The sequence below is a fragment of the Euprymna scolopes genome, chromosome 43 (genome assembly GCF_053919585.1).
Source record: "Euprymna scolopes isolate OS-2025 chromosome 43, ASM5391958v1, whole genome shotgun sequence".
Lineage (NCBI taxonomy): Eukaryota > Metazoa > Mollusca > Cephalopoda > Sepiida > Sepiolidae > Euprymna > Euprymna scolopes.
In genome coordinates, this window is record NC_136524.1 from 11,374,216 (window position 1) to 11,507,807 (window position 133,592).

General features: G+C 33.2%; 2 protein-coding genes across 4 annotated transcripts; both read left to right on the forward strand.

Moving 5' to 3' along the window:
- Window positions 1-7,511: 7,511 nt before the first annotated feature.
- Window positions 7,512-7,856, forward strand: LOC145268389 (uncharacterized). The gene has a single exon (XM_080123945.1). The coding sequence runs from the start codon at window positions 7,512-7,514 to the stop codon at window positions 7,854-7,856; it is 345 nt and encodes a 114-aa protein (XP_079980071.1).
- A 27,162-nt stretch (window positions 7,857-35,018) lies between these two features.
- Window positions 35,019-121,579, forward strand: LOC145268186 (uncharacterized). 3 transcript variants are annotated; one of them, XM_080123417.1, is made up of 14 exons: window positions 35,019-35,672; window positions 49,771-49,869; window positions 60,568-60,678; window positions 68,066-68,209; window positions 75,780-75,836; window positions 76,929-77,032; window positions 82,561-83,191; window positions 91,096-91,163; window positions 91,839-92,008; window positions 96,035-96,113; window positions 96,583-96,714; window positions 99,843-99,986; window positions 111,471-111,515; window positions 118,800-121,579. In XM_080123417.1, the coding sequence occupies exons 1-14, from the start codon at window positions 35,496-35,498 to the stop codon at window positions 121,435-121,437; spliced, it is 4,599 nt and encodes a 1,532-aa protein (XP_079979543.1). In that variant the 5' UTR covers window positions 35,019-35,495; the 3' UTR covers window positions 121,438-121,579. The 3 variants fall into 3 exon arrangements, with proteins under 3 accessions (XP_079979543.1, XP_079979545.1, XP_079979544.1); XM_080123418.1 differs by lacking the exon at window positions 35,019-35,672 and adding an exon at window positions 41,274-41,415; XM_080123419.1 differs by lacking the exons at window positions 99,843-99,986; window positions 111,471-111,515.
- The last annotated feature ends 12,013 nt before the right edge of the window (window positions 121,580-133,592 follow it).

The window sequence follows — 133,592 nt, forward strand, 5'->3', positions numbered from 1 at the left end:
GAGAAGTTACATTTCTATCCTTTTGGTGGAGGCACTAATGTATATGTATTATTTTCTGTTAAAGTGGCCAATTCATTTTTCATGGCCACTTTCCACTGCTAACAATTGTCTGAATTAATTGCATCAGTGGAGTTATTTGGCATATTTTCCATGGAATAACAATAATCTACTTGATAATTTTTTAAGTTCTCAACCACTAAAAAATCTGTCTTTTTTCTATTTCTTGTTGGGTACCATTCTACATGGTTACAGCTTTAATATCAGTATCAGCAACATTGTTCTCATCATTATTAATATTTTTGTCGGCATCATTGTCATCGCTAGATGTATGATAGAAGGTTGGAGAAATATTAATTTGTCTTCTTCATCTAATGGATTTTAGTTTTTGAAATTAAATATGCTTGTGAGTTTCACATATCAAACTCGTTTTATTGTATTTTTTATATGGAAAAAATACTAGATATGCCAGACTACTTTTGTCGTAACCTAGAAATAGACCCTGTTCACTTTTAATATTTAATTTGCTTTTCATATCTATGAATACGAAGCAAGTTGAACCGAATACACGCATTCTACTTAAATTTGTACTTCACCACAGAATGCTTCATATGGAATTTTGCTTAATCTGTTTGTTTGTTTGTTTTTTTTACATAGGCGTCACCACTTATCAAGGCCGATAAGCCACTCAAGGATAAGGGTTAAAGAGTGTAGAGTAGTCAAAAGAACAATATAGTAATCGATAGTAATGGAAGTTCGGTAAATTTGTTAAATTAAGTGGTACAGCTCATCAGAAATCTGTTATTAAAAGATTGATTTCATATATATGTGGTATATATTAATGCATGCATTCATAAGTTTAGGTGGGGAGCTTAGATCCAACAAATAGAAATCTGGCTATTTCAAAAAGAGTCTGCTATAATCTTTCAGGGATCCTATTTTGGTCTGGTGAATGAGACACTGATTTCTCATATTTAATGCTATGGTTAATTACTAAAATTCCAGGCTTCTATTGATGAATTCTGTTCTGTTGTCAGAGCAGATACACTTTATAGCTCCTTCAATAACTTTTTGATATCTGGAATATTGCAGTGTGCAAGAATTTTATGCAGTGTTTTCAAATCATGCCAGGCAGTTTTTGGTGGGACTACATTTTTAAAATAATATAATCCTCTATTTTCTTTGATATCGAATACAGTTCCATTTCAATACACCAATTTTAACTTATTAGGGCTAAAGTTTATATTTGTGTCTTGTTTAATGACAGCTTGCACAAAAATATATTATGTTTAAACTCTAGAATTAAAAAAGCGTTTTCCAGAATAGAGAAACAATGTTTATCTTTATTATTTCTTAGGGAGAATTTAGCATCGACTCTTTTCAAAACTATATCATTTATTTGATTAACATTAACTAGCACTACAAGGTGACTCCAAGGGTTAAAACTGGGATTAAAATTAATAAAATCAGAGTCCTTCATGATTGCATGTATGGTGGCCTCACAACCTACAAAAAAGGTGTTATTATTTGTTGAAGTGAGTATTTGTGCGTGAAAATAAAAATGTATGTTCACTATTGGAATTCTCCACTTTTTTCATGAAATCCCCTTTGAAATTTTTGTATCTACATTGAAAACCTGTGGTTGAGTCCCCACAATTATAGCAAATGATGTTTGTATTTTTATAAAAAGAAAAATTGATTTTTTAAATTTTGTAATTTTTATTTAGTGTAAAATATGATTTGATTTTATTGGTCTTTGGTGGGATTTTTGAATTTCATATTTGTCAATTCTTTATTTTCTTTTATTATCTTTTGTTTCTTCATAGTTTCTCAATGCTACTTTGAATTGGGTAAAACTCATGGGTTTTGCCTTTTGGATTATCGCAGTTTTAAATGGCTTAGTCACCCGACAATCCTTTCAGAATCATGGAAATCAGTAGGCTGTCACTTATTATTTCACCAAACATTTTTAATGGATTTGCCGTTGTTTTGGCCTTTATAACATAGGGTGTAAATTGTCTCGGCTTCCATACATTTTAGAGACGTCAGTTCTCTATATGAAGAGGTCAGTTTGGATTTTCCCTTTGATAAATAATGCTCTTTTAACATATCTAATGCTTTGCAGCCATCATGCAAAGCTTCTTGCATTCTAATCACAGTATCAATTCCACAAAAGAGTTACATTTTTTTTTAAATTCTGAACCATTTGGATTTTCAGGTTGTGTCTGAATGACTTTGTGTAGTTTTTGAATTCATGAATAATCTAAAAATTTCATCTGCCCCAATTCAAATTTCGATTCCAATCATTGAAATAAAGTCATCCATTTTAAGTTGTAAGCCATTTCAATTTTAGAAGATCCTAACACGTGTTTATTGATATAAGAGTTTGAATCAAAGTGTATCTGGAATTACGGAGCCTCTGGACAGAGTTCAACAGCTATCTGATCACCCATATAGCTCACACATTGCAATAGTTTGGCAGTGATCGATCCGCGCAAGGACAGATTGCTTCTGGGTCCTTCACTCTCTCTACAAGGTGTTCATGAGACGACCCTCAGACTTGATGTTAGTGGTCTTGCAATTTAAAGCACATTAAATCTGAAAGCAACACGAAAAAATAACAATCATCTCCTCTCGTCTGGTTTTGTACAAGGATTATATTGTCAGAACTAGATAATTACAAAGTTAAAAACCAAAACTGTACAATATACAATGCTGTTGCAACAAAAGATGGTTAGATGTATATTTGAAGAGTATTTAAAAATATCTTTCTTTCTGAGATACACTTTTTTTCTCGTTTCTTTCAAATAAATCTGCAGTCAGCTAGTTACAAGGCACGGTGGTCGATGGGAATTAGTTAAATGGGAGTTCTTCTTGCATAGGAATGCAGTTGACATGCCCCAATCTGGGGAGTTCCTTTTGTCGGCCGGCAATGAGAGAGCTTGTGCAGAATTGCACTCGACTCTTTCTCGCTTGGTTGTCCTGAACTTCTTATTCTTACTCACTTTCTTTTTTTCTTCTTTTCTATTTTTCTTCTTTTCTTCTTTTCTCTAGTAAGGAGAAGCCAGTAATCAACTGGCAACTAGCAAGGAGAAGCCAGTAAGACAATCAAGAATTACTTTGTATTCTTTCACATAATAAAAACTTTAACTAAGCTCTATTATAGCAGTTATCACTGTTAAATTAATTCTCACAGATGTTGGGTCACAAAGAAGACAAATGTTGTTCCAAACAAAATGGTAGTATCAATCCAGAGGAAATTCGGATTGTAAAAGTTTGCAGACAAACAACAGAATTCCATTTTATGCAAAGACAAAAATTTATGTACAAGAATTTTAAGAGATTCAGTAAATTTTATGAAGTGATTCCAGTTTCTGATTGATTACTAGCAGTGAAAGTTTTGTTTTTACTCATGGCTTTTTGATGAGAACAGTAGCCATAAAAATGAGGTATGAGTGCTCACGTTTGTAGCAATACTACTGATGCCTCGATCTTATTTTATTATTTTGAAGAATATTTGATAAAATCGTTGTCTGCTAATGTGCAAAAAGATATTGTCAATAAAATTTTTGTTTTGACTCATGGCTTTTTGATGTTTTGACATTCTCCAATCATTGATAATATTTTGTGGGCTTCATTCCAATGAAATATAGGGGAACTACTTTATCAATCAGGATCTCTGAATATTGGAATAATGATAATAAATTGAAGAAGAATTGGACATTTTCTGTTGACTAATTCTGGGTGTTGTTGTCGAAATCTCTTTTGCATTTCATCCATTTGTTGACAGTACTTCGCCACCATAATGGCTTCACCTGCATTCAAAAAACTATAATGGATGAGACTGGTCGCAAACCACCAAACAGTCAACATGACCTTCTTTTGTTGCAACTCTGGCTTCGGGAAGTGTAATGGAGCTTTATTGGCATCTAACAACTGGTTATCATAAAGAACCCACTTTTCATCTCAAGTCACAGATCGGTCGAGAAACGAGTCGTTCTTGTTGCGTAAAAGAAGGGAATATGACACTTCATAATGGCGTTTCTTCTGATTGTTGTTCATTTATCAAGTTTTTTTGTGCATCACTCTCTGAGGAACTTTCTTCATGTGGTTGTTTGTATAGTAGTGGGGCTTCGTCATCTGAGTAGGCAATGTTGTCCCAGATGGAGCAATCATTTCGGCACACTGGACGCACATCTTTTATGTGGCATGGTATTTCGTTGATTGAAACTGAGTGTGAGCTCTTGATTTTCATCACTGTATCCATGATGAACTGCGTTGTACATCTTCCTTCAAATTTTTCACCTAAACAGCATCTCCCTCGGATTAGAAACTGCATTGTTGGGCACCACCACTTCATCAATACTCTTAACATGAATCCTATAGTTGTATGTTACATTCGCAGGTGCAGTCATAACCATCTTGTCATCCTTGGATGAAACATTGTGCCAGTACACTACCTCCAAGATCGTGTACCAGGTTCTTGTTGCAATGCATTTTATTGTGTGATAGGACCTCTCAATTATTTCATTTCCTGATTGTATGTGGGCACACTGAAATCATATGCGCATGCCCCATGTTATGGAGTATGTAGCTGCGGCTACAACCAAGTACGGAGCTACAACTACAACCTCCTGCGAAACTGTGCATGTGAAAACATGACTAGCTTCACAAGGCACGATGATTCAGGCAATAAAAATGCGGCATATTCTTAACTCAATATCAGCTTTATGTTCTCTCTGCTTCTTGCTACTTAACATGGTGTCAGTGGGATTTCTCTCTTCGGAATAACCCATATACACTCAGTGAACACTTCCAACACATGTTCGGCAAAACCCACGCAGTATAATACTTTAAACTCTAGTCTTACATACACTCTCGTTTCCGTACGGAAGAGACATTTATCGAACCACATGGATTTAAGCTCAGAATTTTGACAAAGCCTATTCATCAATAAACATGGCGTATGCAATTCCACCGCCAGCAAAAATGGAAATGGATGACGATGTGTGAGAAAATTGGGCGCTTTTCAAACTAACGCGGGAGGACTATGCGGCCGCGACGGAAATGGGGAAAAAAGCAGCAAACGTACAGGTAGGCACACTTCTTTCACTAATCGGCAAGGAATGTCTGCAAATATACAACCCTTGAGGATGAGCTACTGCGTGACCAAATAGTAACAGGCATCAGTAATAATAATGTTCGGGCTAGGTTCTGGACTCATCCTAGACAGGGCGATAGATATTTGCAAGAGCACCGAACAGGTTGAACAACAGCTCGCCAAACTGAATAACTCAACAGAAACTATTCACTACACCAAGGGAGATAAGAAAAAGCCACAAGAATTCATAAAGGACTGCAAATTCTGTGGACAGAGCCATGACAAAGGAAAGTGTCAGGCTTATGGACTTACATGTGCTATCTGCTTAAAGCATAACCATATTGCCAGAGTATGCCAATCACAGGCACAACCCACCCCATTACAACGGCAAAATAAATCCTCAACACAGCAAACTGCAAAGGTGCGCTACATGGAAACAGAAGCAGTCAGCAGTGACGAAAGCATTTATGCCCTGAGAAGTCTCACAGATCACAAACACTATCAGGCAGACGTTTGCATATCCACCCCAGGAGACAGCACAAAAACCTTATGCAAATTCCAAATTGACACTAGGGCCAGCTGCAGTACCTTGGCTTTTGTTGACTACAAACGCATTGCTAAAGCACCACTACAACCGTTTCTCAGAAAGTTGAAGCTGTATATTTCAACCTTTAGGCTCAATAACACTCCATTATGAAGTGAAGGGAATAAAAAAGAAGGTCACCTTCCAAGTCGTGGGTAGCAACTCACCATCATTACTTTCTGGATGGGCTAGCTCTGCACTGAAGCTCATAGCTTTTAACACAGAATGTGTGCAACAGCTGAGGGAAGTAAAGGAGGCAAAACCAATTACAAAAGAAGAAATACTCAGCAACTACAGCAATATTTTCTCTGGACTGAGAAGGCTACCAGGTGAATATAAAATTAAAATTGACCCAAACGTCAAATCTATGCAAAATAGTCCTCGCCAAGTCCCTCTGCCACTTAAATTGGAGTTAAAAAGAAAACTTGGCGAAATGGTCAATGAAGGAATAATAGCCTGGGTCACTGAGCCAACTTCATGGATCAACAACTTAGTTGTCATACGGAAACCTAATAAAATGCGAATATGCATCGACCCATATCACCTGAATAAGGCGATCAGGCGCAACCATTACTCAATGCCAACAGTCGAGGAAATTACAACGAAAATGAAGAATACCAAACTCTTCTCAGTTGTAGATGCCAAAGACAGCTTCCTTCAAACCGTCCTAAATGAGCCATCCTCATATTTAACGGCATGCTGAACTCCTTTTGGCAGGATACAGTGCCTTTGAATACCATTTGGAATTAGCTCAGCCTCGAAAAATGGCAGCGACGTCTTGATTGCTGTTTCAAAGGACTCCATAACATATAAGTGATGTCAGACAATACCATACTCTACAGGTCCAGTGATAGTTATGAAGAAGCTGAAAAAAGCCATGACACTGCCCTTGTGGCACTTCTATAAAGGTGCCGCAAAGAAGGAGTAAAGCTCAATTCTAATAAATTCATCTTCAGAAAAATCCTCTGTTAGCTACATGGGATATACTTTCAGTGCACAAGGGCTGGCACCAGATCCGGATAAAGTCAAAGCAATATCAGAGATGCAACGCCCTACAGACATCCAAGGCGTTCAGCAATTACTAGGAGTCGTAAACTACCTACCTCGCCAAGTTTGCACCCAAACTCAGTACAGTATGTGAACCACTGCGATGCTTACTGGACAAGGAATCTGTCTTTGACTGGCTGTCACAACACGAAACAGCATTTATTCAGATTAAAAAGCTTTGGAACACATCAATATGGGAGACAGCCTCTTTGTTACAGACCACCGGCTCTTAGAGATTCGAGAAGAGACCAGTCATGACACAACATGACAGACATTAATAAAGATTACAAAAAAAGTGCTGGCCTGAGGACAAACATTACAGCACACTAAACATTAGAGAATACTGGCCATACCGTGATGAACTGTGTTTTGAAAATGGTCTAGCATACCGAGGCACACAACTTATCATTTCAACCAAACTCAGACCTGAGATGATCATCAGAGCACACAAATCTCACCTGGGCATTCAGTACACACTGAACACAGCCCGCGACATAATGTTCTGGCCACGAATGCATGCAGAGATTACCAAGGCAGTCCGAAGGTGTGAAACTTGTCAACTGACCCAACCTCAACAACAACCTCTGATGACCCACCCAATACCAGTACACTCCTGGCAGTGTGTGGCCAGTGACTGCTTTGAGCTAAACGGTAAATACTTTGTGATATTGGTTGACATATACGCTGATTTTGTGGAGGTCAGCCTGCTCCCAGACCTAAGTGGGAACTCCCTCGTCAAAATGCTCAAAGCCCATCTTCACTGCACATGGCGCACCAGCAACAATGATAACTAACAATGCGACTAACTACACGAGCAGTGACTTCCATAGATTTCTGGAATCATGGGACATTGAACACATAACTTCTAGTCCTCACCACCATCAATCGAATGGATGGGCCGAAGCAGCAGTGAAATTAATGAAAAACATGATAAAGAAATCGACAAAAGAAGGCACGGACACGTGGAAAGTCATACTGGAATGGCGTAATGCTGCCACACCTGGGATGCACAGCTCACCAACACAAAGATTCTTTTTCAGGCGCACTCACTCCATGCTACCCTGCAAAACCACAGATTACACACAGCAAGTGCAAGCAGAGGTACAAGATAGCCTCATAAAAAAATGACAAACAGCAAAAACATATTATGACCATCATACTAAGCCACTACCCAATCTCACCATAGGACAGCCTGTAAGGGTGAAATGCCACCCACAAATCCCTAAAAGCAACTGGGAATTGGGCACAGTCATTAGTAAAGTAGCACCATGCAGTTATGGGGGTCGAAGTAAACGGAATATGTTATAGAAGAAACAGAATCCGCATCCATCAACCAACCACTCTCCCAACGGGTGTAGGCTCCATGCCACAGCCATCTAAAACAAAGAGCCCTTAGGCAACCCAGGACCACAACGATCCCCAACACATGAGAAACAACTTTGTAGGTCTAAGCGGGTGATTAAACTCCCTGCACGACTGAGAGACTACACACCCTAACACACACACACACACACACACACACACACACACACACACACACACACACACACACACACACACACACACCGACTATAACAGACCACACATCTCGTTCAGTCAAACCAAGAACCAATGAGGAATAAGGCGTATGTTATGAAGTATGTAGCTGCGGTTACAACAAAGTACATAGCTATGACTACAATCTCCTGCGAAACTGTGCATGTGAAAACACGACTAGCTTTGCAGAGCACCATAATTTAGGCAATAAAGCTGCGGCATATTCTTAACTCAATATCGGCTTTGTGTTCACTCTGCTTCTCGCTACTTAACACCCCACATCAGTGCAAATTCAGTAAATCTTTCTCCACAAAATGCTGTGTGATATCTGACCCTCTTTCACAGAACACAATTTCCAACTGCTTGATGATGCTAGCAGTTTCTTGTGAGTGCAACTGCTTCCAAATGGTAAAACGGCTAGGACTACCTACCAATGTCATTTACAGCTGAGTTCTGAAATGGGTTGTATCCATAGCAACCCTGCTCCAATTTTCTGTGATATTAAGCCTACCCGGGTTCCAATGCACTGGGGCTGGATTGGCATTCTTTACAATCCCAAACCACTGTCTGCACCTCATCTTCAATTATTCCTGGATTGATTAACTTTACAAAGTACAACGTCCTCTTCACACCAGAGAGTCTGCTGCACTGATGGATTGCCTGTACTTGAGAAACATTGTGATCTGTGGCTATGGATATACACAGATTCTTTGAGTTTCGTCATCTTACAGATTTAATTTAACTATTACTGTGGTATTCGTGTAAGTTGATCAGCTTGATCATCATGAGACTTAATAAGCCCCACATCAATCTTCAGTGCATATTCTGAGGCCAACTCTTGGAGTGGAGAGAGACAATGCCTAATTAACATTTCAGAGGCTGCTTTGGTCTGCACTCTTGTCTGTCCAGACAAAGTACCAGTTATCCACTGATATACACATACAGAGTTCATTCATCCAGTTACCTGTTCGAGAGCCCACTGATGTGTAACCACCTGTTCCAGTTACCTGTTTCACTCACTTAGACTAATCCTGAATATATGATTTCCATTACCTACAATTTATCATTTTGATTCTTAGTAAATAAAATATAATATCCATCATCTTTAAACAAATATCAATGGCTGTCATTCTTCTTTGCTATTGCCATTATCTCTTTGCCTTTTCCTGGTCAGTTTCCAGAGTGATGGCTTTGTTTTTTCTCTGGAGGAGATTGGTCAGAGATTGAGGAGGTTTGAGCATCCAGGAATAAATTGGCAGTAAAAGTCTACCATTCACAAGAAGCATCACAGTTGCTTTATAGAAGTGGGCATTAGGAAATCCTGTATGGCTTTCAGGTAGATGGTGTTTATGAATATTAGCATTTCTGCTGGCCACTAAGATGTTGTCAATATATGCATAGACATATAGTAGGCCATGCAGAACTTTGTCCTTTGGAACATCTAGGCTGTGTTGTGCAGTCCAAAGAGTATTTTTAGGAATTCAAAGTTCAAAAGAGGTTCTGACTGCTGTCTTTGGGATGCTCTCCAGAGTAACTGGAACTTGGTAATATGCTTTGGTCAAGTCAATTTTTGAGAAAATGCAGGGCCTCCTGCAAGCCTTAGGCAAAATCGTGGATATGTGGAACAGGATACCGGTCAAGCATTGTGGATGCATTGAGCTTCTGCTAGTCCACGCAGACTCTGAATCGCCCATCAGATGTGGGTATAAGATGTAGCAGTGAGGCATAAGATATGCCTAAAGGATGGCTGATGTTATCTGCCAATATCTCTTCAAATTCTTTCTTAGCATTTGCTAACTTGTGTGGTGGAAGTTGTCTTGGATATAAATATGCTGGTTGTCCAATGGTCTTAATGTGGTGTTAAGTTTGATGTTCGCTTGCATCAGTAGGCTTAATACATTGCGTAATGTCCTTATACTAGTGCAGTATTTAAGTGTAGTGTGGGGCGTACTATGTTGCCATGCTAATCCCAGTCGTATTTAGGCTTGATGAAGTCGATGTATGAGGCATATTTTGTATCCTCTCATGTGACTAAAAATATCACCTCATTTTGAATGAAATCCTAGTGTTGATTACATTGTATTGTGGTAGTTGTATCAGAGGGGAAGATGTTGATTTCTGGTTCATCGGACCTTTCTGTCATCTTCTCTGCCAGCTGTTTGCTCATGTCTAAAAATAACGTCAAAGTCCCCACTTGTTGCAGCGGACTGAAGGGTGTGAACTTTTTTTGCATTTATGACTAGTTTCATATAATGATGTTTCAATTTATGCCAATACCAGTAAATTCATAGCTCCACAGATTAAGGAAATTTGAATATATTTGAGTATTTATTCACTTAAAGTTTACAAAAGCTTTTGGCGGAGGTAGCCATGTTGGCTTGTTCGTATTCAAACTCCTAGCCCGAAGGCCAGGTGTTGGTTTGTTAAGTCCCAAGATAGAAGTTGGGGTGACAGTCAATTCCATGTGGAGGAGTTGTTGTTTGTCCAAAATCTAGGAAGAAAGAAAGTTTGTTGCTGGTTTAACTGTTTGTAAACTCGGTCACATGACTGAGAACTAGCTTCTGATTGGACAAACCAGGAAGGAAGTATATTCAAAATCTCCAACCACAAGAATTCGCTCCTGCTTATGTTTTTTGCAGTTTCGTCTGCTACAATATATATAGATATATTTATCATATGTGGCAGTATGACTGCAACAACCATCACGTCAATGGAACAACAAACATAAGCCGAAAGCTTTTGTCTATATGACTCAACACAAACAATATCATTAATGTGACCCAACACATAATCCCTACTGCTACATATCTTGAAAATGCAGCTGTTAAACCAGATATAGTGATTTGGGACAGAGCAAACAAAAAAGCGACCGTAATAGAGGTCAGTGTACCCAATGATACAGGGCTTAACAGAGTTGAGAGGGAAAAGATTACAAAGTATCAAGGACTTATGTATGATATGAAACGAAATTGGAAATTAAAAGACGTTTCAATTATACCAGTCATCATAGGAGCAACTGGGCTTATGAAAAAGAACTTTAAAAAGTACATAGCAAGCATACCCGGTGAACCAAGTGCAAGTGAAATACAAACGATTGCACTGAAAGGGACGGCTAGAATCCTGAAAAGATCTCTTGGTTGGACTCACTAAAATAGGGGTAAATGTCAGACATCTGGTTGGATGTCCCATCCCCTAGAAGAAAAAGTTTAAGAAAAATGAAAAAAAAAAAAGGGGGAATAAACATGATCCTGCATGGTCCCAAACAATTCCATGAACACAACCCGGTACGGTTCCAAATGATTCTGTTAACATGTTCCGACACAATCTCAAACAACTTCATTGATACAACCTGTTGCACTTTTCAAAATGACAAATACAATTTTTAAAGGCAAAACTGCTTTTAAAAAAAGACTGAATTCATGAAATTTGGCTTTAAAAAGACCAATCTGGCAATCCCTTAGATGTAGCCTCGTTTTTAAATAACATTATAATATATGATCATTGTTGTACTGGTGTGAGAAAGGAACTTATAGTAATTTTGACATGCAATCGTTCTTCACCAAAGAAAAAAGTCAGCGAAATGTTATGTAAAAAAGGGAACATTTGAAAGAAACTATACAAAGAAAATGAAGAACAAGCTGTTGACCAATCTCTCAAAAAAAAAAAAAACTGAGGGAAGACTAATAAGATGATATTTAATTGGGTCAGACCGATCACTAGCATTTTTAAAGATAGGAAAAACAAAGGATTCCTTCCAATAAGAAAAGAAACCGGACTGAGACAAACAGAAATTGAATAATCAATATAAAACTTAAAAAAAAAATCAATGTCAACATCAACAACAGCATGATCAGAAGAACCCAATGGAGGAGAAGAGAAAATAGAACATGATTCAGGAATAGAAGTGAGAAAAAAATCAAGTAAAGATGGTTGATGAAGGTGCAACATTGCAACAAATTTTTCTTTCATGATTTTTTTCATAAAGTTCTTTTTTCTTTCTTTGTAGTCATGTTTGATTTTAATGTTCGGCAACATTTAACTGATATTAATTAATCTCCATATTATTGTCAAAATTTTTGACCGAATCACTTTATCTTTATTCGATGTCAAGCCCTGTACACTAAAACATGTTTTCATTAAGGTCTCTAAGTTTGAACCATTCACACTGGACATTAACTTTCTTGGCGTATACTACAAAATCTTCATCTTTTTTAATGATATTCAAACATTTTTATTTGGTATAAAATAAACTATCCAGTTCTTCAAACATTTTCTACAATTTCTTCAAGTGACATCTCTTCCGGTTTATTTGACAAAATGTAATTTGTATATTTCATGTTTTCATAAGCACTTAACTTTTGTAGTACTAACATAATTTTTTCTTCATCGGACCATGATTGAAATCTTTTTGCAAAAGTTGTCTTATGCCTTTTGAAATATGCAGGATAAGTTATTCCTTCTGCAGATTTATATATAAATCTTGATAATGAGTTCACTATGCCCTCTGCAGAAAAAGTGATTGAACCTTGTTCTCATCCTTTAACAATATTTTAAAAAATGCCCTGCTGTTTTACAATTTGCCTGTTGTTTCTATAAATCTTTTTCTTGTTTCTGGTAATATTCTTGTCACTGTAGAAAGAGTTGTAATTGTTGTACCACGGTGCCTACCATGTTTGTTAATTCTGTTAATGATTCTGTATTCAGTATAAAACAACAACATGTATATATAATATATACATGTAACACAAAATCTAACCAAACAATTGACCAATGATTATATACTTTTGCTAAGAAAACATAGTTTTACTTTTTCTTTTCAATGGGAGGGGAGGGGGCAAAAAACTACTTCTTACCTTAACTTTAGATGTCACTGTTGGTTTTATTTTTTGTTTGCCTTCAGTTGAGAAACTTTTTTAAAAATTTATTTATTTGTGCTCGTTTTATATTCTTTTAATAATTCAAATCCTGGTTCAAGCTTGTAATATTTCCGGGTGCATTGAATTATTCTTTTTTTCCATTTCTCTGTGCTCAACCTAATACGATAACAGAAAAGCTCTACATCATTCATCCAAGTTTAGCAAATTGCTATGTGTTGAAAGCTCATTCTCTGTGGTCCAATCTGTTGTATAGATTTGTCACATGTTCATAATTGAATTCTCAGTTGCCAGTCTTCTATAGATTAGGTGCAAGTTAATAGTCAAGTTCTCTTTTGCCAATCTGTTGTAGATTGTACGTGATTTTGTACTCAAATCATTCATCAACAAATGTGATATACATTAGATGTGAGTTCATTCTCAAATCCTTCATTGTCATATTTGATATAGATTGGATGTGAGTTTGTTCTTGAATCCTTTGTCGCCAAATCTGATATATCCATTAGTATAACTTAATCAGTTAAAATGAGTGTCAACAAACAAAGTAAGTCATAACAAGTTTATTATACAAACGTGCAATGTAACAAATAAGAGATTGACACTCGAATGTATCTTGGATGCAAGAGTATCAACATTACTCTCTCCCATCGGTTACTGTTTGCTAGCGTTTTTTATAGACAGAGCAATCCATTCTCAGGGGGTGTCAGAATCTTCTACTAAATTTGTTTTTCTTAATTTAGGTTTATGAATTAATTTAAGGCCATAAATAAATTTAGGGCCATAAATTATCCACATGTTAGAAAATCATAATCAAAACGTGTTCACTAAGTTATACAAATGATATTTATAATAATAATAACAAAGATTTATAATAATAATATAATATAAATAATATATGAATAAATAATATATAATTATTTATAATAATAATAATAATAATAATAACCAATATTTATAATAATAATAATATAATATAAATAATATATGAATAAATAATATATAATTATTTATAATAATAATAATAACCAACATTTATAATAATAATATAATATAAATAATATATGAATAAATAATATATAATTATTTATAATAATAATAATAATAATAATAATAATAACAAACATTTATAATAATATAATATAAATAATATATAAATAAATAATATATAATTATTTATAATTATAATAATAATAACAACAAACATTTATTATAATAATATGAATAATATATAAATAAATAATACATAATTATTTATAATAACAATGACAAACATTTATAATAATAATATATTATGAATAATATTATATAAATAATATATAATTATTTATAATAATAATAATAATAATAATAATAATAATAATAATAAACATTTATAATGATAATAATAATAATAATAATAATAATAACAAACATTTATAATGATAATAATAATAATAATAATAATAATAATAATAATAATAATAATAATAATAATAAAAAACATTGTAATAATAATAATAATAATAATAATAATAATAATAATAAAAAACATTGTAATAATAATAATAATAATAATAATAAAAAACATTGTAATAATAATAATAATAATAATAATAATAACAAACATTTATAATGATAATAATAATAATAATAATAATAATAATAATAAACATTGTAATAATAATAATAATAATCATAATAATAATAATAATAATAATAAAAAAAAACATTGTAATAATAATAATAATAATAATAATAATAATAATAATAATAAAAAACATTGTAATAATAATAATAATAATAATAATAATAATAATAATAAAAAACATTGTAATAATAATAATAATAATAATAATAATAATAATAATAATAATAATAAAAAACATTGTAATAATACAAAACATTGTAATAATAATAATAATAATAATAATAATAATAATAATAATAATAATATAAACAATATATATGGATTAAAAAGTATGAATAAAAGCTAATGCTTATTCTCATTTTAGTGAGAAAAGTTAGGAATATCTCAGCATTCCATGTTTAAAAAGGATGTGTCCTCTATAGTATCAGACCTGACAGAATGGTTAATTGTAGGTATAGACCGTTTCATACCCTTGAAAAAGTTCCAGTAAAAACCTAACAGCCAGCCATGGTTCTCTCCAGAATGTGCTGCTGCCATTGCGCACAGAAATCATTTTTTCCCTTGCTTCCAATGTAGATGTATTGAGACTAAAGCCGCCTTCAGGACTGCCAGCAACCATTGTAAGAAAGTAATAAAGAATGCAAGAGAGTTGTATGCTCAGTCCGTCAAGTCCAAAGTAGCTGAGCAGCGGCTTGGTTCCCACCAGTTTTGGCAAATAGCAAACAGAATCCTGAACAGAAGCATGTGCTCTATCCCAACTATCATCAATGGACTTGAGGTAATCTTGTCAGCATCAGACAAAGCCAAACTCTTTTCCAAGAACTTTGCAGCTAATTCTACCCTTTGCGACGCAGGTCACCAACTCCCAATATTTCCTCCTCTATCAGAAAACACGTTATGTGATATACAAATATCTGTACATGATGTTTCCAAGCTAATCAAAAACCTAGCAACTGGTCCTGACAGTATTCCAATTATAGTATTCAAAAGACTTCAACCAGAACTAGCGCCCATACTTACAAAACTATTTAAATGTTGTCTTAAGGAGAATTGCTTCCCATCACCCTGGAAAATCTCATCAGTATGCCCCGCATTTAAAAATTCAGGTGATCGCTCATCCCCCTCTCAGTACAGGCCAATAAGTCTCCTGTGCATCATGAGTAAGTTGCTGGAATCTGTGTTAAATACAGAAGTAATCAACCATCTCAGCAAAAATAACCTTCTTTGTGACACGCAATATGGTTTCCGTTCTGCTAGATCTACAGCAGATGTGCTTACAGTTATATCGCATAGGATTAGTGAATCTCTTGATGGAGGCATCCTTTCTAGGGCAATTGCTCTTGGCATATCAAAGGCCTTTAATAGGGTATGGCATAAAGGTTTACTTCACCAGATCTCCAGCTGTACCGTGTCTTCTCAATTATCAAGTCATTTCTCTCTGATAGGTTCATAAGAGTAGTGGTTGATGGGCAGAAATCAGAAGCCCACAGTATTACTACTACTACTTAATATATATAGATTGTATATTCGACTACTGCTCTGAATCTGTTATTTGTCATCGATAAAAGTTAATTTTTTTTGTATGGATCGACTTATTCTTTTTAATCCTGCTATTCTTTCTACAGACTAAAGTAATTAAGGCAGTTTTCTGTGCTTAAAAATTATGGCAATTTAAGTGATTACAGATTTACAATAAGTTGTGGTCTGGGTAGGGGTACTAGGAAATATGTTCTTCTGTGACCACCAGCACATGAAGTAGAATTAAGAAAATCATTAACCATAAATTTGGTGAAACCCTGTTTCGGTGACAGATTTTGAGCAACACTAATGAAGGAAAGACCAGGTTTAACAATAAGATAATCAGATAAGTTTGTCCTAAAGATCTGACAACCTCAAAGGAAAATTAAATCTGAAAAGTATAGGTAGATGTGTGCAGAACACGACACTTTGTTGGTGTAGCCACCATGAAAGAATGGATGAGTTCTTGTAATTAGTAAATGTATAACAGTTGAAGTAACAGTCACAGAGGAAGACAAAAGAAGTGATTAGAATGGGCTTAAGAGAAATAATTTTGAACTGTTATCCTCAACTTCAGTGATTATGCTTAACTCCAGTGATTATGCCTAACTTAAATGTATCTTGTGTCACGACTCAGTTAATGGATGACCGAATTGATTGGCAATCAGATTGAGACACAGAAATTTATTTTTTTTTATATCCAATATCTCATAATTATCTTCGGTTAATCGTCGGATGTCGGATCAATCAACGAAACATATCATTAAGGGGAATGAAACAACAGAGCAATAAATGACGAAACAAGCACTCAATCAAAGTTTAAAATTCAAGGAAGACTTTTATATACAAAAAGGAAGAAGAAAAAGCTCCGATAAAAAGAATGAGTGAGATAGACGTATTTTTGGGGATGTTTGCCAGATGTATGCGACATGCAGTTACAATACAATATGTATAAAAGTTTGTGGATAAGAAAAGGTATTGGCATGAGATAGGCCAAACTTAGCTGTTTTGTCCGTTAAGGTAAACACGGATCATAAGTTCGCAAACATAATATCCAAGAAAAAAGTTGAGATGACGAAAGTCTATCTCTTCCTCGAATCTTAGTTCCAAAGAAGAATATATGAGTTCAATCGACAATACGATTGTATTTGAACGATAATCCGCAATTTAATTAATTCAAATCTCAACCAGATTAAATGTTGAGTTCAATCGACAATACGATTGTATTTGACTAATAATCCGCAATCCAATTGATTCAAATCTCAATCTTTGATGAGGTTCGATTCTCGGAGATAATGTTTGTACACCGGGCTGTCTCGCTTCTTTTCGCCAACTGTTTATTTCTTATTTTCAAAACCCTCGTTCGCTGTCTGGTTGCCATGACGACGTATTTCCGCTCGTTACGGCGATATTCACACCCAGCCTCTGCCCCATTTCCCTCAGCCAAGTGTGTGCCACGCCACATCATTCACAGAGAGAGGGGGTTATCTGGTTGATTAGGTCTTAGAAAAGAGAGAGATAGCGAGATATATATAGAGAGAGTAAGTAGAGAGATTGAATGTTCACTTTGCTCTGACGTCACATCCCCCCCCCCCCTTAAAAGGCCAAAAACTTATTTTTTTCTTAAATAACGTTTTTGGATACAGTATGACTTATGTATTATTTTCGATTTGCTAGGCACGTCTCCGAATAAGCATCTGAAACTTTCGATGAGCTTCGATAACTCCTCCCGTTCTGTTGTGCCCAAGTGATCCAATTTCTCCCCCAGCTTTTCCAAGATTGCAGAATTCTGAAGTTTTGGTGATTTTTCTTGGAACACGTCATAATAATCATGATTATCACATGTTTCGCTCTCACTCAACTCCGGTTCGCATGCGGCTATTTTTGCCATTTCTTCATTTCTGCTATAATATGACTTCAGCATATTTATGTGGCATTTTCAAGTTTTCCTTCTTCTATCCGGTGTTCCGATGATATAGTTTAGGTCACTGACCTTCCTTATAACCTTATAAGGTCCTTGGAACTTTGACTTGAGTGGATGGGTATTCATTGGTAATAGAAGAAGTACATCGTCCCCCACTTCAAATTCCCGTTGGATCATCTTTTTGTCATATCTTAATTTCATTTTGGTTTGGGTGTGCTCCAAATGTTCCCTAGCCAAGTCGTTTGCTTCGCTTATCCGTTTTCTCATCTTCAGTACGTATTCCAACAAATTCGGTTGTCTTGAAGTGTCCACCAGCCATTTTTCTTTTATTAGTTTTAATGGTCCCCTGACTGAGTGTCCATATATCAGCTCGAATGGGCTATATCCGAGTGACTCTTGGGTAGCTTCTCTCACTGCAAACATAACGAAAGGTAGTCCTTCATCCCATTCTTTTTGACTCTCCGTGCAGTATGCTCGAAGCATGCTTTTCGATGTGGAGTGGAATCGCTCGAGTGCTCCTTGGGATTCAGGGTGATATGCGCTCGCTCGAATCGCTTCGATGCCCAGTTGTTCAATGGCCTGTTGAAAGATCTTGGAAGTGAAGTTTGATCCTTGATCCAATTGTATTTCTTGTGGCAAACAGAATTTTGTAAAAAAGTTCACCAGAGCTCCAACTATTTTCTTAGATGATATGTTTCTTAATGGTATAGCTTCTGGGAATCTGGATGTTGCGCACATAATTGTAAAAATATATTTGTTTCCCTGCTTTTTTCGGGGTAGGGGTCCTACGCAGTCTATGATCACTTTGCTGAATGGTTCGCTGGTGATAGGTATAAGTTTTAATGGAGCTGTAGGTATGTTTGAATTTGCCTTTCCCACTATCTGACACATATGGCATGTGCTGCAAAACTTTACTACATCTCTTTTTATCCCTGGCCAGTAAAAGTGTCTAGTTATTTTGTCGTAAGATTTATTTATCCCCAAATGTCCCGCTAACGGCATCTCATGTGCTGTTTTTAAGATAAGCACCCGGTAGTCCTGAGGTATTACTACCTGATCTCTATTTTCCCAGTCTTCGATATCAGGGGTATTCTTCGGTCTCCATCTTCTCATCAGGATCCCATTGCAGATATGATATTCTGAGGTGCTATTATCTTTTTCAATATTCCCTTCGGCCAAATCGAAATATTTCTTAGGGCTTGGATCCATCTTCTGTTTTTCGATAAGATCTTCTATAGTGGTTTGATCACGTAAGATGTTGTGTTCGCCATCTTCCTTTCTTGTTGGTAGTTCGCGCCTTTTCTTGATCTTCCCGCAATTTTCTCCTGATTCTCGTGCCATCTCCTCCGGCTGTTTTTCCTCCTCCACCTCCTCCTCTCTGCTACGTGTTCGAATTTGTGCGTGCGTCACCACTCCCGCCTTTTTCTGATTTGGGTTCGTTTTTGGCGCCCATTTTCTGACCTCCCTCTGTTCTGATATACCCGTAGCCATTACTCTGGATCCAGCTAAGTCATTTCCTAAAAGCATATCCACGTCCTCGATCGGTAGAGTTTCGACTACCCCTATTTTTATCGTTTTTGAGATCCATTTTGACTCGAGGTTTATTTGATGGATTGGGACTTTCGTGACTTTTCCGCCTATGCCTTTAATTTCGACATGTTCACCCGTATCCGATCGTCTTCCTTTGGGGAGTCGCCTTCTTAGCAACAGGGAATGTGATGTTCCTGTGTCTCTCAGTATTTTAACTTTTGAGGTGTTCCCACTATTGTTCTTCTGTGACACTAGTCCCATAGCTATGAATGGTTTATAGCCGTCCTCTATTTCCTTTCGCAACACTATCCCCTGGGGTGTGGTTTGACATTTCTCTTCCCGACAATTGATTTCTACAATTCCTGGCTATATGGCCGATCTTTCCACAATGGAAGCAAGTTATCTCCTGCCTTTCTCTGCCTTTTATCGGAGGGTGGTTTCTTGCTGGCACACTCTCGATCGGTGTATAGTGGTCTTTTCCTCACATTGTTGGTATTCCCGCGTAGCTTTGCTTTGCTTTGAACGTCTTATGTGTCAGGGCATGTTCATTTGCTAAAGTAGCTAATTCGCGTGCAGTTCCAACTCTCCTCTCCTCTACATAAAGCCGCTGTTGGTCACTCAAGCCCTTTTTACATTCTTCGATGAGAATTAATTGTTTCAGCTTTTCGTAGTCTCCCTCCACTCCCTTGGATGCGCTCCATCGGTCCAAGTATGTTTCCTTCTGTCTAAGGAATTCCGTATGGGACTGAGTTTCGTTTTTTCGATAGTTTCAAAACTTTTGCCGGTATGCTTCTAGTAATAGCTCGTATGCCGCCATTATCGCCCTTTTTACTGTCTCGTAGTTTGCACATTCCTCGATCGTCAATGACGTGTATGCTTTTTGTGCCTTGCCGCTTATAACGGTTTGTAATAGCATCGTCCACGTGTGATTCGGCCATTCCAGATTAATCGCTGTTTTCTCAAAGTGCTGGAAATATTCGTCGACCTCATCTTCTTTGAATTTTTGTACTAGCCTGACTTGCTTCGCTAAGTCAAATTCTTTATTGCCTGATCCAAAATTTATTTCTCGGAGTTCCAGTTCTAATTTCCTGGTTTCCTGCTCTATTCGGGCTTTTTGTATCTCTGCTCTGGCCATTATTTTTGCCCTTTCGAGCTCGATTTGTGCTGATGTCACTTCTTGAGGTTCTACCTGTAATTTGTCCAGTATCTCGTCCTCGAATACATCGTTGTCGACCATGTGTTCTGCAATTATCTTATGAAGATGAGCTTTCCTCATAGATCGTCTGACATCTAATTGGAGCTGTTGTCCTATTACGAATGCGTCGTCCTTCTTCAATTTTAATAACTGCTTCGCCGATGGGTTTCTTAAGAATTCCTCTACTGTAGACATTTCTACTTCTGCTCGTCTCCCCAATTGACAGATTTCGGATAAAGATAAAAAGTAATGAGAATCCTGGACGAGCCCCCAAATAATGTCATGACCCGGTTAATGGATGACCGAATTGATTGGCAATCAGATCGAGACACAGAAATTTATTTTATTTTATATTCAATATCTCATAATTATCTTCGGTTAATCGTCGGATGTCGGATCAATCAGCAAAACATATCATTAAGGGGAATGGAACAACAGAGCAATGAATGACGAAACAAACACTCAAAGTTTAAAATTCAAGGAAGACTTTTATATACAAAAAAGAAGAAGAAGAAAAAGCTCCGATAAAAAGAATGAGTGAGATAGACGTATTTTTGGGGATGTTTGCCAGATGTATGCGACATGCAGTTACAATACAATATGTATAAAAGTTTGTGGATAAGAAAAGGTATTGGCATGAGATAGGCCAAACTTAGCTATTTTGTCCGTTAAGGTAAACACGGATCATAAGTTCGCAAACACAATATCCAAGAAAAAAGTTGAGATGGCAAAAGTCTATCTCTTCCTCGAATCTTAGTTCCAAAGAAGAATATATGAGTTCAATCGACAATACGATTGTATTTGAACGATAATCCACAATTTAATTAATTCAAATCTCAACCAGATTAAATGTTGAGTTCAATCGACAATACGATTGTATTTGACTAATAATCCGCAATCCAATTGATTCAAATCTCAATCTTCGATGAGGTTCGATTCTCAGAGATAATGTTTGTACACCGGGCTGTCTCGCTTCTTTTCGCCAACTGTTTATTTCTTATTTTCAAAACCCTCGTGGTCCGCTTTTCCCGCCACAAATGTTTGCTGTCTGGTTGCCATGACGACGTATTTCCGCTCGTTACGGCGATATTCACACCCAACCTCTGCCCCATTTCCCTCAGCCAAGTGTGTGCCATGCTACATCATTCACAGAGAGAGGGGGTTATCTGGTTGATTAGGTCTTAGAAAAGAGAGAGATAGCGAGATATATATAGAGAGTAAGTAGAGAGATTGAATGTTCGCTTTGCTCTGACGTCACACTTGAAACACAATTAACAGTATAACATCTGCTATGAAAACTGTCAAGAAGAAATAAACTGATTTTATATCACTAAAATAAAAATAACGTTTCAGTTTGGTGAATTTTCAGACTCAGAACCAATAAACATAAGAAAACTATGCAAACTCTGATTTCATCTTGCAATGATTTGACTGGCTTTATAAAATATTTTTAACATTTGAAAATATATTCCTGCACAACCAAGCTGAAACACTTCGACACTGTCAGTGAAATTTCTGAAAATACAAAAAGAAAAACATACATTCTTTTTTCTCCTTTCAACATATTCAAATGTTGCATTTAAATATTTGGAAGAATATGTTGGAATTCCTTTATGAAAAAAAGAAAGAATAAATAAGAAAAACGAACTTATGACAAAAAAAGACTATATAATGGAAATATCGAACAGACATTTTTATTTGGATTTTATGTTTTATTGTGTAAACTTTTGAGTTTTATCCAAAAAACTTCTTGTAAAGAATTTTTTTGGAAGGTGTGTAACATAGTGCACATGAGAGCATCAGAAAATATCAGCAGCAGCAAAAGACGCTGGTTTGCAAAGAGATTAGCAGTGGCAAGAGTAGTTGAAAAATTGCATAAGAAATTAGGAAGTCTGCTCGGAAGGAAAAAGTGGGTGTCAAAGAAAATGGATGTGTAAAGATGCAGGTGACAAATGGCTGGCTATGACCAGCGTGAGGTTGAAGAAAAAAAATGGACGCCGAAAAATATAGATGTGTAAAGCAAAGGCGATTAATGGTTGGCTACAGCCAGCATAGGGCTGGAGAGCAAAAGTTTACACTGGGCGAGATGAAGGATGGTGGTGCCGAAAACAATGGTAAATTAAAATTGTAGAAATTTAATTATTTTGAAAGCAATATTCTCAGTCTGTAAAATAATTGTCAGCTAAATATTCTGCAAGGACATAAAGACATTTCGGCAAATTTCTCAAGACATTTCATTGTTGCATTATTTCTACTGTTTTTTAGATGGTAATAGCTGATTTAGTGTCCCTGATGAAACATCTTCCAACAGATATTATGGATTATATGTATTATATATATGTAATATTATAATAATATTATTTATTATCAATAAATTATATGAAAATAAGTGGAACAATGCAAACAATTCTTACTTTTATTTAATAAATGTGTAATATTTCTTGTAATTGTTAACGTTCTTTTTTATGTGAAACATTTTTAAAAATAAACATTTTTTTTACAGAAAAGTATCATTCTTATGCCAAACTACTTATAATAATAATAATAATAATAATAATAATAATAATAATAATAATAATAATGATAATAATAATAATAATACAAACACATCTACTAATAATAATAATAATAAAAAAATAATAATAATAATTCTGATTTCGTTTATCAACGTCTCTCTGGAAAGGGATGGGATTCATTTCCAGAGGATTTCCCTTAATCCCGGCTTCAAACCAGGAGTTTCAAAGATCAAAGGTTTTCCTAAGGATGTTGGTGGTACCTACAGTTGCAGAGGTCTGAAGGCCACCTAAAACATCGGGGATTTGTAGTTTTTTCAATTGTCCTTCCAGACGACTTGATACTACTCCTAGTGTACCAACTACAACCGGGATTATTTGTGTTTTAACCCCGTGTATATGCCTTATCTTCAAGGTCAATGGAGCATAATTGCTCCACTTTTCATTCTCCTTCTCTCTTACATTCCTGTCCCAGGGTACTGAAAAGTCTACAATCTGTCAGTTTTTTGAGACCTTGTCAATAGCAACCAAATTCAGACGATTATGTTCCAATTGCTTGGTCGTTATGACACTTCTGTCTCACCATATCTCTACCTTGCTATCCTCATTGTTCTCATTTCATCAAGCACCTCCTCAAACCATTTTCCAGCACGCTTCACCCCAACCCTCTTACACGCTTCCCAATATATCCGGAGTCCCATGCAATTATGTCTTTTGCGGTATTCTCTCTGGGCCAGTTCACTACACCCTGCTGCAAGGTGTGCAATTGATTCTGAGGTCTTACCACAAATCTGGCATTCTGTAACAACTTAGAACTACTACTCCTAGAACTACTTTTTTGAACAATCGTGTTCCTAATGCCTGCTCTTGTGCTGCACAAACAAAAGCTTCAGTACTCTTAGCCAGATACCCAGCTCTAAGCCACTGCCATGGTCTTTCATCAACCACTTCTGCTATATCCTGGAAGAACCTTCCATGCATTTTCTTCCTAGTCAGTTCCTCTACCCTTTCTCTATCCATACGTTTCACATAATCAGCCTTGGTCTCACATACCTCCACTTCATTGGCCACAACCTTAAGCATCCACTCCTCACTTCTAACCACATGCTCCTTCAAAAACATCTCCTCGGTTCTAACACAATCTTTTACACTTTTCAATCCTCTCCCACCATCTTTCCTCTTTGATACAGCCTTGCTACACTACTTTGAATGTGAAATATACCAAACATTGTTAAAACTTTTCTTGTTTTGATATCCATGGCATGCAAATCCTTGTCAGACCATTCTAAAATTCCCGCACCGTATCTCAAAACACTGACTGTCTATGCATTCACTGCTTTCATTAGGTTTCCTTCATACAGTTTCAACTTTGCAATTAGTTTCACTCTTCTAAGATACTCCTCCTGACTTTCTCCTCCATATCTGTTCATGATGCCTACATCCTCCAACACTCCCAAATACTTATACCCTGTATCTCCTATTTCTTTCATGATTTCTCCATTTGGCATCACTATTTCATTCGAATGAATGTTTACTCCTCTTTTCATCACCAGCACCGCGCATTTACTAATCCCAAACTCGATCCCAATGTCTTCTGAGTATGTCCCCACAAGTTCTACCAGTCTCTCCATTTCCTTTTCATTTCTACCGAATATTTTCAAATCATCCATAAACAGTAGATGGTTGAGGCGTCTGTCACCAGATCTAAAGTTATACCCCAGTTGTTTTTCTCTCTTCAAGAGGATGCTCAGTGGCATCATTATCATTACAAAAAGATGTGGTGATAACAAATCACGTATTCATAAATGAGGAACAATGTCATAAGCCTTTCTTTAATCGATCCATGCTACACTCAGATTTCTCTTCTTCTTCTTCTTCTTCTTCTTCTTCTTCTTCTTCTTCGCATCCTGCATTATTGCTTTATCAATTAGTAGTTGTTCTTTAGTATCTCTCAAGCCTTTCCGACACCCCTTCTGTTCATCAGGAAAAACACCATTACTCTCAAGGTTCATAAATTTTCTCCGCAAAGATTCCAGTCAACAGTTTCTACATCAGTGGCAGACATGTAATTGATATATAATTATTGGCATCTGTTCCCTTTGCAGGATCTTTCCTAATCAGTGTTGTTCTTCCTTTCACAAGCCAATCAGGGACATCTCCCGACTCTACAACCCTTTGCAGGGCAGCAGCTATAGGTGGATAAAGGCATAGGAACTGTTTAAACTAGAAGCCCATCACTCCATCTGGACCAGGTGCCTTCCAGTTTGTCATCCTTCGTATGCCAGCCTTAACGTCATCGATGGTTATCTCAACGTTCTTCATCTACTGTATTTCTGATAGCCTTTCTCTGACCTCTGCCAACCAGCTAGCCTTCTTATTATATCGCCCTTCGACAGACCAAATCCCACTCCAGAACTTTCTTGCATCTTTTGCATTTGGAGTGTTGTTATTTTCCGCCTGTTTACTAACATTTGATTCTTTATACAGTAGAGACTGATTGTTCCGGAAAAGATTGTTCTCTCGAAATGCAACACTTTTTCCAACAAAGTTCCTAATTTTCATACCACCAGTGTGGACCTTCTCTTTCAACATTGTTAGAACGTTCATCGTTCCCTTTTCCAGCAATGTATACCTCAAGCTAGTCCTTAGCTTTCTGTCCTAGTTTAACTCCTTTTCTTATTTCATCGATTCTACCAATGTCTTCCAGCCACCATTTAATACTTTCTTCAAGCCGCCTCTGCCAGTGTTTTTTTTTTTTTTCACCCCAAACAAGGCAAATTGCCACTTTGGTGTAGGGGGCTACTATCAGAGGCAACAACTACTGGGGTACTATGTAGGGATTTGGGCAGCAAGATGTCGGTTCACGTTACACTTGAACTTCTGCACGTCAGTACTGTTGGGGAAGCAGGGACCTGGAATGGAATTCCAGAGTCTAGCAGTTCTGGGGAAGAAACTATTGGAGTAAAAAGATCTTTTACATCTAGGGATCTCTACAGTGTGGGGGTGGGATTTAGCAGCTTGTCGGGTTTGTTGAGGGCGCTCACGTCGTGGGGGCACAAGTGATTGCAGTTCGTCAGAGTATTCACCACCAAAATACTTGTAGAAAAGGCAGAGGGATGCAACATTTCATCGATGGGACAGAGGCTGAAGCTTAGATGCCAGTTCAGGGCCTATCAGGTTTGCGACTCTCTTTTGAACCTTGTCAAGGAGCGAGAGACTAGTAGCAGATGAACCAGCCCAGATGTGACAGCAATACTCCATACATGGGCGAATGGTGGCCTTATAGAGGTACAGGATACTTTCGGGTGTTAGTAGTTTTCTAGCACGGTAGAGAGAGCCCACCTTTCTTGCAGTGGCCCTGGCAATGCCTTCAATGTAAGTGTTCCAACTCATGTTTCATGTGAACGTTAGGCCAAGGAGTTTGAAAGATTTACTCTCAGATAAAGAGTTGTTGGCCATTGCTATAGGTGGTAGAGAGGGTTTCTTGTAATTATTGAATGAAACTAGTTTAGTCTTGGCAGCATTGAATGCGACCAACCACTTTTGTCCTCACCACCACAGATTGGAGGTCTTCTTCTAGTGTTTCTGCCATTTCTTTAGAAATGTGTTCATTCGTCTTCCTGTCGTGCCTGCCATAGAGTGTGGTGTCATCAGCATATATACCCATCTCAGAGGAAATTTTGTCGGGGAGGTCATTTATGAATATCAGGAACAATAGAGGTCCAAGGATAGAACCCTGGGGCACCCCCGCATTTATATCATATTGTTTAGATGTACGACTGTCGAGGACAACCTGGATTTTTCTCTTATCTAAGAAGGATTTAATTATGTTAAGTATTCTACCAGCGATACCATATGATCTAATTTTCCTGAGGAGACCCTCATGCCATACCCTGTCAAAAGCCTTAGATATATCTAGAGCTACCGCTCTGCCCTCCCCCGCTTTGTCTAGTGAATGGTATATACGTTCAGAGATCACAGTTAGGATGTCTGCTGTGGAACGGGCTTGTCTAAATCCATATTGTTTGTCAGTCAGAAGTTTAGCATCTGTAAGGTGATGGACTAGAGCATGGTTAATTAAGGTCTCAAATATTTTGGCAAAAAGTGGGAGGAGGCTAATGGGGCGATAATTTGATGGGTCAGTCCTTTCGCCAGAATTCTTGAATATTGGTACCACAGAAGCAGTTTTCGAACAGCCCGGAAAGCAAGCTTCATTAAGGCATTTGTTGTAGAGTTTGGAGAGAACTGGAGCTACTTCGGCTGAGCACTTTTTTAATAGCACAGCTGGGATAAGATCGGGTCCACATGCTTTTGAAGTGTCAAGGTTTTTTATGATAGCATGCACCTTAGCAGGGGTGGTTTTCAGATCGTCTAGCGTGGCGTCTGTCCGCATAGGAAAGTCAGGTAGGGGGTGGTTGGAAGGGTCCAGTGTGGAGTTTGAGGCAAACTGACTGGCAAGCATGTTAGCCTTGTCGGTTGCTGAGGAGACAACCTCGTGATTGTTGGTTAGTGGGGGAATTGTTGATTGCCCATTATTTACTACACTGTTGTAGATTTTCCAGAAGTCTCGAGTTCCTAGTTTTTGTGCTTCGATGCGCTTTTTAGTGGTTTCCGTAAATTCTCTCTTAGCTGTCGCTATTTCTTTCTTAACGTTATTTCTAGCTTCTATATACTTCAGTCTGTTTGAACTGAACTTATGCCAGTTAAACCTATGGTATGCATGCTGCTTTTGAGCAATGGCAGTTGCGCAAGTCAAAGTAAACCATTGGGAGAGTGGGGCTTACTATGAAATTTCCGCATGGGAACATGTGCTTCGATTGCAGTTTTGAACCAGTCAATGGTCTCGTTTGCACACTGTTCAGCAGGGAGAGAAAAAATATTTCTCCATGGGGCATCTCTGATTAGTTCCCTGATGGCTTCCCAGTCAGCCTTTTTATAATATCTCGTTGTTTTGAGCACTGGCTCTTCAGTTTTGGCTCTAGAGTTTAGGGCGATTTCAACCATTATCACTGCATGATCAGCGTTCCCCAGTGGGCTGTGGGCCTTCGTTATGCAGTCATCGGGAACTGTAGTCAAAAACAGATCTACAAGTGATGTGTGTTGTTCTTCCTGGTCAGGGAAACAGGTTGGAAACGTAACAATTTGTGATAGGGAGTGAGAAATAGTGAAGCTATGAGTTGTGCTGCCCGCTGCATCTGTGTAAGTAGAGAATCCAAGCCAGTTTTTGCGGTGGACATTAAAGTCACCAAATACATGTATTTGTGCGCTAGTGTCGAGGGACAGTGCCGTGTCTATGCTGTCAGAGATTTTGTTTATTATGGTGCAGTCCTGAGTCGAGGCAGAGCGGTAGAGAAAATAATAGTTGCTAATATTTTGTTGCATGTTTAGTCTAAAGCACATAAAGGCTTGATCATCTGTTTCTAGGTTTGTTTCTCTAGTCAGGGGGAGGGTATTATGAATATAAACTCCAAGTCCGTGCATGTGTCTGTCAGAGTCCTTACGGCAGAGTGGGAGATATCCAGGCATGTTAAAGTGGTTAGAGGGGATGGAGGATTGTAGGTTAGTCTCACTTAGTGTTAAGATATCCGGGGTATTTGTTAAGAGAAATGCTTCAACATCAGCTAAATTAGTTCTAAGCTGACAGATATTTGTGAATGCGAGCCTCAAGGGAGGAGGCAAGTTGAATTTGTTTGTCCCTAAGCCTGGTTTAAGCTTATTTTTAGATTGTACTGTCGTGATATTTTTTTTTAAAGAGTTTTGGTTTAGGTAAGGGGGAGCTAAACAAGAGGTTATGCAGAGCTTCAGACATGCATCACAAGTAGACCATCAGCTGACCTTTCTCCAATTAGGATTGTGGCCTCAGGAAAGTCCACCGGGGATGAGTGTGGCCTTCTATCCTTCATTTTTCCCTTTTTCTTCTGTAATAAGCCAAGACGATTCGCAATAACTTATGACGCTGCATACAGAAGCCTGTTAAGTTCCATAATCGATATGTTCTTTCTTATGATGTTGTGAATTACTCCTTGAACTATCTTTACCTCGTTTTTCACCTTCCGCCTGTCACGACTCTTCATACTTGAAATCTCTATGATATTGTCTCTAAGAAGAACGTCTCTTAACTTCTGAAGTACTTCTTTTTCTACAGAAGTCAAAGTTCGAACAATTCCACAATTTTCTTTAAAATGACGACTTTTTTAGTTTTCAACCATACTGAATAAGAAAATCTCATTCAAATTTTGCAGAGACAAGTAGTTTTTGAGATATAGACCTGTATCATGCACTTTAATTCACCGGCCGCCATGTTTGTATGTGCGTACGATAAACAAATCTACGTCTCTACAATCAATAGCGCCACCTAGTGGAAACAAATCCACTTTTCTGTGACTGACACTGCCCCCTCCGCCCACATTTTTTTTTATAGTATTTGCGGGTCAGTATGCTGACAACGAAAATCACAGTTAAATTTGGCCAAATATTTCTTCATCCTCTCCTCCCCAAAATGTGTGGTAGTTATTCTGCAAGCCTTCCTTAACATGGGGAGGGTTTGGGGGTGTCTATTCTGAAAGCCGTTCTTAACATGAAATCACTCAAGGAAATGAAAAAAAGTCATTATTGTTTTGTTTTACACACTTGCACATTACTTATTTTATCGGTTACGAAAACAAAAAGTGAATTTGTTTCCGATAGGTGGCAGTGTCGGTCGCAAAGAAGTAGATTTTTTTATTGTGTGCATACAAACATGGCCACCAGTGAATTACAGTGCATAATACTAGTCTCTATATCTCGAAAAGCACTTGTCTCTGCAGAATTTAAATGAGATTCTTTTTTTCAGCATAGTCGAAAACTATACACAGTATAGGATAAGGAACAACGCAATGTAGTTTCATTCTATATCAATAAACAACCTTATTTGCCATTTTCGTTAGTAGCGTGTACACGAGAGAGAAACAGTAGGTTGAAGTGTTCTTGTGTAAAGATAGAATTTATATATTGCTGGCTTGTTGAGGAGAGAACAGTTCAGTTCCATTTACACGTGTTTGTAGCTAGTAATCACTGGGACAAAGGAAGCCGATTAAAGGAGAAAGAAAGGGCAAAGTCTTAAATGTATTAATATGTTGTTGTGTGTGTGTGTGTGTGTGTGTGTGTGTGTGTGTGTGTGTGTGTGTGTGTGTGTGTGGTCTTTAGCATGATAAAGATGTCCGTTTGGGTACCACACTTGGAAACAAATGGGAGTTTGAAAAGAGCCATTGTTAGTACTCATGTTCAGCCTGGGGTTTTTGTCTAAGGCTAATGTGTGGCCAGCTGAAGCCAGGAGGAAAGAAAGGAAGAAAGGTTTGTGATTTCGCCTTTTATGTACTCGGTCACATGATTGAGAGCTGACTTGTGATTGGACAAGCCAGTGTTGGTACGGATTTAGGTTCTTCCAAGTCCCAAAACTACCGACCAGCTTTAATAATTACTAAACGTACAACAAGTATAAACGACAAGAATTTATTAACAAACAAGAAAACATGACAACATTGCAATTCAGAACATTAAGGTAAAAAGGTTACTCACTTCAATAGTGGGGTTTACGGGAGGAGTGAGGACTGTATTCTAGAGTTGTACTCTGCCTGTCCAACATTGTCTTTTAGGAGAAGAACTTTTTGCGTCCGTGCCTCATGTGTACGGACTCTCCTCTTCAATTTTCAAGGGACCTCACTCCTTACCCTACACCGGTAATCCGGTGCTCTTATTTATTCCCCTATACCAGGAAGAAACAGACTTCAAATCTCGAATCGTGAGAATTAGCTTCTGCCGGTGATGTAGCGAGTGTTGGCTGCTACAACAGCATCATTTTAAAGAAAATTGTGGAGGTGTACCTATTGTGAAAAAAATATCGAAATTGTACTTTTAGTTGGCGGGAGGATATAATTTTATTTAGGAACAATTTATTTTAATATGGGTAAAATCTTTCACGGCATCAGGTTAATCACCAACCACTATTTGATAGGACAATCTCATTTTTTAATGTAAAAAAGATAACATACGTATGAACATGAATGCCTTAGCATATTTATTTTTCTAAATGAATAAAAACATAAACCTTAAATGTAATGGATTAAGCAAAAATAGTTTGCAAATAGTACTAAGCGGTATTTTTTTTTTTTTTTTTTTTTTTTTTAAATTTTTTTTTCTCAAAGAATTGCCATTTTTAACTCCCTTTGCCAATTCAGGCGGACAAATCAGATATTTCATTTTAATTTCTTAGAAAAGTTAACTAAATTGTTGTAACACTAATGTTAAATCCGCGTGGTCAGGTCGTAAACCCACATGGGATCCTCTCAAAGAAAAGTAGACTCCCCTCTCGTAAATGTACTTTAAAAATTAAAAAAAAAATGTTAAAAAATTTGTTAAATTCCCTATATATATGCTATATATATATATATATATATATATATATATATATATATATATATGCTAGAATAGTTAAAAAGAAAAAAAGAGAAAATGAGAGGATGTAACGTTAAAATATGCGAAACTGAATTTTTTTTTTTTTTGCCTAGTTTTTCAGTGTTCAGCGTAATTGCCTAAAAAAGTAGAATCTCGTTTTGAAGGATGGGGCGAGTTATTTAACTTTTAGACCTCTACCTCAAATTCTGGGATATTCTAGACAGTTATTTGTTAGAATGATTTAACTCAATCAGTATTCTATATTCGTGGAACATTTCGTGAAGAACTAATCAACCATATGGAGCAATGGAGCATAAGTTAGAAAAGTAGTGGACATGCGGACTGTAAAAAAAAAAAAAAAAAAAAAAAAAAAACTTATTCAGACACCATTATCTAAAAAAAAAAAAAATCTACAGAAAGTTACTTTTCTTTTTAAATTTGCAAAACTGTTCTAAAAAGAAATTTAGCTGAAATATATAAAATATTTATTCATTAGATTTTAGCGGGAATCTGGATGGATTGTGAGTTTATTTTTAATTTTTTTTTATCACCTTTTGGAAAAGTAAATGTATGTGGGGGAAGGTGAGTGATAAGTTGTTTACGCAGCCATAAAAAATTAGTTTAAATAATCATAACAATAAATAAAAATGAAGTCACGTAAATTAAAATCAATAAGAAAAAAGGAATCAATAAGAATTAAAAATGTTACATTTTGATAAAGTTAGAAATTTAATTCAAGCGAGAAAAAAAATGTTGCGTTTACTTTTTCTACGAATAAATAGCGATGTATTATTAAGTTGTTAAAATTATAAGTAGTATTTTGTAGGAACGAAGTATTTTGTTGTTTTCTTTATAAATAAATATAAAAATCACCACTCACTCGTCACTTTACGCGCGTCCTACTCCTAGCTTTTTTCTGTTGGTCTTTAAGTCGTTCAACTTTAAGTTTGTTAATTTAAAAATAAAAGGAAGCCTAACGAATATAACATTCATTCGGGAATGTCTAGTAACTTGCAGGTGTGTGTGTGTGTGTGTATATATATATATATATATATATATATATATATATATATATATATATATATATATATATGTATATATATATATATATATATATATATATATATATATATATATATACATACATACATACATATATATGTATGTATGTATGTATATATATGTATATATATATATATATATATATATATATATATATATATATATATATATATATATATATATATATATATATATATATATATATATATATATATATATATATATATGATATATTAAAAAAGCTATAAGAATTTATTTTAATTGTTTTTCTTTCTTTCTTTCCCAAGTGCGCGCCCCCTTTCCCTTTTCCCAGTCCAGTCGCGCTACATCGACGCAGAAATGAGAGACCGCGCGTGGACGCGCGTATGTGTGTGTGTGTGTGTGTACGTACTTTTAGTGTATGTCACATACACTGTATGTGTATCTTTTCATGAGTGCATTTGTAATATTTACCTGCATCTCACTGAAGCAAACTTTGACAATGCATCAGTTTTTTTTTTGTTTTGTTTTTTTATTAAGGAATCCAGCTGCCCCTCCCACTCTACCAAAGCGATACTGATAAACCATTTTAAAGAAGTAATGCTTGGGCGCACGCGGACGACCGAATTAATTTAAAGAGCAACGGATCATATGCCGTATGAGTTAACATCTGAGACAGCCCCTTCTTGGGCTTTCGTAGTGGAGTATTCGTTCTGTATGGGTTTTTAAAGCTATTATCCCAGGCATGAGTTTTCTGTGGACAAGTCTTCCTAAATTCGTTGCGCGTCTACTGGGAAATGCCAACGGTGTCCGATCTAAGCAAATTTTGCTACCCTTTTTTTTGTTGTTGCTGCTAGTGTAAATGGACCTTGTTTCACATTCTCTGAGGAAAGAGTAAATAAATTTTTAACAAGTTTCTATGCGCATAATAGCTTTCTTGTTTAAAAGCGGACACTAGTGCATCTTAACATACTCGAGAAATTTTAAAATGGAAGCCAAGGCTTTATTAATTGAATCGGGCGGAACCCTCCTGAAATGAAACAATTAATTTGCCGGGATGTTAAAATGCAAATGTGCCATAAAGCGAAACCTTTCTCGAGCCTTCAAGTTCGTGATTTTTATATAGATAAAAAGAAAATAATAAAAGAACTACTACAAAAGGCCCGTTAGGTTTTATGATAAAACATGCTTTTTTTTTCTCTCCTAAAAATTAACTAATTAATTATATAATATATATATATATATATATATATATATATATATATATATATATATATATATATATATATATATATATATATTAATCATCTCTGGATCATTATTATTATTGCACGTGTAATCTGTTTACTTATAAAAATAGGTATAACTTTTTCGTAGCAAAGCTCCAACTACCGTTTTCTTTTCCAAAATTTTCTTTCGCTTAGTAAATAGTAAAGCAAACCATATTTTACTTCGTCTAAGTAAATCTTTCTTGCTAAATTATTTTTTTTTTATATAATGTTTTCTTTAAAATTTTCTTTATACGTAAAAAAAAAAGACCTACGGGGGGGGGGGGGGCATAAGAGTTTATCCGACAATTACCGAACACTACCGATTAGCACATCAAATTGTTAATTTTCCAAACATTGCCCATCCATTTACGTATTGTATCCCCCCACACACAAAATCACCCGCATGTTTTTGACCTTTATTTTACTGTTAAGATTTCTTTTACTCTTCTTTCTTGAATCCTTTTCATTTAAAAATCAAATCAACCCTTAATTTCACATTTTTTAGCTACCCCCCTTTCTCTCTTTGTATGAATCTTTTTTTTTTATCGTCTCTGTTGAGTGTTGATCAATATTAAGTTAAAATTCTCTTTTTTCTCTCTTCACTTTTGTGAATATAACTTCCTCTCCTTCGTGATTGACTTATGACATTTTCCTCCCTCCTTCTCTCTCTGTATGTATGTATCTTCCTCTTTTTTGTTACCCCCCTACATCCTCTTTTTAATACCACCTCGTCTATGAATAACCTCGTCCTCTCTCTCTATCTAAATATAACTTTCTCCTCCTCCTTCATTATATGTTAACCCTCTTTTATTGCTTTCTTTTTTCTGTTCTTTGAACTGTTCAAACCTTGAACAACACCCCTCTCTCTCTCTCTCTCTCTCTCTCAAAACGTCTTATTTCTCACGCCTTTTCTCTATTTATATCTATAATATCGCTTCCCCCCTCCCCGTCTCTTTGGTCTTTAACTTCTTACAGTTTTCATTTTTACCCTATCTCCTTTTACCATATCCCTCAATAACATACTCTTTCTTTGAATATCACTCCCCTTCTCAAATCCGTCTAACATTGTCCAGTTTTCATTCACTCACCCCGTCTTTCGCCTGTTGACACACTCTCTCTATAAAACATCAAACTCTCATCCACCGAATAAAACTCGAGGAGCAAACCACACATTCTATGACGTCATACGGTTCTCACAAAATGGCGGCAGATTCGCTGATCTCTGCGTATAGCAAAGATTCGTAGTCATAGGCAACAGAAATGTAGTGGATTTTTTTGTCCATCTCATGGCTATACAGTACCCTGATGGACGTTATGTCGGAGCCGAGGAGGTTACATTTTACAACAGTCGGTCCGATGGGGAAAGAAAAGAAAAAGAAATCGTCGTCGCCACCGACCTTACGTTTTACGCTAGCGCTGAGAGAATCCAACGATAAAACATGTCCCGAATTTTGGTATGCCGACTTGATGAAAAATGCTTTGGTAATGTCCACCTTCTTACACTCGCATATCACCAATATTCATTCGTATTTTTAAATAGATGGTGTCAATTAGTTTTTCACTTTAAGTTTCTTAATCTCTTTATGCACTTCGTTTTTAGCGCACTTTTAAAGCAAAACTTACGATTCTCTATTTGTCTCCATGGATTTTTTACAAATTTAAAAGAAATGCACTTTTCTCTCTATATAAAAAAATATTGTCAATTTTTTTTTTTTAACTATTTTTTTTTTTTTTTTTTTTTTTTTTTTAAAGATTTATATACGCTTTTTTACTTTTATACTTAAGAGTAAGGACAAATAAGTTAGCTAAAACTCCAACCCAATCAGGGTGAAAGAAAAAAAAATATATTACACATTATTCCCGTGTATTCAATGCGCCTTCTCTTATTAAAGATAGAACTAAATAAAAATGACGAATATATAGATACATGTTAACCTTTTCGACAGAATAACATTTTTGTTGCTTCAAGAATATTTGACGCATTAAATTTTGCGTTTTTATTCATACAATTAGTTTATTTTACGAATGAATAATAATGCTTTCTTTTAATGTTTAGCCATTTCAGCATTCGTGGTGTGGTGTACTGGGTAAATAAGCTTCTGTTAGTTTTAGTAGTCCGAAACTGAGAAACTTCACCCCCCCCTCTCTTATTTACTTTAACTATCGTTTTAAGTTGTTTTTATTTTTATTTTGGCCTTATCTGGTACGTTCATAAGCTTTTTTTGTTTTTTGTTTTTTTGTAAGGTGAATTGATTTTGTTAGTGTATTTTTTTTTTATTTTTTTTTTTTGTATTTTTCAATTTATCTTGTCAATTAATTTATAACTAATATATCCCATTTCCGTTGGTTGAACATATGTACTTCTATACTCTTTGAGAGATTTTCAGTTTTCCAGATTAGTTGCTTATCTTGAACTTTTCAGCTTTATGATGGCTGGCATTAGTTCAATAACTATTTGATTAAATTAAACATTTTAATTACATGGCTTGAATAAACCAACTGATTTGAAAATGTTTTGATATCTTTATGCACTCGTACGTTTTGTTAAATTTTCTGATAACTTAAATTGTATTTTCGGATTGTTTTGAATGCATTTTTTTTCTTGCTGTATTTAATTTTCAATATTTAGACCGTGATTTAATTATTTTCATTGATATTTTTTTGTGATATTTAGCATTCCAGTAATTTCCAAAATCCTTGTGAATTAATGAATTAAACAAAATAAAAATAGGCTTCAAGTTCATTTTATTTAGGTTGGCCATAACATTGACTATAAGTAATCGGTGTCGAATTTTAGTCTAATCAAGAGAAGGTGGGAATATCGATTAATAGATATCGGGAAGCTTAATAGATCACGTCCCCCACCCGATCCCTTGTTATATCCATTCTCTTGGTTTTAAGTATACACAAATTGGTAAGAAAAATCACGGACAAAGGACTATAACTATTCAGTAAGGCGCGAGTATGTATACCGTTTCCTTCGAGTCCGAATTAGTGTTAGTGTACTCTGCATAAGAAATAAGAAATTAAAAAATACAACTAACTCGTAAGAGATGCAATTTTCTTTTAGAAGACTTTTTTTTTTTTTTACTATGCTTTTAAACTGTAACACTGGTACAATACTAGCGTGTGTAAGATAAACTTTTACCTGGGGGAGGGGGGCTATACTTAAAACGATAGTTCATTAAAAAAGTTAAACCTTTCTCAAGTGCCCTTCTCTTTGGTTGTAATGGAGTAGATATAACATTTCCAGAGAAAAGGGCATTAAAGCCCATGTAAACATTACAGTATACATTTCTTTAGCATAAAAAATATGGGGTAACATCAATTTAAATTTCAGTGGTTCAATTTTTATCCTGTCTACGTTCCTTTTGTAGTGATATTTCTTATATCTTTATTTTTACTATTTAAATTTTGACAGCTTTTTCTTTTTTTTTTTTTTTTTATTTATTAAATTCAAATATTTTCGAAACAATTATTTCGACACGTATTTTAATATCTTCTGGTAATTTTAGAAATCCATTAACCTGATGGAAGATTGTTAACTTTTCTCTTGTGCTGACGGAACTCAATCTTCCAGGTAATGTTAAAATACAAGTTCCGTTATTTCAAGTTATTTATATCCGATTTTTATCAAACGTAAAAATGCTTTTTCTCTCGGAAAATTTGTTTCCCTATTTCGAGGGCAATTACTTTCGGCAGCCTCGTAACTCCCGTTCTCTTTGTCCTTCAGTTCTTGCATTTCATGAGCGAGGCTTCTGACAAAAGGGGAAGAATTGCTGTTTTCTGGGTCAGAATTTATTATACTTATAATCTTGTATTTTTTATTTTTTTTAATTTTTATAAGTGGTTTCATGCCTTGTTTGGAGTGATTTTCTATTTTATATAACAATACACAATGTCCTAAGTCTAAATAAGGTAAACACTTGCTTACAATTACGACTTGAAGCATTCGTGCCGTCGACTTCACTAAACGGAACCATCTCCATGAGGCTGCTCTATTTAAACAGTATTCATTCTATATTACACCATGGCAGCTGTTGTATGCCCCACGTGTGGAGTCCGAGAGACTTAAAAAAAACTATTAAAAAAAAAAAAAACTCCTACCACCGCCTTATTTCCGTCGATACTCGCACATTTAAACCCAAATTCTTGTGCTAAACTTACACCCTCCCCGTGTTGAAGACAAACAAGTACATAACAATTCTATTCTTTTGTATCAATTCTAGTTTCTATTTCTGGTTTCGATGCTAGTGCAGAGAGTGATTGATGCGCGCTATTTTTTAAATCATATTTCCAAGTTTAATTAAAGTTTTGATATATTTTTTATTCAATTGTAAGGTTTAAGTATAGAATAAGTATAAAACACCCTCTCTGTTCCATTCTTATACATGTTAAGAATGGCTTTTTTAATGTTATTTACGTCCGGATCACTCTCTGCACTAGTACTCTGGTTTCAATTCATTTAAAGCTGGTTATCAGTATTCGCCATTTTAGTGTGATTTTTTTATTGTCTTCACTGCAGATAATTTATCACGGGCAAATATTAAGTGGTCTAAGCTATTTTCCTTTTATTTTGACGTAGCTTTATGAAATGGAAATATTTCGTTGTTTACTTTCAATAAACACAGGAGGACATACCTAACTTCATTATAGACAATCGCCGAATGGGAGCTAAATATTTTGGCTTGGATTTCCCATTCTTACTGATCCGCGCTACATTTCAAATAGTTAGATGAAAGTACAGAATAGGTACACAACACAACCTCCTGCCCCCCCCCCATGTTAAGAATGGCTTTCTAAATGTTATTTCGGCACGGATCAGTTAGTGCAGGTGCAGGAGTATTTTTTTTAAGTCCTTGTGTATTCCTCACTAAAAAGTTTTCTATTTGGTTTATCTCAACCTAGCAATAGTCGAGTTTTTGCACCGATTTCATTCCTACAGGCAATTCTGGGAAGTAGGGTTAACTGGGGGGAAAATGCATTCTCTTATTTAAAAAGAAAAAAAAAAAAAATAGTCCACGTGCTTTTTTTATTCAGGCTGTTTACTCGATCTTTGTCAATTATATTAATTCTCGTAATGTCTTAAATTTGCATAAAAAGTAATTTGCCAACACTCTCCACTACTTCTCACTCAAATAGATTCTACTTTTTAAAGGCGATTACGTGTGAGCACTAAAAACAATTAGTTTGTCATAAATTTAGCGTAAAACGATCCACTTCAGGGTCGTTTTATGGCAATTATTTTTCCTTATGCCCACTGTTTATTCACATGTGGTTTTTGGGGTTAGAGGCAGAAATCGCATAATTTTACATTTATATTTACGAAACTGATCCTCACTATAAAGACTAATAATTTTTACTTTTTTTGTCCCTTAAGTTTTTCAGGATCTTCATACTTAATCACCCCAAGCATTCAGTATACAAATTTATCGGTATTTCTTCGTAATCTTCTAATGCTCGATAAGAGGGATAGATATTCTAGATTAAGACCATTTTTATTTTGTCGTAATCCAGAGCGAGAGCGCTCATTTTAAGGAAGCTAAATTTCCCTCAAATTAAAAAAAATAGCTTAGTTTCTTTCTGCCTCTCGGCAGTTTCCATCTAGAACAAGTCAATTTTTATTTTCATCCCATATTTTGTCGGGACGGGGGGGGGGGACTGTCTATCTGCCCTATGTAACTTTCAACATCTTATTTAAAAAAGCAAAATAAAATTAAAGACTCGTGCAACACCAGATAGTGCTTAGGAGACTGGTATTAGAGTAATTGTACATAAAGCCAGACCCTAACTTTCAAACACGCCAGCAGGTGGCGCCTGTATCAATTGAGGTATAGAAGCACAAAATGGGTATAATTTTCCAATCAACCCCTTATAATAAAAATATATAAAAAAATACGTCAACTTTTTTATCAATTAAAGAGAAAATAAGGAACACGATTTATACTAAAATTGAAATTTAAAAAATTAATTCAAAAGGAAAAGTTGTTTCTGCGTTAAATGTAAAACACTGTTTCATGGATGTAAAAAAAACTAAAATATGTCAATTATTTACTTAAACATTGTATTAAAAAGCAGAACACGATTCATACTGAAACTTGACAATAATTAAACAAATTAAAAACGAACAATTAATTTTCCAAAATTAAAATATTTTTTAATGAAAACGAACGATAAGTATTTTTAATGGGTCTATCCCTTTTAATACAATTAAGTAAATAATAAATTTTAGTTTTTTACATCCATGAAACAACAAAATGTTTATTTACATTTAACGCAGAAACATCACAACTTTTCCTTTTTAATTCTTGCTTTTATTTTAATTTCAATTTTAGTATAAATCGTGTTCCTTATTTTCTCTTTTCAAATGAAAAATTGATAAAAAATAGTTTACGTATATTTTTATTGTAATAAACATACAATATATTTGAACGTTGTACCCATTTCGTACCTCTATTGACATTTGCGAGCGCCACCTATCGGTGTGTTTGAAAGTTAGGGTCTGATTTTATGCACAATTACCATAATTAGTAATATTTGGGGCAATTCGGAAGATTAACTCGTTGTTCTAAGGGAGGTAATTCTATTTTACTTAAATAGTCGCATTTTACGGTGCAAGTGCACTGCACTTATTGATCCGTGCTGAAATAAACTTTATTATTTAGGAAGAATTTTTAACATGGGAAGAGCCGAAGAGGAGGGTGTTTGGTACCTCTGTAATTTAGCCTTACAATTTAATAAAAACAGAAATTTGATTAAACTTAAATACTATTTTAAAAAAATAGGGCGGATGTACTAGCATCCATTTTTTTTTTTTTTTTATAAATGTTATGAAACTGGGTATTTGTATCCTAGACCAAATGAAGACTTTACAATTAAAAAATAGGTTTTTAAGAATATTCGGGTCTGTTTTGAACGAATATCACTAGGTACCTCCACGGCGATGTGTAAAACGTCAGTAGTACAGTACACATTTTAATAGTGACGTCATCATTTCGTGTGTTTGTTAATTTTTATGGATAAGCGTTCTCGTTATAATTATTAATGGAGTAACGTTTTTGTTTTTTTTTTGTTGTTTTTTTGCTATGGATAAGAAATATAAAAATTTTGTAAAACATTTTTATTAACGAACTACACAGACTAGAGTTAATAAAATTTTAACGTCTTCTGTTGACACATGTATTTAAAAATGTTCTTTGTGTCCAATTTTATTTATAACTTTGAGGTAAGTGAAATAAATAACAGGATTATATATATATATATATATATATATATATATATATATATATATATATATATAAATTACTATTTTTTAATTATTTGATATTTTCAGCTTTAAAAAATGTTGAAACTTTTATCAACCCACATTTATTTTGCTTCGTTTTCGGACCATGAAATATGGGGGGGGGGGGGTAGAACACCTAAAAAATATTTCCGCTAATATATTTAACGAAACCTACTTTTAATATGTAAGTTTATTTCAGGAAAATATGATTATTGATTTTTACTATATTTTTAAAACATGGGTGTGTGGCTTAAAAAACAGGAACGTTGTTTTAAAGCGTCGATAATGTAAACACGATTTTTGTCTCGCATTTTCATTTTTTGTATGCTGTAAAAAATTATTTTTTAAATATTAGCAGTTTATTTGAAGCTTTTTCTATTAAATGATAAAAAAGTTAGGATGATAATATTAAATTACAATTACATCGTGTAACATATAGGGGGGTTAAAACTGTGGCGCGCGTTGGAGGTACCTGTCGCCGACAAGTAGTTTTCTGATATTAAATACCTTTTATTTAAAATTTTGGTTATCTTTCAGATGCAAGGTTCATTGTTTACTTGCGGTTTTAACGATGTAAGATTCCGTTGTACGGAAGACCAAATCGGCCAAAATGTCTATGATGTTTTTATTGGCGCTTTTCTTCGTATTTTTAATAACATTTTTTTGCACCATTTACAAGTTCTTTTTACAAATAATTTTTTTAATACTGTAATAGTAAAATAAAGATACATTTATTAGTTATACGAAAAAGTATCTCGTAATGTTTTCACACGAGATTTTTTTCCTGTTGATTTCTTTTTTTTTTTAAATATTAAAATTGATTTACTATTTAAAGTGATTTTAAAGCCTTTAACATGACGGAGTTTATAATGAAAACCAAATTACCGTTAAAATTAAAATAATCTTTATTAGAAATTTGTAACAAAATAACAAAATTATAAAACTATAAGATTAAAATTGAGAACTTTTAATTAAATAACGTGAACATTTTATAATGAGTGTTTTCATGAAATGTATTTTTAAAATCACTTTAAATAGTAAATCAATTTTAATATTTAAAAAAAAAAAAGAGAAATCAACAGGAAAAAAATCTCGTGTGAAAACATTACGAGATACTTTTTCCGTATAATTAATAAATGTATCTTTATTTTACTATTACAGTATTAAAAAAATTATTTGTAAAAAGAACTTGTAAATGGTGCAAAAAAATGTTATTAAAAATACGAAGAAAAGCGCCAATAAAAACATCATAGACATTTTGGCCGATTTGGTCTTCCGTACAACGGAATCTTACATCGTTAAAACCGCAAGTAAACAATGAACCTTGCATCTGAAAGATAACCAAAATTTTAAATCTATTTGGGTTTGTTCTACAATCCGGAGGCATAAAAAAAGGAAAAGTTACTTTTACTTTACTGGATAAGTTTGTAGTGTTTTTATGTAATGTAAACTGTTTAATCGATTCGAAAAACAGTGTCAAGCGTTAAACGAGAACAAAAAACTGGGCACGTTTTATCTCCTATATTTTTGAAGTTTCGACAACGACTTAAAAATAAACAATGTGAGCCAGTAAATATCACGGTAACATTGTGTGGGTTTCTACCACCATTTTGTTTAATTTTTATTTTTAACTGATTAGCGAGATTTCAAAGATGTTAGATCCGTCCCAGCCATTTTTTTCTTGTTCTCGTGTAACGCTCAACATTATTTGTTTTTCGAACCGAATAAACATTTAAAAATAAGTGAAAACACTAAAAACTTATCCAGCTCGGCAGAAAAGTAACTTCTCTTCCCTTTGGTAACATTTATCTGTTATTGTGATCAGTGCTAATTTACCACTCTTGAATCTATTGTGAAACAAATTCATTTACTTAAAAAAAAAAATTACAATATAGCTAAATGATGATTGTTATTGTTTTAAACTTTTTACGTACTAATTCTATTTTTTTTAGATTTGTCATATTTTCTCGTTTAGTTTTGGAAAATCAACAGATAAAATTTAATAGGTGCAATCTGCAATCCTGCTTAAATTGGATTTTTATCGTCTCGTATATAATTTCTAACATATTTTTAAAATGTCGGTTCCTTTTAATATTCTTTATAATACTGAATGATTGATCTAAGATCAACCATGAAAATCTAGCATTTATTCGTTCATTAAACGTAAAAATCGTTTCTCACGATTTTTATACATTTGTGTATCTCTTATTTCTCCCCATAACTAATTTTAGATTAAAATTAGTTTCGTTTTTAACCCGAGTCATATTGTTGAAAGAAGAAAAAAAGCTAAATATTTTTTTTCACCCTAAAACGAACAGATTTATTTTCTATTACACAAAAAGGAAAAAATAAAAGCTGCTACGTTTAGGAATTTTTATTTTGTCACGGAATAAAAATTAATTCAATGACAAATTCACCGTGAAAATTAAAAAAAAAAAAATCTAATTTTTCGCTTGTTAGTTCTGGATCGATTATTTTTTTCCAAGTAGGATTTCTTCCTTCTCCAAGAAGCAGCACTGTCAATTTTCTTTACAAGACCTTAGAATGCTGCTGAGAGGTCGTATTTTCTAGTGTGATTAGTGCAAAAAAATGTATATTAAAAATAGGTCAGTTTATATATATATATATATATATATATATATATATATATATATACTTTTATCAACCAAAGCATCGTTTCGCATTCAGTCTCCCAGCCATTTCGCATCTTGTTTTTAGCATTTTCATAGTGTGAATTTCGTTTTAATTATATTTTCCGTATCCTTTTATTTTATATCATCGAAACTATTGATTGTATGGCGGGAAAAATCTAGTATAAGATTTCTGATCTCGTTATAGTTTTTCCAAGGAAGATAACTCTTATGTAAACACCATGCAAACTATTATATTATTAGATAAAATTATGGATTTTTTTGACTCCTACATCCACACAATTTTTAGTAAGTTCTTCCTATGATTGGATTACGTTACAAGATTGTTTACTCGAGATAAAATTTAAATCCAATTCCCATACTGTCGATCTATCCATTTGATTAATCGGTACTTATACAGTTTAATCAAGACATTAAATAATGAAAATATCGAAAAAAAGGTTATATTGTACGTATCCGTTTTGGATTAAAGAAGATCCCCGAAAAAAATTTTCACGTAATTTGATAGTTTTTTTTTTTTTTTTTTTTTTTTTTTTACAACGGAAAAATGTTTTTATAACAGCACATTGAAGGTTTCTTCGAATTTTTGAACACGCCACGGGGAGATAACTCGGTTGAGAGCGCCGATACCCCCTCCCCATCTTTAATACTAGCTTTTCTTCCTAAAAATCGAACCTTTTGCTCAGTATCATAACAATATTTTTTTTTTTTTTTTCGCTGTAAAAAAAAAAAAAAAAAAAAAAACTACTTGATGAAATTAAGTGAAAGTTTTTTTTCTTTTTCGGGAGAACTTCGTTCCATAACAGATACGTACAATATAACATGTTTTCGGTATTTTCATTTTTTAATGTCTTGATTAAACTGTATAAGTATCTATTAATCCTTATCCTCGAATGGCTTCTAGTTAGACCTGTTAAGTAATTAAAATAAACTCAGATTCTTTACCAAAAGAATTATATATTTCTCCATGCAGTGAGTGAGTGAGTTCTTTCAAAAGATGAAAACATTGATTTCTTGGAAGGGAGACAACCATGTAATTTTAAACTTGTTTTTAACGTGTGGAAAATGCGTAACGTGTGTGTGTGTGTGTGTGTGTGCGCGCGCGCAAGTGATTATGTTGCTTCATGCGCATAAACCCTTTTGAAAAATTTCAATTTTAACTAAATATGATGGTTAAATTGTTTTGTTATTAAACTAAGACATTAGTTGTTTACAAACCCTAGCCGAGAAGTCACCATGGTGTTTAAACATAGTTGTTTTTTGTGCCAAGTTTATGAGAAAGGTGACTTTTTCCTGCCAAACTGAAGTATGCAATTTTCAATTCTGGCTTTCGCTTCTCTTTTTGAGAAGAGATTAGTTTATTGCTACTCATCTTTGTTATTCGTTTTGACCAATGTAATCTTTGACTTAAGAGATATCCTTTCTAACTCAAGCAATGCAGCATTGCAGCATCTGTATGGAATTTTAAGGAACCCCCCTTTACTTAATCCACTGTTCTGTTGGCTATGACCATGTAGAAGTCTTACGTAATTTGTAACTGTATTCTTAGTATCGCCTCATACTGAAGATTACACTTCAACCTCCAGGAGACTCCTTGAGAACTGTAGGCACCTCCAAAAGTCACCACAAAATCACCCCCCCCCATATGTGAAACGATGTAACTTTATTATAAATTAATATTATCAATAATAACTTTTGTACCATTTAAAAGAAGGGAAAAATAAACCAGAAATAATTAAAAAAAAAATGTTTTTCATCGTACGAAATTAATGAAATTTCTAGGTGAAAATTGTGTTTACATAATTGGCGCTTTAAAATAACGTTCCGATGTAGTAAGCATTTCGAACTTGAAAACATACCTGTGTTTAATAAATCTAGCAAAAATCAACTAATGGTCAGATTTTCGTAAAATTTTCAATACTTATCCATTTTAGAATGAAATTACATATAAAATGCAGTTTCCATAAAATATACGAGGGGAAATATGTTTTTAGTACGTGCCCCCACCCGCCCCTATTTATTTTTTCGAAACAAAATATATTTAAATCTATCAATTTCTGTTTATTATGAAACATAAGAGTTCAAATAAGTAAAACATTTTTAAAAATTTAAATACACATTGAACAACAATTTACCTTGAAGTTGCAATTAAAAAATGATATAAATTTAATGTTTTTTTTTTTTAATAGCGTTTTTTCAAATTAATATATACTATAATCCATTGAATTGCCAAGAAAAAGAAACTTTGTAAACATTAATTTTTAAAAGGTTAAAACTCCATTATTTCAAAATGTTCCCTTACAACATATTTTTAATATTTAAAATTATTTTTAATATTAAGTTTTAATATAAACATGGCTCTTGTCAGCTATTTTATCACCAGATTAAAACCGATTTGAAAATATTATTGTACAATATTAAGCATTTTGTAGCCCCCCCCCATTTTGTTTGTCTCTTTTTACCGAAAAAAATATGGAAGTTGGCAGTTACCCAAAATAAACACTTGTAAAACCGTATTTGATATTTAATATACAAATGTTTATAATATTATTAATTGCAGTTTGAAGAAAATAAAGAAAGGTTTTAAAAATCATTAAGTCGCTTCTGCTTTTCCATAATTCATATAGTTAACACAAGTCTGACGTCACGGAATCGTGCAGATTTTTTTCACATTCATTTGGAGATACCTAGAGAACTGGTTATAGTTATTTGTGGAAAATTTTAGTATGAATTTTAGGACCCTTAAATTTATTTTCTTTATTTAGATATGTATTTTTAAGATTTGTCTCTATAGACATATTACTAATTCATTTTAATGGCTCTCATAGTGTACAATACAGATTATCAATCCTCGGGTAAAAAAAGCAGAAACATAAGAATTATAACTTCATTATATAAAAAACATTACCTAAAAACTGCTCCACACAATATGGATATCATGCATCAATAAAATGGTACTGTAATTTTACCAACAAATCACTTTTAGGTTAAAAATCTGACATCCAAATACTGGACAAAATCTTTTTATAACTTTACTTGATTCATGAAGTGTCTAAGAATTTACATTTAAAACATATCTTATCCTATATGGTATTTAAGTTAGGATATTTTAGGTTTCTTAAAATTTGATAGTCAAGTTTTTTTTGTTTTTTTTTTTTTTTGTAAACGGTCATCCTGTGATCACCTACCAAATAAGCGTCAACTACATTTTGTTTTTTAAATTTTATTTTGGGCAAAAACTAGTGAATGTATTTTATATATAATGTATATTTACTAACCCGTTGAGGACTCTTTCAGCTTGAATTTTTCTGTAGTCATCAATACTGAATTTATTGAAATTAATAACCATTAATCTTTTCATTTTGGTCAAAATGTAATTTACAGTAAATTTTCATATTTGTGCTATTCTAGCTCCAGGAAATTTTTTTTCTTGGGGGGGGGGGGTCAATTTTCTTATGAAGTTCATGCAGAATTTTGTTAGAATCCAATGGATTTAGCGAAACCAGATAAAAAAAAAAGATACTTTCTGATCAACTCTAATTTTATTCCTTTGATATCAGATGTTTTCATCAATCATACCAATTTAAAATTTTCAGATAGCTTATTGAAAAGAAAAAATTATGAATTAGTCGGTTGACAATAGTTAATTCACAAGGTGCCTTTAGTAAGTTTTTAGACTTTTTTGTACAGGCATTTAAAATTGTCGTAGACACTATAAAATTCAGTTTTCTATCTTGTGAGATGACTGACCAGTTGTTAGGATTTCAGGTTCAAATGAACAGCTACAGAAGGAATTGGAATACACCCTACTAAAGCCTGATTATCACAACTGGTGAATTTCAAAAATGCAATCTGGATGTGAGAACACTTAAGAACGATATGCAATAAAATTCCATTTTGAACGTGGAAAAAAATGCCACAGAAACATGGAATGCTTCATACTGCTTTTGAACTATCTTGCATGAATTGAGCATCAGTTTTTGAGTGGCATAAGAGATTCAAGAAAGGCAGGTAGTCTGTGAGGGATGATGAGAGGTGTGGGAGGAGTAAGGAAGTTGAAACACTAGAGTTGATTGGCCAAATAATTTCATGTATAAGGACCATCATGTGCCTGAGACGATAAATGCAGTTTGCTGGCAATGTGGGAACTGTACACAAAATTATTAGTGGTAAACTGAAGATGCAGAAGATTTGCGCTAAGTTTGTCCCAAGGGTGTTCCATCCTTGTCACAGACTATTTGATTGAGATGGGCATCAAGACAGTACCTCGCCCTCCCTATAGTCCAGAGCTTGTTCCCTGTGACTTTTGTTTATTCCCCAAGCTCAAGGAAAACATGAGAACTGTCTTTATGAGACAATTGAGATGAAAGAGGCTGTTACGAGGATCATTTCCTCTCTCACGCAAGAGGACTTCCATGGGGCTTTCCAGTTGTTGAAACAGCGAAAGTGCATTGCAGTCAAGAGAGATTACTTTGATGGGATTAGAGTGGTTATGCTATCAATAAAAGTTCCCATACAAAAAGTTTGGAAACTTATTGAAGGCACCTCAAATGGAAATGCAATAATACACATGTTTTGCAAATTTCTACCTCTAACTATTAAAGTTAGATCCACCAAAATTTTTATAAAACAACTCTGCAAAATTTTTTTTTTACACTCCAAAATTTGAAATGAATTCCGTAACAAAATCCTCATTCAATTTTATTATCCATTCAATATTCCTCATTAAAAGATCTATAGAAATTTAGTAAAGCATAAAATAAATCATGAAAATAAAAAATCAAAAGAATAGTTTTGTTTTATTATGTGAATTGTATTTAATTTCTTACCTCACCTTTTTTTTAATTTTTTTTTTTTTTTTATAAATACCATATTATTTAAACGATATGGACTTTATAGGGTAGTAAGAGCATTCGTTTATACTGCATATAAAATCTGGATTGATTGCTCACGAAAAATATTTGGATTGAATAATAGAAACTTTTCACTTTAGATTTTTGCAACAGAATGAAAACTGATCATGTTACCAATATACATTAGAGTAGATGCAATATTTGAAAGACACTCTAATTTTTATGACTAACGATGGATATCTATGAAAAATGTTACTGAAATATTATGGTTTTAAAAGAGCAATGGCACTAAAGTGATATTTACAAAAAAAAAATTAAACAAATCCTTGAAGCAGGTTCTTATCGTCCCAATTGTATTTGTAAATACAGATAATTGATTAAATGTGACTTTAATATTTTTCACTTGCCAATTTCATAGTCTGATAGTATCCATTATGCTATCCTCACTCCTCTCCCAAGTATGATGCTTTGAAATGTAATATTAGAACCTAGCAAAAGTAATTGGATAAAATTTACTTCAGTCACCCAAATTATTTAGCATAAAATAGGTTTTCTGCTATTTTCAAACAACTTATGATTTTACTTAACTAATTTCAGTAAAAGAAACAGCAAAAGTGTTATAGCATTCATCCATACTAAAACGAAGTTGTCTGGATTAATATTGCCAATTTTTTTTTCCATTATAGGGTTTGTGGTTAATGTAATTCATCTTGTAATAATTTGTTTATAAAAATGAGTACAGTTATTTCAAAAAGTATGATTGCTAACTTTTTATCCATTTCTTTATACAGGGAGATTGTAAAAATGCAGAACCTGGGGACTTTGATATAGAAGATCATAATGAAAATGAAAGATTGGTTGCTCTAGCCAGGTCCTTTGAAGAGAGATATGTAAGTTTATGCAGATCTTATTTCTATTAAGGTCTTTATTTATTTTTATTTTACTTAAATGCATGAGATTATATTTTGTGTGAACACTGAAAAACTTGGCAGAAGAAAAATACAAGGGGGTGGGATCATTTTATGTTCATTTAACAAGATATTACTTCATTTCTAAGCCATTCTAGCATTATTTATTTTATTTTTCTTTTATAACCACTAACCTTATGTCAGTTTAGGATTGTTAGCATATGTTGAAAAATAATTTATTGGTAGAAAGGAAAAACAATTAAATAGGAATATGTCTTGTACAAATAAGTTAATTATCGAACACAAAACTGTCTTACCATTAGTACAAGCAAAAAATAAAACAAGACTTCTTCAGTGGAGAAATTAAAAAAAAACAAAAAAAATACTTACGGTTTCTTTTTGCTGTGCCTCCAAATGTCTTCCCATCTTCAAAACATAGCTTGATTCATCACCAAATACAGGCGTATTAGTTTTTTCATTCATTTATTTTATGTCATCAAAACTGCACTTGTCAAGGTTGGGGGCTGTCAAACCATATTGTTTTGAGAAATATTTAAATTGTTTGGCTTGGTTGTTTTGGACAACACGTAATGAGGGCCCAAGAACAATGACACGTATGCGAAACTTGTCTTTGTATTAAGTTTTAAAATGAAGGAAGGCTGATTAGATGATTTAACACGCTGCACAAAGATCTGTAACTGACTGATGCGATCAGTTGGAGACAAAAATCCATTGTGGATGTTACTGTAGCATGGGATTAATGCATGAAGTGTTTAAATTGTCTTGTTTTTAACTGTGTTTAGATATCTTTTTGGTCTGTCCAGTTAGTGGTTAACGAAACCTAGGTATACCAAGTTCAAATCCAGTTTTTTGCTTAGAAACACTTTCATAAAACCCACATTTGATGTCTTACCTCCTGCAGATGAGGTAAATAAAGATTTGGTAAAAAAAATTTTAATTCCCCAAAAGAATTTTTTTCTAACATATCTAAGTGTAATAAATGTGAATGTATTAGTAAGTATCTCTTTAGAAAAATAACTATGTGATGTCTCATTAAATCGAATATCATGACTATACACATAGACAATGATATTAATTATTAAAAGTAGTAATCTTGGTATTAATTGTACCATTGTTGATGCATATGTTAAAAGGATATAAAAGAACCTTCTGATTAGTACTTTTAATTACGAATAACCTGTTAAAACAATTTCATTAAACACATTTGTAATTTCAAACCAAATAGCCGGAATAACAATATTATGCATGCTATTTATATATTTACAGATTATATCTATTTTACCATGTGTGTATAAAAATAGTAAATATGATTTTAGAGTGATTCATTATTAGATTTTAGAGTGATTTATTATTAAGAAGGTTAGATCATGTCAACTGACCTATCTTTTGTAATCTATGCATTATTGAGACATTAACTATTATGAAATTTAAAATCTAAAGCGTAAATTCAAAGATGACCAACTTAAAATTTCTCTTAGAAAACAAATGAAACTTGTATATAGTTTAATTGTTCTGTATTTAATAAGAAAGGATTCTTATAATAAAATATTCAAGTATTATAAATATAACTAGCATGGGTGCCCGGCGTTTCCGGGTGTTTAGAGGTGTATGCTGAGCAAAAAAAAAAAAAGGGGGTAATTTTTTAAACTTTGACCCCTATTATGACCCCTGAAAATTTATTGTTTTGGCCTCAAATCAAGTTATTACGTTAGATCCATGTCCACGGAACCTATATCTAAAATTTCAAGGGTGTAGACCCAAAATTGTCGGAGGAGTTTGGCAGAGTTCTTAAAGGTCAAATCGTTGAAATTTGACCCCTTAACAGCCAAATTTCTGGCTGACACCCGTCACATCGATTTTCCCAAATCTCAGTACCCGGTATTTCAAATTTCGAGTCTATAGACTAAAAATTGACAGTTATTGCGTAGGGAAATGTACACAGACAGACACACACACACACACACACACAGACAGACAGACAGATAGACGGACACGTTCACTTTTATAGATATATAGATTGTAATTTGTTAGCCCCAATATTGCCAGGATAGTGATATTGTACTGATGTAATGTCTGAATACAAAATAGTATATACCTTAATAATGTCCCCCCCCCCCCCTGTATTTTATGTATGTACAGGAATATAAGTAAATGTAAAATACATATATTTAGTGTTTATGTATGTTCTGACATTTTGTGCATTTGCCTATAGGTAGGGAGATGATTGTATGAATTGGTTATTTTGCATTTTTAGGGTGTTGGTTATCTACAGGTGCCACAATGTTTTATACTAAGCTTCAATCTGAAGCTTTGAAAGTTGCTTCCCTTTATTGCTGTTATTTCCCTCTTATCTTATAGATAAATATGGCAGAGTTTGGTATTCATTTCCGGATTTCTTTATCTGCATTTAAATATAGAATTGAGTTTGATTAGTATTTACTAAGGTATTCGAAGACTTGTGGTTTTCTGTTTAAAAAAAAAGAAAAAAAATTTTTTATTTTTTTGTTGAATCTTTATTGTTTGCAGGAAAGAACCCTGATAAGAGCATATTTATTTATATTTCTGCTACAGAAGATCAGAAAAATATTGATACTGTACTTGATCTTTTGACCAGAAACAAAGTGTAGTATTCGTTTTGATACTTCACCCTGTCTGTCTTTGGTCAGTGAAGGAGAAATCCTTCATGACTGAAAAATTTTTTTAAGAGCTGGATTTTCCCTACATTAAGAACTGGCCTTGTCTACCTCTGCTCTTGTCTACCTCTGCTCTTGTCTACCTCTGCTCTTGTCTACCTCTGCTCTCGTGGGGAGGCAAGTAAATAGGAACATCGATGCTATTGTTTCAAATCCGATGCAAAGAAAGACCCGTTTTAAGAAAGCTCAAACAACTATTGCACCACTTTTATCTTTACAAAGATTTTTTTTTTTTTTTTTTTTTTTTACAATAGTGATTTTGTGATTTTAATGTTAGAAAATGTCTCAAATGTAAGGCTAAGGCACCCAGAGGTCGTAGGTTGAAATATAGGGAATCTTGACTGTCTAATACTTACGGATCAAATTCAATGACAATTTGAAATATCTGAATTTTTAAATTGCAGGTTGTGCTCATCTCTCTCTCTCCCTCTCTCTCTCCCTCTCTCTCTCATGCTTACAATCTGTTGTCAGGATAATATTTGTGCACCAAACTTAGGTATTACTTAGACCAATAAAAGATCCCATTAACCATTACATATTTCTTGGTTGGAAAGAGAACCAAAATTAAATGTGCCATACTTGTTAGTTTAATTTTTCTTTACATAAGTTATGAACTAATTTGAAACTTTCATAGTTAAGATGTATAGAAATATCTAGAAAAGTGAAATTGTATGCATGTACAATTTCACTTTTCTACCTAACAACTGTCAGTTTTTAGTCTAGACTCGAGATTTGACATAAGAGTTATTGAGATTTTTCTTGTCGGCACCATCTTGAACAAAATGCCTGTTGTCACTAAATCTCTCTGGGACACTAGATGTTTTCTCTTGTCAAACCCCTAGATTAAACATCTTTTATATGAAGATATAAAATTCCAAGTCATTTCTAATTCTTAGATCACCAATTCGAATTGGCTTGATTACATTTCCCTTTTTAGTTTAAGGCTTTTATATACTGGATGATGTCATTTATTCTGAAATTTACTTACCGTTAGTAATGTCGGAAGTTCTCTCCATCCACTTCTAACTCTTGCTATCACACTAGCAACTGCTCTATCCTGTTCAATAAAATCTCTGGACAATGCTTCTAAAATACAAATGAAAAGCAACAAATTCCTTAAAGAACCCTGATGTACTTCCACTTTATTATTGAAGCTGTCACTAAATATGCTGTTAATTCTAACACAACTTTGACCATTTCTGTATATTGCTTGAAGAACCCTCACCAACTACTCATTTGTGCCTAATTCCTGCAAAGCTCATCAGACGTCCTCTGCAAGCTGTTAAAAGCTTTCTCCAGATCCACAAAGCTGACATCCATAAATTAGTAATTAAGTATTTTTATTTATAATTTCAAAATTGATATACACGCAAAAGAAAAAATATTATTTTAAGAGCACAAGTTCTTGAATCTTTCTTGGCAATGCTGCGACACTGGTCCTGTTATATAACAGGATTAGTATTATGTAAATAATCAATAACTCATTGGATTACTACTACTATTTGTAAGAAATGTTATGAGTAGAAATGAGATCTCTATCTTCATGTAAACAACATCAAGAATGCAAATTATAGCAGCAGTAGCAGATCTCGCTCTGAGCTGCAACACAACATAAACACAGATGATATCAGCAGTAGCAGTCATACAAAAACATGAAATTACCAACAGTAATGGCGATCGTTCGTGCTGACGAGTCACGGTTTGATTGGGTATTGATGACATTAAAATCTTTTATGTCCATCTTTTCATTACAATGCTCAATTCATTTCAGCGAGGAAATATTTAACATATCCATTTAATCAAGCTTGAAAGAAAACATTTCAATTTCGACAACAGACCATAACATATATTAACAAAATAATTTAAAGAAAAAGCATCATGGTTGACAAACTTGGTATATCTGAATAGATTCAAACTAAGTTTGGTTTGATACAGACAAATGCAGGTTCTTAAAAACGGAAATCCCTCTTCCATTTGGTCAAACATGGAAGAAGTAACACGCTGGCAAAGAGGATAAACATTCACTCCCTCAAACCAGTTTGTCTACAACTATGTCTATGCGCAAGCATATAAATGCTGATGCTGACTACAGCAGTTGGTAAGCGAGGAAGCCAAGTGTCTAGTGAACTATCCTTTCCCTCTTTGTCATTTTAAGAAGCATCGAAGCCCGAAAGAAAGGAGGTTTCAAAAAATTTACACAGCTTGTTCATAAACACCATGAAACATTGATGCAAATTAGATTGCAGATATATCTTTTACTTTGATATTATATTATTATTAGCAATTGACACCATTTGCAATATTGCCATCATAAAATGTATCTCAATACTTGGTCTTGACAATTACAACAACGATGATGGTTTCTCCCTCTTTGCCATAACTGCATCAGCCCACTAGCTTGCAACATGAGTATAAGACTCGTACAATCACCCTGGTGATACTTTCTACTTGTGTTGGATCTGGCAGCAAGGACAATTTTAACCCTCCTTTCTTTCGGGCTTCGATGCTTCTTAAAACAAGGAGCATTACTAATTTTCTTTTATTTCCAGCACATCCTTACAACAATAGACAGTCTTAAACATTTCATTTCTTCAAAATAAATATTTGAACTTAATATTCTTGTCTTTCTTGCTGCCATATGCTCCTTTGTTGTAATTGTCAAGACCAAGTATTGATACATTTTATGATGGCAATATTGCAAATGGTGTCAATTGCTAATAATAATATAATATCAAAGTAAAAGATATATCTGCAATCTAATTTGCATCAATGTTTCATAGTGTTTATGAGCAAGCTGTGTAAATTTTTTGAAAAGAGTGATAGTTGAATTAACATGAGAAGTTAGGCGAAATACTTTTGATGGCAGCTGACATGTTCAGTTAGTCGTTGAAATAGGTGTGTGTGTGTGTGTGTGTGTGTGTGTGTGTGTGTGTGTGTGTGTGTGTGAAAACACTGGCCTTGATAGAGGGGAGACTAAAACTTGCTATGGTTTCAAATGATCTGAAATAACAGCAAGGAGAGACTTGATTCCAAATATTTTTCATGTGTTATATCTCCTCTCTTTTGGAAATAGGATACGATTATGAATATCTCCAGTATCAAATAATGATTATATACTGAAATTTTTTGAATATGTACGAAAACCAAAGAGGAGCGATATAACATGAGAAATATTTAGAATCAAGTCTCCCCTTATTTCAGATCATTTAAAACCATAGCAGCCAGTTTTAGTCTCCTCTCCATCAAGGCTAGAGGTTTTAGGGAAATATCAAATATTTTGTAATTCATATGCAAAACTAAGACAATGATTATGATTAAAACATTTTATGGCTGTAAAAAGTGCCAAAAATAGGCTTTGGATGATCCTCTTAATGTGCGACCTTAAGGGCAAATGTCACATAGCTCACAATATACAATTCAGGCTTTCCAATGAGCCTTCATTTGTTAAATTCTGATCAGTGAGATTTTGAACTTATAAAATTGCCAAAAAAGGGTATGTGTGTATATATATATATATATATATATATATATATATATACATACATATACACATACACACACACACGTGCACACACACTTGTAGCCATATTGAAATGCTCACATCTTTGGTTTTATGAGACAAAATTACATGAAAATTTTCAGGCTTTTTGGAGATTATAATACTACTCTGATTAAAATTTTATGACAATTTATAAAAAGAACCTATATTTTCAAACCAATAAAATATGCTCAAATTTGCCTACATTCGTATATATCCTTGGTGGACATGAAGTTCGGTTTGGACACAGCTGCTCTACTAAAGATATTGAGCAACCCCCACAAAAAAGGAATTAGGTGACAGATATTTCGGCAGCGTGTGCGATGGACACCCCCCCCTCCCCTAAAAAAAAAAAAATGAATCAATCAAAACAACTTTTGTTACAATCAAAATAACGAGTGCCTGTGCAACTGCAAAAAAAGAAGCCGCGGTAGGCAGGCTACAACCTGAAACGGGGAAAGAAGGCTAGCGGGGGTTCCTGGCATTGCCCAGGTATTTGTAGGTGTTGAGCACAAAAAAAAGTGTTAGTAGGCAGGCAGGTTCGAACCCGTGACGCGGAGGCAGAAAAGAAGGTGAAAAAAAACCTGACATCCTGCTGCTACGCTTTGCAACAGGAAGTGAAAATCATTAAAATTTAGCGATGACAATCAAAAAGTTGACTTGCAGAAATGGATAGTTAAGTGAATGAGTTCACGCGCAGAAATGAATGTCTGGCTGTAAGCCTTTTAAGCTTTCAGCTTTCTGCTCCATACTTGGTTCCCCACAATGTTGGGGAAAACCAGCTCCCTCCAAAAAGGGAGAACTCTGGCAGTGTCCAAATGAATAGCAATTGGTGATATGAAGGTTTCCCCCACATTGATCAAAGCTGATTGCCTTTCTGAATGTCCCAGCTGTTGCTGAATGTTCAAGTTGCTTCGATTAGTTTTGCTTTATTTATACAAAAAAGACAAACACTGGAAACCAGGGATTTTTATAAAACTCAAAACAAATTCTGTTTTTGACTATGGGATATTATAATTAAGGGAGTATAAGGACAGTTAACCTTGTCGAAGCCCAGCGAAAAAAGCTTTTCTTGGACATACAAAAACATGTGCGGCCATTTTGCCTTATATATATATATATATATATATATATATATATATATAGAGAGAGAGACCAGCAGGGGTGCATGGCGTTGCCCAGGTGTTTGTAGGTGTAAAAGAAAAAAATGTTTTGGTAGGGAGGTAGGCTCGAACCCAAAGCCTTGAGGTGAATAGCCTGATAACTTACCACGATGCTGTGAGAGCAGTGAATTGAGGATGGCTGAAATTAAATGTTTAAAAAAGCAGGTGGTTTAACTAACATTAACATGTGGTTTTCTAGGTGAAACCTGACACCATAGAGAAAATTAAATCGCAGCGCAACGCAAATTTTGTAACATAAAAGTCGCTGAAATAAGATATTTACACGACCTCCTTGCGTAAATCTTAGATATTATAATCTAGGGAGTATATAAAGAGTGCCCCCCCCCCCCCCCCGGCAGCCATACGAAAAATGCACACACACACACACATTTTCACTTTTATATTATAGACTAGCGAGGAGTACCCGGCGTTGGCCGGGTGTTTGTAGGTGTGTGTGAAAAAAACCCGAAATGTGAAAAAAAAAAACGATGCCTTGACGACGCGCAGTTGGAAAAATAGTAAAGTGTGGAAAAAAAAAAAAAACAAATGCGCGTTTTTTATTGATGTGACGGCGATAGCTATTCAGCAGTTAGCATTTTGAGGTCAATAAATCGGTTAGTTTGTTTTTAAAAACCCGCTCCCTGTTTATTAGGGGGAGCGTCTCGTCTCGAAATGAAATCTACCGTCTGATATGACGAAGTCGACATTGACCAAACGTAACTTAGCTCTCTAGAGACCACTGGCTTTCGGCCAGTGATTAGTCGAGTTTCGCTTTTTTTAATACCGGAAACCGAATGTAACGCATGCCGATGCGGGAAATGTCGAATAATTAACGTTTGAAAGTCAATAAAATTAAATAGACAGGCGAGCTCCGTGGTTAACTGTGAGATATTACAATTTATAGATGATATAAAAAGTTTTAAGTTGTGAACCGAGCGAGCACTTCTCTGAAAGAAGCCTTTTGTGGACATTGAGGAAAAGCGTACATACATAAATACATACATGCATACATTTTCGCTTTTATATATATATATATATATAGATAACTCTGCAAAATAACGTTTTTAAACATACTTTCAGTTTGATACGTGTGCATGACTTGCAAAAAGGTGAAAAAAAGGAAACCATTTAGTTGTCTCGGTAATGCAACTTGATATCACAAATGTTCGAAATAACATCTTTTATGCATACTTTGATGTTGCAAATCATGAATGTCTTTGAAAAAATGTTGATGCAAAAAATGACTCCTCCTGTCAAAAAACGGCTTGGCTGACGGTGAAGATTAAATGTTTTTGGTCAACTTTTGGATATTTGTCAGCTGAGAGACTGATGTTTCTCACAGTACCAATTTTGTCATTGATGCGTCTGTCAAGTTTTTAGCAGACATACACACACACACACACACACACACAGGTGAGATTTATATAATAGAATAAGATAACAAACAATTAAGTTTCTAAGACCTCACAAACTAAGTGGAACATGGAAGGTGCGTTTGTCAATACCAGTTGACTTTCGATGCACATAGCATCTGTAAAAAAAACATAAAGATACTGGTTTGTCGTCACAAGGTGTTTTTTTTTTTTTTTTTTTCTAATATAGGGAAAGATTTATTTTAAGGGGAGAGATGTTTTACAAAACTTGAAAAATGTAGAGATTGTCCTTGTCATGCTAATTTTTAAAATGAGTTAATTCCCTTCAATTATTAGATTTATATTAATATTATAATTCTCAAATACATTAGTTGACAAATTGATACACATTACTAAAGCAGTAGTTGGTGCTTATTTTGGATCAAGTAGGTTTTAAGGACCCCACAAAATAACCATGACAGAAGGGATGCCTTGGAACTGACTTTCAATGCACATGGCATCTGTAAAGAAATAGCTTGCAGATGCCATTTGCATTAAGTCAATTCAAAGGTGACACTTTTCTTTGATTTTCTGGGGTCCTTAAAATCTATCTGATCCTTTATTTTTTATTGATGCTTGACCAGAATGACAGTTCAAAATAAAGTATCAGGAACGTTTAATATATTTATTGGCAAAAATTTTTAATATACACCAAAAAAATTATGGAAAATCAGTAGAATGTAAAAGATAATTTATTCTGAATTAATGAACAATATTTGCATCAAGCCAATGCTTTTCGAGAGATTATCTCCTTAAAATAGGCAGCTTGTTTGTAGTTTGCTGGTTCCGAAGAGCAAGTTAAATTTTTATTAATATTCTGTTCACTTATTTTCTATAATTTCTGGTGCACACTATTTTTGTCATTGATAAATATTCATTTTCCTGTTATTTTATTCTGAACTGTCATATTTTGCTTGAGCATGAATAAAAATAAGCAGTTTTTATGTCACTATCAGGGTTTGAATCTTAAAGAAATTGTATACTGGCAGATACCATAATGTTGCCCAGTTGTAAAATATACTTTCAATTTATGCAGATTTCATATTATTATAGAGCCAGTTCTCTATTATATTTTATCCAATATAGTAGTGTGGGTGCCATCAGCAAGAATTAAAACAAAAACATAGCTCTCTAGCATTATTTGTTACCATCTCTAAGTCATTAGACATAAAATGCTTTTATAAAAATAACTTTAAAGGTATAAATATGTATTTGTGTAGAAATAACCTGTTTAGTTGACCTTTGCCCAAGTTCCAACTTTTCAAGCTATTTTTATCAACTAAAAATTAAATTGAATTTGTTCCACACATCCAAATCCTGTATATATCAAGTTTCAAGTCTGTAGACCAAAAATTGACAGTTTGGTATAGACCGTTCCACACAGAGACCGTTACATGTTTGCGTGTGCACAAGAAAAACTGGTTGATTAAAACATTTTTAATCAATAAACAATTCATAAATACATTGATCATGGTTATTAACTCATACAAAGATTAAATGCATTTCTTTTTCCATAAAATTTCACATTTTCTTTATACTAGCTATAAAGTAATGGAAGCTTAAGGGGAAAATTGACATACCCAGTTACTAGATTAACAATGCTCAAATAATCTGTTTAAATTACTTAAAAGTAAATGTATTAAATTCATCTGGTTTATTTCTTCTGTCAGAGGTTATGTATTCAATTGAATTAAACTGTACAGTTAACTTCCACATTGTTTCATTAATCATTACCAAATTTGGTTGAAATATTGTTCTTACAATAGATATAATTTTTTTTTTTTTTTTTTTTTTTTTTTTTTTTTTTTTTAAAGATCTGGTATGATTTTTTAACTCATTTCATTTTTTAACAGGGTCCAAAGCATAGTAAAACACAAAGTAAAAGATGTGATGCCATTCAAGACTTGGTTGACTTGGGTGATGGTTATGATGAAACGGATCCTTTTGTGGATAATTCAGAGGCAGTAAGTATATTTGACATAGCATTTTAATACTGTTGAAACATTTTAGTTTTCTTTGGTAGGGAATAACAATATTGACTGGATTCAAGTGTGGGATAGTATAGAATACAATGGTATATAATGAGTTTAACAGCAACCTTAATGTTTTTAATCGGACATTTTTACCACTTAGCTATTCATATATATTGTTTGATACTCTTAAGCTAATGTTTAGAGTAGATGAATATCAATGTGAAACATGTTAGAAAACGAGGCAGGTAGACACAGATGAGCATCCACTATGTTTATATGCAACTTGTGCATCTTAATACTTATATTTAATGTAGAATCTCTCATCTGTGTTTGCATTAAGAGATAGATACAAGCAAAATACACTTTATTTATACAGGATTATTTTAAGTTAATAATTTTTTTTTTTTTTTTTTTTTTTTTTTAATTCGTGTTGAGACTATTAATTAGCCATAAAAAAAATTGGTGCCTATTTTCCAATGCCAAAACGATTCTTTTGTTTTTTTTTTTTTTATTTAAATTTGTTTAAAGTAAAATCTTCCATTGCTGGTAATAATGATAAAATAATAAATATTGATTGATTTTAAATTACCAGTAAAGCTAAAATCTATATATCATCTTCCACAAGTGTAATTTTACGTTTACTAAAATGTCTGCACATTTAACATGTTTTTTATGGAAATCGGGGAAAATAACAACTCTATAGTAAAATATTTAAATTTATAAAGAATCAGGAATTGTATTGGAATCGTCCCATCACTATTAATGCAGATTTGGCAACTATTGGTTGTAAATGTCAAAAAAATTTTAAATAAACCACATAACTATTATCAATGGACCTGAGGTAATCTCGTCAGCATCAGACAAAGCAAAACTCTTTGTCAAGAACTTTGCAGCTAATTCTACCCTTTGCGACCAAGGCCGCCAACCCCCAATATTTCCTCCTGTATCAGAAAACACGCTATGTGATATACGTATATCTGTACGTGATGTTGCCAAGCTAATCAAAAACCTTGATTCCAGTAAAGCAACTGGCCCTGACGGTATTCCAATTATAGTACTCAAAAAACTTCAACCTGAACTAGCGCCCATACTTACAAAACTGCTTAAACATTGTCTTAAGGAGAATAGTTTCCCATCTCCCTGGAAAATTTCATCAGTATGCCCTGTATTTAAGAATTTAGGTAATCGCTCATCCCCCTCTCAGTACAGGCCAATAAGTCTCCTGTGTGTCATGAGTAAGTTGCTAGAATCTGTGTTAAATACAGAAGTAATCAACCATCTCAACAAAAATAACCTTCTTAGTGACACTCAATATGGTTTCCGTTCTGCTAGATCTACAGCAGATGTGCTTACAGTTATATCGCATAGGATTAGCAAATCTCTCGACGATGGCAATCTTTCTAGGGCAATTGCTCTTGACATATCTAAAGCCGTTGATAGGGTATGGCATAAAGGTTTACTTCATAAGATCGCTAGCTATGGTATAGCTGGAAAAGTCTTCTCAATTATTAAATCATTTCTTTCTGATAGATTCATAAGAGTAGTAGTTGAGGGGCAAAAATCAGAAGCTCACAGTATTAATGCCGGTGTCCCTCAGGGGTCCATCCTGGGCCCAACTCTCTTCCTGATCTACATTAATGATCTTCCAAATCACATCCTTACATCATTTGTAGACATTTATGCTGACGACACTACCATTTATGGTAGCACATCTAAGACAGTAAACGACCAAGTTCTCTCCAATTCTCTCTCCTCTGATCTTGAGCACGTAGTACAATGGGGAAAGGAGTGGCTGGTTACTTTTAATGCATCTAAAACCAAGCTTCTCTCTTTACATCAACATTCTGATCCACATCTGGGATCAATTGAAATGAATGGCTCTCGTCTTCAGGAGGCCTCTAGTTTTGACAAGCTTCTGGGCTTGACCATCACTCCTGATCTTAAATGGAACACGTACATCAAATCTGTTGCCAAGGCCGCTGGAAAAATGGTGGGATCTTTCTATCGATCCGGTAAATATCTCACTGCTGATACTATTCTCTATCTATATAAGAGCCAGGTACGTCCAAGGATGGAATACTGTTGCCACATCTGGGCAGGAGCTGCTAGAAAGGACTTGTCCTGCCTTGATAAAGTTCAAAATAGACTTCGTAGCCTCGTAGGAGATGTCCTTTTCTCCTCCTTGCAACCTCTATCTCACAGAAGAGATGTTGCGAGTTTGTCTCTGATGTATCGTTATTTTCATGGAAAGTGTTCAACTGAGCTTCAATCTATGGTCCCCCCTCGCCAAACTTTCACAAGAAACACTCGTCTAGCTGTAAACACTATCAATAATTTCCCCCCAATCTTTATCTGTGCCTAAACCTAAATGTAGATTCCATGAACAAAGCTTCTTTCTTAGAACTGCACGCCTGTGGAATTGTCTTCCGTTTTCCTGCTTTCCAGCTGACTACAATATGGTTGTGTTCAAGTCTAACGTAATAAGTTCTTGATGAGCCGCTCCATATAAGTTATCAAATTTACCAAATTTTCATTACGAATGCTTACTATATTGTCCAATTTCTACTGTACACTCTTTAACCCTTATCCTTGAGTGACCTCTTGGCCTTGATAATGTGGTGATGCCTATGTAAAAAAAAAAATATCTGTAATAAAACTTTTCTGATTTATTTTAAATTCAAGTTTGTTGCCTCTAAAAAAAAAAAAAAAAAAAATACCCTACGCAAACATTGACTACATATTTGCATTCATGTTTTAGTTAGGATTTCTTTCAAAATCCTAGCACACACAGGTTTACATATATATGAGGTGATATATACTAAAATTCATTCCTTAGATTTTATATTAAAAACAAGGGTGGGTATATTCTTTGATTTTACTAATTTTATTAGGGATAAAAAAAATGCAATAAATGCTCAAAACAATGAGATATTATAAAACGACTAACTGGGAAGCCATCAGGGATCTCCTCAGGAATGTCCCATGGGGAAATATTTTTTCTCTTCCTGCTGAACAGTGCGCAAATGAGACCACTGAATGGTTCAAAACAGCAATGGAAGCACATGTTCCCATGCGGAAATTTTATAGCAAGCCCCACTCTTTCCAATGGTTTACTTCGACTTGCGCAACTGCCATTGCTCAAAGGTAGCATGCATACCGCAGACTTAACCGACATAAGTCCAGTTCAAACAGACAGAAGTGTAAAGAAGCTAGAAGTAACGTTAAGAAAGAAATAGCGACTACTAAGAGAGAATTTACTGAAACCACTAAAAAACGCATTGAAGCACAAAAATTAGGAACTCGTGACTTCTGGAAAATCTACAACAGTGTAGTAAATAATGAGCAATCAGCAATTCTTCCACTAACCAACAATCACGAGGTTGTTTGCTCAGCAACCGAGAAGGCTAACATGCTTGCCAGTTGGTTTGCTTCAAACTCCACACTGGACCCTTTCAACCATCCCCTACCTGACTTTCTGATGCGGACAGACACCATGCTAGACGATCTGAAAATCACCCCTGCTCAGGTACATGCTATCATAAAAAACCTTGACACTTCAAAAGCATGTGGACCCGATCTCATCCCAGCTGTGCTATTAAAAAAGTACTCAGCCGAAGTAGCTCCAGTTCTCTCCAAACACTACAACAAATGCCTTAATAAATCTTGCTTTCCGGGCTGTTCGAAAACTGCTTCTGTGGTACCAGTTTTCAATAATTCTGGCAAAAGAACTGACCCATTAAATTATCGCACCATTAGCGTCCTCCCACTTTTTGCCAAAATATTTGAAACCTTAATTAACCATGCTCTAGTCCGGCACCTTACAGATGCTAAACTTCTGACTGACAAACAATATGGATTTAGACATGCCCATTCCACAGCAGACATCCTAACTGTAATCTCTGAGCGTATATACCATTCACTGGATTAAGCGGGGGAGGGCAGAGCGGTAGTTCTAGATGTATCTAAGGCTTTTGACGGGGTATGGCATGAGGGTCTCCTCGGGAAAATTAAATCATACGGTATCACTGGTAGAATACTTAACATAATTAAATCCTTCTTAGATAAGAGAAAAATCCAGGTTGTCCTTGACGGTCGTACATCTAAACAATGATATAAATGCGAAGTGCCCCAAGGGTCTATCCTTGGACCTCCATTGTTCCTAATATTCATAAATGACCTCCCTGACAAAATTTCTTCTGAGATGGGTATATATGCGATGACACCACACTCTATAACAGGCACGACAGGAAAACAAATGAACACCTATCTAAAGAAATGGCAGAAACACTAGAAGATGACCTCCAATCTGTAGTGGAATGGGGACAAAAATGGATGGTCACATTCAATGCTGCCAAGACTAAACTTGTTTCCTTCAATAACTACAAGAAACCTTCTCTACCATCAATAGCAATGGTCAACGACTCTTTATCTGAGAGTAAATCTTTCAAACTCCTTGGCCTAACGTTCACAGGAAACATGAGTTGGAACAATTACATTGAAAGCATTGCCAGGGCCGCTGCGAAGAAGGTAGGCTCTCTCTACCGTGCTAGAAAACTACTAACACCGAAAGTATCTTGTACCTCTATAAGGCCACCATTTGCCCATGTATGGAGTATTGCTGTCATATTTGGGCTGGTGCATCTGCTACTAATCTCTCGCTCCTTGACAAGGTTCAAAAAAGAGTCGCCAATCTGATAAGCCCTTAACTGGCATCTAAGCTTCAGCCTCTGTCCCATCGACGAAATGTTGCATCTCTCTGCCTATTCTACAAGTATTCTAATGGTGAATGTTCTGACGAACTGCAAGCACTTGTGCCCCCACGACGTAAACACCCTCAACAAACCAGACAGGCAGCTAAATCCCACCCCCACACAGTAGAGATCCCTAGATATAAAAGATCTTTCTACTCCAGTAGTTTTTCCCCAGAACTGCTAGACTTTGGAATTCCATTCCAAGTCCCTGCTTCCCCAACAGTACTGACGTGCAGAAGTTCAAGTGTAACATGAACTGACAACTTGCTGCCCAAATCCCTACAAATAGGGCTACTATCAGGGGCAGCAACGACTGAGGTATTAACCTCAGTCGTTGCTGAGGTATTAACCTCAGTCGTTGCTGCCCCTGATAGTAGCCCTCTACACCAAAGTGGCAATGTGCCTTGTTTTGGGGTGAAAATTTAATTTAAAAAAAAAAAAAGAAAATCACTTTGTGCAATTGTTTGTATCTCGTGCACGTGGTTCACTGGGTATATTTGCCAGGTAGTTTTTGAATTTTATTTTAGTCTGATTGCTTCTATAATTATTTGGACTGGCCAGACTTGTGGAAATTCCACAGAAGACTGATTCATATGTAATATATTGATGTTGGCATTCTGTAGATACTCAGTGTAAATGGAGACACTCTGATATTATTGTACCTATTTCGTTAAAACTGCAAAAGTATTTATCCACGCATAGCCAGGTTGTAAACTACGCTTAAATATATTTTAATTCTTGCAAGTTTCGTTTATATATTATAAAGTTGCAATTTCCAAAATAAAAAAAATATATCTATATGATTTAGGTTCATCAGCTTGAATGGAAACTGAATCCCAAACACACACACACACACATATATATCTTAGTTCCTCCAGCTATAACTAAAACCAAAACTTATGAAGAATTCTTGATAAAGTCTATTTAAAAAAAAAAATAGATTATTAGAGTGTCATTAGCTATAATCGAAACCGAAACTAAAAATATGAAGAATTCTTGATAAAATTATTTATTAAAAAAGTGGATGACTTAAGTGCCATCAGTTATAATCAAAACCAAAACTTATGAAGAATTCTTGTTAAAATTATTTATGACAAGAAATGGAAGTACATAACAAATGACCTAGATGTAAGTGTGACACCGAAAATAACACCCGTGCTATCGTATTAATATATAGATGATAGATTCCAGTTTCTTTTCATGTCGTACACATAAGATCATGGTATTTTATCCTTTTCCCTCTTAGCTCTGTTTAACCCAGCATCATTGGGGACGGTAACTTTTACTAAGGTTGCTTCTTTCTTATCACCTATCACTATTGGGTTTAATAGTACTGTTTTTGTGTTGTAGGAATTGCATAGTGTTTTTTTTTTTTTTTTTTTTTTTTTTTTCTAGTATATATTCCCAGGACTTATTACGTCCGATGTTCCACTTTTTACAGATGGTCCAGTGGGGAGATTTACATGCTCCATTGTGTTGCATTGTATAGTAACAGAACCTTACAGCTCAATGTCGGATGGCTCACAAATTTGTGTGGCAAAACTTGTGCTTGTCATTGCTGAGACTACTCATTTTCTTAAAATATTGCTCATCAAGCACTGATGTTGGCCAGCCATTATAATCCTTTCCTTTTTAGGCAATCTATAGAACCTTCCTTATCTGTATTCATCCAGAAAATACTTGTTTGACCTATTTTTCCAGTTTTTTGCGATAGAAGATTTTGTATTTTTTTATGACACTTTTGGGTTATTTCCGCAATAGGCTTGATTTTGGATTCTGTCTCATTTGCAAGACCATATCTATCTTTCAAGACCATCTTATCTAAAATGTTCAGCCAGTTTCATGATGGATATTGTTCTGCTTGCTCTTGCTTTATGATAATGCACTACCTTGAAGTTTTGATTCTGAGAGCTCATCAGATATTAACCTGTGCTCATAGTGGCATCATGCTGGTCAATACCTGAGACTTGAACATTCTGCTTCTCTGAGCAACGACAGCATAGTCAGACACTAGCTTCTGTATGTTTACTACAGTATTAACATTTCCTCATTTTAGTGCCTAGTCTGTCCTTTTGTGGTCAGACAACAATACCAAAGTCTGTAATAAAATGTTTATTTCTTTCTATCCCTGAAAATTAGACATGAGAAAATAACTGAACACATTCTAGACAAATTTTTTTCGACTGGACAATACCAATTCCTTCAACCTGTTTCAGTAAGACATATTTTTTTAATTATTACGAAATAACATTACATTTTTTTATTTCTGCCTCCCAAAATTGTCTTTGAAACGAAGTAGCAACTATATCCTGTCTCCATTCTACATTATCAGTTGCTTACGTAATTAAAAATCTTCAGAACACTGGTGCATTCCATTATTCTGTTATCTTATTCTTTAATTCTAACTGCTTAATAATTGGTCTATATGTATGTATACACATGAACACATCCATAAATACAATAACTTTAATTTTCTCTTGTAGGGGGGGGGTCTTTTAAGCATTTACATATTTACTCTTTACAAAATCTGACTTAAAAAAAAGATGACGATCATAATTTGGACCATTTTAATTCAAACACTTTTAGAGGATTATTCTTACTATTTAATTTAAACTATTTTTCTGCAGTATGATGAACTGGTTCCTGCCTGTCTCACCACCAAACTTGGTGGATTTTATATCAACTCTGGTGTATTGGATTTCAGAGATGTTTCCGATGATTCCAGTGATGACTTTGTAAATTCGCCTATCAAAAAGAAAAAAAAATCGAAGGTATTTTTTTATTTTTTATTTTTTTTTTTTTTTTTTTTTTTACAATAAATGTGTTTTAATTGTATTCTTTTGTCAAATTTAATCATTCATTCTATGGGCATTTTTTCTTTTTAACTGAACTTATGCATGTTTTGAATCTCAAAACTGATTGGGAAAGATCTTGCCTGTGTGCATGTTTAATGCCTTGATGTAACTTTGATGTGTGTACATTGAATCCTTTCATCAATCAAATAAAAAGTAACTTTCACACAAAACTGCTTTTTCATTTTGACCGTATTTTTGATTCGAGAAACCATTATTTTATTTTTATATTAAAAACTATTAGACAAATATGTCCGTCCATCTTATATGTAACTTTGATAAATGCACAGTAGGTTAGAAGATATTTTTACACTTTTTATTTTGTCTTGGCTAATGATGGGGTATCCTACCAGATGCCTAATATTTACCTACTATCTAACATTCCACACCAAGAGGTACTTTTTATAGTTCTGTCCATTTTTAAGTACAATTATTTGTATCTCTTGCACTTGGTTTGTTGGGTAGTTTTTTATTCACAAGCAGCCTTTGAGACTTTACACGACCAGTCGCCACAGTCGATTGAAAATTTCTTGGGGTGACTAAAAGTTGTAAATCACTCGCCCGCCAGTCGATAAAATTTCTTTAAATAAATTTATTTTACGACCCTCAAATATTCAGTGACTTGAATGACCTATGTCTCATTATTTGTGAATTCTTTCATCTCTACGTTGGAATATCGTATTGAAAAGAGTGGTCACGCTAAATGTCAACAGGAGGTCAAATTTACACATTCGGTGTGTAGTCAAAATGTCACCTTCATTTAGCTCTTTGATTTTGAAATTCATTTGGAAAAAAAATTCTTCGACACTACAACTACATACACTCCATCCGTACAAAAGTAAAGACGAACATTTGAAAGAGGAAAAAACGCATCGTTCCGTCAAGTATCCAAAGAAATGATTCTTATTTCTATGGAACAATAATATGAATGATGCTATATAAAGAAACTGGTGTTGTATTTTAACGTTTTGTTGAATATTTACTGAAATGTTTGTAGTAATAAAATAGTTGATTTACAAGAGTTAAACAAATATTTTCTTGTTAGATTATACACGGTAATTTCTTGAATTGTTGTAAAATTATTTACTATTATTGACTGAAACAAAGATATAAAGTCAGACAAGTAAAAATATTTTGGGGCGAGTAAATTTTCCCTCACACTCGACCGGCGGTCGAGTGAAACATCTTCTAGTGCACTGATCATGTGATACTTTGCTGTTGAAACATCGGAAATTTTTGGCTGCACTGGCATTTTTGTGCTTATTTTACAAAACCTCGCCTAACCAGGAATCCAATCTCTATAGGGAGTAAATAAATACTATTGAATGAAAAATCTATCCCTCTGCTGTGCTATCAATCCTACTAAGATTCAATGTGTTAGCTGTTGAAGTGAACAAAAATGACTAAAGCATAACTAAATTTTTTTTTTTTTTTTTTTTTTTTTACATGGGAGTCACCACTTCTCAAGGCCCGGAAGTCACTCGAGGATAAGGGTTATTGTGTGTACATATTGTAGTAAATGTTAGTAATGGAAATTTGATAAAGTGTCTTGCTTAAGGGGGCAGTTTATCAGGAATTTGTTTATGTTGGACTTGAAGACATCCAAGTTGTAGTCAGATGGGAAACAGCCAAACGGAAGAGAGTTCTACAGGCATGCACTTCTAAGAAAGAAGCATTCTTCATGGAATCTGTTTTGATTTAGTTACAGATAAAGAATGGGGAAAATTATTGATAGTGGTTTCAGCTAGACTGTTTTTTTGCAAAAGATGGGCGGTGGGGGGGGGCAGAGATTAGAGCTCAGATAAGCACTTGCCATGGAAATAACAATAAAACAAAAACAGGCTCGCAACGTCTCTTCTGTGGGAGAGAGGTGAAAAGGGCGTCCCCCACTAAGCCACAAAATCTGTTTTGTACTCTGTCAAGGCAGTATATGCTGTTTTTAGCAGCTCCTGGCCAGATGTGGCAGCAGTACTCCATCCTTGGACGTACTTGGCATTTTATATAGCTAGAGAATTTCATCAGCAGTGAGATATCTTCTTGAGCGGTAGAAGGATCCTACCATTTTTCCAGCAACCTTGGCAACAGACTTGATGTACGTGTTCCATTTCAGGTCAGGAGTAAAGGTCAATCCCAGAAACTTATCAAAACATGAAGCCTAGATGAGAGCCATCCATTTCAATTGATGTCAGATGGGGTCAGAGCGTTGATGAGGTAAAGATAGGAGCTTAGTTTTAGATGCATTAAAAGTAACCAGCCACCTCTCCCCCACTGTATCACACGCTCAAGATCAGAGGAGAGAGAATCAGAGAGAGCTTTGTCATTTACAGCCTTTGATGTGTTGCCGTAGATGATAGTGTCATCAGCATAGATGTCAACGAATGATTTCAGTGTTTTGGGAGATCATTGATGTAGATCAGGAAGAGAGTTGGGCGCAGGATGGACCCCTGAAGGACTCCAGCATTAATACTGTGGGCCTCTGATTTCTGTCCATCAACCACTACTCTTATGAGCCTATCAGAGAGAAATGATTTAATGATTGAGAAAACATTTCCAGTTATACCGTAGCTGGAAATCTTGTGAAGTAGACCCTTATGCTATACCGTATCAAAGGCCTTTGATATGTCAAGAGCAATTGCCCTAGAAAGTAAGCCTTTGTTGAGATTCACTAATTCTAAGAGATATAACCGTTAGCACATCTGCTGTAGTTCTAGCAGAATGGAAACCATATTGCATGTCACTAAGAAAGTTATTTCTGCTGAGGTGGTTGACATTCCAGCAACTTATTCATGACACACAGGAGACTTATTGGTCTGCAGTTAGAGAGATGACTTATCATCTGAATTCTTAAATACAGGGCATACTGATGAGGTTTTCCAGAGTGTGGGGAAGCACTTCTCCTTAAGACAATGCTTAAACCGTTTTGTAAGTATGGAGGCAAGTTCTGGTTGAAGCTTTTTCAACACTATAATTGGAATGCTGTCAGGGCCAGTTGCTTTACTGGAATCAAGGTTCTTGATTAGCTTGGTGATCTCATGCACAGATATTTGTATGTTGCATAGTGTTGTCTATTATAGGAGGAAATATGGGGAGGTGATGGCCTTCGTCACATAGGGTAGAATTAGCTGCAAAGTTCTTGGTAAATAGTTTGGCCTTGTCTGATGTTGATGAGATGACCTCGGGTCCATTGATGATGGTTGGGATAGAATGCACACTTCTGTTCAGGATCCTATTTGTTATTTGCCAAAACTGGTGGGAACCTAGCCGTTGTCCAGCTACTTTGGATTTAACGGACTGAGCATATAGCTCTCTTGCATTTTTTATTACTCTTTTACAGTGGTTGCTGGCAGTCCTGAAAGCAGCTTTAGTCTCAGTACATCTATTACGTTCGTAGCTATGGAGAAAATTATTTCTGTGCGCAATGGCTACAACTCATTCAGGGGAGAACCATGGCTGGCCGTTAGATTTTTGTTGGAATTTTTTGGATGTTATGAATCGGTCTATGCCTACAATTAACCATTCGGTCAGGTCTGATACTATAGAGGACACATCCTTTTTAAACATGGAATGCAAAGGTAGATCAGATATAAATGTACAGAAGCTATCCCAGTCAGCTGTAGGGTATCGATATACAGTACGGTGGAGAGGTACGTCTGAAGACTTATTACATTTCATTTTTATCTAACTGATACAACCGAGTGGCCGGAAGATCCCAGAGGAGATAGAAGGGAATATGAACATAGCTCAGGGGAAGTTCTCCTTGGGTTGCTTTTGTACATTTGGATGTTAGTAATGGGGATATAGCCACTACTGAGAAATGTCATGTAAAATAGGCAAAGTAAAGAAGAGCTGTTGAGCACTCAGACCAGCAAGCTTTTGGAAAAAAAAGAAAAGGTTTTCAATATATTAAGAGGAAAATAATGAGAACAGCTTATACTAACTTTAATATGAATTTAAAAAAAGAAAAATAAGAATTCAAAGAGAAAATTTGTATTTTGTCCTTGTATTAAAAAAATTGTTGTTTATCATGGATTCCAAAGATAAAAATTTGTTTATTTTTATTGTCAATAATTTGAAAACAATTTTTACATATTCAAATAAAAACAAAACAAAAACAATCAAACAATTGCAATTATGTGTTAGGGACCATCACAGATTTACTCCACCCCACCCCCCTCCATATGTAACACAATACAACTGTAGTCTAATTTAATAACTTTTGTACCATTTTAAAAGAAGCTGAAAAAAATTTTTTTCATATGAAAATGTGAGATTAAAATTATTTACATTATCGACGCCTTAAATTTTGAAAGTGTAAACATACTTGTGTGTTTAAAAACTAGCAAAAATCAACTAATTGTCAGATTTTCATGAAATTTTCGTTACTTATTCATTTTTAAATAAACTTTAACAAAAACTGCTTTTAAAATAGGTTCATAAAACTTGCTACATTTTATGAAGCTGAAGAAAAAAAATTACCTATTTTCACTTGAAGTTGTAAATGAAAAATGGACATAAGTCAATATTTACATATATGGAGGAGTAAAATCTTTCTTTTTTTTTTTTTTTTTTTTTTTAAATTACAATAAAAAAACAATTCTAAACAATTTTTAAGATTTAAATAAAATAAAATTCTAATATTTTGTGGCATGAAGTTTTAAACAGATTTTTGAATAAGGGTTTTCAATTAATAAAATACGTTTTCATATCATAAAAAATGACTTTACAATTTTGAAATAGCAAATTTAATTAAAACTCCAATTGATTGATAAGAGACTTATTTCGGGGGGGGGGGGGGTCAACTTTATTTTTAATGTCTATTTTTAAAATAATGTTCAGACCTCTAATTAATAAAATTAACACAAATAATAGCAAAAAAAAAACTTCCATTATTAATTTTAACGCCTTTTGCTATCCATATAAGTTAGACACAAGATAACTTCACGAATACTGCAGGAAACATCAATTTAACAAGTGTGTGTGTAAAAGTTAAGGATGAAAGTTCTGTATCAAGAAGTTAATCTTTCGAACTACTGAAATGTTTTAACAGAATTGACTTGAAAAATTTTAATGCAAAAATTAGTTTTAATCAACTAAAAAATATAAACTAGAATTTTCAGCTTGAGGTTAAAGCATCTCTTTTACTTTACTTATCGTATAAACTTGCGTATTAGTTTTAAAAAATTCACATCTATTATAAAAATGCCTTTAAAACATTTTGAAATACTGATTGGAAAGTTTTATATGTTTAAAGAATTGACTTTGAAAAATTTTCATATAGTAAAAAAAAATACAATTTTAAAAATAACATTAAATTTCTATTTTAACATTTGGTCACAAAATTAAATAAATTTAAAAAAATAACTTTACCGTTTTCTATCGATAAACAGAATTAACTCCAAAATATAAAACCTGCTCAATGCTAGAGCTAAAATTATCCATTTTGAGCCAAAGAGTTCTCATCTTTGCCTAGATGCAGCTACGTCATGTCACATGATTCTTCAGTTCACTAGCCTTTTTCTCTGTAATATTTAGGTTGGTTTTATTTAATAATTGTTTTGTTTACAAGACATTACATTTGTAATTTTTTTTCACATGTTCAGTTGGCATTTTCATTTCTACTATCTGAAAGCTTCTGAACAAATAGCAGTAAAGATTGCAAGTTTTCTCATTTCCAACAAACTTTGTTCAATATCGGACAAAGCCAAGAATTTTGCAGCTAATTTTACCCTATGCGATTAAGCCTCCCCCTCCTCTTGTATCTGAAAACACTATGCTGCATACAAATATGTGTGTGATGTTGCCAAGCTAATCAGAAACCTCAATTCCAGTAAAGCAACTGGCCCTGACAGCATTCCAATTATAGAGCTGAAAAAGCTTCAACCAGAACTAGTTTCCATGCTTATAAAGCTGTTTAAGCGTTTTCTTAACGAGAATTGCTTCCCATCACCCTGGAAAATCTTATCAATATGCCCTGTATTTAAGAATTCAGGTGATCGGTCATCGCCTTCTCAGTACAGGCCAATAAGTCTCCTGTGCGTCATGAGTAAGTTGCTGGAATCTGTTAGTGAAGTAATCAACCATTTCAGCAAAAATAACCTTCTTAGTGACACGCAATATGGTTTCTGTTCTGCTAGATCTACAGCATTATGCTTACAATTATATCTCATAGGATTAGCAAATCTCTCGACGGAAGCTACCTTTCTAGGGCAATTGCTCTTGACATATCAAAGGCTTTTGATAGGGTATACCATAAAGGTCTATTCCACAAAATCTCCAGCTATAGTATAGCTGGAAATGCCTTCTCAATTATTAAATCATTTCTCTCTAATAGGTTCATAAGAGTAGTGGTTGATGGGCAGAAATCAGAAGCTCACAGTATTAATGCTGGGCCCAACTCTCTTCCTAATCTATATCAATGATCTCCCAAATCACATCCTAGATCATTCATAGATATTTATACTAACGACACTACCATCTATGCTAACACTTCAAAGGCAGTAAATGACCAAGTTCTCTCTGATCCTCTCTCTTCTGATCTTGGAAAAGTGGCTGGTTACTTTTAATATATCTAAAACCAAGCTTCTATCATTACATCATCAAGTAGTCTTCGTCTTATGAAAGCTCCATGTTTAGACAAGCTTCTGGGTCTGACCTTTACTCCTGATCTGAAATGGAACAATTACATCAAATCTGTTGTCAAGTGCACTGGAAAAATGGTGGTATCGTTCTACCGCTCCAGAAGATATCTCACTGCTGATGCAATTCTCTATCTATATAAGAGCCAGATACGTCCAAGGATTGAGTACTCTTGCCATATCTGGGCAGACTTTGTAGGGGATGTCCTTTTCTCTTCTCTGCAACATCTTTATCACAGAAAAGCTGTTGTGAGCCTGTCTGTTTTATGGCTATTTTCATGGCAGGTGCTTGTCTGAGCTTCAGTTTATGCCCCACCCCCCTTGTCAAACTTTCACAAAAAACACTTGTTAGCTTAAATCACTATCAATAGTTTACCCCACTCTTTATGTGTGCCTAAACTTAAACGTAGATTCCATGAATAAGGCTTTTTTTCTTAGAACTGCACACCTATGGATCTGTCCTGTTTACTTGCTTTCAATTTACAATTTGGTTGTCTTCAGGTTGTAAACAATTTCTTGATGAGCCGTTCCCTTAAATAATCTAATTTACCAAATTTTCACTAATAACGATTACTATGATATTGTCCCATTGACTACTGTACATTGATTAACTCTTATCCTCGAGTGGCCTCCAGGCGTTGATAAGTGGTGACTCCTTTGCAAAAAAAAAAAAAAAAACTTTGTTCAATCAGAATTTGGTAACTGAATGTTTTATAAAAATTAAGTGTCCTTGTTTCACAAAGATCTATGCCCACATTAAGATTTAAACATAAAAATAATCTTTTTTGTTGGATATGTTATAATTAGATTTTTGCAGTTTGGAAACTAACAAATTCTAATTATTTTACTTTCAGAGAGTTATAGTTTCCGATACAGAATCGGATGGTGAAATGAAAAAGAAAATTCCAAAAGTAAGTATTCAATATTTAGTTTACATAACCATTTTAGGAATTCAGAGTGAAGGTTGTATATTTTAGAACTGGCAAGGAAACACAACTTTATTCAACATTGGATGAGGATCAGCAAATGTTCCACTCTGCCATACTTCTATTATTGATGAAATCTCCCATTCTTAATCAAAATATAATTTATAGCTCTTTCTTTAGCATAATTGATCAATTTTCTTTCACATTTTTGCTGAACAAGTAAAAGATAGGAGTTTAAGGAAGGAAGTTATTAACTGTACAAGTAAAAATGACTAAGAAAGTATTGGGTTAAAATGTCAAGAAAAAAATGTAGAGAGGTTGGAATAAGTAGATTAGCAGGCTTCATATTAATAAATAAATCTGTAGATGGCGATACTTTAGTTATCGCCATCTGTATTTAGATGCACACGTTGCTGATACCATTAGCCATGACAGGTTTCAATTGCGCAATGTTATATTGTTCAGAGTGACAAGGATTCGTTAGGCAACTTGGCTTTCTCGCTGACTTATGTGGAAAGCTTAACTGCTAATCTTTGTATATTTTTTAGGAACAGGTAGCTGGTTTCGGAGAGATTGATTCTGATTGGCTACATTCTGATATAAGAAGCCAACTGAAAGTGTGCATTCTGACTTTATCTTCAAGCATTCAAGTAGAACAAATACTGAATTACTTTAAATTTTATTGTAATTACTGTTACAATACATGTAATTACTGTTACAATACATGTAACTTGTAATTACTGTTACAATACATGTAACTTGTAATTACTGTTACAATACATGTAACTTGTAATTACTGTTACAATACATGTAACTTGTTCGCATTTACCTTGGGTAACATGTTTCCGCCAAAGAAAAAATAATACAAAATAGTCAATTTTACAAATTTTTTTTTTTTTTCTTTTTTTTTAATTAAAAAAATTCTTTTTAGTTTTGCTTTTTTAATTTTGATTCTCTAGAGATTGATTAGAAAAAAAAATGTAGAAAGCTTTTTGTTATTTACATCCCCCACCCCCACCTTTCCAAATAAAACACCATTTCTCTTAATTTTATTAGAAAATTTTTTTTTCATTTCAGATAAAAAAGTTAAAAGATGGAATAAATAAAGAAAGACGGAAAAAATCATCAGGTGATAAAGAATTTAAGAAACCTCGGAAACCTGCAAATAAAGATTTATTAAGGTATGATCTGAATTGATTATTCTACCTGAATGGAATAATGTTAATGTAGCTTTAGATTGTCACAATAGCAAAAATTAAATGATTCGAATGGAAACTATGCTTTATTTTTGTGGTTTGAAATCCTCACATTCTTTAGCGGCACAGTCTTGTCTGTTTTCTACGAATACTGTTTTGTGCCTTTTGGGTTCAAATGGCTAAAATTTACAATTTTGTGCTTATTAAAAAAAAATGATGTCTTCGATTTTTATAAAACTTTCTGAAAAGTTGTAACTGATTTCTATATAATTTTGTTTGTCTATACTTTGCGATAACTCGTGGGTGTGCCCCAGGGGCTCTTTTAGGGCTAATAAAAACACTCCATTTTGGCAACTATTTTACCATATTTGTCCAAAGTTTTCTGTGTATGTCTATTTAGCAGTTTTGCATGGTGCTGAACCCAAATTTAAATGTTAAAGCCTTGGAGACTTTTGGGGGCTAAAATGGGAGGAGGAGGGGGGGGGTAATCTTTTTTTTTTTTTTTTTTTTGCATGGTGCAGAACTCAAATTTATATATGGGGGGGGTAGATGCTGAACTTAGTCATACTTTTTTTTTTTTTATGCCTCATTTACTGTGCATTCTCGGGGGACCATGCATGCTTCACTTGATTAGGACGAGAAAGGAAAATAAAACGGCTTTGTAACTTTGATATTTAAAAAAAAATAAATGAAAGTGAACAATAAATCTAATGCACAAAAAAAATTCCCTTTTAATCATCAGGGAGCAAATTGGAGAGAAGGGGGTGGGGGTCAAAATAAATTACTTCGTTTATGTTTACTGGTCCAGAAAAATGTCTGCAAGAAAATACTAACTGCGAATAACTTTTTTCTCTTATGTTAAATCGTTTATGAAAGAGACAGTTGGATGGAGAGGTATCAAAAAAAATTTTGAATTTTTTGTATGTGCCTGTGCTTTCTTCCCCCCCCCCCTTTTTGGATCTGAATTTTCACATCTTACTACTATGCATGACAGGAAAATGCTAAAAAAAAAAAAAGCATACTAAGCTTTTAATTTGTAAATCCCTATACTAGGACTCCTCCTCATAACAACGTTTTTCCAAGTAATCAGAAACATTTTATTTTGTAGTTTTCATTTTCTTGTGCTGAGGTTAGACGTTTTGTGAATGATGTCCAGTTAATTCCTGAACCATTGTTCAGTTAATTAAAAATTCATCCTCCAGAAAAGAAAATTGTTCACGAGTAAATTAGTTGTGGCATGTTATATGTATTGTGTTTTTCTAAAACTATGATTTAATTTAAACTGAAATGTTAAGGATATTTATATTTTAAATGTAAATTTGAGTGATTTGCTCAAATATTAATCGCTAAAGTCAGGTGATAGGGAGGGGGTAATCGTCCAAAAATGTATTCAGTGCATATTAGAACTGTTTTTGATGCAAGTTGACCATGATTTCTGGTAGCTTTTTCCATGGTCAAGTGACACTGAAACCTTCCAACAATTCAGCTGAAATTGTCTTCGGTACAGCTGAGTTTCTACAAAGCCCTTGCGCATGCCTGGTGTGAAGAAGAGGTCATACAGGGCATTGTACATGTTGCATGAATTCAAAACTAAGATAAATTTTTTTATATATATATATATATATATATATATATATATATATAATAACTGCTATTTTAACTTATTAGTTGAGTGCCTGGCCACTATTATGGCTTTTTGCCTTTATTAAATAAAATAAAAAGTACAATTTCCAATTAAATGAATGATTAAACAGTTAGAAAAAGAAATTACAAACCAACTACTATTCTTTAAGTGAATAACTATAAGCTGAAGTTCTGCTGCTGCTCTACTTTTGTTACATGATAAGGGCTGTCCCCTTTTCATGTAAGTATAAAAATAGTTTAGTTAAAATGAAAATGAAATAGCAATAGACGAAATTCGAACCTCGTAATTTAGGTTTAGAAATAGATTACGTGTGAGAATTTAAAAATGTAAAACAAACATTTGTTTAGAATATAGATAAAATATTTCAAGAAAAGAATGTGAACTGTCAAGTTTGTTATGAAATTTTAAATTGAAAGAATGCAGCTTATAAAGATTGTTTTTAACATATTGGAAAAATAGGTTACTGAGTATAGGTTAAAATTCCTTTTGTAGAAATAGGAAAAGTTTTGGACACGTATGTCCAGAACACGTGAAAGAAAGCACATGTTTTAACATGTGTATGACGTCACGGAAAATAGAAAGTTCTAGGAATAGAGAAAATACTTCAGAGTTGGTCAGTCGGGGAGAAACTCGGAGAGAGACAGTCAGTCGTCTAGGAAGCGAGACGTCACTTTGAAACTAAAATGTGAAGTTGAATTCTTGATGATGGAAATCACGGCCGGTCGTGAAGAAATAAATTCATCATGTGTTTTGTAAAGTTCGTCTTGTCTTATGATTCTTACAAAAAGGTAAAGTGAAAATTGTATTATATATCTGTGTTATAAAATGTCTTTTCATAAACGTCTCGACATCTCATGTCTACACAATGTCTGAACAGTGAACACTGTCTCTTCACTCCAAGAGCTTCACATAGCAACACATCTATTAGTCTAAGGAATGAACATTTAAAATATAGGAATCGTAATAACATGAGCAGTCTCTTACAATAAAATGAACTACATCAATCTCTCTAAGTCTCTTACAACAACATCTCGCTCTCTGAGTCTTACAACATCATATATAAGACTCACTCTTTTAATGAAACCCCTATATGTAACACTTTCTCTTCTATTCTTGCTGCCTGCCTCCTCTGCTCTCATCATCTCCTCAATATTTAAAGTTGAATACTTTTAAGTTGTAATGTAGAAACATTAGTTTTTCTATTCTCAAGACACAGTCTGTTCCTCATAGGTTCATACACATTACCACCTGTAATAGAGCTGCTCACTCTCCACGGATGAAGGTGGTGCACTTAAATATTTTGAAGCCAGTTTACTCAGCATTGATAAGGTCTCCTGTGTCTTGTTCCACTACTGAAATGGATCATCACCTCTTGCGATTAGTTGCAAAGCTACACAATGATCAAATTCTTTTGTGCACTTAACCAGAAAGGAATTTACTCCTTTTGAGTTTAGATTGTGATTCTTGTATTTCTGTTGTAGTTGTAGTCTCCAGGTTTAACCTGCTCTAAGTTTTGATTTTTTACTGTAGGTATATTCGAAGGTAATTCATCAAACAGGCTTGAAAGAGATAGTTTTACTTTCATTTTGATTTTGACCTTCAACAGAGCTTGAAGAAGTGTATCCTGCCGATTCTGCTTCATTATCATCAGTAGAAAATAGATGTAGAATTCAATTCTTAATATTGTTTTCCATGTCATTCTTTTTAAATTTTAATCTTTGCTCTAGGATTTGAATCTAGGCACAGGTTTTTATCATTTAGATAGAATGAAAATTTTTTTCCCATTGAATTATTCAACAGTGGTAAGGATTCTACTAAAGTCAGAAATATGAGAATTAGATTGGACAGATTTTGAAAGAAATAATCTCAAAGCTAAAATTGTAGGTATTATCATTGATATGGTTGAACTTCCTTCTTTGGATTTTTTTTTTTTTTCTCAAATGGACTCTGTAATTGGACACTTTTTTGAACTAGTCCCCATTGGTAAGTTAAGGTAGGAATCTTAACAGCATACATTACAAGAGCTTTTCATTGTTCGAAATTTCTTATATATAGCATTCCACCATGTCACATTTTGAATTTGTTTTTCAAATTAAGCTTATCCTGTATTTCAGATAATTTGCTAATGGTGAGTGATGAAAGTGAGACTGTATTTCTGTTAGTTGTAATGATTGTCTTAACAGTCTGTTATTTTGTTTAAAACTGAATTATTTTCATTTGTTTTAGACTGTTTCTTTTTCTGCCTGATTACATTTTCTTGTTTTTATTCGTTCTTTTATTTTCGAGTTAGCAGCTGTGTCCAAACAAATTTCCTCTCCATCTGGGCAATACCAGGTATCTCCACTAGTTGATTTTTATGAAGTACTTAAATAGTGATTTCAAAAGTTTAAAAAAAAAACAACATAATTTGGGTGCCATCAGCTAAAATTGGAGTCAAAATAGTGCTCCAGCTGTAAAGCATTAAAATTTTAACATGTAATAAATGTATATTTCCAGATGTGTACAAGAGCACTTCAGTTGACTTATGCTTGCTAAGTTCAATTTTGACTCCTTAGCTATGTTTACCAGCTAAAAACCAAATCGAAATTTGGTAGAGACCGTTCCTTAAACATGGTTACTTTTTTTTGCCGTTAGAGCTAAATGTTTTCATAAACATTTATTTTTGTCTGCGTGATTTATTTGCCTGTTTGTGATCAATAAAATTTACTTTGACTGCATGAGATACTTGTTAGGTTCACTTAAAGGTTTAAACCTCTACCAGCATTCATCATCAAGATCAATGTTTGGGATGACTAGTTGTATACTATATGGGGGAAGAAGTTTATGTGCCCACATTACTCATCTTGTTGCCTAAAACGTTTCATACTCCATAATGATGGTTTCCTTTAGATTAGGTGTGAATCCTGTTATATTCCTCCATGTTTCCTCTTTATTTCAATAACGAAAATGATATTTTTCAATTTAATCATCCCAAGAAAGTCTTGAAATAAACGTTGAGGAATGTAACTTGATTTGTTCTTAATAAGATTCTTATCAGTATTTCATCATTTCATGACTCCTCAATGTAGTTAGATGTAGCAAGCACATCACCCCACCCACTCACAATGTTCAAAACTGAGATGCCAGTCATTACTGAGGTTTCTTAATTTTCATTCAATCTAAAAACTGGTTAAAGATGTTCTTAAGATATATATTTAACAAGTCCAAATTTTACAAATTACTTTCCTTTTGTGATTATCCAAAAATATATAACAAGTAAAACTGTTTTAATTCTTTGTAAAAGGTGGTCGTTTTGGAATTTATGACTGTTCAATTTATCTATCTGTATACTACTGAAAGTCTACATTTTCTTTGCTTATGTGTGCAGAGTAGATGACATTCATTATTGTGACATTTATTTAAAAATGCTCCAGACTCTGGATCTTGCTTGTCATCATGCATCCTGGATGACACAAAAGGCAAACAGTGTAATTAAAAGGGCAGATGAGTAGTTGGAAGAAGCGAATTGTGTAAAAAAGAGACTAAAAAAAAAAAAAATGAATCAAATGTTTACTTGAAAATGGATGACCTCATAACTTTTTTCAGGCATCTCAAAAATCTATTTTAAAAAGAAGTTGTGAATTAATTTATAATTAACAATTTTAATTTTCTTAAATTTACAAAACTTTTTTTCACCAAAAATATAAAAACACTGGTCAGATTTTAAACTAAGCAACAAAATAAAACCTGACTAATAATCAACTTTTATTGCAGTGTACAATGAAAACACTTTTTTAAAATCGTAATTAAATTAAATTCATTTATTTCTTGCAGCTTTTTTTTTCATGAAATGCAAATTTGTTAATTATTTTTTAATTTATTTTTTTAGGAAAAAGTCTTCCTCATCAACAGTAAAAGAACTTCTTAAGCAGCAAAATGTCACTCATCCTGCTACTCCCATAATCCCAACTACTACCACAACTACAACTACTCCTGTTTCTCTTCCCACTCCTACTACGTCTCCAACTGCACCAGCTACTCCCAAACCATCACCCCCTAACCCTCCTTCCCTTACTCCACCTCCTATTAATAATACAATTACTACTACTACTACAGCTATGACTGCTGGTAGTACTCCAATTATTACTACTACTATTTCAATTACTACTACTACTACTACCTCGGCATCTACCTCTAACAATAATGGCCATGCCTCTGATCCCAATGTTAACTCAGCTACTACCACTATTACAGCAGGCCTCCTATCTCAAGACAGGTCATCTAGTAGTAGTTCTGGGTACATGGGAACGGTCACTGCAGTAACTCACATACCGATTAGTGCAGCAGAAAATGATGCGATTAAAATGGAGTCTGGATTGACTGGTAGTCAGCCCTTCAATAATGTCAAGGAAGATTCTAATAGCAGAGAGGCCTACAAACCCCTTGATCCAGAAAGCATTCCAAAACTATGTGAGGGAATACCTGATCCGTTGGAGAAAACCATCACCCAATTAAAACAGGTAAATACACTCCTCTTTCCTGTCAAGTCTTTTTGTTGTTTTCATAATTTATTTTAAATTAATTGTTGCGTGAGAGAAATTGAACGTCTTTTACAACTCTGAAAGCCTAAGTGTCAAATTGTGCATGGAGATTTCTAACAGATTCAATAGTAACAAAGGCCTTGAATTGATTTTGCTATATTTTAAGTTTAAGACAAAAAATAAAAATTGACTTGTATTTCATTAATGTGCAAATGTTAGAATAAAAAGTAGTTTTGCAACTTTATTTTTAAGAAATATTCTTTTTTAAATAGAACTCTGATGCTTCAAATCTCTTCCCTATGTGTGTGTGTGTGTGTATATATATATATATATATATATATATATATATAAGGCAAAACGTGTGTTAGTGTATGCACACTTTTTGTATGTTAAGCAAAGGCTTTTGGAGGTGGGGGTAGTCACGTTTTCATAGAACTTTTTATATACTACTTAGATTATAATACCTCCGATTTATGAAATGAGGTCGTGTGTATCTTTTAATTGGGCAACTTTTATGCGCTATTTTCGCAATATTTTTTACTCTTTGCATGTTTGTTTGTCTTTTCCGTATATAAGCAAAACTAAATCCATAGCAAAAGCAGCTCCCTGGCACTTGTGCCAGAGACGTCCAGAAAGCAATGAGGTTTGATCAATGTGGCTAGAACCCGTCATATCAGACAATTGCTATTCAGTGGGACACTCCCCTTTTTATGGGGAGCTAGTTTTCCCCAACATGTTTGGGAAATAAGCAAATACACAGAAACTGGCTATGTAGTTTTGTGCACTTTCAGGAAGCATCAGGTATTTTTAAAATATGCCGTGTCATCTCATCAACAATTGCTCTAAGCATGAAAAAGTATTAACGAAAGTCATACGAAGAGCTACGCCTGATCAATAAACATATCCATGTATTAGACTTGACATGAAGATTATAAAAGTGCCCCGTTTTGTTATTGCCAAGGTGTTTAATAATTTTGCTTTACAAATTCGGTTGCTAGACCTAGGAACTTCGATGAACCCATGCCCAGGGAAACTGTTCAGTTTATCACATATCTCTTAATGGTTTCCAGGTGGTCAATATTTGGAGAAATGTTACAAGGTGCAAATTTTAGATATGGTTACACTATATAGCCAAGTTTTAAATAAATAACTGGAGAGTTAGCCAGCAAAGGTCTTGCTAAGCAATACAAAGTCACTTGATCTTCTGGATAAGTGGTGATGCCTATGTAAAAAAAAAAAAAAAAATTGCTTTGTCAAGTTGTAAACAATATTAAAAGAAAGTTTCTTAAGATTTTAACTTTGAGAAAGTCTAAACACAGAGCCTCCATGCCTTATTGAATTTGAAGCCAAGATTTTTTTTAAATCAAAAATAGCATTTTTGATGGCTTCACTTTTCTCTTCTGATGTTTTAAACGTAGAGTGGTGTTTTGATTAAAAGTCTTTCAGGACAAAAAGCACACACAGTACAATCTTTTCATTTAAACTCCATATTTTGCCCAATTTTCTTGAAATAGTCAATGATCAAGTTTTTTTTTTCTTTGCAGTTATAATTAACAAAAATGATTTTCTGGAAATATAAATAAGCAAAAATAAATGTTGATATTTACATATAATGAGCGCTCACAAAATACGCTTAAATATGATATTTTAATTTTTTCAGATTTTGTATATATTATTATAGTCGTGATTGCAAAATTAAAAAAAATAAATATTAGCATGCCATTAGCCAGAATCCAAGCCAAAAACAAAACTAGCATTCAAAGCTGGTGACGTTACCACTACCGTGACATGCATATGAACTGATTAAAAATAAATTAAAATGAATATACAAAATCTATAACGATTTTTATTTTTATTTTTCGATTTTGACTTCTTTCTGACCCTTGAAAAACTATTTTAAACGGCTAAAAACCCATAAAAGGTCCATAAAAAATCCAATCATTTGAGGCCCCTAGGACCGCTCTGCGACTTAGTTTCCTTGGAGATAGTTTAAAAATATGGAGATAGACTGACAGACTTAGTGAGTTTTATAAATTCAATTGAACTATATTTTCGTAAATTAATTATAAAAAAATTTTATAAATTCAATTGAACTATATTTTCGTAAATTAATTATAAAAAAAACAATTTATAATAACATAACAAACCACGAGGAAAATATTTTTTAGAAAAATTGAAAAATACAAAAATATTTTTTGTGCATTTATTAAATGATCCATTATTAATTTCTCTTTACCATAAAAGATAATATTTAGTGTTTGCATGCCATCGGAAACTGCTTGGTATGCCAAGTGTGCCGTAGGTTGCCGACCTCTGACTTAGATCATATTCACACCATTTCTTGATATTAGTTTTGTATAGGAAGTACATGGTTGCTGGGGTTTTATTTTTCTCACAAAAAGCATGATGGTACATTTGTTGAAAATGTCAGTGTGTGTATACACACACACACACACACACACACACACACACACACACGTCTTGGTTCAGTCTCTGTTTATAATGTTTTCTTTGATTCTTTCAGTGACAAATGTTAAATCTTGTCATGTGTAAAAATTGAATCGTTCATTTTTTTTTTAAATTGGTTTGTATATTTGTATTCAATATTTGTATTATTCAATTTCTTTTCCTGCAATTTGATATTTGTCCTCTTTGAGCTGGGGGGAATGTAATTGACATTTAGTCGGATGAGATGATTTGTTTTCTTTTGATTGCTATACAGAGTTGGGTGTATTTTGTGCTAGAATTTTTATAGAGCTCTGAAGATACGTGGCGATGCTGTATCTTGTGTATGATGCATAAAAAAAATATTTGTTTGCAGACTATACTAGGATAGGGATGCTGAATTTCTTAACTGCATCCTCAGTAATTACTGCCTTCCATAGTTGTTGTTGTCTCACCACTAATTACTGAGAATGCAGTTAAGACTCAGCATTCCTATCCCATCATGGTTTACCACCTGACGAAGGCCAGAGGAATAGTTGGCCAAAATGTGAAACAATTATGGAGATGAGAATAATAGTTCAAAAATAAATATATAAATTACTTATTTCAAAAGGATTTCAATAAAAAAAAAAATATTGCTTACAAACTCAAGTTTGTTTTTATAAGAAAAGCAATGTCATTGTACAGCGATATTTAAAACATATGGTTGATTGTGTGCGATTTTCTTTTATTTTATTTTTGCAATAAGTGAAATTCTAATTGTACAGTTTGCAGACTGTGCTAAAATAAACATAAATGCATTAATAAGGGATTAGGGTGCGTTAACTATTCTGTACTTTATCCTAACAATTTAATAAACAAAAAATTGAATTTAACTTTTTTTTTTTTCTATCTAAAAAAAAAATAGCACAAACTGCTCAAGCACATTAATTTTTAATAGCTGTTTTTAAAAATAATGTATTTTCTTGCTGTCATCTGTTACAACTTGTCCAGTTTGGACCAAATTTTTTATGATCAGAAAAACGTATGTAGAAAACTATAGGAAGAGGTGGATTGTTTTAGCTTCCTAATAAATTATAGCAAAGAACAAGGCACAGAAGAAGCACAAACTTCCTTTTTAAACAATAACAATGAAGAGTATTTTATTTGTAGCAGAAACTGGCAGGTCAGGCTGCTAAAAGGGAAGAAGGCAAAGAAAGTTCTTTTAAGGTCGGTCAGTACCGTGTCGTCCCCGGCTGGATAGCAGTTGTCTCAAATAGACCGTCAATGCTATAGCGGGATGTCTGGACAGATGAAAGAGGATAGATGTTGCTATGCTGGCGATCCGGATCTGACTGCTGACGTTCCCTTAAGACTTTTAGGGAGCAGGTGAATCAATGTGCCCTGTTAGCTGATAGGTCGGCCTGTGGGCGAAGAACTCAGGGGGGGGGGGCATTGATTCACCAGAGAAAATAGTTCTGTGACTGCTAAACTATAGCATTTTTATTTTATTTTTTACCTTTGCATTCCTTTGTTTTGAATATCAAATTTGCTAAATTGAACATTTCTTAGCTTGAACATTTTTTTTATACTTTTGAATTTAAATAATCATGAAAAATCTTTTGTCAAACTTATAATTTTTACACCCCTGTTGGTTATAGACAACTAACATACTTCCTAACTTCTGAGTGTAATTGATACCGAAAGTGGTAACAAGGCAAATCAGTTCCTTCACTTTTTTCTCATACCTATATCTCTCTTGTGCATGTCCTTTTTTTTTTTTTTTTTAATGTTTTTCTAATCATTCTTTATTATTTAATCATTGAAAACTTTTTTCTGTTTATTTTAATTGAAAATTATTGAAATTAGCTTTATTTTTAAAGAATTATTGAAAACATTTTAAATCTTTTAAAACTATTCTAGGAATATTATGTATTGAATACATTTTTTTCTTTATGATGTTTGAAATTTTATCTAGATTTCAATAAATTCATGTTTTAGATTTCAGTAATTTTATTTGTTCTTTGGATTTCAATTTTATTGGTCCCCCGATTTATTAGAGAAGGACCTATGTTTTCAGTGGCATCCGTTATTCCGGATGATTACCAGATAACCGTCCATTAGTTTTTCCTAAAATTTTGCCACAAATTGTCTTTCGTTAAATAGATGTGCACATTAAAAAATAATTTGCGAAAATTCTCGTTGTCCCCAGGAGCTCAAAAGGTAAAAAATGTTCCAAAATGGCCAAAAATGGCACTTTTGCCCCATAGCGTTTGATCCATCCATTAGATTTTTCTGAAACTTGGCCAAAATGTGGAGGCCATTGTTCTTAATATAAATTCAGTATGGGTGACCCTGGAAAAATTCTGGTTCGCATCCCTTTGGGACTTCTAGGGCTAAAAATCGTGCCTTTTTGGAGCTTTTTTTTTTTTTTTTTTTTTCCATATTACTCAAAAACTTGATATGTATATCTATATAGTGGTTTTCCATGGTGCTGAATTCAAATATACATGTCTTAAGGCGTGAAACCACACCGTTTGTCCATTTTTGCTGGGATTCGGCATTCCCAGGAGCTCAAAAGGGGCCACAAATGTCCCAAAATTGCAAAAATGACACTTTTTGCCCCATCCATTACATTTTTTTGAAACTTGGCGAAAATTTTAAGGTAACGTTGGCCCTTCACACTTCTCGCATTCATCATTTCTTCACTATTTTTTGTGGTGACATCTCGCATGCAACACCAGAGGGGGACCATGCACACGTGGCTTGTTCTTTGGATTTCAATAATTTCACTTTTATACTTTCATAAGCATAAATTAAAAAAAAAAAAAAATGTAAAAACAAAACATTTTATAATTTCATAAACATTTCTTACAAAATTTTAAATAAAATAAAAACTTATTTTTTAAATTGTTATTAAAAGTGCAAATAAAGAGTTGTTATTTTTATCTGTATAATTTGAATTTTTATTGTATAGAGTAGAACTCTGGAATACGGTGGGGGGGGCGTAGGTTAAGATGTGGAATACAATGTTTTTCTGACCCCTTGTTACGGTATTTGCCCCGTCTTATGGTGTTATTTATAATGTTATTTGATTATATATGTGTATCATATAGTGTACTGTATTTTGTTACTAATTTTTAATGCCATATCCCCAGGGTTCTACCATATTTTTCAATGTCTTATATTTTATTTCATTAAATCCCTTCACAATAGAAATGCTGAGAAACGAATGAAGGAAATGATTTGCCTTGTCACCGCTTCTGGTAGCATTACGCCAGAAGTTAGGAAGTAGGAAATATTTTTGTTATGTACGAGGTGCCTTCAATAAGTTTCCAGACTTTTTCATATGGACACTTTTTATTGATATTACACACACATGAAACTCTAGTCTTCTTCAAAGTTACCTCCTCCAGCTGCAATGCACTTGTTTTATCGTTCCAACAACTTCTGGAAGTCCTCTTGTGTGAGTGTGTCATGACCCTCGTCACAGCCTCTTTCATTTCCTCAATTGTCTCATAACGAGACTCTAAGGTTTTCCTTAAGCGTAGGAAATAACCAAAAACTTATAGGGAGCAAGGTCTGGACAATATGGAGGGTGAGGAACTATCTTGATGTCCATCTTGGTCAAATAGTCTGTGATAATGATGGATCACCCTTGGGACAGATTTTGTGTAAATCTTCTACATCTTCAGTACCTCGCAAATGATTGTCTACAGTTCTCACACTGACATCAAACTGCACTCATTGTCTATTTATTGTAAAAAAAAAAATTATTTTTTTTGGCCAATCAGCTTCCTTACTCCTCCCACACCTCTCATCTCTGACTCCCTGCCTTCCTTGAATTTATGACACTCAAATACAGAAACTTGATTTGTGCAAGATGATCCAAAAGCAGTCAGAAGCATTCCATGTTTCTGTGGAATTTTTTCCAAGTTTAATACAAAATTTTATTGCATATCATTTTTCTAAAGTTTATTGCATATCATTTTTCTAAAGTTTATTGCATATCATTTTTCTAAAGTTTATTGCATATCATTTTTCTAAATTTTATTGCATATCATTTTTCTAAATTTTATTGCATATCATTTTTCTAAATTTTATTGCATATCATTTTTCTAAATTTTATTGCATATCATTTTTCTAAATTTTATTGCATATCATTTTTCTAAATTTTATTGCATATCATTTTTCTAAATTTTATTGCATATCATTTTTCTAAATTTTATTGCATATCATTTTTCTAAATTTTATTGCATATCATTTTTCTAAATTTTATTGCATATCATTTTTCTAAAGTTTATTGCATATCATTTTTCTAAATTTTATTGCATATCATTTTTCTAAATTTTATTGCATATCATTTTTCTAAAGTTTATTGCATATCATTTTTCTAAAGTTTATTGCATATCATTTTTCTAAAGTGTCCTCACATCCAGGCTGCATTTTTTTACATTCACCAGCTGTGACAGACTTTAGCGTGTATTCCAATTCCTGCTGTAGCTGTTCCTTTGAACCTGAAATCAGTCATCTAATAAGATGTATAGCAATAACATACTGAATTTTAAAGAGTCTATGACAATTTTAAATGCCAGTACAAAAAACGTTTGGAAAATTATTTAATGCACTTAGCAGATGGTGCAAGTTGACGAAATTTAGCCATTATGAGCCAACAGATTATCAGTTTCGATCAAGTGCTACTACAGGTTGAGAGTGGGTATGAGACCTTTTAACTGGAGAATGTGCCTATCTACTAGAATGTGCACCGTTCCTTCAACTCTCTTCGATTTCACTACTTGTACATCCTTGATCATGTTCAATGGGAGGGGGCAGCGTTTAAAATGAAAAAATCTTTGACATCAGCACATTTAAGACTAGGCTTCTCTCTTCCTTGGTCTCTTTAACATGTGTATGAAGTGCAATGGTTAACGGCATGTGTAATGTGAATCTTTAAGATGTGCTTAGATCTAGTAAGCTTAGAGGGATTATTACTCAACAGTATAGGGAGATGTGTGCAGAACAGTAGACTTTGATGGTATGGTCATGTTGAAAGGATGGATAAGTGGTTGGGTTAGTAGATGTAAAACAAAGTAAAAGGTGAAGGAAAGTATCAGGAAATGATAAAAATTAGTGTTAAGTTTTAGAGATAAAGACTTATTTTATTTCTTATTCTTAAACGTGTGTTTTAGTGTGTGTGTCTCTCTCTGTAATAACATTCACACCTGTGTTATATATATATTTATTTATATTATGTTTATATTTTATTTTATTTAGACAAGTTTATGTTGAACCATTTTATCTGTCAGAATAAATGAAATTATTTCACTATTCTTTTTTAATGTAACATCAACTTTTCAATTTTTGTTTTAAGAAACAAAGAATCTGAAATAGTTTTTTTTTTTTTTTTTTTTTTTTTTTTCTCTCTCTCTCTTCAAACTTTAATTTTTGTTATTTTTAAGGCTGCCAAACACAGCGTAGAGGGAAAGTGCAAATTTTTCACAACTGATGTCAACAAAATGCTTTTAGAGTAAGTAGATTTCCTTCATTTAATGATCACCCATTTTAATATCATCTTGCGGCAACACAGGATGTAGTCCATCTTTACTATTAGATGGATTAAACAAAGGATGACCTTCCTGTTGCCACAAAAGTTCTACAACTTTTTTCCTCTGCTTATTAACATCAGATTTAAAATTAATATATTACTAATAACTTGATGATGAATAAAAATAAGTCTTCAGAGTAATACGCAAACCATCAGGTCCTGGAAAATATAATGTAGGTAAACAGTATGTATTTTTTTCATGATATATAATGAAAGTAAGGATACTCTTGAGTTAAGTACAATTACACAAAATAATTAAAACCATTGTCAGGTTAAATCTTGGAAAAAAAAATTGAAAGATTTTATTTTTTTACGTAAAGGCATAAGCATTTATCTCGATTTTTATAGATTAGTTTTGTCACCAGAAGATGATTTGACAAAGACTTTAATGTGCTAGTGATACTTATGAAACATTCATTAGCATTTTAGAATTGTTGAAAAAACATATTACAGGAATTAAAACTATATAATCAAGCAGAGGTGTGTACCTTTATTTATCATAACTACTGTAGAAAGTTTTAGTCTGTTTTGAAATTATGAAATTATCGACTGTTTCTAAAGGTTCTTTTTTTTTTTAATTTTTTTTTTTTTATGCAGAATTGAAACCGAATCACGTCTTTTAAACAGTTCCCAGAGATCGTGTATATATGCCCATCTGGCAGCATTCCTTCCCTGCAGTAAAGACACCTTATTGAAACGGGCTAAGAAATTGATACTAACTCAGCAGGATGACAAGTTGAAAGAACCGACTCAAAGACTTAGAGATGGTAAGTACTTTAGTTGATTTTTTTATCTTTTTAGTTTTGTAAGGACTGAGTGACTGGTACTGTCATATGACTTCTTTGAACTTTCATTTTTTTTTTTAATCTTCATTCCAGATGAATTGTAAAGTTGTTTGTCATTCCATTAAAAATAGTTTAATTTTATTGATTTTAAATTTGTTTCTTCCGCATCCATGCTGTGTTAAGCCATTAATTTGTGATGCAATATTTGGAATTGTAAAACATACTAAATGCCTAGCAACTGTGTTTAAATTTGTAATGATCAGTAAATTAATTGTTGATTGAATCATGTACATGCAAATATAGAACAAGCACGTATTTTATTTTACGTAATAGATATTTCGACAATTCTTAATCGAGTTTACATACTAATGATTTTTAATATATTTGATATTCAATATTTTGAGAAATGACTTCAGAATAAAATTAGGAACTGATTTTTTTGTGTTCAAATCAACTGATGCTGTTTCTAAAAATTAGGATGCCCTCTTAGATGTAAAACTTGAATCTGTTTGAATTTACCCACACATGCGTTCACTACAATCATGTCACAATTGCATTGTAGAAATTAATCAATTTTTCAGTGTTGGACTCAAATTAATTTGAGATTAACTTTAACATAAATGAAACCTACCAAATTCTTTGACAGTTATTTGCAATTGAAACCTTCAATAATCATTTATAAATTTATTTGGAATGATACTGAAAGGTGTTTCCTTTTTCTTCCCCCCCCCTCCTCCCTCTCTTTAACAAAGAATCAAATGACCAATTTTAGTCACTCAGCCCTTTCAATTTGGTGTTGTCAACCTCTTCTTGCATTCCCCTCTTGTCCTAACTTGATTTTGACGATTGAAAAAAAAAACGTGTAGACAATTTAAAGAAATAACTCTTTTGAATAAAAAGTGAAATTTTGTCCATCTAAATTGAAATTAAAATTAGTATCAAAACCAAATACACAATTGAATATAGTTTAAAAGAAAGATTTTATATTAAAAAAAAAAAAAATGAATTTATAAGAACGAATCTTCATATGAATTTCATTTAACACATTCTTATAATGATTTGTAGAAAAGGATTATTAAATGTAAACCAGGCTTTTCTATGAATAACAATGTATATAAATTTAATATGGCATATGCAGTTGAGTGTATGTGGCTTGAAGTATGTTTATTTGTCTTTCAATAATTGGATAAGGTTGGTCAGTTCTTTAGAGCAGTTTATTTTCAAGCTAAGGTTGCCATTTTTGTGGTAGTTATCTACATCTTTGTGGATGTCTGAAATTTTTTAAAATAAGAATTATTGGAGTCCAGAAACCAGCCAAAGAGGCTTATTTCTAGACTCCAATAATTCTTTGAAAAAATTTCTAATTTATTTTCAAAACAAGCACAAATTCCTTCAAAATTATCTTGATTCCTGGGAGTAGTCACAGCCACATTTCTCTTGTATAGTCTTATTTGAACGAACATGTCGGACAGATTGAGTTAACATATAACTCAATATATGCCAGGCCTAACAGGTGGTTCCACTAAGAAAAAATGTGTATTTATAAAGTATTAACCTTCAAATTGTGTTAAAAACTTCTTTGCTTTAAGGTTTATGATTACGATACGGCATGATCACGTTGACATACCGGTTCCCATCAGATCACCGAAGTTAAGCAACATTGAAGCTGGTCAGTACTAAATGGGTAACCATTTGGGACTTCTAGGTGCTGTATATGCTCTCCGCTTATCTTGGCATTGTTTCCAGTCGTCCTGGACTTGTCCTTGCCACTAGACTCAAGCGGTGTCGATTCAAGAGAGGTGTGGTTGGGAATTGCGTTACCCTTGCCTTACAATTACATGCACTACTGCCCCTACAGAGGGTATCCTTTGTCTTTCGAGACTGAACGGAGGCATCAATTATGATTAAGCCTGTCATCTTGGATTTCCTTTTAGATATTCATTGGTTAGACCCTGTTTGCATGATTGGTATCTCAGATGTGTCCATCACAGCATCATCAGTTCATTGTCTGAATATCATTTCTTCATTTTAGTTCATGTCTTTTGTGGATAATCTTGCATCCCTTTACCAAACGGACCATGGTTTTCCCATTATTTCTGACACCTGAAACCTTTTCTCTAATTTTGAGTGTTCCTTTACCATTCTTTGACATCCTGATTTTATGTAGGCTAGTAATAATCTATCAAACTTGTCCTTGCAAATATTATTTCAACTGATGTCGTGGAACATTTTGTTTGTAGTCATCTTATATACCTGCAAAACTCTTGGGTTATCTTTTTCAGTTAATGTATTTTTCATTCTCCTAAGCGCTCTTTTAAACATATCCAGGAACCTTTGTCTCACTGTTGCTGCTCACATGGTACATGCTTCACTACAAAATTTATCAGAATATTTAGAATTCACTTAATATGAATAATTTTATCCAATGAAATAGTCAATGAATCTGGGCAAACACTTAATATAGGTTAATTCTATGATTCGTCTCTTACATTTTAATATTTCTGCCCATTTTGAGAATCTGTCGAGCACTAATTAGGTAATAAAAACCATCCAGTGGGTGAGAAACATTTGAATTTTAGGCCACTATTGGTTAGTTTTCAACCAGGACCTGAATTTACCTTTTTGAACCCTAGTATTGCCATCCTCTAACTTCAATAAGCCCAGATTTTTCTTAACACTTTCTTCACTAAACTTTGTATCTAACTTTATCAATGTCAGAGGCAGGTAAACATGTTATTTATTTTTTATTTTTTGTTTCAATTGTCTACGTAGTTTAACAGCAAATAACTGATTAAATTTTTTATTCTTCTTGGGTCTTAATGGTTTGAAATAAAGGTGGCAGTTTCATTTATCTTCTAGAAAAAAAGTGTAAGCTAAAGTATCACTGGACATCAAAATTACAAAGTTTGAGAAGTCTCGAGCAGATCTGCCACTTTAATCATGTCATACATTTTTATTGCTCTTTTCTGCTTGTGGAACTCTCCAAGCGTTTCTTCATGTACATTAAGTATTAATAATAGTTACTTCTCTTGACTGAAGCAGATTTTTTAAGGGCTTATTGAAGAAAATGGGTTAGTGAATTTCTCTGGAGGCTGTAAAGAAACATTAGCATTTTAGACTCTTTGATTTGTTTTTAAACGTATCCAATTCAAGTTGCGTAGATCTGTAATTCTCTCCTTTAACATTTCTAGCACTTTGTAGATAAATCTATTTTTTCAAAGTGAAGTTGGATAAATCATTCCAAAGTATCTAAGTTTAATAAGTAAATGGAAATTTAACAAGTCATAGCTGTTACATGTATACATCTTATTCAGACATAGTGTATATTGGGGTTGGCAAGTAAATTCTCATTGTTTCTTGAGGATGGAGAGAGCGGGGGAATTTAAGATTTAATTAAAAAACAAAACCAATCGATAGTGTATTTTGTCTTGTTTGCCACTTCCAACATTCAACAAGATTTTCAATGTCATTGATAAAAATAAAATCAAAATGTTAAACAAGTTTTTTTTTTTTTTTTTTTTTTTTTTTTTTCTAATTAGAAAATCTTAAAATAGAATTTTTAAAAATTTTAAATATTTTTTAACTTCCAAAATTGGAAAATGGTCGATTCCAAAAAAAAAAAATCCAGGAACTTAGTTGTCAACTCAATATAAGATATCTTTTTTCTATCTCTTAACTTTCCTCTATATTTTTCTCTCGACTAACCTTCATCCCCCAACTCTATTACTTACACAGCACCAACATAGCTAAATGCAAACTTTTACATTAAAAAAAAAAACAACAAAAAAAAAAACTAGTTGGCTGTTAAAGTGCATCAGTTTTGACAAGCAGAAAATAAATAATTTACATATTTTAATTTTCCTATGTGAAATATTTTTAAGATAATCACATAATGCGCTGAGAGGAATATGAAGGGAACGGAGAAAGTATGCATTTGCAAATGGATTAAGCGTGATTACCTTGAAGGAATTTATATTACATAGAAATCTTAATATGTTCTGCTTGTAGCCATTAACGAAGAGATGCCTGCACAACTTGAGAAGTATAAGAATGAATACCATGGGACTTCTCTGGGAAACCCTAATCCGTAAGTGTTGATCATGAAATTTTCTAAAATGGTGTTTTGTTTCGTACAACATTTGGGACATGTTGCTCTTGTTCACACAGAATCATTTTTTTTTTTAATTATTATTAAACATTCAAAAAGCGTTATAAAAACATATTTACCACTTAAAAAAAATACTCTGAGGCTTTTCATTTACTTAATTGTATCCATTTCTTTAATAAAGCCAACTATTTAACTCAAAATTCGGTTACATTTTTTTTACCCTTCCCCTTAAAAAAATGTTTTAATGAACAATGGCGTTTGATTGATTTGGAATAAAACCAAATCATTTTCTCCCATTAAAAAAAAACAAACTTTTTTTTTTTTTTTTTAAGTTGGGCTGTTTCTATCTTTCTTTTATTTTTCATCCTATGCACACTTGATATAAGCAATTTGTCATTTTTTTTATCAATGTTTTCTTTTTCCATGCTTTTTTATTTTGATTGTTCAGAAACGCTGATAATACTGAGATGAAGGAAGAGGGATCATCAGAAAGTGATGAGGATAAATCTACTGAGGGAGACAAAAATGAGAAAAAATGTCTAATAATAAAGAAAACATTTGAGTGGAATGATAAAATAAGGTAACTTTTTTATCTTTATTTTGCTAAGAAAATTACAAAAAACTATTTGATTTTTGTCTAATCTAGTAACTAGGCTCATCCAATAATTATGAGCACGTTTTGCAGACGACATAAATGCAGGGGAGATAACCATGTAATGAGAATTTTGGGATGCTGAAAACATACAATTTGTTAGATTATCATTTAAAATCAATTCAGTTTAACAAATTTTTTTTTAATTCTTTTAAAGCCTTTTGCTTTTACTGTGGAAAAAGTTGCAGAGGTTTTTTTTAACTTGGTATGCTGAAAACATTTCTCAATACTGACTCAAATACTTCATATTAAAATAGTACAGATTTTTTTTGTTTTTTAAGTAAATATTAGAAAATATTGAAAAATCAGTTGTGCACGTTTTCAGCACCCCAAATTCGCTTTTCATGATTGTTTCATAAATGTGATTATCTCCCTCACATTGCTTACATATTCTGCAGATTTGCTTAATTATGCAGTTAACATATACAAGTAGTTTTGAAATATTTTAACTAGTTTTTGCTGTAAAAAAAAAATCTAGCTTCATAGCACAATAATAAACAATGGTTCTCAGAGGGCGAGGCTCCATAGTAAAAATGTAAATTATGAAATTAAACAATTTAAATACTACGATCAATTTCTAATTTACAAATGCTTTCCTTCCACAGCAATGTGAAAATGGATATTTATAGATTCCACTTTTTTTTTGGAACTTGTATTACCTTTTTTTTGTTTGGACACTAAACCATGATTAATGCACACAGATTTTTTTGTTTTCAGCCTCTTCACAGTGGAATTTGTCTTTGAAATATTTCTTACTTTTAAAATTGCAAACTATTTTTTTTTTTTTTTTTTTTTTTTTCTAGAGAGTTGCTTTAAAAAAAAATTATGTATAAAAACTATTATTTGGAAATGCATCAAAATTTGATAGGTCTATTACCGTTCTAGCAAATTGTGAAAATTGGTTGATTAGTTTTTCCTCTTTGTAATCCTGTGAAACATGTGATTGTATTTAAAACAAAATACATTTTTTTTTTTTTTTTTTTTAAGTGATGGAGGCTGGTCATGAAAGTGGGTTATCTTATGTTTTCTTGATCAAAATAGAACATTTACTTCTCTGCAATACTTTCCATTGAAAAACAATTTTATTTTTAATGGTGAAAGGGTGTATTAAATGTTGTCTCAATATTGTGGCGTATAAATGTCAGCACGTTGTGTGATAGGTTGAAAATGTCTCAATTGTTCATGTGACTTGTAACATTGCATTTGTTGTATTTTCTCTTTAGTTTTTAATTTTCTTGGTATATCAATACTCATTTTAATTTGATGGACTGAAAAACTGTGCACCACATCCGAATCCAGTTCCACAGAAACACTTTTATCACACCAACACTTGTTCTTGTGTCTAATCTGAAGAAATACTCAAGTTACTTTAACTTCCACATTGATTGATTTTTAACTATTAAATACTAAATCTAGTTGATTAAATGTCAACATCTTAATTTGTCTCTTATTCGTGGCATTTGACTAAGATACAGCATGGTTGATCGCTATTACAAAAAATAAAAACGGCAAGTATTTTTATAAAATCTATAGTAATCTAAATTCTGACTCTGAGATCTAAAATATTTACACTCTAGATCTTAGTCTAACAAATATAAACTATATATCATTTTCATTTTAAACATGATTGGCATGGTTTTATTTCTGGTTACAACCTTTTGGGGCTAGGGATCGTTCTTTAATTATTGTCAATTTTGCAGTCATTCTCTGTACATGTTGTCATCTCCGATACAACTGTATTTTTTTTCCTCCAACTGATATGTCTACGTGGCAAGGTCGAGATGACACTGGACTAAATCTTATGACCCTGAATTAAAACCACCAGATTAATATTAGCAAATGTATCCACTTATAGTAATCAGCATTATATGTATACATGAAATAAAGAGCCATTCAGTAAAGTTTATGATTGCAGCATTTACCATGAAAAGATGCAACATTAATTTTGCAATAAGGGATGATCCCTTTATCCCTTCAACACAAATGTTATTCAGTTATTTTCATGCAGTGATTATTTATGATCTGTTCCACTCTTCTGCAGGAAAAAAAAAAATCAGTTTACCACTATTTGAAAAGAACTTTTCTATGCAGTCTGCATTCACTAAATAGAAGAATAAAATGTTTTTGAAAACTGTACAATTTTTTCAGGGTTATTGTTCCCTATAACAGTTGTCATTAAAAAAAAAAAAAATGAATGGATAATCACCATATTTGGTTATGGCTGATTAAATCAAGATTACTCCTGTAGGTTTAGTTTAAGATTCTAGGTTGTCCAGAGTTTAAAATCCTTTATCTAAATGTCAGAGGTTACATTATTAGCTAAAGTGTTGTGAAAATGACAACCAAGATGAATAGTAGTCTGAAAAATTAAAATGATTAATCCTCATCTTGTCACCTAATGAGTAATGCATTCATCTATCTATTTGTAAACTATTTGGAAGTTTTTCTCTTCATATACAAATAAAAAACATTGATTTTAAATTTTAAAAAAATAAATAAATAAAAAAAATACTCATTACTAAAGCAGTAGTAACGATGCCAAAATACTACTCCAAATCATAAATAAAAAAAAAAAATGGGAGGGCGGGTAATGCTGTGTGTGTGTGTGTGTGTGTGTGTGTGTGTGTGTGTGTGTGTGTGTGTGTGTGTGCAAAATAAAATGGTTTAAAGATAAACTTTTTTTTTTCTTTTTTAAACTATATTTTCTTTCAAAATGTCTTTCTGACCTCAAAAATGTACATAACAATATTAATTGTAATTATGCAAATATAAAGTAGCATAACTTTTTTTTTCTAAGAAATTTCACAAATATCTTAATACTAGCTATAAAGTAGAAGCTAGGTAAAGATGGAAAATGACACCCTGACACAAAAACTTCTAGAGGAGCAGCTATAAAAAACTTGTATTATATAATTTTATAAAAAAGAAAAATTAATGCTAAAATTTTAGTCTTAGTTTTTTTTTTTTTTTTTTTTTTTTTTTACATTTGGCCTGATTTTATTGCACTCTTAAGTGTTGGTTTTTGTTGTAAATGTTTCTCTTTTTAATTTCTCCAGATCGCTACTTTGTGATATAGTTAAATTGAAACTGGAATCTTATGGCATGTCAAAATTAAGGGCACAGTCTGCTGAAGAATATTTGAAGTCCTTTCTTAAAATGGAAGTTAAACCTCTTTGGCCTAAAGGATGGATGCATGTCAGGTAAATTATATTCCATGTTAGAATCCCTCCGCACATTCATTTAACACGTGTGTAATTTCTAATCTCAGCAATTTCTACTCTGCACATAGTTTGGCCAAATATCTACAAAAACTGGTGTTATTACTACCTTATCTGCAACCTAACGAAACTCATCTCAAATGTTGCATTCTTGTTGCTCATTTTGAGATTTAAACTTGATAACTACAATATCCAAATTTCAAAGTGTGAAAATATAAGTAATAAAATAATTTTTTTTTTTTTTTTTTTTTTTCATCAACAATTATATTGAGAACTCCAGTGGGGGGGGGGGATTAAAAATTCTGGGTTTTAATTGTTGAGGTAACTCAATGGGTTTTTGTGTGTGTGTGTATATATATATATATATATATATATATATATATAAACAACCTATGAGGTTGGACATCACCTAGAACAAAAAGTTTGGACCTTTCATATTACAACATTAAATTGTACTTTACTGAACAGAAATTAGGGACCAGTAATGCTTCTTAGCCCTACTAGTGTGTATATACATATATTACTATAAATATTTATAAATTAGAACCTAGCAATATAATAGAAAGTTTGATGTACTAGATGCAGCGATTTTAAAATAATAAAAAAAAAAAAAAAAAAAAAAAATTGATGAAAATGGAATAAATTGCAATATCTATTAATCCATCAAATATTCAAACGAGGAATTATAAAAATCTTTAACGTATGGATTTTAAGAGGATATACATTGATAAAAAAATGTATCACTGATTGGCGTTAATCTGAAAATATTTTTGTGAACTAAAATATTTTCAATAGAAGAAGAGTGAAAATAAAAATTAAGTCGTACTCTGTGTTCTAAAGGGAGAATCCAAAGTGTGAATGGATTATATTGAAATCCAAAAATATTGATTTCCTTGATTTTTAGTTTCATCAATTTTTCATGCACTCCTCTTAAATACTCATTAATAAAGGAAAATGCTTGATTTGCCAGATGAAACCTGCTAGAATTGATAGATTAATTTTTAAACAATCTCTGGCATTCCTTAAATTTTAATTATCTTATTCAATGTAATTTAAATTTCAGTAATATCCATTATAAGCAGTTCAACTGTTTTATACTTAATAATAATTGCATGAAATGTAATTTTATAGTAAGATTATTACATTAAGAGTTCTAAATTTAGTTTTAAACAATTCGATATTTCTACCTTTATTGACCCGCGATTTCTACAAACTTTGCTCGGGTTTGCACAGCAGCTGACAAAAATAACTGGGAAGTGTTTGCGTCTGTTTTAACTAATACAAATTTATGAAGGCTACTTTTTTATAAATTGGAAGAAAAAATCCAGTTTAATTGTGCAGTTTATGGTTAGGCTTGGGTTAAATACATATTTGTAATTTCATTTCTATGTTTTCCCTGTTTATTATAATTTTCTTGTAGTAGATTAATATTTTGCAATCAACCTCTTCCGGTTATTCCCGTCAGTGATCAAGCACACCCAAGAAACTTTGGAAACCGTAGGTCAGTAAATGCAAAAGTACCAACAATTTTGTAGATTATTATTACTGACATAGATTCTTTTAAAGAAAATACATTTGAGAAACTAATCAAATAATTCCTTTTGTTTTACCTACTCATTTGTAAACTATTTGTGTTGAAATATTTGATATTTAATTGTTTTTAGTTCATAAATATGAATTCAGAGCAAAATAGCAAATTTTGGTCAGTCAGTAATGTGAAATTTTTGCCTTGCTCACAATCTATTTATGCCAACTTTAAAGTCTTATAATTTCTATTTTACACAAATAGGTCACAAAAGTAGTAAACTAAAAATATTTTTGCTAATTTTCACACTATATTTTTTAATTTGTCGATATAATGATTACTAAATGCTTTATTTTATAAAAAAAAAAAAAATGTTCAATTTGTAGAATATTTAAGTTTGGAGAATGCTAAATATGTAAAAAAAAAAAATACATCTATGAAAATTTCTTGCATAGTCCATTGCATTCCATCTAAATCGTATGTAGGAGAAAGGATCTTTCATATTGATAGGTTTCTAATGCAAAACACTTTCGCCCCTAATTTCTAATGACATGCCAAAAATTTTTTTCTCATATCATGCTAAATTTTTTCTCATATCATGCCTCCTTTCTTTTTAATGCAAAATTTTTTGTCTTCAGTTGAGGCAGTCACAAGGTAAGGTTATGTTTCTGTAGGCATTTCTGTGAGTTTTGTGAATTTTATTTTCATTTCTCTACATTTTTTTTACACATTAAGTTTGTTAAACATGATTTTTTTTGTAATGGAATAAAATTGGTATCCATTGTAAAATTCGGTAAAATATACACATTCATTTGAAATTGACAACTGTAATCAATTAATGTTGGTGCCATATTTAATATATTTATAGCTTGAAAATCTTATGTAGCATTTTGTTTATTCTATTTTATCATGAGCCTTGTTAATTATTGCTTGTATATTTAGACCACCAGTTTCCTTTATACACGTTTGGTTGACATGGATCATTATTTAATTTTGATGTTTAAAAAAAAGTAACATTTACATTAGGATGTGTACTTATAAGAATTGGCCAGTAGTTTATCTCTTAATAAGCTAAGGGTTTCCTACTTCATAAAACAATATTTGCCAATTACATGGCATTCACAAAAAGCCTTGTTTGTTCAAATATATACAAGACTTGTGCTGCAATACTTCTATCTTCAACCAAAAGTATTATACACTTAATCTGACAAAATTTATAGGTCAAATTCTATAACTGAGGTGATCTTGCACTTGAGTAGGATACCAAGCACACTGTAAGTACCTATTTAGAATAAGTTTTGTGTCCCTTCCTAACAAATTAGTTTTTCCTAAGGATTTTTTATAACTATGCAATTCTTACCAACTCTTTTCATATGGTTCTAAAATTACAATAGGGTTAAGATTCATGATCAGATATTGCTTCTGCCATGTAAAGACGTCATAAATTTAATTATTCATGAGATCAGATTCTTAGACAAAATAAAGTTTAAATACCATTTAATTTTAATATTTCTTTTTATAATGTAATTCTGTTCTAATTGCATACATTTTTAAGTGTTTATATATGCATCTGTATAAAATGTACTGAATATTTACTGGTGACAAATTCAAGGCTAGATTCCCTTTTTGGAAGCTGGATTTTCCATATATTTAAAGCTGGCTATTATTTTAAGTAAAATGATACAGAAAAAATTTAAATAACTTAAAATTAAATTCATAAAAATGTAAAATTCTAGTGGCAACTGAGAATATGTAAAATAATTGACCAATAGAATGTCTTTTGAAACGACTATCCATGAAGTTAATTTGCATTCATTTAGAATCATAAAATCATACTTGACAGTTATTCTATATTTATAGTTTACTCTTCTCAACTATTTGTGATGGGGAGAACCTGAATAAAAATATTAAAATTGGATTCTTAGCATAAACTTGAAATCTAATGGTACAATACAATATTGATAGGTTACCCACTAAACCTGCTGTATTGTTGCTAAATATAAAGACAGTCTCCTTCACAAATTAAATGTTAGTTTTCATGCTTCTGTCATTTACTGCTCAACTTTAAGAAAATTTAAATTAGATCTAAGCCATATAAGTACCACATATTTGAAGTATAAAACCCGGTCATGCTTAAACTGAGTTGAAAATCAAAGAATTTAAGAAAAAAACAAAGGTATTTAAGCATTTTAGACAGTTAAATGTTACAGTGTGTGTGTGCATCCTGTTTATAACCTTCTACTCTATAAAATGCTTAAATACCTTTGTTTTGTATTTTCCTTATTCTGATCTTTTCAATATTTCTTTCCCTTCGTTATTTCTATACAACTTGTTATAAAGCCTCGTTTGTCATTTTAATGGCTTGTATGCAGCCACATTTTTAATGGCTTGTATGCAGCCACAATTTTTTTTATGTATTTAAATCAAAGTTGCAGTGTCAAGATATAGATTCAGAATTCTAAAATATCTGCCTCTTACTATCCCATGTTCAGTAATATTTTGATAAAAAATCCAATTCCAGCTACTGACTCCTCCCAAAATCTCGGACTTAACAATCCTGATCCAATGTTAAAAGAAATAAACCACCTTCATACATTGCTTCCAACTTTTCCACTGATTTAACAATTTTTTATAAAGAATAAAAAAAATAATTTTTTATTATACAAGCTTTTTCACTTAGATAAATTATCAAAGTTGAGAGGGACAGGTGTTTAAATGCATAGTCTTTGAGACAAATTTAGCTCTTTTTGTTATGGAATGGAAAAAAAACTCTTGGCCAACAATTGGTATACATTTTTACATTTACGGTTCTTTTACTGAATACAGCTCATCCGGAAAATCCGCCTTTGCAGCTGTTGCAGTGTCTTCTGAGAGGTGCTTGAACATTAGCTTGATCCTGGCAATCTTTGTATTGCAGAGGATTTAAACCAATGTTGAAACCCTCCCCTCTCCCCATACATTGCTTTCAACTTTTCCACTGATTTAACAATTTTTGGTGTCTTTTAGCTATGCGTCACACATAATGATCGATTGTGTTACAATCAAATAAATTGTAGAGGTGAGTGTGAGGGGTATGTTGGGACTGAAGTTATGGAAGTTCTTGGACAGCCACTTCTGGGTTTTCCCGGAGGTGTAATACAGCACAGTCCTGCTCCCTTCCAACAGTCACCCTCTCCACCCCAGGACTTGATAAGTGTAGAATAAGTCAGTAATTGCATGAATAACCACTTCACAGCACTCAGCACTTAAGTGGCCAACAATTCCATCTGAATTGAGTTTGAACTCCTTTTCAAAGGTATAAAATAGCATAATATGGTTTTTTATTAAAAAAAAAAAAAAAAACTCACATCATCCATTGAGAGAACTTGGTCTTTTATGATGACTAACCATTTGCTGATCCTTAAAAGAAACTGAGCATTTATTACTCTACTGAGCATTTATTACTCTACTGAGCATTTATTACTCTACTGAGCATTTATTACTCTACTGAGCATTTATTACTCTACTGAGCATTTATTACTCTACTCAGCCTTTGATCTTGTTGAAAGTGTTCTTTTGCAATTTTATGAGATGTAGAAAAAAGTTGAGTACTTTCTTCATAGTTTCCTTGCCACCTCTTCTGTCACGTCTTTATCTCAATTCGCTAACTCATGTCTCGTAGCTTTCAGGAGCGGAGCTAAGATTTCTGAACTTTTTAATATGAAACTAGTTATTAGGATGTAGGTCACTTCCAATATTTTGGTGGTCTCCAGTTCTCAAAGCCACTAATATTCAGAAACAGTCGGTTGCGCTACTTCAATTAGCTCTTAACATTAAAATCAAGATTTGATATCAAACCTTGTCTAGAAATCATGGTCCTTAAACTATATCCAGTGGTGAGGCCCCAGCTTGCGAGCGTTGGGGAGTGTGGAGCCACCCTTTAATTGCCATTGCTCCCTGGTCCACTCTAATCCGGAGTGGTAGTACCTGTTAGGATCCCAACTTTGGGTTAAATAGAAACCGACTTGAAAGCAACAAATATATTCTATTAAAAAAATTTTCTTTAAATTCTTTGGATTCTCCATTAAATAACCTGAAAAGGGTTGATATGCCGTAAAACAACCAACCAACCAACCAACCTAGAAATCATATTCCAATTTTCATTCCATAAAATGTCTAAAATTTATTGCTCAAATTAAATTCAAATCAAAGGAATCTTGCTTAATTGGTGTTAAATTTAATGCACCCTATTATACTTATATTATTATACTTATACTTATATATTATCATACTTATATATTATCATACTTATATATTATCATACTTATATATTATTATACACCATATAAGCTCTATTTACTCTTTCAAATAATTTGGGGGGGTTTCTGAATTTTCATAAAATGTTGCTTTTTCACATAAAACTAAATATAGATCACTTGTTTTTACAAAGGAGTCACTATTTATCAAGGCCTGAAGGCCATTCGAGAAGAGTTAATGACTGTACAGTAGTCAATGGGACAAAATCATAGTGGAAATTTGGTAAGTTGGTTGACTTAAGGGGATGGCTCATCAAGAACTTGTTTATGTTGGACTTGAAGACAACCATATTGTAGTTGGAAAGCAGGAAAACGGAAGAATTCCACAGGCGTGGAGTTCTAAGAAAGAAACTTTGTTCATGGATTTTAGGTTTAGGGACAGATACAAAGTGGGGAGAATTATTGATAATGGTTTCAGCTAAGCGAGTGTTTTGCGTGAAAGTTTGGTGAGGGTGGGGGACCATAGATTGGAGCTCATGAAAATAATAAAACAGAAACAAGCTTGCAACATCTTTTCTGTGGGAAAGAGGTTGCAGGGAAGAGAAAAGGACATCCCCCCCTCCCACACTAGTCTACGAAGTTTATTTTGAACTCTGTCAAGGCATAAGCTACTTTTAGCAGCTCCTGTCCAGATGTGGCAACAGTACTCCATCCTAGGGTGTACTTTGCTCTTATGCAGGTAGAGAATTGCATCAGCAGTGAGATATCTACTGGAGCAATGGAATGATCCTATTTTTCCAGCGACCTTGCCAACTGATTTGATGTAAGTGTTCCATTTTAGATTAGGAGTAAAGGTCAGGCCCAAAAGCTTGTCAAAACATGGAGCCTCCATAAGACGAGCCATTCATTTTAATTGATGCCAAATGAGGAGCAGTGTGATGATGTAAAGAAAGAAGCTCGGTTTTAGATGCATTAAAATTAACCAGCCACCTTTTCTCCATTGTACAATGTGTTCAAGATCAAAGGAGAGAGAATCAGAGAATTTAGTTATTTAAGCCTTTTGAAGTGTTGCCAAAGATGGTAGTATCATAAGCATAAATGTCTACAAATTATCTCCCAAATCACATCCTTGTGAATTGGGAGATAATTGATGGAAATCAGGATAGACCCCCTGAGGGACTCCAGCATGAGTACTGTGAGTGATTTCTGCCCATTAACCACTATTCTTATGTGTGTTTATGTTTGTGTAAATGGAATAAGAGTGTGTGTGTGTGTGTGTGTGTGTGTGTGTGTGTGTATATATATATATCAGTGTGCCTGATTTTGTTAGAGATTTATAGGTACAAACTGTATATATACTTTCTGTAAGCAGTCTGTGTGCATGGTCCATTGGGTGTACAGATATGTCTTGTTTGTCGAAGGCCCTTCACCCCCTCCCTCTTAGAACTAGATTTGGATGTATGCATTGTTAAAAAAACAGGTATAATTAAAAGAAAATTGATGTACTATGTGTACAATTTGGGTATTGAATGTGCTTTTTGCTGCAGCATATCACAATATTTTAAATCCTCACTATTTCAAAATTTATTAGTTTATGAGTAAATCCTGTACATAGAAATACACGCAAGCTATAATCATCGCGGTATTGTTTTACCATCTAAGACTTATCAATATGACTAGCAAGTGTAATTATGCTGAAATTTGAAACTGAAAAAATGATCAGCAAGTTAAGTATCTAAGCAAAAACTCCAATGTTCTGTATATGTATCAATGCAGAATATATTGTGAGCAGATGTGAATAATTTGTTTTTCTTGGCAAGTATTCGTGGCCATTATGAAAATATTTGAATGTAAGAACAAACCATTCAATTTTCAAATTGTATCGATCTGCCAAAAAGAGGCTCTTTAAAACTTAACTTTGAAGTAGAAAGTTTGTAATACCTTGATTTGGGTTACTTCCAATATATCAAGAATAAAAAAAAAAAAAAAGATAACTCTACATTGAAGAGTTTATTTGAATTTGTGGTGTGATGGGTTACGATCTCTGAAAATGTAAGGTCAAGCTCTACTAACTTCTAAGGTTCTAGCAATTCTTACTCTGACTTCTCATCTTAAGGTCTTCCAATTTTTTGTTTTTCTCTTAAGCCAAAGCCGTTAGCAATAGACAGAGGCTACTTAGCTAATTACAGAATGCATAAAACTTGGGAATATGTGATACATGTTCATTCATGCAATTTTGAGGCAGCATGTTTAGGAATGCAGAACATAATGCAAAAAGAGATCTCGAGTACATCTAAGCAAACACTGATGTGATTATGCAGAGGATCTAATGTGAACGTATATTGTCGTAAGGTTGGTTCATTCAGCTGCAGCATAGTGGTATTCAAGCGTTGTGGTGGAGCAAGAACCTTGAAATAATCCGTAGGCAACTGTTACATTATAGTGAGTAGACAGATCATATACTCCGGAGGGAACAGGGTCGCGGCAGATAATTATATATATATCTTATGGCACAATTGAAGAGAATCAGAACAGATACCCAACTCTAGCGAACACTAGAAACCCGTATTCCAAGTAGGGACGAGTCCAGTTTGTAAAGCTTAGTCAGCAAATGCCATTCATGAGGAATTTGGTAGTTCAAGCTATGCAACATATAAAGCTCCTTTTTATTGCAAATATAAGTGGTTGTCAAATCTGAGATTGTTAGATATTGTTGCTTCCAGTTATGACATTTCAAGAATGGCACAAATCTATCTAGGTCCTGGATATGAGGCCCCGGGTTGCGGGCTTTGGGGAGTGTGGAGCAACCCCTTAATTGCCATTGCTCCCAGGTCCACTCTGACCCGGAGTGGTAGTACCTGTTAGGGTCCCAACTATGGGTTAAATAGAAACTGACTTGAAAACAACAAGTATATTCTATCAAAAACTTTTCTTCAAAATCTTTGTATTGGGCATTAAATAACCTGAAAAGGGTTGATGTCATAAAACGACCAACCACAAATCTATCTAGAAACCAAATCCCATGGACAGGAACAGGAGAGAGGTATCTAGAGGACAATAGCATAGCAAGTTAAGTAAGCGAACGCTTTATCGATAGACCCATGAGGACACATATTATAACATTGCAAATTTAGCTTTTTAAAATGGAATAACATAATGGTTAATGCATGCGCAGTTTACAAGCCTCATTGAAAGCAAGGTTTTTATCTGACCTTCCCTTCAAAGAAAATTACATTTTTACAGGAAATAATTGACGCGCCCCCCCCCCCCCTTTCCATATTTTTTCTCCAAGAGATCTCTGATACCGCATCCATACTTGTATGATGCAGATGACAATTTTTTTTAGCGGATATATGAACACCCACACATTTGAGATGTATTTAATAGATAAAGGGTTTTTATAGTGAAAATTTCAAAATTTAAAAGCACTTTTAAAGTTAAAAACTTTTGAATAGTTGTGCAACATCCTTTTGTTTAGTGTTATGTAAATAAAACTTAACAAATATGTTTGTAAGGTTTTTTGGGGTTTTTTTCTCCAACTATTTTATAAACATGCATATACACTATACTGTTTTGTTCATAATTCAACTGCAAGTAAGATAAATAAAATAAATGTTATGGTGAAATATGCCCTTTTGGTTTCTGCTCGTTCTGAGGCACCTCAAATCTTTGATCCCTGAATTTTTTGTTTATAGTAATGCATTTTGGCTTTTTGTATAATTTTATTTTTCTGGTATGTAAATACTGCCTCCCTGTGTGAAATATATTTTTCCCCAGGCAAGTTTGATTGAAGATTAGTTGCTTTTGTGTTTTAAAGTATTTTCTTTAATCTGCTAGCAATCTTCTAACTATAGTGCATCATGGTCTATCTCTAGCACTTTTGATCTTTGCTTTCATTAGGAGGTATATATTTAGACTAAATCAATAAATTACATACTCTTTTAAGTGAGAAGCAGAAAAGACAACTTCTTTTTTAATGACACTTGTCTGTATAATGATTTGTTGTCATACATATAGGTGTGTGTGTGTGTGTGTATCTATAATATAAAGCTGAATGTCTGTGTCTGGTCACGAATAGGCTCCTATATGGTTGACTATTTTAAAAAACTTATTACATATAATGATAGAATATGTATCGAGACACAGGAATGAGTATGTTTGATCCTGCAGAACGGTGGTTCATAAAAATTGGGGTCTGTGTTCGCGCCTGGTCCACAAAAAAATTAAAAAAGAAAAACGTTTACAAGTGTTTTTGATATAGATGTACATAAGAATATTTTGATAAGTATGTTTTAACTTAAATAGGATGATATAATAAAATTGTGAGGTCTGCGTTTACGCCTGGTTTCCATAGAATGGAAATAGACACAAACTTTAAGAAAGACTTTTCATATCTATCTGCGTAAGTATACTTTGATAAATTATGTTTCAGTTTGAAGAAATATGGTATAATAAAATTATGGGGTGTTCATTTGCACCTGACCTCCATAGAATGGAAATATTTCACAAAGTTTAACAAGGTCTTTTAATATACATCCACAGAATATTTTGATAAGTGTTTCAGTGTGAACAGGTATGGTATAATAAATTGAGGTTTATCTACTTTATTTTTACTTTCATATTTGGCTTTGGTTTTGATCCCCCCCCCCCCCATCCCCCGGAACTCAAAGCTGTCTCTTTACAACCCTTCCTTTTCATAACCTATCATACTTTAATAAATCAGTCCATTTTCTGTAGGCTGTTTTTGAACCCAGTCAATGACGGGTACTTTTGCTAGTGCGCACGCGCGCACACACACACACACACACACACACACAGCTGCCGGGGGGGGGGGTTGAAGTACAGATGTATACATAGACAAAAATGACTCTTGGAAACATGCCTTTTCTTGAGTACTTATTGTCTTATAATTTTATTTGTTAGTCGCCTTCAGCTTCTATAATGGCTTTCATATGATGATGAGGATGCTAAGATCAGGTGGTTGACCAACTTAATCACACACACATCCTATTGAAATGGTTCTAGTATTGCATACCATTGTTTCTTTGCAGCATGGCTGTTTATTCTGTCGCCCGCGCTGTTACCACAAATAGTCCAAAGAATTTGTATATTGGGTCATAGGCTAAGTGTTAGGGATGATGTGCTAATGAAAATTTATTTTACAAGTTTATCAGTTATAACCAATCGATTCTTATATTTTAATGTAAAATGTATCTTTACTTATTATATAAGACTTGCAGTGTTTTGTGGAGAATGTTTCAGATTGTTCCTTTTAATATATTGTGTTCTGTTGCAACCAACCTTCTAGAATTACCACCAACAGTGTGCTATACTTGCCAAATAAATTCAGGTGTTCTAATTCCATCAGTAAATTGTCCTTTAGCTTTTGAGAATGGTGATATCTTTGCATTGTAAAAACTTTCAAAAACGAAAGATCAAGAGGCTTGACAAATGCTTCTGTTTCTAAATGGCAATATTCAACCTTAAGCTCATGGTAACCTTGTCTATTCATTTGCTGTGTACTCATAGAAGCTGACCTTGGTAATTTTGATATGAAGAAAATGTAAAGTCAAATAATATTCCTGATATAAGTAAACATAAAGGAGAAAAAAAAACGTCCTGAAATAACGGACACACCCTCTGTGTATCTGAATTGTAAATCAGTTACAAATTTTTGTTGCTAATAATATCTCTTTTTAATTTCAGACTCCTATTTAAAGAAAGTAGATCTGTCCACAATAAAATGACATTGTAAGATTTTTTTCAAGTTTTATATTGAACATCTTTTAATGTTTCTGGGTTTGATTTTTTTTTTTTTTTTTTTTTTTTTTTTTTCTCACTTTGGAATGTTTGTTTTATATATATACACCCCTTTCACTCTTAGATTTTACTCTGCTAAATAAAATGTTTCGTTTAAATAAAATACAATTTTTAAAATCAAATCTTAAGTTATCAAAGACTAATTTAATCTAATGAGGTTAAAATGTAAAATTTTCGGTGTGACAAATCTATGGAACCTGTCAAATTCATATTTCACATGTGTATGTATATGTATGCATATCATATATCTCCATATATTTTGAATAATTTCTATTTTAAAGATGTTGGATTGCTTTAGAAACTATGTTTTAGAGTAAATGACTTCCAAAAAAAAAAAAATTGAACTTCATTTTATCATATTCATTAGTGTTAAAAAAAATTAAATTCTTTCGTGAATAAAATATTTTTGCATACAAATCATAATTGTATTTCAACTTAAAATTTTCCCTTTTTTTTTTTTTTTTTTTATTAATCTTTTAACAAAACTTTTTAGTGTTAGAAAAAAAAAAATCAAAAATTAATTTCAATAGAAGAGATGCAATAATATTGTTTCACTTAATTTCTCTACCTAATATTTTATTCAAAAGAAATCGGTTTGTGATATGGTCAGATTTAAAAAAAATTTCTAAAATTTGGAAAGTGACTTATATATATAAACATAAAGCCACAGATGTAAAGCTTTTTGTAAATAAACATTGAACACTGGGAGTTTGTATAACGTATTATAAGATATTGTCAGCGGCGTCTGGCCTAATGGATAGTTACTGTCAACTCGATGGCTGTTGGTTCGATGCTGGTCTTGGGATGGGTGCTCGTCTCGCCACGCTGAAGAGCTGTCATACAGCAAAACAATTGACAGATGATATATGAAGTGCCTTAAATGAGTTTCCAGACTTTTCGTATGGGCACTTTTTATTGATATTACACACATGAAACTTTATTGATATTACACACATGAAACTTTATTGATATTACACACATGAAACTTTATTGATATTACACACATGAAACTTTTTATTGATATTACACACATGAAACTTTTTATTGATATTACACACACACATGAAACTTTTTATTGATATTACACACACACATGAAACTCTAGTCCTCTTCAAAGTTACCTCCTCCAGCTGCAATGCACTTGTTTTATCGTTCCAACAACTTCTGAAAGGTGCCATCGCAGTCCTCTTGTGTGAGCATGTCCATGGCCCTCATCACAGCCTCTTTAATCTCCTCAGTTGTCTCATAACGACAGTTTCAAATTTTATACTTGAGGAATAACCAAAAGTCACAGGGATCAAGGTCTGGAGAGGGTGAAGAACTGTCTTGATGGCGATCTTGGTCAAATACTTTGTGGCAAGGATGGAGTTGTTGACTAGTACATTGTCCTGGTGGAAATGCCACTGACCCAATTTGAGGAGTCTTAGCCTCCTTCGAAGAAATCTCTTAAAACTTACACATAGTATTCTTTGTTGACTGTCTGTCCAGTGGGAGAAAAAAAGAATATACACAATGTTGATAAAGACTTTGTATAACTTTCAATGGTTCAAGATTTTTTAATCACACAATAAAAATTCAATAAAATGTATTTAAAACGGTAAAAAATTGGATTTAAATGCCTTTAATTAAATATTTAAATAACTAAACTATTATAAAAATAAAAAAAATTAACATTTCTAAGTGAAATAGTGATTTAAATATTGAGAAAAATAAATCATTTTCATAATTGTATATGTAAGGTGTATTGAGAGATAAAAAATATTTCTTGCACAAAATCTATTTAAAAATTTTATAAAGAAATGCAAATTTTTTCTTCATCACATGTACATTATCATTAAAACACAATATTTAAATCATTAATACGACAGTTTTTTGAAATGCTGTGTGTGTGTGTGTGTGTGTGTGTGTGTATATATATATTATATACACACACACACAAAGGAAAAAACTCAAACACAACTCTTCATATGCTTATTTTACACAACTATTTTTAAACAGTTCGTAATAAATAAATTTTTGGTGTTATTCACTTGTAATATGTTACACATTTTTCCTATTTTTTTGCATATATGAAATTTTGTCAATGTTATCAGTAATTTAGTGAAAGGATAAATTACTAAAGCTGTTCATTAATATTTAATGGAGGTAATCTACCTGTAAACTATTAGATTTTAGTTAGCTGGTAGATTTTTTTTTAAATAGTCAAACTTTTAAAATTGTATGATTATCTGATTTTTTTTTTTAATGATTTCATAAAAATTATTTTGTCATAAAATTTTCATCTTGTAAATATAATTATTTATAACTTTAACTTCAAAATTCAATGTAAACCTTTAAAAATTCGATTTCTACAATAAAATATTTTGGAATTTTCAATCTTTTGAAAGAAATGTAAAGATTTTGTATGAAATTACCATCACACATTTCTGTATTTTGAAAAATTGATTGTTAATCCATAATGTACTGTCAGTTATAAAAAAAATAAACTATAGCATTAATTGTATAAGTCTTTTTTTTTTTTTTTTTTTTTTTTTTTTACTAAATTGAAATTAATTTTTAATTTTAACATTTGTTATTAGTTAATAACTAAACAAACAAGAAGAGACAATTGATAAACTAATTCTTTAAAAATTTCATTCCGAGCATGTCATTTTTGTAACATTAAAATATTAATCTTTAGAGTGCTTATTTGAAGGGTTTTTTTTTTTTTTTTTTTTTTTTTTTTTTTTTGTCATTTATGAATCACTTACAGCAGAAATTAAAATTAACATGTGTTTGTTTGAATTGAATAAAAAAGATCTGAAAACATGTCGGATATAATTTCGCCTATTTCGTAGAATAATCAGGTATTAACTGAAAATTTTTAGCAACAAACCCAAAGAAATGAAAGTGGTTCATGTTAGGGCTCTCCTTGTTTGTATATGTAAAATAATTCAATTCTACTTACTGCTATTAAACCCTTTTCAGTTGTATTTTTAAAATATGTGCAAAGTTGTGGTAGCAATTGAAAAAAAATAATATTTTTAGTTTCTATTGGTCGATGTGAGAAAAATCGATGGTAGATTAGGAATTGGCAAGTTGCTGCAAATGTTTTAACCCTCATGTGCGTGTGTAATATATACACACACATACATGATAGTAGTTCCAAAATGTGTATAACCTTTTTTTTTTTTTTTTTTTTTTTGACAAAAAATTGAAGAGCTATGGAGACAGAATGGCATTAAAACAAGTGACTTTTTGTGCTGCAGAATTTATTTTTCTACATAATCACCACCATTCTCAATGCACTTTTGCAAGGAATTTAATAATGCATCTCTGACAGTTGTTTTCTTAGTCTCACACCATCAATATCTGCAACAAATAAAATTTTCAGGTCCTGAATACATAAATTGTCATTGTAACAATGCAATTTGCAGTTCTTCTCATTTATTCGAGCAGAATATAAAAAAATAGGAGGCATTACTTTTGGAACGCTCTCGTGTATGTATGTGTGTATATATATATATATATATATTGAAATAGTTGGTTTATTTTTTAACAGGTCATTTAATGCTAGAAACCATTGTCCTAAAGTTTACAGAACAATTATACCTTATGATAAACATTTGATACCAGCCAACACCGAGTAGATCTGCTAGAATTATTTTTTTTTAAATCAAACTTTAGTTTGGCAACTTGGAACTATTTGAATTTCCCAGAAATGATGCCAGCTCATGCCATATCTGGTGTTATCAATATTAAAAAAATCACAACTTCATAGATTGCTTATTTGAATTCATTTTCAGCTAGATTCTTTTTATTTTTGTTATACCAAGAATTCCATAATTTGGAGTAAAAACTATAAAAATTGTATACATGTGACAAAAGAATGTGTAACATAATATATTGAAAGTAAATTTTCAAACTTAAAAAAAAAAATTTTTTTGCTTTACTGCTGTCTTGATAAAACTAAATTATTTGACATGCCTGCCTACAATCATGATATCTGTGTGCTTATCTGAGTTTTATGTGTCACTTCACTAGTAAAGACCCAATGTAGTAGCCTGTCCTGTGCCCTCTGAGAAAAGTAACCGTCTTTTTTTTTTTTTTTTTTTTCCTACTTTAGGGTTGCAAAGTAAGAGAGATAACATAAAAAAAAATCTTTAAAATTAATAAAAATAAAAACATCTGTATTTCTCTAAGTTTATTTCTAGACGTTTTTTAGATATGTTAATTCATTTTAACATATTTATTTTTCTAACGATTGATTTTTATTTCCAAAAGTATTTAAATACTTTGACAAAGATATCTCTTACTTTATCACCTTAAAGTAAAATGTCCAAAGTACGATTTTAATAATCAAAAGTTCAAAATAAATTTTTGTGATCCTTTTTGCTTAATTACATTTATTTATTTTTTTTTTTTAAGATTAAAATCTTTTAAAATATTTATCTACTACCAAAAATGTAAACTGTTTGTTTTATCAACTTTGTTAAGGAATATTTTATTTCCACTAGTTTACTTTTCAGGGTGTGTGTGTGTGTGTTTCTTTGTTTTGTTTTTTATGTTTTTTATAACTTAATATACCTATTTTATGCTTTGGTCAAAGTTCCTTCTGGACTTCTTCAGGTGCATTGTTTCCCTATATTCAATATTTTTGATTATTTTTGTATTCTACCATTTGCCATAATAAAACTCCAAATTCATATTAGAACAAAAAGAAAAAAATTAAAGTAGTTCTTTCTTTTTCACAACAGATAAAGTACTGCTACTAATACTGTATTATCTGATAAATAAATATTATTATTAATGATAACTAAACAGATAAAGTACTGCTACTAATACTAAGTTTGAATGTTGAGTGAAGAGATGAAAATAAATTGGCATGAGTGTTCTTTCAACTAAATAATTTGCATGATGCAATAAAACTGATTCGCGGGGATAAGATGTCTTTTATTTGGCCGTTTTGAACTAACAACGCCAAAATTTGCATAATTGCTTTTACTTTGTACTCAAATTCTTTTTGCGTGCTACTGTTTCCTTACAGTGGGTACATGCTAATTGTAGCCGTTTATTTCTGTCACTTTGTACAGTCATCAAACTAATATTTCTCTTATAGTGTGGATAATATTTAGTGAAGAGTAATTCCAATCAATTTACTTGATGTTCTTTTTATTCTCAGTTTCCTAAATTTCCCCAATCAACACAAAGATAAGAAATTGAAGGAAAATCTGTCCATAACATAAGCAATCAGTGTGCACAAATCAACACTGAATGCAGAATAACATGGATGCAAGCATATCCCTCAAAAATATAAAAAATAACAAAAAACATAACTTTTTACCCTAAAAATCATTTCTACTTGTTCTAACCTTTTGATTAAAGAAAAAAATTTTATATATACAAAAATCTTACAAAATTGCAAGATGTGTGATTTTATCTTTTTACTTGCAAACTCATGGAACATCTGATTCTCAGAATTATTTGTATTCAAATGATTGGCTATTTTTATGGATTCATTTTTATAGGATTTTCTGTGAAACTGCAGTATGATGTTGAAATTATTTTTTATTTCTAAACATAAACCGATACCATGCTATCCCCCCACCCCTCTTGATAACTTAATAATTTTCTTTATAAAAGAGAATCTTGTCAGAAATGAGTTATAATTTGAAAAACAGATATAAGGATCAACTAGAATAAAGAAAATAAGATTAGGTGTTTCAAATGTTTTTTTCATTGCATGATTGTCAGTGAAGCCAAAAATAGGTCAAACAAATAAAAACAAAACCTTGTTTAACATGTCTGTTAAGGGGTGCGTGAATTTTTTCTACCTATAACAGATGTGTTCTCTACTTTTTAGTGGAATTCTGCTTGTTTTGTTTTTTCTCCTCATAGGCTATATTTTTCTTTTCTCGTCCTTAATATTATTTGATTAGAATTTATTATTAGCCGTTGTCTAACTTGATGTTTTCTGGTTTATTATAAATTAAACGACACTAGGTATAAAGCTATTCATTTGAAAATGTTTGCTTTATTGGTAAATGATACCCAATTCGATAGCAATTTTTAGTATGTGACTAAATTAAAAATTCTGATCTTAGTTGTAGATATGTTTCGAGTTATTCACAAAATTCCTGATGGTTTGTAATTTTTATTCGGTTCCTGGTGTAGTTATGGTTGCTTCATTTTTACTTCACACTAATGAACCCAATATAAGATAAGCATCTTAGCTGACTCATTGAATCAGGAATCACTTTCCAGTTTAACCATATTAACAAAAGCAACTAGGTTTCTACCAAAACACCTAAAATTTTAATTCTAGAAAAGTTTCTCATCAGCTACCATATGTGAAAAATTAAAACCTTTGCATTTGTATCCACCATTATGTATCTATAATCGGACACTTGGTGAAACTGCTTAAACCGACCCTGTTCCTTTTGTTTCTATTTCTTTGAGAGAAAGATGAAGAATTAGCAAAGTTTGGAAGTCCATTTCTTAAAGCCATACAATATATATGCTCACTTTAATTAAAGCCATACAATATATATACTCACTCACAAAACAGGAGTTAAACTGAATAGGATGATTGTTTTTCAAATTTGTAATTTTTTCAAATTATGCTTTTTTTTTTTCTTTCCCCCCCCCCTATCCCTCCTAGTTACATTTTATCAAAATTGTTTATCTTCACCCGCGTATTCACACCTAATATATGTGAATGGTGTGTGTCTGGAATGAGATAAGTGAGTAAAACTGTCAAAATATTAATGAAAACCTCTTTTAATTATTTCTTAATTTTTACCCCTAAAATTAAAACAGACTTAGACTACATAAAATTTATTTCATTAATAAGTATTTTGTTTTTGTGCTTCTACATGGTTTGTTTCTTCGCTTATGATCTCAGTCTGTACACACTACAACCACTCTTACATTGAAATTCATTTCCTTTAAACAAACTTACTTGTATATGGAAAATAATGTTAAAACGGAACCAAAAAATTAAGATTTCGTCTTTGTTTCAAGACAAAAATGTTTCTTTTTTTGGGTTTTTTTTCAAATCTATCATCATAGAAAGTCTTGAAGTAAAGCTGAAATCATAATATTTTTCCTTTTTTTTTCTTTTCATTTTCTATTATGTCTGATTATTTTTGTAATGCTTTTATTTATATAACCTTTACTAATTTTATTTACATTTTATGATGCAGACTTATTTATGCATTTCTACTGTACTTTCAGATATAAAACTAAAAAAGTTCCTCTCATCAATAAACCTCAGTTAAGTATTTCTGTTGGAAATGTACCAAACCCTAATTCAAAAGATCCTAGTCCTCATTCCAATAATAGCTTAACCAATGTCCATATTGATCCAACATCTGGGCTTCAAACTGCCAAGGCCGATGTCAGCCCCATTCTATCAGCGTTAACCAATGAGATGATTGACGAATCCCCTACAGCCTCTGAAAAAGTGTCTGAAAATGAAAATTTGTGGAATTTATTAGAATATACTGACTCTCACCAACATCAATCGCAGACTTTTAGTGAAAGTAGCACTGTAACCTCGACTCCGATGGCTCAGGTGCCACTGTACTTTTCACATACATCCCCAGATGGTGCTTTAAAGGGAGAACGGCAGAGCCCGATTGAATCCATCAAAGAAACCACTACTACTTCAGTCAGCAATACTCCAATGTACCATCATGGTTTATTATCTGCTCCTAGTTTGAATCCTGTTTCAATGCTTTCAACTCAAACCACTTCTCCACAAATCAGCCCAAGTTTGCCTTCTGTGAAGGCCAGTTATTCTCAGATTAGTCCAATAAGCACTCCTACTTCTACAAAACAAGGAATATCTTCACTAAACACAGGGAAGACATCTTTACATTCCCAGGCAGAGTTTTCTAGCAACAAGACTATATCGAACATATGCGAGGCTGAGCAACAGCATCTGTCTCCCCAGACGATAAGTGGGGTTGCTGCCACATTACTTGCTATGCACTCGCCCCAACAGGCGTCACCCACAGGAATTACCGTTAGTGATGCCATGTCCCAAAACTATCAAAGTTATTTACACAAAGATTCTGGTCCATCAGTGAAATCTGATCCCAAGCATAACCAGCATAATGGTCAGCCTGTTTCCAGCACCTCTCCATCTACCCCCAAATCCCTTATTCTACCTTCACAGGTAAGCACTACTTATCAAAACATCAAACAAAAAGATTCCTCCCCACACATGCAGAACAAGCCGGCTACTGGACCACAAATTCAGAATGTTATGGCAAAAACAGTAGGTACAAAAACTGATTCTTCGATTCAGTTTGTGAATCCAGATAAACCTCAGAATGCGGGAAACATGTCACCTCCACCTGGACAATTTTCACCTAAAGATGATCCCACGCACACATACCTGGCAGAGTATCAAAGGTATGCCGCATCATGTCTAAAGACCCCTTTGGGATCCCAAAAGGTTAAGATGCAACATCCCATTGCTTCAACAACAGTTACCCTGGCAACTGCTCCTGTCTCAAAAGGCATTGATGTAAAGCCATTACCCCAGCAGGCACGGAGTCCTTACCAGCTTGCTGCTCAGCATCACCTTGGCAAAGTAGATGTTCCATCACTTGGACAACAATCATCCCAACATGGTGCACATCAATCACTTCCCCAGCAGCAGCAACAAAAACCAATGATATCACAAAATATACATCCATCTAATCACCCCTCAAAATCTCATCCTTCATCTCATTCACCCCACCAACAACACTCGAAAGCTTGGCGACCGCCAGCATCACCACAACAGTCTTCCCAGCAACAAAATCGACATCAACCTACACAACAGCAACAGACACCCCCACAAAAGTCATACTCTTCTCCACACATGTCCGTAAAACCAATGTCGTCGTCGTCATCTTCTATATCTCAGGTTGTGAACTATCAAGCTCCGCAGCAGCAGCAACAGTTGAATTTGCCAAAGCAACAAATGCATGTCAAAGGTCAACAAGTACAGCAGCAACCTAGAACAACCCTTTCATTGCAACATCAAGTCAAAGTTGACAATGTTTTAAAACATCATTCAACAACCCCCTCCACTGTTCAGACAGTTTCTTCTTTGACTGCTACCCGTCAACCTCATCATACCCCAACTAGTGTTATGAATACCAATAATAAAATGATTACTGGGGTCACCTCATCCTCAACAAGAGGATCAAGTATCCATAGCCTGCTTTCAGGATCTTCTAACCTTTCTATGCAACCCACAATTTCTTCCCTAAAATCTCAGAATCGGTCACACTGTCTCGAGTCTGCATCGACAGTGTCACCATCGGTTACAACATCAGCAACTTCGGCTTCATTGGGTTCTGCATCCTCAGGGTCTGTGTATAAACTCCCGACAATTTCAAACATTACCAGCTCTGTAGGATCTACATCCCATCAGCATCTTTCTTCCACTTCCTCTCCCTCTTATTCAAAACTCACATCACATACAGTGACAACACTGCCACAGCATCAAGGTATGGTGAGGTCCCAAGGGTCAGCAGGACTTCAGTTGCGTGCTGGGCTTCCTTCAAAAAATTGTGGTGTTGGTTATACGGCAGTGTCTGCATCTCAGGGAAAGTCTTCTGCCCAAACATGGAACCTGGGTAATAACATTTCTTCAGCTACTGGGACGACATTATCGTCTTCGGAAATTTCTCATTTCAGTTCTGCTCTATATCCACAACAGCAATTACAACCTGGATCAACAACCAGATTGACGACGACGACTTCACAGAATTATTCAGCCAGAAATCTGCCTGGAATGCAATCTTCTCTCTCAGGAAGTTTTCCACCGGGCCAATTAAATCAGGAAAGTGTCAGGCACTCAAAAAGCGAGTGAAATAATATATTATTAAAAGTAAAATTTGTTTTAGGAATGATATTAGTGATGATTGAATGGTGACGAAAAATGGAAAAAAATGAGGGGAAGATTTAAAGTTATTTATTTTTTAAAATATATATTTCTCATTTGATATTCTTTTTTCCTAATAACTATTTACAAGGACTTTTTTTTTTTCTAATTTAAATTTATTTTTTTGTAATCATGTTATTTTTTTTTTTTTTTTACATTGCCATTTTGTCTCCTTGTTTCTTTTAGTTTCCGCCACCATTGTCTTATATATAATCACTAGCGCCATCTGTTATTTCATTTATTCATTCCTTTTGCAAATTTTTTCTTTCACTCTGCTGCTTATGCAGTCCTGAAAACATTCATTTTTTTTTTTAACTGACTTCAGATATTTTGAATGAAATCTTTCCGTGTAGCATTACACGTGGGGCAATAACTTTGAAATCCAAAACAATTCAATTTTTTGTTTCACAGCAATGTTTGAGTTCCACCCTAAGAAAATGAAGAGGAAGTATGTGAATTTCTCTACCCTCCTATTTTTTTTAACTTATTTACATTATTTTTATTTTCTAAGGCATTGCTTTACTGTGCCTTTTATTAGTTTCATTTTTTATTATTACTGCATAACTGTAAGCAAATTAATTTGCTAATAAATATGGGAAGTTGAACAAATCCTAAGAGCTTGATATTTTTTTTATGCATGCAACATCTTGCCCTCCTTTTTATTTATTTATATATATAGCAGGGCTACCCAGCATCTCATAGGATCTTAATTGCCATGGATCACAAAAAAGCAAACTAAACCAGCTGGTCTGCTTAATACTATAAAATATTTCTCTCTTTTTTTTTTCTTTTTTTTTTTTCTGAGATAAAAGCAAAGTTTTTTTTTTTTTTTTTTTTTTTTTTTTAAGTGTGGTTTGAACTGACAACCTAATTTGTTGAGTTGATTATCAATTAGGAAAATATGATACTATTAACCATATTAACCAAAACAGGCAGTTGTTGCTTTGGTTAATTCTTTCTTCCTTCCCTTGCTTCATCAGTCAAATGTGGCTCAGCTGCTTATCAAAAAAAAAAAGTGGTCATTCTCACTGAAAATGCTTTAAATATGATTTAATACTGGTGAATAATTGGCCATCATTAAATTTATGGTTATACTCATTAGAAACACTTCTTTAATAGTGAATGATGGAACAGTGACTAAAATTTGCCCGGTATGACAAAATCGGTAACGTGTCTTAGTTTTTCAACATTGTTATATCTATTTATTGTGTGTGTGTGTGTGTGTGTGTATATATATATATATATATATATATATATATATATATATATATATATATATATATATATATATATATATATATATATATATATATATACATTGTCTGAGCTGAAGATGGAGCATCCTACTGGATGTCGATGTCATCATTCATCAGCTAGTTCATACAGTTCAACTAAGAGATCCAAAAATTCTAACATTATTTTTTAAGTGCAATTGTTCAAATCTCTCTTGCACTTTCCAGGTAGTTTTTGAAATTCTTTCATGAGTCCAGTTGTTCCTATAATAACCGGAATGATAGAGATCTTCCTAAGATTCCAGTTTCTTTTCATGTTGTACATAAGACTTTTTCGTTATCTTTCCTCTCTCAGCTCTGTTTAACCCCCACCATCATTGGTTACACTTTTACCAAGGTTGCTTCTTTCTTCTTGTTCCATATCACTGTCAGGTTATATGGCTCCGTTTTCTAGGTACAAAGCTATAAAAATTGTATAATCATTGGATGGTGTACGACTTATTTCCAACTGTTATTTCTCACATTTGTTCCCAGGACTTACTGCTGCCTTTGATATTTAACTTTTTACATCTGGTCTAATTTCCACACTCCATTGTGTCACATTGTATAGTAAAAATGTCCTCACACTCTTTACTTCCGTGTGTGGCAGGACTTGCAATTGTTGACATTGCTGAGACCACTCTTTTTAAAACCATCGAAGCCTTTTTCATCTTATAATCCTCTCCTAGTCATAGTGGAATGCTTTTCAGCTAGTCTAAAAAGCCTTATAGTGACTGCCAATCGATCAAAAAGTGCTTTTTCTAAAGCTTATTAAAATCTATGAAAATCCGTTTTTTCTGAACAACTTTTGGTTTTATCAGAAAAACAAAACCCTGAAGTTTATTGTGTTAAAAGCAGAATAATACAATACTTTTCTAGAACCTTTTAATAGAATTCTAAGTTTTAAATTTTTCAAAAAGACGCGTTCAACCCAGTTTTAGCAGTATCTAAATAAAGCATAAATATTTAAGATTTTCGAATCAAACTAATTTATGTATGAATAAAATTTACTATGATTTGCTATAAAATATGCAAAAATACTAGCATTACCTTTTATTTTAATAAATTCAATTGCAAGTTTTATCATGAGGTCGTGCATTTTACCTATCGCCGCCATCTTGGCTTATAAGTATGGGAACTCGGTTGCATTTAAATATTTATTTAGTCATTTTCATGACTTTTAATCTAACTAGACTGGCAAATACTTTTTTCTTTTTTTTTTTCTTTTTTTTTTAAATTGAATTCAATTATAATTACAAATGCCATTTGTGATAAAATGTTATTTTTAGTTTTATAATTTTTTTCCTTCATAATAATTAATCAATCAAGCTTTAAATCTTTCCTAAACTTGTTAAAAAACTTTTTTTTCTATTTTTACATCAAACATAATTTTTTTTTTTTTTTTTTTTTTTTAAAAAAGGGAAATAACTTTTGTAAATCGTAACGGGCTACCATATCTTGAAAAAAATCTCATGCAAAATGACACTTGCAGATATAATTTATATTATAATTTTCACACCCTTTTTTTTATTATTTTATTTATTTATTTTTTTCTTATATCGATTCTGTAAAGCATTCTTTATGTACTGGTAGATGGAAAGTTTACACATTCTAAAATAAAATTTTAATTTATTTTTAAAGATTTAAAAATACACCTATTTTAGCGTTTTTGTAAAAATGTATTCTCATCTGAAAGATAATAATTATTGATAACATTAAATGAATCTCACACTTCCAAATGCAAAAGATAAAAGTTAAGCACATTCAAATTTTGGATTTCAATCTTTGATATCGAACACATCCTGTGGAATTTTTTTTTTTGTTTTTGTTTTTCTACACTTATTCACCCCCTATCACAAAATCAGTGTGTGCTTAATGGATTGCTTGGACTTTAAGGGGTCGAAAAAGGGACAAATGAAGGGGTGTGATGAAATCCCGAAAAATATATTTATACAGCGAATAAGAAAAAAAAAAAAAAGAAGTTAAACCCATATAAAATGCATTCTTGACTTATTAATCTATGAAAAATTTATATTGGTTAGATGATTATCTGCTTTTGGTAGATTTTTAAAGACACTCTGTTACGAAAAGCAAAAACACTCCATAAATTTGGTGGTCACTATGTATGTATGTGTGTGTGTGTGTGTGTGTGTGTGTGTGTATATATATATATATATATATATATATATATATATATATATATATATAAATTATTATTATTATTATTATTGGCTTTGCCACGTCACAAGGGAGACAAACAACCAACAAAAAAAAACCCTAAGCAAAATTCATCCCGAAGCAGCAAAACTAAAACTGGCTTATCAGGACACTATATATATACACACACACACACACACAAACGTAGGCAAATTTGGGCATATTTTATTGATTTGAAAATATAGTTTTTTTTGTTTTGTTTTTTTTTTTTAAACCAATTGTCATAAAATTTTAGCCATTCTTTTAAAATCCATAGAACCAAAAAGCATTTCAGTATTCAATTTGGTTACCAGTATAGCTATATCCATATAGATAGATAGATATACTACCTTTTTTTGTAAGTTTCAAATCTCGGCGACTACTAATCAGAATTTAACAAATGAAGTGCTCGTTGGAAAGGTAACAACCTTAATTATGTAGTGGCCTATGTGATATTTGCCCTTAATGTTGCACAAGAGGATCATCCAGAGCCTATTTTTGGCACTTTTTTTGCAGTCAAAATATTTAAATCGGTCATTTGTTTTCCTAGTTTTGCATATGAATTACAAAATATGATATTTCCCCAAAACCTCTGGGCTTGATGCAGGGAAGACTAAAACTTGCTGCTATGGTTTCAAATGATCTGAAATAATAGCAAGGGGAGACTTGATTGCATTATATCTCCCCTCTTTGGTTTTCATACATACAGTAAATTTCATGGTGTATAAAGATTATTTGATACTGGATATATTCATAATCATGCTGATGGTTAATTTCTGAGAGATTGATACCTCCTGCTCCTCTGGACACACATAGCCTAGGCAGACACTGTTTCCTGTATGTTATGTTCTGTACAGTTTCTGCATTTTAGTGTCCAGTCTGTTTGTTTCTTGGTGGCCAGTCAATAATGCCAAAGCTGTATGTTATTACACGCATAGTTGGTTAAGAGCAGTTGTCTTGTTTTTGTGTGTTTTGTTTTGCAGATTTTCTTTACACCGAGTAATTCAAGGCCTTTTTTTTTTCCTCCGGGCATGTTGAATTGAATCATTCTCTTCTATGCCAAGGTATTAGTATTCTTCCCCCTCTTCTAGGTCGTTGATCTTTATCAAGCTGTATGTGTGTGTGTCTATACTTATATTAATTTTGGTCATTTTATATATATATAAAAATAAAAAAATAAGTCCTTCTTGAATGAGTACTCCTTACAAACACAATTTAAATCAGTGACCTTATATTAAAAGCAAAGAATTTGCATTCAGATACAAGTTAACTAACTTCCACCACAGAAAATAATACTGATCTAAAAAAAAAAAAAAAATAAAGAAATTTAAAAAAAAAATAAAAAATAAAAAAATAAACAAACACTCATTTAATTTTGTATATACAGCCAACGTTCCGAATTTGAACTATATTCATTCAACAAATTACAAATAGCATATCTTTCAAAATTCTAACGGTTTTAAGGTGTTCAAAAAAAAAAATTCATTCCCTCCCTGCCATGAATGCTATATACAATTTAAATGCTAACACCTGTTCTTTTGTTTTGGAAACAAAAACACAAATTTTACATTACAAACCCAACAAATATATTCAAATATTGTACAGATATTTTATTTCTTTTAAATAATTTTTTTTTTCAGGGTGTTCGCATGTAAACATCAATATATAGTAAAATCACAAAAGACTTTTGCAACCTCAAACACAAACAGCATAATGGTTTCTACAATTTCTCTTTTAATCAGTAAACTTATATTAAAAGCAAAGAATTATGAATTTAGATACAGTTTGACTAACTTCCATACAAAATATCGATAATAAAAAATCAAAATAAAAAAAAACAAAGAAACACTCCATATACACATTCGACATTTTAACATTCTAACAACTATACGATAAGAAAAATTCACTCACTTCATACCATAAACACTATACACACTTTGAATGCTAACTTTTTTTTTTTTTTTTTTTTATCTGAAATATTGAACTTATTTTAAAGTGATCGTACTGGGAAAGTCTTGAAATGAAATTGAAATGTTGAACATATAATTTTGGTTTGTTTCTTTTCATTTTTCCATATGTATATATACATGCGCACATATGCATACACACACACACACACACATATATATATATACACACATGCACGCGCACTAGCACCGCACTCGATAACAGAATTGAGTTACCAAGGGAAGTACATCAGGCATGTGTACATTAAGGTAGGTTGATTTTCAACTTTTTTTGGAAAATGTAAAAGGTCGAAGCAGAGAAAGTTGCACAAACATATGGAGAGTACAAATATAAAACTAGGTTTCTAACATCAGGCATCGGATGCTAATTTGATTTTAAAGATCGTCTACTTTGAGACACGGAAAAAATCCTTATCTGTGAAAGATTTGTGAGAAATTATTTAGTATTTTGCAGTTTCAATCATAAGTTGTTTTATATATTTAAATAAACGATATAATGACTGATGTGCTAAATATTAAACAAAATTATAACTGCCCCCCCCCCATACTGAGGTGGCGGCAATTACAAAATTCTATAAATGCTGCATTTTACTTTGTTATATAACTGCAAAATTCAATTCTTTTTACTATCAATGAAAAAACGAAGTTTTTATTCTGTTTGGAAAAAAGTCTTAATAAAACCTAAAACAAATTATTTACCTATCTCTAGGCAATTATCTATGCTTGTATAAAAACACAAAACAATTGGCAAGTAAAAAGCTATTTTTTTACCATAATATCAAAATTCTCCCTATAGGATCCTTTTGAAGCAAAAAAAATGGCCTCATTTAATTGCATAAAATCTTAGCAATGATATGTCTATGTCTTGCTTCAAGTCCATAGACTGATTGGCAGACTTCTGATGTAAATTTTACAGCACTTTCCACACTTTGTGAATGTGCAGGCAAATCAGGTAACTCTGGCTTTCTGCCGCTCATAAATAATTACTAAAGTTCATGATATGATAATTCTTCAGTTAGTGCTGGCTCTGAAACTCCACTTTGATAAATGTAAAGCGTCAAAATTTATTGTTGATATTTTTAAACGCTTTCTCACTGGTTCCCCACTACTGAAAAAGAAAAGAGAAATCAAATAATTTTATTAACTTGAACAAATGAACAGAATTTTATTTTAATTAATTTTTTTTTTTTTTTTTTTTTAATAATTGAAAATGAATGTATAAATCGAAATAAACAATTTGATCAGTTTTATATGAATGTTTACTTACCTAATGGTTAAAATTCTTCTTATAGCTTCTTCTCTCACTTCAATTTCATCTGATTTTAACAAAGAGAACAGAATATTCTCTAACGAAAGGGCAAAAGCATTAAACTGAAGATTGCTTAAAACAATTTCCTGAATTTCTGGAGGCTGCTTTTTCATTTGCCCAATCATTTTTAAAATACATTTTCTGGTTATGAAATTTATTATCCAGTTTAATTTCAAACCAGCTAACTGCATACACTTCTACAATAAAACTAATCAGCTGGTGCATTTTTCTGGTCAATTCAGATGGATAAATTTTACGGGTCCACAAACACATGAATCGGATTGCCAGAGTAAGCCATTTTGCCTGATTTAAAGGTCAGATCCTTCATGCTGTATACTGAGGGTCTACTTTACCCCTTGAAATACCAACAGCATACTCTAAAAGTAGTCTTTGGTCACCAGTGAGATCATTTTCTGTTAGTTCAGAATACCTGCCCTCCAGAGGACTAGTCACTGGTAAAATGTCAACTTGGGGTAAATGATGGTAATTGTTGGCACACAATTTTCCGAGTTGACCCGGTAAATGATGTTGGGCTTCGTGCACTTCCATCAAGGAATTGAAATAATAATTCTGGAATCAACTTGCTTTTCTCCTAACACAGTTAACTTTTTAGATTTTGCGACTGCAGCTTTATCAACAGGTCTCAATTGAAAATTGCCTTCGAGTCCTATTTTATTTCTTTGGTCCTTCAAATACTCTCTACTCCACAGGAACCTGAATTAGAAAATTCGACAAATGTTTATTCTAATCTACGCTAATCTTAGAAACGAATTCTATTTCACGTAAAAAAATTGTAATTTCTTTTCTCACTGGTTTACATAAAATACAAGTATGGAAATTCATTTAATTTAAGATGTCTATGATTTTCATTAAAAAGATTTTTTCAAACAAACAAGAGAAATTTTAAAAAATAGAATAAACTAACCTTTTTTTACGGGACAGGTACAGATAATATGCTTTGACTGACAATTTTCTTTTTTGCATTTAATATTTTTGACATGACAACTTGCAATTGGCAGGTCACACGAACAAGATGAAATATCAAATAATTTGTCAATTTGTAATTGACCAGAAGACTTTTGGCATATGCGGATAAAACGTTTCTATTTATTTGCTTAGTTTTTTTAAAGCAGGTGTCCTGCAATTTGTGAACAATCCATTTTTCAGTTAATAGGGGCAAACTGGAATTTACTGCCTTCCAAATATCTTTAACATCATTTGCCATTAATTTTGAAAGGACATTTATTTAACTTTGGGCGAGAATTCTCCATGTAATAACCATATTGAATAATCTGACGGAAAGTAGGGGGTTCTGTTGTATTTAATGGAAAAGGTGTGCCCACAAATTGTGTAGAAATAGTTCGTTTCCGACTCATGGTTAGAAAAATATCTGCAAAATACATATTTTATGATATGGTAAGAAATTAAACAAGAAATTATGAATTAAATTTAAAATTTGGAAAAATTGGTAAATATCAAAAAAGAAATAAAGGTTTGCTAAGATATAAAATGCAAAATGTAATAATTTCTATATTTGAATTAAGCTCCGGTTAACAAAGTAAACACACGTGCGAACACGAAAATGAAGCTGATTACTTGGCAGTGTAGACAGAAATATTAACCGGATAAAATAAAACCCTGGTTTATTAGTTGTTTAATTCATTTTAAATGAATTATTTTGCAGGGTGTCTTTTTATATCGACACTCAATTAGTTTTCTAAAAATAAAATAGATATTACAAACAAAAGAAAACACGTATTGTAAAAACGTATTGTTTATACTCCCTTCATATGTTTTCTTCAAAACCGGCATGAATATGACATGCTTATTCTTTGATTTAACACCGGCACCCTGCGACATAGACGCAGCTTATTGAGTTTTTCAATGTTTAAATTCATTTTAGCAAAAAACGATGGAGTTTTAGAAAAAAAGTATTTTGTGTTGTTATTCTTAATGCTATTTAACAACTTTCTCTGCATAGACCTAGTCATAATGCCAAAATCGACCTACCCTAGTGTACATAGCGTAATGTGTAGAAGATACGACTTGTACAGATCTACAGCATACAAGTTGTATCTTCATGCATCACACTGTACCTGTAGATATAAGCTCCGAAGATGAAATAATTTAGGAGCAGAATGGTTTGTCACAAACATGCAAAATTCAGATTGTTAATATTTTGGTTTTTTTTGTTCTATCCTGCTTTATGCAAAATCTTTTCTGTTTCACTCTATTCATTTTAGATAGAAGCAAGATCTCTATTTTGTAAATCAGAACCGACAGTATTCTAGTTTTTTCTTGTCAAATCACTAGATCTGTATCATTTGGCTCAATTTCTTTATTTGAAAGGGGTTCGAAAAGCAATCTCTATTTAATTTTGTTTTGCTTTTTGCCATTTGCAGCCCTGATTTTGTCTTGTCTTTGGTTAGAATGGGGTGGAGGTCACCGATTTTCCAAGAATCAATAATCTTGAAGATTAATTACATTCAAATTCAAGTCTCAGATTCTCATTAATGAAGTTCTTGGGCCATTCAATTTTCCTCCGGCTATCTACCAAAGTTTCTGTATTTTCTGATCCAAGACTCAGCTTAGCTTTGGCATATTCAGCTTTGCCTGTAGGATATTTGAGTTGACGTGCTGGGTCTGATCTGACTCTATATTGCATATCCATCTATCATTGCTCTCTCTTATTTATGCAGCATAAGCATGCTGACACACCAATTTTTATTAATCACCAAAGTTGAGCCACATGGAGTCGGAACAGTATCGGATGAGTGACCTTTTGAGAATAGTGCTGTATATAGAAAATTACCTCTCCTGATGTGGATGTATATATAACTGGGAACCGTTTGTGAATTTTATATACATTAGAAATTTTCTCCTTCAGAAAAGGCCAGTTCAATCAGCCATGGGTAAATGTCATATTACACTGAGGACTGGGTAGGCCCACTCCGTACATTTTTTTTTTTTTTTTTTTTTTTTACTTATAAAATATTTTTGAGACAATTTGGGAATTGCCTAAGTAGGATCAACCCATAAAATGAATGTGGTATTTTGGTGAGTCTAACTTAGTAAAGCTTATTGGCGAATGGTTCAAGTACCAACTCTAGCCCCCCCCACACACACACACACACAAAACCATTAGGATTCTTGTATTAAAATAAACCGTCTTTTGTAGAAGCATTGTTTTAATTGTATTTTTTTTTTGTCTGCTTGTTTGAATAAAATGTCCTCCATACAGCAATACACTCCTAACACAGGTGAGATAGCTTGCAGTACAGGGTGTTTCAAAAGTCTTGGGAACATTACAAATTCGTATATCTCATGAACTATTCCAGGTAGAAAAATGAAACTGGTGTCATTTTAAAGCTTGCTTAATCAAGTTTTTGGTCATACTAATGATTTTCGTCTTATCTTTCCATGTGCAGTAATGGCGTTCTCTAAACAAGACAAGGCGTTTTGCGTCCTCCAATTTGCAAAGACTGAATCGTGGACATGTGTTCAGCGTGCATTTCGCAGGAAATTTAAAAAAGAAGTCCCTGAAAGGAAACCCATTGTCAGATGGCATGCTAAATTTGTGAAAGATGGGTGTTTGTGCCCAAGTAAGCGAACAGGTTGCCCTTCAACTTCAGAAGCTGCAGTTGAACAAGTCCGGACAGCCTTTCAGCGGAGCCCCCGTAAATCAGTGAGAAGAGCCAGCAGGGAACTTCAGCTTGCTCCAGCAACTGTCTGGCGTGTCTTAAGGAAACGACTGCAAATGGTACCTTACATGCTCAAGTTGGTCCAAAAGTTGAAGGACACTGATAAGCCACTTCGTCGTGACTTTTGCATTGCAATGCAAGAGAAGTTGGAAGATAACGGTTTTGATGACCGGCTTGTTTTTAGCGATGAGGCGACCTTCCATCTGAATGGCGAAGTTAACAAGCATAGCACTCGCATATGGGGTACTGAGAATCCTCATGAAATTCTTGAGCACGAGCGAGATTCACCAAAAGTGAACGTGTTTTGTGCAATTTCCAAGAAAGGTGTCTATGGACCGTTCTTCTTTGAAGAGGCAACTATCACTGGTGAATCCTATCTCAACATGATGGAAGACTGGTTAATGGCTCAGTTGGAAGAAGCAGAATCTGATGACTTCATTTTTCAACAAGATGGTGCACCACCACACTGGAGACTTAGAGTAAGGCAGTTTCTTAACACAAGGCTGCCTGGTAGATGGATTGGGAGATCTGGGCGAGGTGATGACGTTCTCATGCCCTGGCCTCCTAGGTCTCCAGATCTTACCCCGTGTGACTTTTTCCTTTGGGGCTTTGTCAAGCAACAAGTCTATGTGCCGCCTATTCCAAGAGATATTGACGAACTAAAGGCTCGAATAACGGCAGTTGTGGGAACCATTGACGTCAAGATGCTGGAACGCGTTTGGCAGGAAATGGACTATCGACTAGATGTCTGCTGTGTGACGAATGGTGCTCATATTGAGCAAGTTTGAAGATTCCCCACAAAACTTGAAACTTTAACCTTTCCAACGGTACCAATTTCATTTTTTAACTCCTAATAGTTTTTGAGTTATTAAAAATCTTTGTTCCCAAGACTTTTGAAACACCCTGTATTACCCCATGTTTAAATCCTGGATTTAAAAAAGAAAAAAAAAAACATTTCAAAATAAAGAATTTCCATATAATATTAAGCTTAGAGTTCCAATTAAAATAGGCTGCAATTGTAGCTTCATTCGATTCCAAATATGAATTGATAGAAGACAATTTCTTTCATTTTCTTTTGATGCGTGAACAGTTGTCACCAGGACAACAGCATAGTGATAGTTTGTGGTAGAAATTTTGTTATAGTTTGATTATTTAAGGCGATGACTCAGCAGGAACTTGTTCACATTGAACTTAAAGACAGCTAGAAAGCAGGCCAGCAGAACAGTTCGGCAGTTCCTGGAAGTATGCTTTGTTCATGGAATCTGCATTTAGATTTAGGCACAGTGGACAAAATTGTTTATAGTGGTTGTAGCTAGACAAGTGCGTGAAAGTTTGGCAAAGAAGAACCATAGATTGAGTAGCACTTGGCATAAAAATAATGATAGAGCAGACAGGCTCATAATGTCTCTTCTGTGAGAAAGAAGTTGCGGGAAAGAGAAAAAGACCTACTAGATTTCAAAGCTGATTTTGAACTCTATTAAGGCAGTATATGGTACCCCCGAGCAGCTTATGCCCAGATGTAACAACAGTACTTCATCCTAGGATATACTTGTCTCTTATATAGGTAGAGAATTGCATCAGCAGTGAGATATCTATTGGAAGGGTAGAATGATTCGACCATTTTTCCATCGATCTTGGC

Excerpts from the sequence above, each read along its gene's own strand:
- LOC145268186 (XM_080123417.1), top strand. The coding sequence starts at position 35,496 with ATGGACGTTATGTCGGAGCCGAGGAGGTTACATTTTACAACAGTCGGT. Across the intron at positions 35,673-49,770 it reads ACTTGATGAAAAATGCTTTG|GGAGATTGTAAAAATGCAGA; the intron begins GTAATGTCCACC and ends TTCTTTATACAG. Across the intron at positions 60,679-68,065 it reads TTGTGGATAATTCAGAGGCA|TATGATGAACTGGTTCCTGC; the intron begins GTAAGTATATTT and ends ATTTTTCTGCAG.
- LOC145268389 (XM_080123945.1), top strand. The coding sequence starts at position 7,512 with ATGATAACTAACAATGCGACTAACTACACGAGCAGTGACTTCCATAGA.